This window comes from Eleutherodactylus coqui, chromosome 11 (genome assembly GCF_035609145.1).
Source record: "Eleutherodactylus coqui strain aEleCoq1 chromosome 11, aEleCoq1.hap1, whole genome shotgun sequence".
NCBI lineage: Eukaryota > Metazoa > Chordata > Amphibia > Anura > Eleutherodactylidae > Eleutherodactylus > Eleutherodactylus coqui.
The window spans coordinates 139,593,707-139,733,693 of NC_089847.1; the positions used below are offsets into that span (position 1 = coordinate 139,593,707).

The 139,987-nt window shown below is 44.9% G+C and overlaps 4 protein-coding genes across 5 annotated transcripts in view; all 4 read right to left on the minus strand.

Moving 5' to 3' along the window:
• The window catches only part of TUB (TUB bipartite transcription factor), a 176,629-nt gene extending 156,296 nt beyond the window's left edge, over positions 1-20,333 (minus strand). For both annotated transcript variants that reach the window (XM_066583677.1, XM_066583674.1), the window contains exon 1: positions 20,224-20,333. In XM_066583677.1, coding sequence (XP_066439774.1) covers positions 20,224-20,279 — 56 coding nt within the window. In that variant the 5' untranslated portion in view covers positions 20,280-20,333. The remainder of the gene's footprint in view (positions 1-20,223) is intronic.
• Positions 20,334-33,331: 12,998 nt separating this feature from the next.
• RRAS2 (RAS related 2) lies at positions 33,332-108,258 on the minus strand. The gene is made up of 6 exons (XM_066583678.1): positions 108,081-108,258; positions 37,372-37,459; positions 36,968-37,070; positions 35,926-36,034; positions 34,925-35,043; positions 33,332-34,216 (listed from the first exon to the last, which is right to left on the minus strand). The coding sequence occupies exons 1-6, from the start codon at positions 108,180-108,182 to the stop codon at positions 34,129-34,131; spliced, it is 609 nt and encodes a 202-aa protein (XP_066439775.1). The 5' UTR covers positions 108,183-108,258; the 3' UTR covers positions 33,332-34,128.
• Positions 108,259-117,755: 9,497 nt separating this feature from the next.
• Positions 117,756-118,747, minus strand: LOC136581811 (octapeptide-repeat protein T2-like). The gene is made up of 2 exons (XM_066582436.1): positions 118,671-118,747; positions 117,756-118,527 (listed from the first exon to the last, which is right to left on the minus strand). Exons 1-2 carry the CDS (start codon positions 118,745-118,747, stop codon positions 117,756-117,758), a joined length of 849 nt encoding a protein of 282 aa, XP_066438533.1.
• Positions 118,748-131,073: 12,326 nt separating this feature from the next.
• Positions 131,074-139,981, minus strand: COPB1 (COPI coat complex subunit beta 1). Its single transcript, XM_066583679.1, has 11 exons — positions 139,842-139,981; positions 139,607-139,767; positions 138,637-138,757; positions 137,586-137,813; positions 137,132-137,311; positions 136,669-136,813; positions 135,173-135,292; positions 134,612-134,757; positions 134,412-134,501; positions 131,409-131,564; positions 131,074-131,333 (listed from the first exon to the last, which is right to left on the minus strand). Exons 1-11 carry the CDS (start codon positions 139,869-139,871, stop codon positions 131,274-131,276), a joined length of 1,437 nt encoding a protein of 478 aa, XP_066439776.1. The 5' UTR covers positions 139,872-139,981; the 3' UTR covers positions 131,074-131,273.
• Positions 139,982-139,987: the final 6 nt, after the last annotated feature.

Sequence of the window (139,987 nt, forward strand, 5' to 3'; positions counted from 1 at the left end):
GCTTATCTCTATCCAGTAATAGCGCCCCCAACAATTATCCCAATCCAGTCCTGGTGCAGCTGAGTTGCCGATGTCAGCACTCCTAATTCCAGCTCATTAATCGGTGAGGCGGCAAAATAAACTGCCAAATGTTAATTAATGGAGCGGAATAAGTGGCAGATTATCTCAGTGTGAGGGAATATCCTTAGCGATCGGGTATCCGCAGAGTCATCCCGGTCATCCAGCTTTCCCAGATCCCTGAATGGCGCTGCCGCACATATCTGACACTCTGGGGCCGGAGAAAGCTGTGCGCCTAACATCCTGGCATCTGTAACTGTGATCCTATTGGTGTCACCCAACTTTCTCACACTCCAGAATGGCAAAACTAATTACATAGAGGTACTAGTGCAAGAGAAGGGGCATTCCATGGCAAGACATATTGCCACAGGGGAGCCTGAGGAAGCGGGATGTGCAAAGGTGGCCATATTATAACCAGCAAAATGGCCACCTCTTCCAATTATACCCGTCTACTGCAGTTATACCCAGCACTGCTGTCATAATATCTACCTCATCCCGTTATAGTTAACCCCTCCCAGAGGCGTAACTTGAAGCTCCTGGGCCCCAATGCAAAACTTGTAACAGGGCCCCCAACTATAATGCTTTATTCATAGTACTGGGCTCCCTATATGGAGAAGAGAGGCCTTATGGGCCCCTAAGGCTCCTGGGCCCGGGTGCAACCGCATCCCCTGCATCCTCTATAGTTACGCCACTGACCCCTACCATTATATCTGTCACCTCCCATTATATCTGCCCCCTCCCATTATATCTGCCCCCTCTCGTTATTTCTGCTTCCTCCCATTATATCTGCCCTTTCCCATTATATCTGTCCCCTCCCATTATATCTGCCCCCTCCCTATTATATCTGCCCCCTCCCTATTATATCTGCCCCCTCCCATTATATCTGCCCCCTCCCATTATATCTACCCCCTCTCGTTATTTCTGCTTCCTCCCATTATATCTGCCCTTTCTCATTATGCCTACCACCTCCCATTATATCTGCCCACTCTCATTATATCTACCCTCTTCCATTATATCTGCCTCCTCCCATTATATCTGCTTCCTCCCATTATATCTGCCTCCTCCCATTATATCTGCCTCCTCCCATTATATTTGCCCCTTCCCAGTAAATCTACGCCCTTCCATTAAATCTGCTCCCTCCCATTAAATCTGCTCCCTCCCATTATATCTGCTCCCTCCCATTAAATCTGCTCCCTCCCATTAAATCTGCTCCCTTCCATTAAATCTGCTCCCTCCCATTATATCTGCCCCCTCCCATTACATCTGCTCCCTCCCATTATATCTGCCCCCCTCCCATTATATCTGCTCCCTCCCATTACATCTGCTCCCTCCCATTATATCTGCCCCCCTCCCATTATATCTGCTCCCTGCCATTATATCTGCCCCCTCCCATTACATCTGCCCCCTCCCATTACATCTGCCCTCTCCCATTATATCTGCTCCCTCCCATTACATCTGCTCCCTCCCATTATATCTGCCCCCCTCCCATTATATCTGCTCCCTGCCATTATATCTGCCCCCTCCCATTACATCTGCCCCCTCCCATTACATCTGCCCTCTCCCATTATATCTGCTCCCTCCCATTACATCTGCTCCCTCCCATTATATCTGCCCCCCTCCCATTATATCTGCTCCCTCCCATTATATCTGCTCCCTGCCATTATATCTGCCCCCTCCCATTATATCTGCCCCCTCCCATTACATCTGCCCTCTCCCATTATATCTGCTCCCTCCCATTACATCTGCTCCCTCCCATTATATCTGCCCCCCTCCCATTATATCTGCTCCCTGCCATTATATCTGCCCCCTCCCATTACATCTGCCCTCTCCCATTACATCTGCTCCCTCCCATTACATCTGCTCCCTCCCATTATATCTGCCCCCCTCCCATTATATCTGCTCCCTCCCATTATATCTGCTCCCCCTCATTATATCCACCCCCCTCATTATATCTGCCCCCTCCCATTATATCTATTTCCACAGATACTGACCCCCACTGCAGTCTTTAAAATCAGAAGGCTGTTTCTTTTGCAGATTTTGTTGTCGGACCCAACCCCCCCGAGGCGGATTCTTCCGGAATTATAGCTTGTAATATATATGGATACGCAGGGTTCAGGGGAATCACCCAACCAAGGATACAATCTGCACTTCACCCCGGCAGTAACTCCTCCACCCTCCTGCCTCCCTGAAGCGGGCGCACAGCACTCCCATTGGCGTATCCAAATCCCAACCACCACCGCTTCATCTGACTTGATCTAAAGGCGTAAAATCCACAGTGAAATCCGCCTCAATATAACACATAATGAACACTGACAGCAAGCAGAGATCCTGAAAGTAATGTAATGTGGAACTAAAGTGTGCAGTTAGTTACTGTTCCTCATACAGTGATACGTATGCGATCACCGTCCTCCCGCTGCTCCTCTGATTTCCTCTCCTTCTTGCTTGCTCTGGGGTTGTCATGGTAACATTGGCAGATTAACCCTTCCTAAACTTCCTGTGAGGAGACCTTTAAAGTGGGGAGTCACATGACAGGAAGTCCATGCACAGAAGAGTCAATCTGTTTGTTACCATGACAACCCCAGAGCAAGCGTAATGCAGCATGAGCGGAAAACTTAGTAAGGTGAATGTTACAATGTGTCGCTGTTTTCCATGTGACATCATTCTAAAGTGCGCCGCGCTCTACTGGAGTGCGTCTCATGCGGACTCAACATGCGTGAGCGCTGATCTCAGGGGCCGCCACAGCAGGGGGGTCGTTACTTGGTGTCACATGGCCCTCCCTTGCAGCAGGAAGCCCTTATGTGTTAAAGTCGGCTAAAAAACGGAAAGTATTAATAAAACAAGACTTTATCCTCCGATATAAAGGAGCCGGCGAGCGGGCGAAAGTCTGTAGTTCACGTCACGCGGATCCCAAAACCTGCGCTTTAGGGGTATGTTCACTCAGAATCCCCCGAGGCATTTACCACGAGTTCCGCCCCTAAATACCGTGTCAGAATCTGCGGCCTTCTGAAGCCGGTTTTGGCGCGGGTCCGGCATGGATTTAACTCGGTCAATGGGTAAAATCTGCGTGCGGAATTCCAGCGAGTTTCGGCGTCAAGAAGCGGCCGGTCGGGGAGGATCGCAGAGCGGATCTTGTTGCAGAATTTACCACACAAATCCGTGGCGCTCTGCAGGTTTCCGCACGAAGATGAAACTCTGCTAATGCGCAAAATCCACGTGCAGAAATACGCGCAGATCGCTCCCAAGACGTAATGTGTCATTTCATGGAAGCAGCCCGCGCAGAAGCGCGTTGGGTTCCGCTCATGGATTTCTCGCTCTGACAGGGCCGTGGCAGGACGCTGGAGATCTTCTGTGGTTTTTAGAGGCAGAATTTGCGCAGCAATGAACACACCTTCTGGTTTTTTTCCGCAAGCAGATCTAAAATCTGTAAATGGTAAAAATGTGCAGCGTGTAAACTGCGGCGCGGATTTTCATTGCGCAGGACACTTCTGGACGGGGACTTTGTGGCGGATGGGATGCAGAATGATATGGACTCCGCAGAAAAACTGCAGCAGATCTGAAAGGAGAAAGAAATCCCCAACGGGCGCGTTCTCCTGAGCGTCTTCTTGAGCGTCTTCTTGAGCGCGTTCTCCTGAGCGTCTCCTTGACCGCGTTCTCCTGAGCGTCTTCTTGAGCGCGTTCTCCTGAGCGTCTTCTTGAGCGCGTTCTCCTGAGCGTCTTCTTGAGCGTCTTCTTGAGCGCGTTCTCCTGAGCGTCTTCTTGAGCGCGTTCTCCTGAGCGTCTTTTTGAGCGCGTTCTCCTGAGCGTCTCCTTGAGCGCGTTCTCCTGACCGTCTTCTTGAGCGCGTTCTCCTGAGCGTCTTCTTGAGCGCGTTCTCCTGAGCGTCTTCTTGAGCGCGTTCTCCTGAGCGTCTTCTTGAGCGCGTTCTCCTGAGCGTCTTCTTGAGCGCGTTCTCCTGAGCGTCTTCTTGAGCGCGTTCTCCTGAGCGTCTTCTTGAGCGCGTTCTCCTGAGCGTCTTCTTGAGCGCGTTCTCCTGAGCGTCTTCTTGAGCGCGTTCTCCTGAGCGTCTCCTTGAGCGCGTTCTCCTGAGCGTCTCCTTGAGCGCGTTCTCCTGAGCGTCTTCTTGAGCGCGTTGTGTTTCTTCATCCACTTCATTCCGCCTGGATGAGTCCGGAAGCCGCCGGAACGTCACGTATGATGGTCGCCAGTAGAGGGTCTCCTGTCTGCAGGGAACAGTCGGACCAAACTGCTTCATTATATCTCTTGTCACAAAGGGCTTATTGCTACTTGTGAACATTCCAGGGACCCCCGAGTGCCCTCTGTGCCCCCCTGCAGGTCATATTTCCACCCCTACGGGGCACCCTCTCACTGAGGAGGACGAATCGCCATCATCTGTGCGCTCACAGCGCTCCTCGCGATCACCGCGTTGGCTTCCTGGATAGCGCGGCGTGAAGCGTTTACGCATCGCAGTCTTCTTCACATTCGGCTGCAATTAGCTGCACTGATACAAGGCGTCTGATCAGAGTGACGCGGGGCCCCAGCCCACCACAGAGGGCCCATTAACCCTTGACTCTCAATCAGGTTCCCCTTCCCTTGGTTTCGGACCTCGGGGGTCCCTGTGTAGAGGGTCTTATAAAGGGCGTCAGGTCACCTCCCTACAGGCTCCGCGGTGCACATACCTACCGCTTCCGCCCCTATGTGCTTGGGATCCCCTGTAGGTGGCGCTGTGTATTTCTCCAGGATGGGGGGGGCTCAGCTGCTTCCTATATTTAGCACTTTGCAGCCCGCAGAGAGGACGTCGCGAGCCCCTTGTTAGTAATAGAAGCCGCCGTCTGATATAAGCGGATCGGGCGCCATTCGTGTGGAATCAACGATGATCTAGGAATTTGCTGAATAGTCCATGAAGCGAGTTTTCTCATTACTGAGGAGGGACGGACGAGGCGAAGAGGCGGAGAACAGCCCATACGTTCATAGGAAAGAGCGCAGATCTGATGAGCACATGGATACGATGTAGCAGAGTCTGCGTAACACGTCAGGGTGTACGGGCGCAATCCTAAAACATGACTCTCGGTTTCATCCAACTGCGACGTATTTGAACAGCCGCTGCGTAACTGGATTTTCCTGCTTGTGCGTTTTTTTGACTTGGGGGTTTCCATAACCGCCATCATTTCATGTGCAGCTTCCTCTCCAGCGCACCGCACCGACCCCCTATAATAGAGGAGGACCCCCCCATGGTAACATCAGTTCACCTACGCAGAACACGGATGCGTCGCACCCCGGACTCGTGATCCTTATTCATCTTCCAAATAATAACCAGTAATGGCTGCCGCGCGATGTGCGTGACACGCGGTCGGTTGCCACCAGAGAACCACAATATTCAGCTGCTGAATGATGGCGCTGTTCGCCAATATAACGGGGGCCTCTGCCTTTAAATTTAAAGGGGAATTCCATCAATTTAAAAAACTGGCGCAGAGAGATGGAAAGCTGACAATCTGTCAGACTGAAGGCGGTAAGCCGTCGCGCCCGCGTCCTGCTCACACAGTCGGACAGTAGCGCAGATAAAAGCTGTCAGTTTGCAGCCCATACAGATTGTGCCACCTTTAGCTCACAGAGCATTGTCGGCACCGATCCATCCAGGGCGATCGCTACAACTAAGGCCTCCTGCACACGGCGGGATTTCCCCCGTGCCCGCTGTCATAGGATTGCATTAGAAAACACAATCTTATGCAGACGGCCGCAATCTGTCAGCGTGAAATCACACGCGGAAAACAAATTGTGGCATGTCCTATTTCTGTGCCGGTGTCGAAGAGGCCCACATGGAAATGTCAGTGGTGCCGGGTCGGCTCCTCTCTGCGCATGCGCCGGCTGGGCAGCAGCTGGCACACACGGGCAGAGAGGAGACGCCGGGAGCGGGTGAGCCGCAGGCCTCTGCAGGGGCATGGGACTGCATCCCGCTGCAAGATTTCTCGCAGCGGGATCCGACCTGGCCGTCTGCAGGTTGCCTATGGCAGCCTAAAGGCAGACGGGGCGCTCCGCTGTACTAACAGTGCTGAATAGGAACAGCCACACCACCATAGTTGCCTGATAAATCCTTTCAACCCGCAGCCACCACTAGGGGAGCTAGAACTGAGCTTACTGATAGCTCTATCAACCTGTATACAATGAGCTCCCTCCAGTGGTGGCTGTATATATCTGTATGCAAGGAGCTCCCCTAGTGGTGGCTGTATATATCTATATGCAGTGAGATCCCTCCAGTGGTGGCTGTATATATCTGTATGCATTGAGCTCCCCCTAGTGGTGGCTGTATATATCTGTATACAATGAGCTCCCTCCAGTGGTGGCTGCATATGTCTGTATACAGTGAGCTCCCCCTAGTGGTGGCTGTATATATCTGTATACAATGAGCTCCCCTAGTGGTGGCTGTATATATCTGTATGCAATGAGCTCCCCTAGTGGTGGCTGTATAAATCTGTATACAATGAGCTCGCTCCAGTGGTGGCTGTATATATCTGTATGCAATGAGCTCCCCTAGTGGTGGCTGTATAAATCTATATGCAGTGAGCTCCCTCCAGTGGTGGCTGTATATATCTGTATACAATGAGCTCCCTCCAGTGGTGGCTGCATATATCTGTATACAATGAGCTCCCCTAGTGGTGGCTGTATATATCTATATGCAGTGAGCTCCCTCCAGTGGTGGCTGTATATATCTGTATGCAATGAGCTCCCCTAGTGGGGGCTGTATATATCTGTATGCAATGAGCTCCCCTAGTGGTGGCTGTATATATCTGTATGCAATGAGCTCCCCTAGTGGGGGCTGTATATATCTGTATGTACTGAGCTCCCCCCAGTGGTGGCTGTATATATCTGTATACAATGAGCTCCCTCCAGTGGTGGCTGCATATGTCTGTATACAGTGAGCTCCCCCTAGTGGTGGCTGTATATATCTGTATACAATGAGCTCCCTCTAGTGGTGGCTGTATATATCTGTATGCAATGAGCTCCCCTAGAGGTGGCTGTATAAATCTATATGCAGTGAGCTCCCTCCAGTGGTGGCTGTATATATCTGTATACAATGAGCTCCCTCCAGTGGTGGCTGCATATATCTGTATACAATGAGCTCCCTCCAGTGGTGGCTGTATATATCTGTATGCAATGAGCTCCCCTAGTGGTGGCTGTATAAATCTATATGCAGTGAGCTCCCTCCAGTGGTGGCTGTATATATCTGTATACAATGAGCTCCCTCCAGTGGTGGCTGCATATATCTGTATGCAATGAGCTTCCCTAGTGGTGGCTGTATATATCTATGTGCAGTGAGCTCCCTCCAGTGGTGGCTGTATATATCTGTATGCAATGAGCTCCCCTAGTGGTGGCTGTATAAATCTATATGCAGTGAGCTCCCCCTAGTGGTGGCTGTATATATCTGTATACAATGAGCTCCCTCCAGTGGTGGCTGTATATATCTGTATGCAATGAGCTCCCCTAGTGGGGGCTGTATATATCTGTATGCATTAAGCTCCCCTAGTGGTGGCTGTATATATCTGTATGTAGTGAGCTCCCTCCAGTGGTGGCTGTATATATCTGTATACAATGAGCTCCCTCCAGTGGTGGCTTTATATATCTGTATACAATGAGCTCCCTCCAGTGGTGGCTGCATATATCTGTATACAATGAGCTCCCACTACTGGTGACTGTATATATCTGTATGTAGTGAGCTCCCCCTAGTGGTGGCTGTATATATCTATTTACAATGAGTTCCCCTAGTGGTGGCTATATATAACTGTATGTAAGAAGCTCCCCCTAGTGGTGACTGTATATATCTGTATACAGTGAGCTCCTTCAAGTGGTGGCTACATGTATTTGTATATAGTGAGCTCCCCCTAGTGGCGGCTGTATATATCTGTAAACAGGGAGCTCCCCTAAGTGGTGGCTATATGTATTTGTATACAGTGAGCTCCTCCTAGTGGTGGTTGTATATATCTATATGTAGTGAGCTCCCCTTAGTGGTGGCTGTATATATCTGTATAAATTGAGCTCCCCTTAGTAGTAGCTATATGTATTTGTATACAGTGAGCTCCCCCTAGTAGTGGCTATATGTATTTGTATACAGTGAGCTCCTTCTAGTGGTGGCTATATATCACATGTAGTGAGCTTTGGTATTATTGTATTTTGTCACCACCGGAAGCAAGGGTTTGACAACCCTTACATGGAGGAACGCCCGAATCACGCCCCTAGCTCCCGATTGGCTGTATTATCATCTGGCCGACCGGGAAGATTCTTCTTCAGGCGGGGAATATACACCTCGCCACCGCTGCCAACACTGTCCTCCCCCACGCTGTAGCGCTGAAATGACCCTGGTGCCGCCAGCCACACTGTCCTCCCATGTGCTGTAGCAGTGAGATGTGGCCACTGAGGGCTACTTTGCTCTCTATCTGCCCCTGAGCAGTGGGGCATGCCAGCTGCTGAAGCAAGGGGAGGCAGTTTAGCGGAGTAGCCATCAGTGGCTAGCCATCCCGGCGCTGTAGGCTGGCAGCCCTGTCACTCTCCTACCCACTCCATTGCCGCGCTCACACCTCTGCTCACCGATGTCATCCTCAAGCCCTCCACGGTCTGTCCTTTCATGGTACAGCCGCCGACAGTGAAGCACGGAGTGTGGTGGCGGCCACAATAGCAGCGGCAGCACACAGACCGCTGAGGACAGGGGTAGCAGCCACACTGACACTGCAGTCGGGAGCAAGCAGAACAGCAGGGATCTCTTGCCTCGAAGTCTGTAGATGGGAGGCAATCACTCACTTCCACGCTGGGGAGATGGAGGACCGCAGCACATCGCTGATAGGATAGCAGGGCCGGCACAGACACCCAAACACCAGGACAGGATCAGAGACAGTAAGCAACTGCATCAGCCAATCAGCTACTGTCCTGCCTCCATCCCTACTTCCAGTGCTGACAAGATACAATAGTATCGACACCTCCCCCTACTGATGGCTGTATATATCTGTATGTAGTGAGCTCCCCCTAGTGGTGGCTGTATATATCTGTATGTAGTGAGCTCCCCCTAGTGGTGTCTGTATATATCTATATGTAGTGAGCTCCCCCTAGTGGTGGCTGTATATATCTGTATGTAGTGAGTTCCCCCTGTTGGTGGCTGTATATATTTGTATACAGTGAGCTCCTCCTAGTGATGGCTGTATATATCTGTATACAGGGAGCTCCCCCTAGTGCTGGCTGCATATATTTGTATAGAGTTAGTTCCCCCTAGACATGGGTGTATATATCTGTATATAGTGAGCTCCCCTAGTGGTGGTTGTATATATCTGTCTGTAGTGAGCTCCTCTAGTGCTAGCTGTATATATCTGTATATAGTGAGCTCCCCCTAGTGATGGCTGTATATATCTGTATGCAGTGAGCTCCTCCTAGTGGAGGCTGTATATATCTGTATGTAGTAAGCTCCCTTAGTGGTGGCTCTATATATCTGTCTGTAGTGAACTCCCCCCCCCCCCCCTAGTGGTGGCTGTATATATTTGTATATAGTGAGTTCCCCCTACTGGTGGCTGTATATATCTGTATATAGTAAGCTCCTCCTAGTGGTGGCTGTATCTATCTGTATACAGGGAGCTCCTCCTAGTGGTGGCTGTATCTATCTGTATACAGAGAGCTCCCCCTAGTGGTGGCTGTATATATCTGTATGTAGTGAGCTCCCCCTAGTGATGGTTGTATATATTTGTATATAGTGAGCTTCCCCTAGTGGTGGCTGGATATATCTGTATGTAGTGAGCTCCTCCTAGTGGTGGCTGTATATATATGCATGCAGTGAGCTTTCCCTAGTGGTGGCTGTATATATATGCATGCAGTGAGCTTTCCCTAGTGGTGGCTGTATATATCTGTATGTAGTGAGCTTTCCTTAGTGGTGGCTGTATATATCTGTATGTAGTGAGCTTCTCCTAGTGGTGGCTGTATATATCTGTATATAGAGAGCTCCCCCTAATGGTGGCTGTATATATCTGTATGTAGGGAGCTCCCCCTAGTGGTGGCTGTATATATCTGTATGTAGTGAGCTCCCCGTAGTGGGGGCTGTATATATCTGTATGTAGTGAGCTCCCCCTAGTGGTGATTGTATATATCTGTATGTAGTGATCTCCACCTAGTGGTGACTGTATATATCTGTATGTAGTGAGCTCCCCGTAGTGGTGGCTGTATATATCTGTATGTAGTGAGCTCTCCCTAGTGGTGACTGTATATATCTGTATGTAGTGAGCTCCCCGTAGTGGTGGCTGTATATATCTGTATGTAGTGATCTCCACCTAGTGGTGGCTGTATGTATCTGTATGTAGTGAGCTCCCCATAGTGCTGGCTGTATATATCTGTATGTAGTGAGCTCCCCGTAGTGGTGGCTGTATATATCTGTATGTAGTGAGCTCTCCCTAGTGGTGACTGTATATATCTGTATGTAGTGAGCTCCCCGTAGTGGTGGCTGTATATATCTGTATGTAGTGATCTCCACCTAGTGGTGGCTGTATGTATCTGTATGTAGTGAGCTCCCCATAGTGCTGGCTGTATATATCTGTATGTAGTGAGCTCCCCGTAGTGGGGGCTGTATATATCTGTATGTAGTGAGCTCCCTCTAGTAGTGGCTGTACATATCTGTATGTAGTGAGCTCCCCCTAGTGGTGGTTGTATATATCTGTATGTAGTGATCTCCACCTAGTGGTGGCTGTATATATCTGTATGTAGTGAGCTCCCCATAGTGCTGGCTGTATATATCTGTATGTAGTGAGCTCCCCGTAGTGGGGGCTGTATATATCTGTATGTAGTGAGCTCCCTCTAGTGGTGGCTGTACATATCTGTATGTAGTGAGCTCCCCCTAGTGGTGGTTGTATATATCTGTATGTAGTGATCTCCACCTAGTGGTGGCTGTATATATCTGTATGTAGTGAGCTCCCCATAGTGCTGGCCATATATATCTGTATGTAGTGAGCTCCCCCTGCTGGTGGTTGTATATATCTGTATAAAGTGAGCTCCCCCTGCTGGTGGCTGTATATATCTGTATGTAGTGAGCTCCCCCTGCTGGTGGTTGTATATATCTGTATAAAGTGAGCTCCCCCTGCTGGTGGCTGTATATATCTGTATACAGGGAGCTCCCCATAGTGGTGGCTGTATATATCTGTATGTAGTGAGCTCCCCCTGCTGGTGGTTGTATATATCTGTATAAAGTGAGCTCCCCCTGCTGGTGGCTGTATATATCTGTATACATAGGGGTCCCCCACTATATATATTTGTATAGAGTGAGCTCCCCCTGCTGGTGGCTGTATATATCTGTATACTGTGCATCACAAGTTGAGGGTATATTTTGCTGCCATGTTCTCAGGTTTCCTCATCCTCAATCAAGTTGGATTTCACTCAGTGGGGATCATCTTCTGGCGCTCGGAGCTGAATCTAAGAGGCGCCGCTACAGTGAATGAGGGGCAAGAAGTACAGCGATCACATCAGCGGAGTCGTGGATACAGAGTGACAGGTCATCCATAAGAGCACAGCCTCCATATAATGGCAGTACATACACTGCGGTGACGGAAGTATTCCCCCCCCCTCCCCCGCCAGTCCTGTGCTGTCCGGTGATGTGTGAGCAGGAGGCCGCGATCACACGGGCGGGTCGGACTCCGCATGTCATCACTACCGGAAAATAATTGTGAATGTTCATGGATGCAAGTTTTCCACCGGATGTCTGCTATGCACAGCTCCAACCAGCACTCCGGGTTTCTATTGAAGTTGTGAGCGTTTCCACCACTCATACCCAAAGTGTATGGGCGACGCAACTCTCGCATCTATTGTCTACAATGGGGGCTGTCCATGCGGAATCTACGCAAAAATAGAACAGGCTGCGATTTTTTTCCACTTGTGGGAAAAGCAACTCCTATCAGTGCATCTGAGTCAAGCTGCGAAAGTTCATGCCTTTCAATGGGCGTGTAATACCGCATATTGTCCACACGGGTGCCAATTGTGGATTCTGCAATGCAAATGCGCCCATGTGAGCCCGGCCTTTGGTATAAAAGAGAGAATCACACAGGAGACCCTAGTACAGAAACCATCAGATGCCGCTAGGTGTAGAGCTGACAACGGGGTCTGATGGTGGGATGTCACCAGGTGTAGAGCTGACAACGGGGTCTGGTGGGATATCACCAGGTGTAGAGCTGACAACAGGGTCTGATGGTGGGATGTCACCAGGTGTAGAGCCGACAAGGGGGTCTGGCAGGGGGATGTCACCAGGTGTAGAGCTGACAACAGGGTCTGATGGTGGGATGTCACCAGGTGTAGAGCTGACAACAGGGTCTGATGGTGGGATGTCACCAGGTGTAGAGCTGACAATGAGGTCTGGTGGTGGGATGTCACCAGGTGTAGAGCTGACAACGGGGTCTGGTGGTGGGATGTCACCAGGTGTAGAGCTGACAACAGGGTCTGGTGGGGGGATGCCACCAGGTGTAGAGCTGACAACGGGGTCTGGTGTTGGGATGTCACCAGGTGTAGAGCTGACAACGGGGTCTGGTGGTGGGATGTCACCAGGTGTAGAGCTGACAACAGGGTCTGGTGGGCGAATGTCTCCAGGTGTAGAGCTGACAACGGGGCCTGATGTTGGGATGTCACCAGGTGTAAAGCTGACAACGGAGTCTGATGGTGGGATGTCACCAGGTGTAGAGCTGACAATGGAGCCTGATGGTAGGATGTCACCAGGTGTGAAGCTGACAACGGGGTCTGGTGGGGGATGTCACCAGGTGTAGAGCTGACAACGTGGTCTAATGGTGGGATGTCACCAGGTGTAGAGCTAACAGCGGAGTATAGTGGTGGGATGTCTCCAGGTGTAGAGCTGACAACGGGGTCTGGTGGGGGGATGTCACCAGGTGTAAAGCTGACAACGTGGTATAGTGGTGGTATGTCTCCAGGTGTAGAGCTGACAACGGGGTCTGGTCGTGTGATGTCACCAGATGTAGAGCTAACAACGGGGTATAGTGGTGGGATGTCACCAGGTGTAGAGCTGACAACGGGGTCTGGTGGGGGGATGTCTCCAGGTGTAGAGCTGACAACGGGGTCTGATGGTGGGATGTCACCAGATGTGAAGCTGACAGCGCAGTCTGGTGGTGGGATGTTACCAGGTGTAGAGCTAACAACGGGGAATAGTGGTGAGATGGCTCCAGGTGCAGAGCTGACAACGGGGTCTGGTGGGGGGATGTCTCCAGGTGTAGAGCTGACAACGGGGTCTGGTGGGGGGATGTCACCAGGTGTAGAGCTGACAACACGGTCTGATGGTGGGATGTCACCAGGTGTGAAACTGACAACGGGGTCTGGTGGTGGGATGACACCAAGGTGTAGAGTTGAAAACAGGGGAGGAGGAGAGATGTCACCAGGTGTAGAGTTGACAACAGGGGCGGAGGAGGGATGTCACTAGGTGTAGAGCTGACAGTGGGGTCTGGAGGAGGGATGTCACCAGGTGTAGAGCTGACAATGGGGTCTGGTGGGGGGATGTCACCAGGTGTAGGGCTGACAATGGGGTCTGGAGGAGGGATGTCACCAGGTGTAGAGCTGACAATGGGGCCTGGAGTAGAGATGTCACCAGGTGTAGAGCTGACAACGGGGTCTGGAGCAGGGATGTCACCAGGTGTAGAGCTGACAGTGGGGTCTGGTGGGGTGATGTCAGCAGGCGTAGAGCTGACCACGGGGTCTGGCAGGGGGATGTCACCAGGTGTAGAGTTGACAACGGGGTCTGGCATGGGGATGTCACCAGGTGTAGAGCTGACCACGAGGGGGATGTTACCAGGTGTAGAGCTGACAACGGGGTCTGGCATGGGGATGTCACCAGGTGTAGAGCTGACAACGGGGTCTGGAGGAAGGATGTCACCAGGTGTAGAGCTGACAACGGGGTCTGGTGGGGGGATGTCACCAAATGTGGAGCTGACAACGGGGTCTGGTGGTGGGATGTCACCAGGTGTAGAGCTGACAGCGGGGTCTGGTGGGGGGATGTCACCAGGCGTAGAGCTGACAACTGGGTCTGGTGGTGGGATGTCACCAGGTGTAGAGCTGACAACGGGGTTTGGTGGTAGGATGTCACCAGGTGTAGAGGTGACAATGGGGCCTGGAGGAGAGATGTCACCAGGTGTAGAGCTGACAACGGGGTCTGGAGCAGGGATGTCACCAGGTGTAGAGCTGACAGTGGGGTCTGGTGGGGTGATGTCAGCAGGCGTAGAGCTGACCACGGGGTCTGGCAGGGGGATGTCACCAGGTGTAGAGTTGACAACGGGGTCTGGCATGGGGATGTCACCAGGTGTAGAGCTGACCACGAGGGGGATGTTACCAGGTGTAGAGCTGACAACGGGGTCTGGCATGGGGATGTCACCAGGTGTAGAGCTGACAACGGGGTCTGGAGGAAGGATGTCACCAGGTGTAGAGCTGACAACGGGGTCTGGTGGGGGGATGTCACCAAATGTGGAGCTGACAACGGGGTCTGGTGGTGGGATGTCACCAGGTGTAGAGCTGACAGCGGGGTCTGGTGGGGGGATGTCACCAGGCGTAGAGCTGACAACTGGGTCTGGTGGTGGGATGTCACCAGGTGTAGAGCTGACAACGGGGTGTGGTGGTAGGATGTCACCAGGTGTAGAGCTGACAATGGGGTCTGGAGGAGGGATGTCACCAGGTGTAGAGCGGACAACGGGTCTGGAGGAGGGATGTCACTAGGTGTAGAGCTGACGATAGGGTCTGGGGTCTGGTGGGGGGATGTCACCAGGTGTATAACTGACAACGGGGTCTGGTGGGGGGATGTCACCAGGTGTAGAACTGACAACGGGGTCTGGTGGGGGGATGTCACCAGGTGTACAGCTGACAATCGGGTCTGGTGGGGTGATGTCATCAGGCGTAGAGCTGTCAACGGGGTCTGGCAGGGGGAATGTCACCAGGCGCAGAGCTGACAGCGGGGTCTGGAGGAGGGATGTCACCAGGTGTAGAGCTGACAACGGGGTCTGGTGGGGGGATGTCACCAAGTGTGGAGCTGACAGCGGGGTCTGGTGGGGGGATGTCACCAGGCGTAGAGCTGATAACGGGCTCTGGTGGTGGGATGTCACCAGGTGTAGAGCTGACAACGGGGTCTGGTGGTAGGATGTCACCAGGTGTAGAGCTAACAACGGGGTCTGATGGTGGGATGTCACCAGGTGTAGAGCTGACAACGGGGTCTGATGGTGGGATGTCACCAGGTGTAGAGCTGACAACGGGGTCTGGTGGTGGGATGTCACCAGGTGTAGAGCTGACAATGGGGTCTGGAGGAGGGATATCAACAAGTGTAGAGCTGACAACGGGTCTGGAGGAGGGATGTCACCAGGTGTAGAGCTGACAATGGGGTCTGATGGTGGGATGTCACCAGGTGTAGAGCTGACAATGGGGTCTGGAGGAGGGATATCAACAGGTGTAGAGCTGACAACGGGTCTGGAGGAGGGATGTCACCAGGTGTAGAGCTGACGATAGGGTCTGGGGTCTGGTGGGGTGATGTCACCAGGTGTAGAGCTGACAATGGGGTCTGGTGGGGTGATGTCACCAGGTATAGAGCTGACAACGGGGTCTGGAAGAGGGATGTCACCAGGTGTACAGCTGACAACGGGGTCTGGTGGGGGGATGTCACCAAGTGTGGAGCTGACAGAGGGGTCTGGTAGGGGGATGTCACCAGGCATAGAGCTGACAACGGGGTCTGGTGGTGGGATGTCCCCAGGTGTAGAGCTGGCAACGGGGTCTGGTTGTGGGATGTCCCCAGGTGTAGAACTGTATAAGCTTGACAAAGACCCCGAGTGGGTCAAAACGTCGCAAAAATTGAGGAATAAAGAAGGATTTTTTATATGCACCTGATATGCTGTCACTTTCTCCAGATATTGTGGTTTTTTTGCGCATGAGTCTCAGGCTCAGACTCTCTTGTGACGTGCATCTAGGATCTGAATGATCTGGCCATTGAAGCTTACGCCAAAGGAGTGCTGCGGGCTAACTGTGTTTAAATAACTCACCAGGTGTAGAGCTGACAACGGGGTCTGGTGGTGGGATGTCACCAGGTGTAGATGTGACAACGGGGTCTGGTGGTGGGATGTCACTAGGTGTAGAGCTTACAACGGGGTCTGGTGGTGGGATGTCACCAGGTGTAGAGCTGACAATGGGGTCTGGTGGGGGGATGTCACCAGGTGTAGAGCTGACAATGGGGTCTGGTGGGGGGATGTCACCAGGTGTAGAGCTGACAACGGGGTCTGGTGGTGGGATGTCACCAGGTGTAGAGCTGACAACAGGGTCTGGTGGTGGGATGTCACCAGGTGTAGAGCTGACAACGGGGTCTGGTGGTGGGATATCACCAGGTGTAGAGCTGACAACAGGGTCTGGTGGTGGGATGTCACCGAGGTGTAGAGCTGACAACAGGGTCTGGTGGTGGGATGTCACCAGGTGTAGAGCTGACAACGGGGTCTGGTGGGGGGATATCACCAGGTGTAGAGTTGACAACGGGGTCTGGTGGGGGGATATCACCAGGTGTAGAGCTGACAATGGGGTCTGGTGGGGGAATGTCACCAGGTGTAGAGCTGACAACGGACTCTGGTGTTGGGATGTCACCAGGTGTAGAGCCGACAACGAGGTCTGGTGGTGGGATGTCACCAGGTGTAGAGTTGACAACGGGGTCTGGTGTTGGGATGTCACCAGGTGTGGAGCTGACAACGGGGTCTGGTGGGGGGATGTCACCAGGTTTGGAGCTGACAACGGGGTCTGGTGATGGGATGTCACCAGAGTCAGAGCTGACAACGGGGTCTGGTGGGGGGATGTCACCAAGTGTAGAGCTGACAGCAGGGTTTGGTGGTGGAATGTCACCCACCAATCAGTACGGACATTGCAGCTTCTGGACCTTCCACTGTGGGCCATGTGATTGGGAGATGGAAGCCATCCGGTGTGTGTGGTGCCGTCACGGTCACTGAGACCTCGTAAACTGACAGAACGTGGACAGCGAAGCCTTGTACGAGGTGTGAAGACATCACACACATCGTCTGCCCTCGCTCAGGGGGTCTCACAGGACATTGGAACATCCATTAGCACCAGAACTCTCCGTAGGGAACGGCATATGAAGGGTCACCATGGACGAGCGGCTGCACACAACATCACAGCAGTGACTGCACAGCGGCGCCTGCGATGGGGCTCAGAGCGACGGACTGTAAGTGAGTGGAAGCAAGTGTTGTGGATGAATCACAGGATACCATCTTCTGGTCAGATGGCGGCACTTGGGGGTGGCGGTTGTCTGTAGAGTGGTTTCTACATGACTGAATTGTCCCAACAGCGAGGTTTGGAGGAGGTTCTGTTATGGTGGGGGGGGGGGGGGGGTTCTGCTGGGAAGGACTGGGGCCATTGGTTATAGTGAAGTCCACCCTCACCACCAGTGGGTACAGAGACATCCTGGACAATGTGGCATCACCTCCAGTGGTAATACTCTGGCACAGCTCCGTGTCTCCACCAACATGACGAGCGCCATGTCATACGGCACGCAGGGTGGGGGGCAGAACGTCTGCAGACTTCATTGGCCGCCCAAAGTCCGGATCTCAATCCCATCGAGCGGGATGAATGGGAAACGCTGTATCTGTGCGCCCAACACACCCGTCATCCCCCCATCACTGTCTGAAGCCTCTCCACTCCACACATCTATGGGGATCTGGTGGGAAGCGGCCGCCGGGGGAACTGCAGTCATGGAGGCCCCTTCTATGCGCCCCAATAGTTTTATCGTTGGAGTGTATTTCACTGATTCTGACATCATGTCTTAAACTCCAATCCATTATATAGCGCGGCTCCGGCCTCAGAGGTCACATGTCAGTCATGGCAACATTATCGCGAGCCAGTGCTTGACTGCAGTGGTCACATCAACAATGAAGGCATGGGAGCACTGCAGGAGCTTCCAAAAATCCGGATGGCTACCCTGCACGGGGGTGGGGCGCTTCGAATCAGTTATAGTGCGGGGTCTGCTGAAAGCCAGAAGCGTGCCGATACTGAACACGCAGGGAGTTCTTGTGGATTTTAGTTCAATTAACAGCAAAATTGAAAATGCAGCTCTGGCTGTGACTGGAGTACGACATGATTAGTACAGGGTGATGTTATAATATATCGGTGCAGCCTGTACGATGCTGATAGGACATGATCATAACGTCTTACAAGTGAGGCCGATATCTGAGGTGTTCTCCGTACTTTCAGGAACTGATTCATAGACGCAATTTTGTACGGAGGAACCCTTAATATTCACCTCCCCGTGATTTCATGAGACAAAATCCTTAACAACAGGAGGGACACTGAAGTCTCCAGGAGGAAGAACGAAGTCCGGGCCCTACAGGGGGCGCACGGCCACCAGACCCACAAAAATAACTAATTTATGCCTCGGGGTCCCCGACGAGCAGCAGCGGTGGTACACACCATCTGGACTGGGTATAGCTGGGTGTATGGCGCCATCTGTGGGGGCACTCATTAAAGGGGTTCGTCGCAGGGTAGACTTGGTGGAGCTCGAGGGTCTCAGGGGGCCCAATGGTAGAGCCATCATTAAAGTGGATAAACCAAAGCAGGATTCCCCAGTATTCCCCACAAGCAGTGCCAGCAGCGCTCCTCCTCTGGGGACCCGTTCCATCCGTGTAATATGGAGAGAGAAGGAAAGGGGTGCAGCGAACACACCAGGGTCAGAGGCGCGAGTCCCAGGTGAACCGCCAGGATTCAGAAGCCTAGAGAGGGATGCGAAAAAATATATACGAATGAACGATGGCGGTGGGAAGCCGGATGTGTGAAGACCAGAAGGCCGGTGTCATCGCCGCGCGCCAAAAGAGGCCGTAAGACGATGGGACACAATATAAAACTTCTATTAAATGAATTAAAAACCAGCAGGAGATAAGCGGATCAGGGTGAAGATCCTCAGCAGTCAAGCCAAGTCGGACATCGTTCTTGGGGCTGGGGGACCGGGAACACCAGAAGAAGTGGGGGTCATGTAATATGGCACTGCATTGAAGCAGCTTCCATGACAGTCCCAACAGCAGGGCACTGAGCGATGTTCTGCAGATCTCTAGAGGGTCAGTGGTGTAATGATCTGCAGGACATATCACTATTAGAGATGAGCGAACGTACTCATTTAGGGCTATTTCGCAATCGAGCATCGCTTTTTTCGAGTAACTGCCTACTCGGGCGAAAAGATTCGGGGGGGCGCCGGGGGTTGCAGAGGGGAGTGGGGGGGGGGGGGAAGAGATCCCCCCCGCCGCCCCCCACCCCCCGAATCTTTTCACCCAAGTAGGCAGTCACTCGAAAAAAGCGATGCTCAATTGCGAAATAGCCCTAAATGAGTACGTTCGCTCATCTCTAATCAGGAGGTAGAGAGGACAGAGCGATGTTCTGCAGATCTGTAGAGGTCAGTGGTGTAATAGTCTGCAGGACATATCACTATGTATCAGGAGGTAGAGGGGCAGAGCGATGTTCTGCAGATCCCTACAACGGTAACTGGTGTAATAGTCTGCAGCATTAGATGGGATGTGCTGGATCGCTTTACACCAGAGCTGTGATGTGCCATCAGGTTGGCGCCGGCCGCAGACGGTCAGTTTTGCACACTGTTGTCAGTGCTCTGATGGGTTTTGCTAGGAGGCAGCAACATGTGTCCCTTCACATCAGCGCATCTTTAGTCGCCAGCAACCGCTAACCCTTGATGGGATGGTGAGGCCTGGAGCCTCCGGCGCAGAAGGGCCTGGAAGGGTTAAATGTGAGCCCCGCCTCCCCAGGTATAATGAGTGAACAGGTGTGCAGTGTGCTGCCCCCCGGGGGCCACCTGACAGCGCAGGAGAACCTGTAATAGGGGTATAGAGTGGCCTGGTGCCGGCGGCGGCGCACATTACTGCCTCCAGCCCAATTCTTTACACCCCTTCTAAGATGATGCAGCAGTGATTCATCCGCTGGGTCTGTACGGCGCCTCCATTCTGGCGAACGCTCTGCCGGTCTCCAGCCGGACCCACCGAACGGGATGCCGCTGCGTGTAGACGGTCTGCTTCTCTCTATGTACAGCGCCCATATAAACACAGGAAGCCAAGAGCAACATTGTAACATTTGCCTGCAGGCTTCGTCTGACACATTGTAACCGGCGGCATTAACCCCTGGCATGCTGGGGCACAGTACCTGTCATAGCTCCACCTGCTGTAGCACATGGTTCTGTTGCTGCTGACCCCCTCCATCCTCAGGTGTTGCCTGGTGCTGGGGACGGTGCCTGGCACTGGGTTGGTACCTCCACGCCGGTAAGTGGGATCACATAGAGATTCACTGAAGCTCATTGACTTAGGTCTCCTAATCGGAGGAATGTACCACTTGCAGTGTAGTGAGGGGGGTGCAGTGTGTTTGCGGCGAGCCCCTCAGTATTGTCAGTGTGATGGAGGATGCGGAGTGTGAGGAGCTGGGCGCGGATGCTGGGTGGCCCCCAGATCCCCCTGACACTGGCAGCTGCTGCTCCAGCCTGACATCACTGCCCCTCTGAGCCCAACACACTCCCTGCACACCGCATCCAGGGGCAGCGCAATGTGTGCGCAGGTAGAGCCGGCCGCAGGGATGGGGACGGAGGCTCATTACTAGGGGGGCTGCAGATTAGGCAGTATCTGGGGTCGGGTCTTCAATGTAATGTGTGTTCCTGCTGCGGACAATGCAAACCAGCTGAGGACTGGAGCAACCGTGCACTGAGGACTACAACTCCCATCATGCACTGCCAGTCCTCAGCTTATTAAAGAGCAACTCGGGGCACAAATCTCCTCAACAGCAAGGATGCAGGAATCATCCCAGAGCCAAAGGGTAAGGACCTCAGCCGAGAAATACTAATCCTGTCCACCAGCCACGGTGTGTAGAGATAGACCCGGCCGGGTAAAAACATGCCAAATTAATCACCATGGATCATGCAAAGTTTCACAAATTTGCTTAAATTTGTATCAGCAAACCGTTTACTAAAACTTTGCCAAACATACCTTTCTAACGAGCCACAACGCTTCTTCTTAGACTACAAAGTAAATTATAACTTTTGCATTTACTTCATTAATAAGTCTACAAATTAATTTCATACTGCCCCACCCTGTACAAGAACTGCTATAATACTGCCCCCTATGTACAAGAATATAACTACTATAATACTGCCCCCTATGTACAAGAATATAACTACTATAATACTGCCCCCTATGTACAAGAATATAACTACTATAATACTGCCCCCCATATGTACAAGAATATAACTACTATAATACTGCCCCCCATGTACAAGAATATAACTACTATAATACTGCCCCCGATGTACAAGAATATAACTACTATAATACTGCCCCCTATGTACAAGAATATAACTACTATAATACTGCCCCCTATGTACAAGAATATAACTACTATAATACTGCCCCCTATGTACAAGAATATAACTACTATAATACTGCTCCTATGTACAAGAATATAACTACTATAATACTGCCCCCTGTGTACAAGAATATAACTACTAGAATACTGCCTCCTATGTACAAGAATATAACTACTATAATACTGCCCCCTATGTACAAGAATATAACTACTATAATACTACCCCCTATGTACAAGAATATAACTACTGTAATACTGCCCCCTATGTACAAGAATATAACTACTATAATACTGCCCTCTATGTACAAGAATATAACTACTATAATACTGCCCCCTATGTACAAGAATATAACTACTATAATACTGCCCCCTATGTACAAGAATATAACTACTATAATACTGCCCCATGTACAAGAATATAACTACTATAATACTGCCCCCTATGTACAAGAATATAACTACTATAATACTGCTCCCTATGTACAAGAATATAACTACTATAATACTGCCCCCTATGTACAAGAATATAACTACTATAATACTGCCTCCTATGTACAAGAATATAACTACTATAATACTGCCCCCTATGTACAAGAATATAACTACTATAATACTGCCCTCTATGTACAAGAATATAACTACTATAATACTGTTCCTATGTACAAGAATATAACTACTATAATACTGCCTCCTATGTACAAGAATATAACTACTATAATACTGCCCCCTATGTACAAGAATATAACTACTATAATACTGCCCCCTATGTACAATAATATAACTACTATAATACTGCCTCCTATGTACAATAATATAACTACTATAATACTGCCCCCTATGTACAAGAATATAACTACTATAATACTGCCCCCTATGTACAAGAATATAACTACTATAATACTGCCCCCTATGTACAAGAATATAACTACTATAATACTGTCCCCTATGTACAAGAATATAACTACTATAATACTGTCCCCTATGTACAAGAATATAACTACTATAATACTGCCCCTATGTACAAGAATATAACTACTATAATACTGCCCCCTATGTACAAGAATATAACTACTATAATACTGCCCACTATGTACAAGAATATAACTACTATAATACTGCCCCTATGTACAAGAATATAACTACTATAATACTGCCTCCTATGTACAAGAATATAACTACTATAATACTGCCTCCTATGTACAAGAATATAACTACTATAATATTGCCCCCTATGTACAAGAATATAACTACTATAATACTGCCCCCTATGTACAAGAATATAACTACTATAATACTGCCTCCTATGTACAAGAATATAACTACTATAATATTGCCCCCTATGTACAAGAATATAACTACTATAATACTGCCCCCTATGTACAAGAATATAACTACTATAATACTGCCCCCTATGTACAAGAATATAACTACTATAATACTGCCCCCTATGTACAAGAATATAACTACTATAATACTGCCTCCTATGTACAAGAACATAACTACTATAATACTGTCCCCTATGTACAAGAATATAACTACTATAATACTGCCCCCTATGTACAAGAATATAACTACTATAATACTGCCCACTATGTACAAGAATATAACTACTATAATACTGCCCCCTATGTACAAGAATATAACTACTATAATACTGCCCACTATGTACAAGAATATAACTACTATAATACTGCCCCCTATGTACAAGAATTTAACTACTATAATACTGCCTCCTATGTACAAGAATATAACTACTATAATACTGCCCCTATGTACAAGAATATAACTACTATAATACTGCCTCCTATGTACAAGAACATAACTACTATAATACTGCCCCCTATGTACAAGAATATAACTACTATAATACTGCCCCCTATGTACAAGAATATAACTACTATAATACTGCCCCCTATGTACAAGAATATAACTACTATAATACTGCTCCTATGTACAAGAATATAACTACTATAATACTGCTCCTATGTACAAGAATATAACTACTATAATACTGCCCCCTATGTACAAGAATATAACTACTATAATACTGCCCCCTATGTACAAGAATATAACTACTATAATACTGCCCCCTATGTACAAGAATATAACTACTATAATACTGCCACTATGTAGAATATAACTACTATAATACTGCCCCCTATGTACAAGAATATAACTACTATAATACTGCCCCTATGTACAAGAATATAACTACTATAATACTGCCCCCTATGTACAAGAATATAACTACTATAATACTGCCCCCTATGTACAAGAATATAACTACTATAATACTGCCCCCTATGTACAAGAATATAACTACTATAATACTGCCCCCTATGTACAACTATTATAATACTGCTATAATGTACAACTTCCAGTCCTGGCCTCGTGATATTGCTAACTGGACCCTTGAGGACTGACAACCTGTGGCGCAGTCTGATGAGTTACGGTACCAGCTGTGAACCAGGCACAGTGCAGGCTGGTGGTGGCTCCATACTGGTGTGCGCTGAGGTCTCATGGCATTGGTTTGCTCTACTGTCCCATTTAATCCCCCATTGCCCGGTGTCTACATCGTTTCTCTGCTTGGTGACCATTTTCAGCCCTTCGTGGATTTCCTCTCCCTCAGTGATGGGATGCTCCAGCAGGATGATTCACCCCAGAGCTGCTGCACCACTGATACCCCGGAGCTGTGGGGGCATCCAGTCCGCTCAACATCCCTCCAGCTGTCTTCCACCCACTTTGCCGGGCTGGAGGGATCCTACCCGTTATCAGTTCCTGTCCCATGACTTCTGGCACACCTCTGTAGGTCGTTCCTTGCGGTTTCCTTACATGATGGGGGGGAGATGTCTTGAGAACGATACAGCTTGCATCTTACCTTTACCCATGGGCAATGTTATTACATGGCAGCGTAATTGGCGCAGGGCTTTTTAAATATGGCGTTCAGTAAATACATTGATAAATCGGGGTGTTTTACGTTATCTGCGGCGTGCGGGATTAGTGACCTGCCCGTGCAACGGGGTGTCATATGAAGCCGCACGCTGGATGTGACAATCAGCTTCTCCTGCGAGATGCTGCGCATCAAGGTCTGTTCCCATAGTAACAGCTGTACGCCTGATAGGAGCGGATGGCCACCACGGAGCGCTCCGAGGGGCCGCACCCCCCAGAACGCCTGCCCCTAATGAAGAGGCCTGACTGCAGGAATGACACAGCGTTCTATCCCAGAGCGGGCGATGATGGGAGTTATACACGCCCACCGCCAATGCCAAGGGCCTTTCACACGGGGCGGTACTAGTCTCATATACTGTACAGCTGCTGCAGCACATCTTCTGGGAAACTTCTCACCATTGCTGATTCAAGGAACTAGATCATCAGAGTTTTGGTGCAGTTCTGACCTCGTCCTGCTCTCAGGGTTCTTATCTCTGCTTGCTGTCAGGGAATGGAGTTACAAACGGTTTACATTCTACAGCATCCCGCCCTCTTCCAGCTCACACAGCGGATTGGTTTGTTACATTGTATCAGTGCTTGTGTTTAGCCCACAGAGTATTGTCCGCACTGATACATTGTTACAGACCTGCAGTTTTGAGAGGACAAGATGGGGGTTTCAGCTTCTGGCTGGACTATATATTCCTAGGAATGGCAGCATTAACCCCTTCACAACCACCTAATGTTAATTTACGATGGGCAGGGGGCGGGCCGGCTGCTATCACTACTAACTGTGGAGGGGGGTCTGATAGGCTATGGCAGACTGGAGCCTACTGGAGGCTGCCACACCTACCTGCTATCAAGCCCCGCCCTATGCAGCATCAAAAATCACTACATACTGCAATACTTAAGTATAGCAGTGTATAGTACAAGAGGTCAAATCATCACAAGTTCAGGCCTGCTGTGGGACAAGATAGAAAGGCGAGAAAGGACGATTCTTTGCTGTTAAAGCGTTCTCAGGTATTAAAAAAATACAAACAATATAAAATCCGCACAGAAAAGCCCAAACTATTAAAATATCACAATATTTGTGCCGCTCAGCAAAGGTGGAGAATAAAAGTGCCAGAATTGTGTTTTTTTCTTATACCTTGGCTCCCAAATAGGAGGTGGTCAGAAATGGTGTTCTAGTAGGCCGGGCCCAGACGGGGCAGAGGCGCACAGCGCCCTCCAGCTGCCGTGCAATGTACATGCAGGCGCTCATGCGCGGTACAGCTCCTTTGGTTTGTATTTCCCGCGGGTACCCTCGGCCTGCAGATACCATATTGGGCTGTAGGTACGTCTGCGATCGTAGAGCACAATGGGCTCCATGGTCACGGATTCCGTGATAATATAGAACACGCTGCCTACTGTCTTCTGCAAGCGGACTGCGCAGCTCTGACCCGCGTTATCTAATGCGTTTCATTGATCTGCGATTATATGTGGATCAACCATTCCGGAATTACTAACTGCTCATGTGACCCCCCCCCCCTCACTGTAATCGTACCGACCCACAGAACAAAGCTTACACGTCATTCTCAGATAACGGTGAATGCTGTAACAACGACAGATTGTCCGCGAGTTACCAACTTCACTACATACAAACAAAAATGTCCTGCAATACATCATACTGTACCGCAATCCGGCAGGCATTCTATCAAGCCACGCCATAGGCATGGTTTTCAGAAGGCCCCCGGCTGCCGTGGTAATCACATGGATACCCACGACCCCCAAACGTCGGGTGCCGGTAATTCTGACAGTGGCATTTGAAGGGTTAACAGCTCCGATAAGCGGCATGGCTCATCAGAGCTGATGTGGGCGGCTTACAGCCGCACCCGCATTGTACGCGTCGGGTTGACCCGCAGTCTCCCTCCATACAAGCATTGGTTCAGACATACGAACAGCGCCTGTCCGTAAAGAGGGACGATCGCACAAAACACAACTCGTCCCCCAGGTAAACACGCCCCCATGCGGCGCTGCTGGTGAAGGCGCTGCGACGGCGGGGACGAAAATGAGAAAGAATTACATCTCTGGTCCTGAAAAGGTTTAAGAGGTCCCCCATTAACCCCTTAGTGGCGCGCCCGGTTGTTGACCCCCGGACAGGAGTTTCATGTACATACGGCTTGTGTGAGGAGCTGCAGTTTTTATTGGTACCATTTTGGGGTACAAATGGCTTTTTAATCACTTTTATCGCTTTTTCTTTTTTTCAGAAGGCAAAATGCACAAATAAAAGCATTTTCGCTCCATTCTTAGTTTTTTTTACCGCGTTTGCTGTGCAGGATACAAGGGGTGCTCAGCCTATTGTCTGGATACAAGGGGTGCTCAGCCTATTGTCTGGATACAAGGGGTGCTCAGCCTATTGTCAGGATACAAGGGGTGCTCAGCCTGTTGTCTGGATACAAGGGGTGCTCAGCCTATTGTCTGGATACAAGGGGTGCTCAGCCTATAGTCAGGATACAAGGGGTGCTCAGCCTGTTGTCTGGATACAAGGGGTGCTCAGCCTGTTGTCTGGATACAAGGGGTGCTCAGCCTGTTGTCTGGATACAAGGGGTGCTCAGCCTGTTGTCTGGATACAAGGGGTGCTCAGCCTGTTGTCTGGATACAAGGGGTGCTCAGCCTGTTGTCTGGATACAAGGGGTGCTCAGCCTATTGTCTGGATACAAGGGGTGCTCAGCCTATTGTCCGGATACAAGGGGTGCTCAGCCTATTGTCAGGATACAAGGGGTGCTCAGCCTGTTGTCTGGATACAAGGGGTGCTCAGCCTGTTGTCTGGATACAAGGGGTGCTCAGCCTGTTGTCTGGATACAAGGGGTGCTCAGCCTATTGTCTGGATACAAGGGGTGCTCAGCCTATAGTCAGGATACAAGGGGTGCTCAGCCTGTTGTCTGGATACAAGGGGTGCTCAGCCTGTTGTCTGGATACAAGGGGTGCTCAGCCTGTTGTCTGGATACAAGGGGTGCTCAGCCTGTTGTCTGGATACAAGGGGTGCTCAGCCTATTGTCTGGATACAAGGGGTGCTCAGCCTATTGTCCGGATACAAGGGGTGCTCAGCCTATTGTCAGGATACAAGGGGTGCTCAGCCTATTGTCTGGATACAAGGGGTGCTCAGCCTGTTGTCTGGATACAAGGGGTGCTCAGCCTGTTGTCTGGATACAAGGGGTGCTCAGCCTATTGTCTGGATACAAGGGGTGCTCAGCCTATTGTCCGGATACAAGGGGTGCTCAGCCTATTGTCCGGATACAAGGGGTGCTCAGCCTATTGTCAGGATACAAGGGGTGCTCAGCCTATTGTCAGGATACAAGGGGTGCTCAGCCTATTGTCAGGATACAAGGGGTGCTCAGCCTATTGTCCGGACACAAGGGGTGCTCAGCCTGTTGTCTGGATACAAGGGGTGCTCAGCCTATTGTCAGGATACAAGGGGTGCTCAGCCTATTGTCCGGATACAAGGGGTGCTCAGCCTATTGTCCGGATACAAGGGGTGCTCAGCCTATTGTCCGGATACAAGGGGTGCTCAGCCTATTGTCCGGATACAAGGGGTGCTCAGCCTATTGTCAGGATACAAGGGGTGCTCAGCCTATTGTCCGGATACAAGGGGTGCTCAGCCTGTTGTCCGGATACAAGGGGTGCTCAGCCTGTTGTCCGGATACAAGGGGTGCTCAGCCTGTTGTCCGGATACAAGGGGTGCTCAGCCTGTTGTCAGGATACAAGGGGTGCTCAGCCTGTTGTCTGGATACAAGGGGTGCTCAGCCTATTGTCTGGATACAAGGGGTGCTCAGCCTGTTGTCTGGATACAAGGGGTGCTCAGCCTATAGTCAGGATACAAGGGGTGCTCAGCCTGTTGTCTGGATACAAGGGGTGCTCAGCCTGTTGTCTGGATACAAGGGGTGCTCAGCCTGTTGTCTGGATACAAGGGGTGCTCAGCCTATTGTCTGGATACAAGGGGTGCTCAGCCTGTTGTCTGGATACAAGGGGTGCTCAGCCTGTTGTCTGGATACAAGGGGTGCTCAGCCTATTGTCTGGATACAAGGGGTGCTCAGCCTATTGTCTGGATACAAGGGGTGCTCAGCCTGTTGTCTGGATACAAGGGGTGCTCAGCCTGTTGTCTGGATACAAGGGGTGCTCAGCCTGTTGTCTGGATACAAGGGGTGCTCAGCCTGTTGTCTGGATACAAGGGGTGCTCAGCCTGTTGTCTGGATACAAGGGGTGCTCAGCCTGTTGTCTGGATACAAGGGGTGCTCAGCCTGTTGTCTGGATACAAGGGGTGCTCAGCCTGTTGTCTGGATACAAGGGGTGCTCAGCCTGTTGTCTGGATACAAGGGGTGCTCAGCCTGTTGTCTGGATACAAGGGGTGCTCAGCCTGTTGTCTGGATACAAGGGGTGCTCAGCCTGTTGTCTGGATACAAGGGGTGCTCAGCCTGTTGTCTGGATACAAGGGGTGCTCAGCCTGTTGTCTGGATACAAGGGGTGCTCAGCCTATTGTCTGGATACAAGGGGTGCTCAGCCTATTGTCTGGATACAAGGGGTGCTCAGCCTATTGTCTGGATACAAGGGGTGCTCAGCCTATTGTCTGGATACAAGGGGTGCTCAGCCTATTGTCTGGATACAAGGGGTGCTCAGCCTATTGTCAGGATACAAGGGGTGCTCAGCCTATTGTCTGGATACAAGGGGTGCTCAGCCTGTTGTCTGGATACAAGGGGTGCTCAGCCTATTGTCTGGATACAAGGGGTGCTCAGCCTATTGTCTGGATACAAGGGGTGCTCAGCCTGTTGTCTGGATACAAGGGGTGCTCAGCCTGTTGTCTGGATACAAGGGGTGCTCAGCCTATAGTCAGGATACAAGGGGTGCTCAGCCTATAGTCAGGATACAAGGGGTGCTCAGCCTGTTGTCTGGATACAAGGGGTGCTCAGCCTATAGTCAGGATACAAGGGGTGCTCAGCCTATTGTCTGGATACAAGGGGTGCTCAGCCTGTTGTCTGGATACAAGGGGTGCTCAGCCTATAGTCAGGATACAAGGGGTGCTCAGCCTGTTGTCTGGATACAAGGGGTGCTCAGCCTATTGTCTGAATACAAGGGGTGCTCAGCCTATTGTCTGGATACAAGGGGTGCTCAGCCTATTGTCTGGATACAAGGGGTGCTCAGCCTATTGTCTGGATACAAGGGGTGCTCAGCCTGTTGTCTGGATACAAGGGGTGCTCAGCCTATTGTCTGAATACAAGGGGTGCTCAGCCTATTGTCTGGATACAAGGGGTGCTCAGCCTATTGTCTGGATACAAGGGGTGCTCAGCCTATAGTCAGGATACAAGGGGTGCTCAGCCTATTGTCTGGATACAAGGGGTGCTCAGCCTGTTGTCTGGATACAAGGGGTGCTCAGCCTGTTGTCTGGATACAAGGGGTGCTCAGCCTGTTGTCTGGATACAAGGGGTGCTCAGCCTGTTGTCTGGATACAAGGGGTGCTCAGCCTATAGTCAGGATACAAGGGGTGCTCAGCCTGTTGTCTGGATACAAGGGGTGCTCAGCCTATTGTCTGAATACAAGGGGTGCTCAGCCTATTGTCTGGATGTCGGGTTTATCATTTATTGTTCATTTATTATTTTAAAAGAGGGAAAAAAGTGTGCAAAAAAGTTTTCCTATGTTTGTCCCTGTAGGGTACTTGAACCTGTACTGCTATGATCACACTTATAATACACTGCAGTACAGAAGTACTGCAGTGTATTACCTCTTCTCATAGCGATCATAGGACATGGCAGATGTGGGCACTCTTGCAACCCATCTACCCTCTGTAATTACATGGCAGAGGGCTTATGATGTCAGAGGGAGCGCACTCCTTCTGTGAACTCTTTACATGCTGCAATCAACATTGATCGAGGCATGTAAGGGGTTTACAGCTGGGATCCGTGTTCTCACCGATCCCCGCTGTTGCAGCGGCTGACACTGACAGCCCGCTCCTTCTGTGGATAGGACGAGCTCAACTTCTGAGCCAGCGCCATCCTTAGGACATAAATGTATGTCCATTCGCGGGAACCCCTTCCCAACCAGCAGCACATTTACATCTTGGGGAGGGAAGGGGTTTTATACAGGCCAACTATTGGCAACCCCCCCCCCCCCCCCCCAAAAAAAAATAAAATCACTCAAAACAAGCGATTTTGAGCAATAGGAACCGCGGGATCCGACGGCTGCGGAGTGAGAGGTCGCTCGTTGGTCGCTTCATTCTATCTCACTGAAACAAACTGACTAACGAGCGACTACCTGTTCATGGCGAGTGGCGGTGGGCGGCCGGAAGAGATCCCCAGCTGCTCCGCCTCCATTCGCCGAACGACTAGCGTTCCCGTGTACGTCTTTGGTGGTGGTATTTCCCGCTCCCCATCACATCTATGGGGGCTCATGAAGCACCCGGCGGTCTGCAGGCCCCCCCACAGCAGTGAATAGAAACGGACAGAGTTTGGCTTCCAAGTGGGCAGAGCGTTATTGAATTCCATTGAGAGCGAGCACAGGGACGGCGCAACTCCAGCCCGAGTGTCCGTAACGCTAACGTGATATATTATAAGCGAAGCAAGCCTGCAGTGAAGGAATGTTCCGGGCGCGGACCGAGCCTTGGGGTCTATCACACATCGGTCCGTGCCGCGATATAGCGCTACGTGTAATTCTCGCTGCGCTGACAGATGGCTGGAAGTACAAACAGGTGACTTGTATTTCCTTGATTTGTTAATTACCTGTAAACACTGCAGCTGCTACAAATTGGCCCCCAGGGCCCCGGCGCGGGTGACAGGTCTCTAATAATAGAAGGGCTGCGTGCGGGGGGGGGGGGGGGGGGCAGCGGCGCCACGAAGAGACAGACAGAAAAACAGTACTAAGTGACAAAACGGAATCCGACTCCTGGGGCGCCCACTACGGCTCGGTCATGTCTGCCCTGGGTGACAGCCAGCCGCTGGTGCTACAGTTCACAAAGAGCCGCCACCCCACTTTCCCGGCTCCTGACTGACATCGGTGATTCTGGGGATAGAGAAGTTCTGCAACTTTTCACTGGTTCACAATCTCTGCTTCCAGTCAATGAATGGAAAACCAAAATTGTATTCTGGAACTGAAGAGTGCCATTACTTGATCCGGCTGACACAGCTGAGGGCTTGTTACTATGTATCAGTAGGAGGAGGGGGATGTGTGCCACTTCGGGGTTGAGGAGTTGTCTGCACTGCTGCATTGCATCAAACCCTCAGCTGTGGGAGGACAGCAGGACGGCTCCTCGTCAATATGCTGACAGGACGACGATGTGCAGGACTGTCTGCACCGATACACTGTAACGAGCCCTCATCTGCGGAGAGGCAACAAGTCTACAACCGCGGAATGTAAAGAACAGCAAGCAACTATAAGCTGCATTATACAACCATCACTAGGGTGGTCTGCCATTAGAAAGAAGGGTCTGCGTTCCTCCCCAGAACAGCGCCCCCCCCCCTTGCCTTGTCTGGTATTACAGCTTATGCCTATTATAATGAATGAGGCGGTAGTACCCGACTTGGCCTGAGGTCAGAAGGGGCGCTGTGCCAGGAAAACACAGACCTTTCCTTCTTATCCCGGACAACCCTTTAATGACATTTATCTGCTATCCACGGGGATCCCGGCGATCTCGAGGCCGGCATATACGAATGTCCAAGGGGACTGGAGCAGCGCTGCAATCCTCAACCATTCATGTCTATGGGACGGAGAGAGATTGCCCAGCGCATCAATCCCATAGAAGTGAATGGAGCATTTGGCTGCGCCGGCCTGACCCCAGCGATCAGACGTCTCCCCCCATCCTATGGATAATGGAAGAGCCCTTTAATCTTTATTTACTCAAGACTGTACCGGCCCTTTAAGGCACATTTAGAGTCCAAGCATAAGTGGGTGCTGCACATACAGGGAGAAGGGGAGGGGGGCAGAGGGGAGGGAGGGACCAGGGGAGCAGAGGGGAGGGAGGGACCAGGGGAGGGGAGGGAGGGACCAGGGGAGGAGGGGAGGGAGGGACCAGGGGAAGAGGGGAGGGAGAGACCAGAGGAAGAGGGGAGGAAGGGACCAGAGGAAGAGGGGAGGGAGGGACCAGGGGAAGAGGGGAGGGAGGGACCAGGGGAAGAGGGGAGGGAGGGACCAGGGGAAGAGGGGAGGGAGGGACCAGGGGAAGAGGGGAGGGAGGGACCAGGGGAAGAGGGGAGGGAGGGACCAGGGGAAGAGGGGAGGGAGGGACCAGGGGAAGAGGGGAGGGAGGGACCAGGGGAAGAGGGGAGGGAGGGACCAGGGGAAGAGGGGAGGGAGGGACCAGGGGAAGAGGGGAGGGAGGGACCAGAGGAAGAGGGGAGGGAGGGACCAGAGGAAGAGGGGAGGGAGGGACCAGAGGAAGAGGGGAGGGAGGGACCAGAGGAAGAGGGGAGGGACGGACCAGAGGAAGAGGGGAGGGAGGGACCAGAGGAAGAGGGGAGGGAGGGACCAGAGGAAGAGGGGAGGGACGGACCAGAGGAAGGGGGGAGGGATCAGAAGGGGGGAGGGACCAGGGGAGGAGGGAGGGACCAGAGGAGGAGGGGGGGGGGGCAGAGAAAGAGGGGGGGACTAGATGCATTGTTCCCCACCTCCAGTCCTCGGGGACCCCAACAAGTCATGTTTTCAGGATTTCCTCAGTGTTGCACAGGTGATGTAATTATTGTCGGTCCTCAGACATTGCCACGGGTGTTCGTACTATAGGATATCCTGAAAACATCACCCGTTGGGGGTCCTGAGGACTGGAGTTGGGGACCCCTAGACTAGAGGAACACAGGAAAAAAAAAATGGGGAGGGACTGGAGGGGGTTGGGGGGGGACAAGAAAAAGGAAGGAAGCGAGAGAAGGAGACAGAGGGGTTGGAGATAGGAAGACAGAAACGCAGTTGAAACGAAGGGGGGGAGGGGTTGCGGAGCTGGCGCGGGGGGCGGAGCACTCCAGCATTTAAACCAATAACCTTTATTGTGATCAGAATTTGGCAATGGTTACGACGCTCACCGCCCGCGTATAACGCCATGTTTACACTCATTCCTCCAGGGTCAGAGTTCATCTCAGGCACTTAGTTGCTTGACAACCAGCTTTTTCCGCTCTCTGCGCCCGGAGACGGGCCCGGAGCGAATGACACCGCGGTACGTCAGAGTCCTCAGTACTTGGCTTAGAGACGGGCTGCTACATTAGCGCTGGAAAAGGCAAAAATAAGGGGTGTTAGATTCGCCGTGGCCCCGGCGCCCCACGACGTCTCAACGTGGCATAGATCACATGGTCAGGGAAGCGCCCGCTGTGCCACTGTCCAATGGAGGTTTATGGCCTTACAGCTTAGAAAACAAGAAGCGCCATCTTAAAAGAAAAGGACACTTAAAACCAGATTCTTGGCGAGTAAAAAGCCGACCGTGAAACGTGACAGCATTCAATCACAGAGTCAACAATTAAAAAAAAGGTAAGAAGTCCCCAGCGCAAAACAGGGAAGTCGCGGACAAGCCTCGCACGCCGCGTCCTCGCCACCAGGCCGCCGCCGCCGCTCTCCGGAGGGGTAAACGCTCATCACTTGAAGAAATGGATTAAAGATGTAAAGATTTCTGAGGAGCTTCTGATTGGCTGGCGGTGGGTTTCAGGGAGACCTGCTCTCTCCTGCGTGGGGGCGGGGCTTCGAGGGGCTGTCCTGTGTCCGGGGGCTCATGGACTAAGGCCATCCTGGTGACATGTACTCCCGCAGGACGCCACGGATCAGCGACGGCCGGCTCTAGAACACCACGCAGTGGCAGCCTTTCTTGTCCTTCTCCTTCCGCGTTGGCTCCGGTGATGGCGGACACTCCTGCTCCTGGAACTTCCTGCAGACAGAGAACGGACGCCATGAATGATCGGATGCCCTGCACAGTTTGTGGCTTTATTCAAGACCTCTGCATGCAATCAGTGAATGGCGGCACTCGTTTACTCATCTTCACCTAATACTTCTCACAGCTGGGGGTTTGTTACAACGTATCCAGTCTAGATAATCTGCTGCCCCCAGATTGATACATTGTAACAAACCATTGGGATGCGTTTACCTCACTGATACAAATGAAACAAACTCTCAGCTGTGAGACGTTGGGTCAGGGGAGTTTTTAACGTCTGGATGAATTTAACCCCTTAGTGACGCGGCCTATTTTGGCCCTAAGAACAACGATTTTTGGAAGATTTTATCTCCACTTTACAAAAGCCATAACTTTCTTAGTTTTCCGCCGACACGGCCGGATGCGGGATGTTTTTTGCGCGACTTGAAGTTTTTAATCGTGCCATTTTTTGGGGTACATATAATGCATTGAAGAACTTTTACATTAACCCCTTCCAGACAGGATCGAAACTTACATCCTTGCTCAGAGAGGGTTATTAAAAAAAAAGTTTTCATTCACTGACAGCAAGCAAAAGTCTTGGAAACACTAAGCAATTGAAATACAAAGCCTATTAGGAAGTTGTAGAACGTTTCATTGCACAATGAGGAATATTTATAGAAGCCGGCGATGGGCTGGGGCGGTAATGGAGGCTGGCGCCGCTCGTACCTCACTACTCGCACCAGTTCGTGAAAGGCTTGATCTACGTTCATCCGGATCTTTGCTGATGCCTCCATGTACGTCACCTTCAGCTGCCGTGCCAACTGGTGGCCTTCTTCCTGCGTCACCTGTGAAGACCATAAAGCAAGTGACAGCGCCGGCCGTAACCCCAAGCAGCCAGCGGATGGCGCCGGATACAGCGAAGCTTCCCTCATCTCTGCAGCGTCAAACTCGGACCCGGTGACCCCAACATTATGGGCTTTCATGGGGGTGCAAACAGCAAGTCAGGGGCGTCAGTTATCCTAAAGGGAAGGTTTCCTTATACAGAGGTAACAGAGGGGGCGCTGAACCCCGGACACCCCCCTATCATCTACACAGATCTCACTGAGGACCACCCCTGGGGCTACACAGGGGGATTATGGGGCTGAACTCCCCTCTGCCTTCACTTCTTAGACATTACACCATCTGTATACAATGTGTGCCATCTGCTGGTGAAAGGTGCACATTACATGGAGGGTTCAGGTGCAGCGGCTTCACTGCTGAGATGTCCAGGAGTGACGTAACGGTATGTGTCACCGCCTCTATACACTCTGTGTGCGTTTCTGTGGCGTACGTATGCATGTACTGTCCTGCGTATGCCTGTATCGTATGGGGGGGGGGGGTGTCAGTGAACTGACCCTTTAGGACTTCACACAACAGGGAAACTCAGGTACTTGGATAATAGATTACTGTTTGACTGCAGGCAAAGCTATGGACAGCTTAAATGTCAGTCTTTACTGCATTCCAGCGTTCCGTTCCCAAATCGGACAAGATATCTGCAGGCTGATCTCAGAGAGGGCGTTCTGCAGAGGATGTGCGCAGGAGGCGGAGCCGCCTCCATTCTCCCCCTCGTGTTTCCATTGGAGGAGGTCATTTTCAGATGTGGTCAGAATGGCGCTAGGCAGCTGGGGTCACATGACATGGCTGCGGAGACGCCCAAACACAGCCGTGAGCGGAGGGGGCAGCGTTACCTGTCTCTGACGCTCCAGATCCGCCTTGTTCCCCACCAGGATCATCGGAAACTCATCCCGGTCCTTCACACGGAGGATCTGGCGCTGGAACTTATAGATTTCTTCAAAACTGAAAAAAAACACAAAACACAAGAAATCTTCATTATAAGTGGATCCAAAAATAAATCGTAAGCGGAGAAATGTCATGTGACCAACTACTCAACAACGCGCCAATAACTGGTATATGCAGCTGGAGAAAGGGAGACTCCGCCCAATATCCCTGAACGACGGATCCATGATGTCACCTGTGCAGTCGTCCGTGAGATACTACAGTGACATCATCTATTACTGCTGACAACCAGCCTGTATATCATGTCTGAGAGGTAGTCAGAGCCCCGCCTCCTGCTGATGACATCACTGATATGACGTCCTAACAGCCTCGCCCCCTGCTGATGGCCTCACTGATATAATGACATGTGATCTGACACCTTATACTACAGTATCATCATCTATTACTGCTGACAACTAGCCTGTATATCCATGTCTGAGAGGTAGTCAGAGCCCCGCCTCCTGCTGATGACATCACTGATATGATGTCCTAACAGCTCCGCCCCCTGCTGATGACCTCACTGATATAATGACATGTGATCTGACACCTTATACTACAGTGACATCATCTATTACTGCTGACAACCAGCCTGCACATCATGTCCGAGAGGTAGTCACAGCCCCGCCCCCTGCTGATGACATCATTGATATAATGACACGTGATCAGACACCTTATACTACAGTGACATCATCTATTACTGCTGACAACCTGCCTGTATATCATGCCTGAGAGGTAGTCACAGCCCCGCCCTCTGCTGATGACATCATTGATATAATGACACGTGATCAGACACCTTATACTACAGTGACATCATCTATTACTGCTGACAACCTGCCTGTATTCACAGCCCCACCCCCAGATGACATCACTGATATGAGGTAGTCACAGACCCGCCCTCGGTGATGACATCACTGATATAATGACATGTGATCACCGCGCCGCCCCGCTCGTTACCTTCCTCTGTCCGTTACTGAGAAGACCAGCAGGAACCCCTCTCCCGTCCTCATGTATTGTTCTCGCATCGCTCCGAACTCCTCTTGTCCGGCGGTGTCCAGGACTGGAAGACACGAACAGCAGAGTTAGTACAAGCGGCATCACTAGCAGTGACTTATCCTACAGCCACGTATATGCTGGGGGCCACACTGTTATGGAAGCTGCCTTAAGGGGAGGCCGTCCTTGTCGCCCCCGGCAACAAATCACAGCGCAGCTTTCATTTTACCTCAACAGTATAAGAAATAAGAGCTGCGCTGTGACTGGTTGCCGGGGGTGACAAGGACGGCCTCCCCTTTAGGCAGTGTCAATAAGAGTGTGGCCCCCAGTATATAGGTGGCTGTGCCGGACCCCACGGCAGTACTCACTGTCCAGCCGCGCTGCGCGCTCGTCGATAACGCACTGCTTGGTGTAGGAATCTTCAATCGTCGGGTCGTAGTCCGTCACGAAGTAAGACTGCAGGAGGAAGAAACAAGCAGAGCGTCACCGCGGCGAACTCACCGACACCTCGCCGACCGGCTACGGGTCAGAAATCTTGCCCAAGCTGCAGTTAACAGGGTCTAGAAAGATGCTTTACAGCAACTTTGGGGGCTATAAACAAAATGGGCAGAGAGGACCCACTGACTTCTATGTGACAGTGTGGTGGGCATAACCTGTGCAGGGAGGGGAGGAGGGGAGCTGCGACATCACCTATTGTGACTGGTGGGTCCTGTTATCTATATAGAGGGGTCTCCTCTCACTGTAATCCTGCCTGTGACGATAATGAAATGACAGAGTAGAAAGTGTCAGAGTATTATTAGGTCTAGTAGTCGGTGTGCAGGGAGGGGAGGAGGGGAGCTGTGACATCAGACAATTATCAATCCAGAAATGTCCAAGAAGTTTGGGAAATATTGTGAAATGAGATTCTCAAAGCACAATCGTTACCAATCCCTAAAAGAATTAAGAATGGGAAGCATTTAAAGAGACCCGGATGGATGAACACAGAACTTGTACACATGTTATAGAGGAAGAAACATATGTTTATCAAATGGAAAGAGGGGGAAATATCAAAAGAAGAATATAATGGGGTCTGCAGAAACTGTAGGGCAAGTGTCAGAAAAGCTAACGCTAATAATGAATTGAGGCTTGTAAGAGAGGCCAAAAACAATAAAAAAGGATTTGGGGGTCAAAAGCAAAAGAAAAGTCACAGATGCCATTGGATGCTTACAGGATGAAAATGGGGAATTGGTTATAAATTATGCTGAGATGGCCGAACTTTTACATCCAATTTTGTATCTGTTTTTTCTCAGAAAGTAGATGGAACATCAGCTGATCTTCCCTGTGCTATTGGTGGAATACAAGAATGCAGGCTATCTATAAGCAGAGAGATGGTGAGGGAACACTTAGCTAACTTACATGAATCCAAGTCCTAAGGTCCAGATGAATTACATCCTAGGATACTAAAAGAAGCAGAGGAGGTAATTGCTGAACCGCTCGCTATAATCTGTGACAATTCCTGGAGAACAGGAGAAGTCCCAGAAGATTGGAAAAGGGCAAATGTTGTCCCTATCTTCAAATATGGGAAGAAGGTGGAACCAGGAAACTACAGGCCTGTGAGCCTGACTTCTATACCGGGAAAGCTCTCTGAACAAATTATTAAACAGCATGTATGCAAGTACTTGGATGAGAATGGAGTAATTAACCAGAGCCAGCATGGGTTTGTAACAAACAAGTCATGCCAGACGAATCTAATTTCCATCTATGACAGAATCACCGACTGGGTTGATCAGGACAATGTGGTGGATATAGTATATCTTGACTTTAGTAAAGCATCTGACAAAGTATCTCATACCACACTTATTGAAAAAATGACCAAATCTGGGATTGACAAGACAACTGTTAGGTGGATTCACAACTGGCTGAGTGATCGTACTCAAAGAGTGGTCATAAATGGCTGCACATCCAAGTGGGAGAATGTATCAAGTGGGGACCACAAGGCTCTGCCCTGGGCCCAGTGTTGGTCAACATTGTTATAAATGATCTGGAGGAGGGAGTTGATGGGAAACTGATCAAATTTACTGACGACAGAAAGCTAGGAGGGATAGCTAACACTAGGGAAGAGAGAGGATTCAAAAAGATCTAGAAAAGCTTGCACAGTGGGCAGCGACTAACAGAATGATATTTAACAAGGAGAAATGCAAAGTCCTACATCTGGGCAAGAAAAATGAAGAAAGCGCATACAGAATGGGAGGAATTGGGCTAAGCAGCAGCAAATGTGAAAAAGACTTGGGTATACTAATAGATCATAGACTGAACATGAGTCAACAGTGTGATGCAGCGGCCAAAAAGGCAAACACAATTCTGGGATGTATTAAGAGAAGCATAGAGTCTAGATCACGTGAGGTCATTATCCCCCTCTACTTCCTTAGTCAGACCTCATCTGGAATACTGGGTCCAGTTCTGGGCACCCCACTTTAAATAAGACATAGACAAACTGGAGCAAGTTCAGAGAAGAGTTACCAAGATGGTGAGCGGTCTGCAAATCATGTCCTATGAGGAACAGGTAAAGATCTGGAAAGTTTTAGCAGAAAAGAAGGCTGAGAGGAGACTTAAAGGAGATGTCCCGAGGCAGCAAGTGGGTCTATACACTTCTGTATGGCCATAATAATGCACTTTGTAATGTACATTGTGCATTAATTATGAGCCATACAGAAGTTATAAAAAGTTTTATACTTACCTGCTCCGTTGCTAGCGTCCTCGTCTCCATGGAGCCGACTAATTTTTGGCCTCCGATGGCCAAATTAGCCGCGCTTGCGCAGTCCGGGTCTTCTGCAGTCTTCTATGGGGCTCCGTGTAGCTCCGTGTAGCTCCGCCCCGTCACGTGCCGATTCCAGCCAATCAGGAGGCTGGAATCGGCAGTGGACCGCACAGAAGAGCTGCGGTCCACGGAGGAAGAGGCCATCTTCAGCGGTGAGTAGAGAAGTCACCGGAGCGCGGGGATTAAGGTAAGCGCTCCGGTGAGCTTTCTTTACCTCCCTGCATCGGGGTTGTCTCGCGCCGAACGGGGGGGGGGTTGAAAAAAAAAAAAACCCGTTTCGGCGCGGGACAACCCCTTTAATAGCAGTCTACAAATATCTGAAGGGCTGTCACAGTGCAGAGGGATCAGCCCTATTCTCATCTGCACAAGGAAAGACTAGAAGCAATGGGATGAAACTGAAAGGGAGGAGACACAAATTAGATATTAGACAGTGAGGGGGATCAGTGAGTGGATCAGGTTGCCACGGGTGGTGGAGTGTTCACCTTCAATGGAGGTGTTCAGAGGCCGGACAGACATCTGTCTGGGATGATTTAGTGATTATGTACTGAGTAGGGGGTTGGACCCGATGACCCCCCAGAGGACCCAATGACCCCCCCAGAGGACCCGATGACCCCCCCAGAGGACCCGATGACCCCCCCCAGAGGACCCTTCCAACTCTACCATTATATAATTCTATGATTCTAGTAGTCAGTGTAAGAACTGTAGCATTTTATATAATACAGATTGTGATTGTTCTCAGTAAGAGAAACCAAGTAATCTTGTAGAAATGATACCTTTTAATGGCCAACAAAAATACATGATGTTATAGCGAGCTTTACAACCTACTTAGATGTCTTCCTCAGGCTTATGGAATAGATCTAAAGAGACATTATATACATATACACACACATATGACAAGGCACAGACATGGGGGAGGGGATTAATCTGCACTTAAAACACCAGAACAGGATGAGTAGAGGAGTAAATATTTAATTAGTCCACAGATAAGAGACGTGAAGGTTTTAAGGTTCCTAAATTGGTGTTCGGGGGTCACCAGGCCAGCGTGTTATCTCTTCTCCAGATTTCTCATATTCTCCACTGATGCAAGAAGCCTCCAAGGTTCATTCCGGTCCGGACATTGTCAGAGATGGTTATAAACTTGTACTCCCAAATACTTCTGTGACGCTGGGATTTGCAATTGACTTTAAACATATCGGCCCATATACCTCGGATGGGAGAGTTCCCATCCTAAACACATCAACAAGTTCATTGTCTACAGCCTGGCCATCAGATATAACCGGATCTGCTCCAACCCAACAGACAGAGAGGAACATCTATACCACCTTAAAAGGACATTTATAAATCAGGGCGACCATCCCACCTCAACTGATGACCAAATCACCAGAGCCACCCCGGATACCCAGCAATCACCAGAGCCACCAGGAGACCCAGGAATCGCCAGAGCCACCAGGAGACCCAGGAATCGCCAGAGCCACCAGGAGACCCAGAAATCGCCAGAGCCACCAGGAGACCCAGAAATCGCCAGAGCCACCAGGAGACCCAGAAATCGCCAGAGCCACCAGGAGACCCAGAAATCGCCAGGGCCACCAGGAGACCCAGGAATCGCCAGGGCCACCAGGAGACCCAGGAATCGCCAGAGCCACCAGGAGACCCAGGAATCACCAGGGCCACCAGGAGACCCAGAAATCGCCAGAGCCACCAGGAGACCCAGAAATCGCCAGGGCCACCAGGGGACCCAGGAATCACCAGGGCCACCAGGGGACCCAGGAATCACCAGGGCCACCAGGGGACCCAGGAATCACCAGGGCCACCAGGGGACCCAGGAATCACCAGGGCCACCAGGGGACCCAGGAATCACCAGGGCCACCAGGGGACCAAGGAATCACCAGGGGACCCAGGAATCACCAGGGCCACCAGGGGACCCAGGAATCACCAGGGCCACCAGGGGACCCAGGAATCACCAGGGCCACCAGGGGACCCAGGAATCACCAGGGCCACCAGGGGACCCAGGAATCACCAGGGCCACCAGGGGACCCAGGAATCACCAGGGCCACCAGGGGACCCAGGAATCACCAGGGTCACCAGGAGACCCAGGAATCACCAGGGCCACCAGGAGACCCAGGAATCACCAGGGCCACCAGGAGACCCAGGAATCACCAGGGCCACCAGGAGACCCAGGAATCACCAGGGCCACCAGGAGACCCAGGAATCACCAGGGCCACCAGGAGACCCAGGAATCACCAGGGCCACCAGGAGACCCAGGAATCACCAGGGCCACCAGGAGACCCAGGAATCACCAGGGCCACCAGGAGACCCAGGAATCACCAGGGCCACCAGGAGACCCAGGAATCACCAGGAGACCCAGGAATCACCAGGAGACCCAGGAATCACCAGGGCCACCAGGAGACCCAGGAATCACCAGGAGACCCAGGAATCACCAGGGCCACCAGGAGACCCAGGAATCAGCAGGAGACCCAGGAATCACCAGGGCCACCAGGAGACCCAGGAATCACCAGAGCCACCAGGAGACCCAAGAATCACCAGAGCCACCAGGAGACCCAAGAATCACCAGAGCCACCAGGAGACCCAGAAATCGACTGCCTCTAGTAGTGACCTACAATCCACAGCTGGAGGTACTAAGGAAAACCGCAAAGAAACTCCATCATACCAACACAAGGATGACCATCTGACCACCATAATCCCGGACTCTCCACTTTTGTGCAAAAGGCAACCTCAAATTCTGAGGAGCCTTATAATCAGGAGTGCATTGTCCTACGACACACAAAAAGGAACTTATCCCTGTAAGGTAAGGAGCTGTAAGACCTGCTGACATGTACGGACCGCGGACAGGATACATAACCCCAACATACAGCAGGACTATAAGATCCCTGTAATGTAAGGAGCTGTAAGACCTGCTGACATGTACGGACCGCAGACAGGATACAGATCCCCAACACACAGCAGGACTGTAAGATCCCTGTAATGTAAGGGGCTGTAAGACCTGCTGACATGTACGGACAGCAGACAGGATACATATATACACACAGCAGGACTATAAGATCCCTGTAATGTAAGGAGCTGTAAGACCTGCTGACATATACGGACCGCGGACAGGATACATAACCCCAACACACAGCAGGACTATAAGATCCCTGTAATGTAAGGAGCTGTAAGACCTGCTGACATGTACGGACCACCGACAGGATACATAACCCCAACACACAGCAGGACTATAAGATCCCTGTAATGTAAGGAGCTGTAAGACCTGCTGACATGTACGGACCGCAGACAGGATACATAACCCCAACACACAGCAGGACTATAAGATCCCTGTAATGTAAGAAGCTGTAAGACCTGCTGACATGTACGGACCGCAGACAGGATACGGATCCCCAACACACAGCAGGACTATAAGATCCCTGTAATGTAAGGAGCTGTAAGACCTGCTGACATGTACGAACCGCAGACAGGATACATAACCCCAACACACAGCAGGACTATAAGATCCCTGTAATGTAAGGAGCTGTAAGACCTGCTGCCATGTACGGACCGTGGGCAGGATACGGATCCCCAACACACAGCAGGACTATAAGATCCCTGTAATGTAAGGAGCTGTAAGACCTGCTGACATGTACGGACCGCAGACAGGATACATAACCCCAACACACAGCAGGACTATAAGATCCCGGGACAGTCACATGTTCCATGTCTGATGTTGTGTACCTGATCCGGGGCAGTAAATGTCCTGTTGGGGGACTTTATGTTGGAGAAACAGGACAAAAACTGAGAGCGAGGATGAGATCTCATCACCACATGATTACAGAGAGGAAGACAGAAGTACCTGCGGCCGAGCATTGCTCTGGGCACGGACACAACATGGAACACATGAAGGTTACTATATTAAAAGGCAACTTCCAATCCCAGCGTCACAGAAGTATTTGGGAGTACAAGTTTATAACCATCTTTGACAATGTCAGGACCGGAATGAACCTTGGAGGCTTCTTGCATCAGTGGAGAATATGAGAAATCTGTAGCAGAGATAACACGCTGGCCTGGTGACCCCCGAACACCAATATACAGACCAGAAAACTTTTACATCAGTGGACTAATTAAATATTTACTCCTCTACTCATCCTGTTCTGGTATTGTTTTTAAGTGCAAATTAATCCTACCATGTCTGTGCCTTGTCATATGTATCTGTGTATACATGTATGCGTGTATATATACGCGCCTCTTCGGATCTATTTAATTATGCCTGAGGAAGGACCCTGATTAGGTTGGAAGCTGCTGTAACATCATGTATATTTGCAGCCAGTAAGAGGTCTCATATCTACAAGATGCAAAAGAGCTATCAGCAAACAAAAATTTCTGCGCTCAATAAATAGGGTTACACACTATTTATTGAGCGCAGAAATTTTTGTTTGCTGATAGCTCTTTTGCATTTTATTTCTTTGGGACCACTCTCTTTTGAGAGACCCCAGTTATTTCTGCAGCTCTCCCCTGGGTATTGGAGGATCAAAATAGTGTTGATTTCCACTGAACGTCAACCCTGAGGCGCTATCTGGTTTTCCTCCTTGTGATATCTACAAGATGACTTGGCTTCCATTACGGAGAACAATCACACTTTGCTCTACTGGCGACTCCGGACCGAACCTTATTGATTGTACAATATAGATTGGGACAACTGGAAGAAAAAACGTAAAAATTCTTTAAAATAAAAAAAAAATAAAAACTTTAACATAAAAACCTGAATTATACAAAAGGTGGTTTTAAGATTTTTTTTATTACTTCTGAGATCAGAGCAGTAAAACTTGTAATTACTGCATCTCACCGCTAGATGTCACTAGCAGCGCTCATACTGTACATACAGGGGAGTGTAATGTATATAGCGCAGCCGCTGCTGTGACCACCATTATACAGTCCTGCAGTCCCATCCATCCTCTACAGCTCGGCTGTGCCGCCCCCTGACTGGCACTTCTGGAGTCCTTCGATAAGTCCTGTGCACGTATACATTTCAGGGACCCTTTAAGGCTTCTCCGCGCCGGGCTCCTGGGACATCTCATAATAAATTTCCCAATCAATCGGTGGAGTCTAGACGAGTTCTGTCTGCAGCCACTGACCGCCATAGAGGCGAGCGGCAGACAGCCAGTTGTCTCTTTAATTAAAATAGAGTTCTGAATAAGACACAGAAAAAAATGGAAATACAAGCCCAAAATAACCGCCAGCTGTGGAGCAACCGCACGATACAGAGGAGCAAATATATCACAGAGAGGAACATAAATAATGCATACCGGCTGACACGTGCAGAGTAATAATACATGAGTGTCTATAATAAGCAAACTAACTGGACTAATATATAGCAAATAGCTAGAGAAAATTATTAGAATAGCGCACCCATTCATCTCCTGTAACACTGCTGCCACCTGGTGCCCAGGGGCAGAAGGCAGAGGAGTCGAAAGAAAACCTCATTTTACTACAGGTTGACTTTAAACAGATATACCCCCACAGACAAAAATATAACTAGTATAATACTGCCCCTATATACAAGAATATAACTACTATAATACTGCTCCCTACATACAAGAATATAACTACTATAATACTGCCCCCTATGTACAAGAATATAACTACTATAATACTGCCCCCTATGTACAAGAATATAACTACTATAATACTGCTCCCATGTACAAGAATATAACTACTATAATACTGCCCCCTATGTACAAGAATATAACTACTATAATACTGCCCCTATGTACAAGAATATAACTACTATAATACTGCTCCCTACATACAAGAATATAACTACTATAATACTGCCCCCTATATACAGGAATATAACTACTATAATACTGCCCCCTATGTACAAGAATATGACTACTATAATACTGCTCCCCTATGTACAAGAATATAACTACTATAATACTGCCTCCTATGTACAAGAATATAACTACTATAATACTGCCCCCTATGTACAAGAATATAACTACTATAATACTGCTCCCCTATGTACAAGAATATAACTACTATAATACTGCCCCCTATGTACAAGAATATAACTACTATAATACTGCCCCCTATGTATAAGAATATAACTACTATAATACTGCTCCCATGTACAAGAATATAACTACTATAATACTGCCCCCTATGTACAAGAATATAACTACTATAATACTGCCCCTATGTACAAGAATATAACTACTATAATACTGCTCCCTACATACAAGAATATAACTACTATAATACTGCCCCCCATGTACAAGAATATAACTACTATAATACTGCCCCCTAAGTACAAGAATATAACTACTATAATACTGCTCCCCTATGTACAAGAATATAACTACTATAATACTGCCCCCTATGTACAAGAATATAACTACTATAATACTGCTCCCTATGTACAAGAATATAACTACTATAATACTGCCTCCTATGTACAAGAATATAACTACTATAATACTGCCCCCTATGTACAAGGATATGACTACTATAATACTGCTCCTATGTACAAGAATATAACTACTATAATACTACCCCCTATGTGCAAGAATATAACTACTATAATACTGCCTCCTATGTACAAGAATATAACTACTATAATACTGCCTCCTATGTACAAGAATATAACTACTATAATACTGCCCCCTATGTACAAGGATATGACTACTATAATACTGCTCCTATGTACAAGAATATAACTACTATAATACTGCTCCCTATGTACAAGAATATAACTACTATAATACTGCCTCCTATGTACCAGAATATAACTACTATAATACTGCCCCCCATGTACAAGAATATAACTACTATAATACTGCCCCCTATGTGCAAGAATATAACTACTATAATACTGCTCCCTATGTACAAGAATAGAACTACTATAATACTGCCTCCTATGTACAAGAATATAACTAGTATAATACTGCCCCCTATGTACAAGAATATAACTACTATAATACTGATCCCTATGTACAAGAATATAACTACTATAATACTGCCCCCTATGTACAAGACTATAACTACTATAATACTGCCTCCTATGTACAAGAATATAACTAGTATAATACTGCCCCCTATGTACAAGACTATAACTACTATAATACTGCCTCCTATGTACAAGAATATAACTACTATAATACTGCCCCCTATGTACAAGAATATAACTACTATAATACTGCCTCCTATGTACCAGAATATAACTACTATAATACTGCTCCCTACGTACAAGAATATAACTACTATAATACTGCTCCCTACGTACAAGAATATAACTACTATAATACTGCTCCCTACGTACAAGAATATAACTACTATAATACTGCCTCCTATGTACAAGAATATAACTACTATAATACTGCCCCCTATGTACAAGAATATAACTACTATAATACTGCTCCCTACATACAAGAATATAACTACTATAATACTGCCCCCTATGTACAAGAATATAACTACTATAATACTGCCTCCTGTGTACAAGAATATAACTACTATAATACTGCCCCCTATGTACAAGAATATAACTACTATGATACTGCCCCCCATGTACAAGAATATAACTACTATAATACTGCTCCCTACATACAAGAATATAACTACTATAATACTGCTCCCTACATACAAGAATATAACTACTATAATACTGCTCCCATGTACAAGAATATAACTACTATAATACTGCCCCCTATGTACAAGAATATAACTACTATAATACTGCTCCTATGTACAAGAATATAACTACTATAATACTGCTCCTATGTACAAGAATATAACTACTGTAATACTGCCTCCTATATACAAGAATATAACTACTATAATAATGCCCCCTATGTACAAGAATATAACTACTATAATACTGCCCCCTATGTACAAGAATATATCTACTATAATACTGCTCCCTATGTACAAGAATATAACTACTATAATACTGCCCCCTATGTACAAGAATATAACTACTATAATACTGCCCCCTATGTACAAGAATATAACTACTATAATACTGCCCCCTATGTACAAGAATATAACTACTATAATATTGCCCCCTATGTACAAGTATATAAGTACTATAATACTGCTCCCATGTACAAGAATATAACTACTATAATACTACCCCCTATGTACAAGAATATAACTACTATAATACTGCCCCCTATGTACAAGAATATAACTACTATAATACTGCCCCCTATGTATAAGAATATAACTACTATAATACTGCTCCTATGTACAAGAATATAACTACTGTAATACTGCTCCCTATGTACAAGAATATAACTACTATAATACTGCCCCCTATGTACAAGAATATAACTACTATAATACTGCCCCCTATGTACAAGAATATAACTACTATAATACTGCTCCTATGTACAAGAATATAACTACTATAATACTGCTCCTATGTACAAGAATATAACTACTGTAATACTGCCTCCTATATACAAGAATATAACTACTATAATACTGCCCCCTATGTACAAGAATATAACTACTATAATACTGCCCCCTATGTACAAGAATATAACTACTATAATACTGCCCCCTACGTACAAGAATATAACTACTATAATACTGCCCCCTATGTACAAGAATATAACTACTATAATACTGCCCCCTATGTACAAGAATATAACTACTATAATACTGCTCCCTATGAACAAGAATATAACTACTATAATACTGCCCCCTATGTACAAGGATATAACTACTATAATACTGCCCCCCTATGTACAAGAATATAACTACTATAATACTGCCCCCTATGTACAAGAATATAACTACTATAATACTGCCCCCTATGTACAAGAATATAACTACTATAATACTGCCCCCTATGTACAAGAATATAACTACTATAATACTGCCCCCTATGTACAAGAATATAACTACTATAATACTGCCCCCTATGTACAAGAATATAACTACTATAATACTGCCCCCTATGTATAATATAACTACTATAATACTGCTCCCTATGAACAAGAATATAACTACTATAATACTGCCCCCTATGTACAAGGATATAACTACTATAATACTGCCCCCCTATGTACAAGAATATAACTACTATAATACTGCCCACTATGTACAAGAATATAACTACTATAATACTGCCCCCTATGTACAAGAATATAACTACTATAATACTGCCCCCTATGTACAAGAATATAACTACTATAATACTGCCCCTATGTACAAGAATATAACTACTATAATACTGCCCCCTATGTACAAGAATATAACTACTATAATACTGCCCCCTATGTATAATATAACTACTATAATACTGCTCCTATGTACAAGAATATAACTATTATAATACTGCCCCCTATGAACAAGAATATAACTACTATAATACTGCCCCCTATGTCCAAGAATATAACTACTATAATACTGCCCCCTATGTCCAAGAATATAACTACTATAATACTGCCCCCTATGTCCAAGAATATAACTACTATAATACTGCCCCTATATACAAGAATATAACTACTATAATACTGCTTATATGTACAAGAATATAACTACTATAATACTGCCCCCTATGTACAAGAATATAACTACTATAACACTGCCCCCTATGTACAAGAATATAACTACTATAATACTGCTCCCTATGTACAAGAATATAACTACTATAATACTGCCCCCTATGTCCAAGAATATAACTACTATAATACTGCCCCCTATGTACAAGAATATAACTACTATAATACTGCCCCCTATGTCCAAGAATATAACTACTATAATACTGCCCTATATACAAGAATATAACTACTATAATACTGCCCCTATATACAAGAATATAACTACTATAATACTGCCCCTATATACAAGAATATAACTACTATAATACTGCCCCCTATGTACAAGAATATAACTACTATAATACTGCCTCCTATATATATATACTATAATACTGCCCCCTATGTACAAGAATATAACTACTATAATACTGCCCCCTATGTACAAGAATATAACTACTATAATACTGCTCCCTACGTACAAGAATATAACTACTATAATACTGCTCCCTATGTACAAGAATATAACTACTATAATACTGCCCCCTATGTACAAGAATATTACTACTATAATACTGCCCCCTATGTACAAGAATATAACTACTATAATACTGCCCTCTATGTACAAGAATATAAGTACTATAATACTGCCCCCTATGTACAAGAATATAACTACTATAATACTGCCCCCTATGTACAAGAATATAACTACTATAATACTGCTCCCTACGTACAAGAATATAAATACTATAATACTGCCCCCTATGTACAAGAATATAACTACTATAATACTGCCCCCTATGTACAAGAATATAACTACTATAATACTGCCCCCTATGTACAAGAATATAACTACTATAATACTGCCCCCTATGTACAAGAATATAACTACTATAATACTGCCCCTATGTACAAGAATATAACTACTATAATACTGCCCTCTATGTACAAGAATATAACTACTCTAATACTGCTCCTATGTACAAGCATATAACTACTATAATACTGCCCCCCTATGTACAAGCATATAACTACTATAATACTGCCCCCCTATGTACAAGAATATAACTACTATAATACTGTCCCCTATGTACAAGAATATAACTACTATAATACTGCCCCCTATGTACAAGAATATAACTACTATAATACTGCCCCCTATGTACAAGAATATAACTACTATAATACTGCTCCTATGTACAAGAATATAACTACTATAATACTGCTCCTATGTACAAGAATATAACTACTATAATACTGCTCCTATGTACAAGAATATAACTACTATAATACTACCCCCTATGTACAAGAATATAACTACTATAATACTGTCCCCTATGTACAAGAATATAACTACTATAATACTGCCCCCTATGTACAAGAATATAACTACTATAATACTGCCCCCTATGTACAAGAATATAACTACTATAATACTGCTCCTATGTACAAGAATATAACTACTATAATACTGCTCCTATGTACAAGAATATAACTACTATAATACTGCTCCTATGTACAAGAATATAACTACTATAATACTACCCCCTATGTACAAGAATATAACTACTATAATACTGCCTCCTATGTACAAGAATATAACTACAATAATACTGCCCCCTATGTACTAGAATATAACTACTATAATACTGCCTCCTATGTACAAGAATATAACTACTATAATACTGCCTCCTATGTACAAGAATATAACTACTATAATACTACCTCCTATGTACAAGAATATAACTACTATAATACTGCTCCTATGTACAGGAATATAACTACTATAATACTGCTCCCTACGTACAAGAATATAACTACTATTGATACTGCTCCAATGTACAGGAATATAACTACTATAATACTGCCTCCTAAGTACAATAATATAACTACTATAATACTGCCCGCTATGTACAAGAATGTAACTACTATAATACTGCCCCCTATGTACAAGAATATAACTACTATAATACTGCCCCCTGTGTACAAGAATATAACTACTATAATACTGCCCCCTATGTACAAGAATATAACTACTATAATACTGCTCCCTATGTACAAGAATATAACTACTATAATACTACCCCCTATGTACAAGAATATAACTACTATAATACTACCCCCTATGTACAAGAATATAACTACTATGATACTGCCCCCCATATACAAGAATATAACTACTATAATACTGCTCCCTACATACAAGACTATAACTACTATAATACTGCTCCCTACATACAAGAATATAACTACTATAATACTGCCCCCCAAGTACAAGAATATAACTACTATAATACTGCTCCCTACATACAAGAATATAACTACTATAATACTGCTCCCTACATACAAGAATATAACTACTATAATACTGCCCCCCATGTACAAGAATATAACTACTATAATACTGCCCCCCATGTACAAGAATATAACTACTATAATACTGCTCCTATGTACAATAATATAACTACTATAATACTGCCCCTATGTACAAGAATATAACTACTATAATACTGCCCCCTATGTATAATATAACTACTATAATACTGCCCCTATGTACAAGAATATAACTACTATAATACTGCCCCCTATGTACAAGAATATAACTACTATAATACAGCCCCCTATGTACAAGAATATAACTACTATAATACTGCCCCCTATGTACAAGAATATAACTACTATAATACTGCCCCCTATGTATAATATAACTACTATAATACTGCTCCTATGTACAAGAATATAACTATTATAATACTGCCCCCTATGAACAAGAATATAACTACTATAATACTGCCCCCTATGTCCAAGAATATAACTACTATAATACTGCCCCCTATGTCCAAGAATATAACTACTATAATACTGCCCCCTATGTCCAAGAATATAACTACTATAATACTGCCCCTATATACAAGAATATAACTACTATAATACTGCTTATATGTACAAGAATATAACTACTATAATACTGCCCCCTATGTACAAGAATATAACTACTATAATACTGCCCCCTATGTACAAGAATATAACTACTATAATACTGCTCCCTATGTACAAGAATATAACTACTATAATACTGCCCCCTATGTCCAAGAATATAACTACTATAATACTGCCCCCTATGTACAAGAATATAACTACTATAATACTGCCCCCTATGTCCAAGAATATAACTACTATAATACTGCCCTATATACAAGAATATAACTACTATAATACTGCCCCTATATACAAGAATATAACTACTATAATACTGCCCCTATATACAAGAATATAACTACTATAATACTGCCCCCTATGTACAAGAATATAACTACTATAATACTGCCTCCTATATATAAGTACTATAATACTGCCCCCTATGTACAAGAATATAACTACTATAATACTGCCCCCTATGTACAAGAATATAACTACTATAATACTGCTCCCTACGTACAAGAATATAACTACTATAATACTGCTCCCTATGTACAAGAATATAACTACTATAATACTGCCCCCTATGTACAAGAATATAACTACTATAATACTGCTCCCTACGTACAAGAATATAACTACTATAATACTGCCCCTCTGTACAAGAATATAACTACTATAATACTGCCCCCTATGTACAAGAATATAACTACTATAATACTGCCCCCTATGTACAAGAATATAACTACTATAATACTGCCCTCTATGTACAAGAATATAAGTACTATAATACTGCCCCCTATGTACAAGAATATAACTACTATAATACTGCTCCCTACGTACAAGAATATAAATACTATAATACTGCCCCCTATGTACAAGAATATAACTACTATAATACTGCCCCCTATGTACAAGAATATAACTACTATAATACTGCCCCCTATGTACAAGAATATAACTACTATAATACTGCCCCCTATGTACAAGAATATAACTACTATAATACTGCCCCCTATGTACAAGAATATAACTACTATAATACTGCCCTCTATGTACAAGAATATAACTACTCTAATACTGCTCCTATGTACAAGCATATAACTACTATAATACTGCTCCTATGTACAAGAATATAACTACTATAATACTGCTCCTATGTACAAGAATATAACTACTATAATACTGCTCCTATGTACAAGAATATAACTACTATAATACTACCCCCTATGTACAAGAATATAACTACTATAATACTGCCTCCTATGTACAAGAATATAACTACAATAATACTGCCCCCTATGTACTAGAATATAACTACTATAATACTGCCCTCTATGTACAAGAATATAACTACTATAATACTGCCCCTATGTACAAGAATATAACTACTATAATACTGCTCCCTACATACAAGAATATAACTACTATAATACTGCCCCCCATGTACAAGAATATAACTACTATAATACTGCCCCCTAAGTACAAGAATATAACTACTATAATACTGCTCCCCTATGTACAAGAATATAACTACTATAATACTGCCCCCTATGTACAAGAATATAACTACTATAATACTGCTCCCTATGTACAAGAATATAACTACTATAATACTGCCTCCTATGTACAAGAATATAACTACTATAATACTGCCCCCTATGTACAAGGATATGACTACTATAATACTGCTCCTATGTACAAGAATATAACTACTATAATACTACCCCCTATGTGCAAGAATATAACTACTATAATACTGCTCCCTATGTACAAGAATATAACTACTATAACACTGCCCCCTATGTACAAGAATATAACTACTATAATACTGCCTCCTATGTACCAGAATATAACTACTATAATACTGCCCCCCATGTACAAGAATATAACTACTATAATACTGCCCCCTATGTGCAAGAATATAACTACTATAATACTGCTCCCTATGTACAAGAATAGAACTACTATAATACTGCCTCCTATGTACAAGAATATAACTAGTATAATACTGCCCCCTATGTACAAGAATATAACTACTATAATACTGATCCCTATGTACAAGAATATAACTACTATAATACTGCCCCCTATGTACAAGACTATAACTACTATAATACTGCCTCCTATGTACAAGAATATAACTAGTATAATACTGCCCCCTATGTACAAGACTATAACTACTATAATACTGCCTCCTATGTACAAGAATATAACTACTATAATACTGCCCCCTATGTACAAGAATATAACTACTATAATACTGCCTCCTATGTACCAGAATATAACTACTATAATACTGCTCCCTACGTACAAGAATATAACTACTATAATACTGCTCCCTACGTACAAGAATATAACTACTATAATACTGCTCCCTACGTACAAGAATATAACTACTATAATACTGCCTCCTATGTACAAGAATATAACTACTATAATACTGCCCCCTATGTACAAGAATATAACTACTATAATACTGCTCCCTACATACAAGAATATAACTACTATAATACTGCCCCCTATGTACAAGAATATAACTACTATAATACTGCCTCCTGTGTACAAGAATATAACTACTATAATACTGCCCCCTATGTACAAGAATATAACTACTATGATACTGCCCCCCATGTACAAGAATATAACTACTATAATACTGCTCCCTACATACAAGAATATAACTACTATAATACTGCTCCCTACATACAAGAATATAACTACTATAATACTGCTTCCTATGTACAAGAATATAACTACTATAATACTGCCCCCTATGTACAAGAATATAACTACTATAATATTGCCCCCTATGTACAAGTATATAAGTACTATAATACTGCTCCCATGTACAAGAATATAACTACTATAATACTGCCCCCTATGTACAAGAATATAACTACTATAATACTGCTCCTATGTACAAGAATATAACTACTATAATACTGCTCCTATGTACAAGAATATAACTACTGTAATACTGCCTCCTATATACAAGAATATAACTACTATAATAATGCCCCCTATGTACAAGAATATAACTACTATAATACTGCCCCCTATGTACAAGAATATATCTACTATAATACTGCTCCCTATGTACAAGAATATAACTACTATAATACTGCCCCCTACATACAAGAATATAACTACTATAATACTGCCCCTATGTACAAGAATATAACTACTATAATACTGCCCCCTATGTACAAGAATATAACTACTATAATACTGCCCCCTATGTACAAGAATATAACTACTATAATATTGCCCCCTATGTACAAGTATATAAGTACTATAATACTGCTCCCATGTACAAGAATTTAACTACTATAATACTACCCCCTATGTACAAGAATATAACTACTATAATACTGCCCCCTATGTACAAGAATATAACTACTATAATACTGCCCCCTATGTATAAGAATATAACTACTATAATACTGCCCCCTATGTACAAGAATATAACTACTATAATACTGCTCCTATGTACAAGAATATAACTACTATAATACTGCTCCTATGTACAAGAATATAACTACTGTAATACTGCCTCCTATATACAAGAATATAACTACTATAATAATGCCCCCTATGTACAAGAATATAACTACTATAATACTGCCCCCTATGTACAAGAATATAACTACTATAATACTGCCCCCTACGTACAAGAATATAACTACTATAATACTGCCCCCTATGTACAAGAATATAACTACTATAATACTGCCCCCTATGTACAAGAATATAACTACTATAATACTGCTCCCTATGAACAAGAATATAACTACTATAATACTGCCCCCTATGTACAAGGATATAACTACTATAATACTGCCCCCCTATGTACAAGAATATAACTACTATAATACTGCCCCCTATGTACAAGAATATAACTACTATAATACTGCCCCCTATGTACAAGAATATAACTACTATAATACTGCCCCCTATGTACAAGAATATAACTACTATAATACTGCCCCCTATGTACAAGAATATAACTACTATAATACTGCCCCTATGTACAAGAATATAACTACTATAATACTGCCCCCTATGTACAAGAATATAACTACTATAATACTGCCCCCTATGTATAATATAACTACTATAATACTGCTCCTATGTACAAGAATATAACTATTATAATACTGCCCCCTATGAACAAGAATATAACTACTATAATACTGCCCCCTATGTCCAAGAATATAACTACTATAATACTGCCCCCTATGTCCAAGAATATAACTACTATAATACTGCCCCCTATGTCCAAGAATATAACTACTATAATACTGCCCCTATATACAAGAATATAACTACTATAATACTGCTTATATGTACAAGAATATAACTACTATAATACTGCCCCCTATGTACAAGAATATAACTACTATAACACTGCCCCCTATGTACAAGAATATAACTACTATAATACTGCTCCCTATGTACAAGAATATAACTACTATAATACTGCCCCCTATGTCCAAGAATATAACTACTATAATACTGCCCCCTATGTACAAGAATATAACTACTATAATACTGCCCCCTATGTCCAAGAATATAACTACTATAATACTGCCCTATATACAAGAATATAACTACTATAATACTGCCCCTATATACAAGAATATAACTACTATAATACTGCCCCTATATACAAGAATATAACTACTATAATACTGCCCCCTATGTACAAGAATATAACTACTATAATACTGCCTCCTATATATATATACTATAATACTGCCCCCTATGTACAAGAATATAACTACTATAATACTGCCCCCTATGTACAAGAATATAACTACTATAATACTGCTCCCTACGTACAAGAATATAACTACTATAATACTGCTCCCTATGTACAAGAATATAACTACTATAATACTGCCCCCTATGTACAAGAATATAACTACTATAATACTGCTCCCTACGTACAAGAAAATAACTACTATAATACTGCCCCTCTGTACAAGAATATAACTACTATAATACTGCCCCCTATGTACAAGAATATAACTACTATAATACTGCCCCCTATGTACAAGAATATAACTACTATAATACTGCCCTCTATGTACAAGAATATAAGTACTATAATACTGCCCCCTATGTACAAGAATATAACTACTATAATACTGCCCCCTATGTACAAGAATATAACTACTATAATACTGCTCCCTACGTACAAGAATATAAATACTATAATACTGCCCCCTATGTACAAGAATATAACTACTATAATACTGCCCCTATGTACAAGAATATAACTACTATAATACTGCCCCCTATGTACAAGAATATAACTACTATAATACTGCCCCCTATGTACAAGAATATAACTACTATAATACTGCCCCTATGTACAAGAATATAACTACTATAATACTGCCCTCTATGTACAAGAATATAACTACTCTAATACTGCTCCTATGTACAAGAATATAACTACTATAATACTGCTCCTATGTACAAGAATATAACTACTATAATACTGCTCCTATGTACAAGAATATAACTACTATAATACTGCTCCTATGTACAAGAATATAACTACTATAATACTACCCCCTATGTACAAGAATATAACTACTATAATACTGCCTCCTATGTACAAGAATATAACTACAATAATACTGCCCCCTATGTACTAGAATATAACTACTATAATACTGCCTCCTATGTACAAGAATATAACTACTATAATACTACCTCCTATGTACAAGAATATAACTACTATAATACTGCTCCTATGTACAGGAATATAACTACTATAATACTGCTCCCTACGTACAAGAATATAACAACTATTAATACTGCTCCAATGTACAGGAATATAACTACTATAATACTGCCTCCTAAGTACAATAATATAACTACTATAATACTGCCCGCTATGTACAAGAATGTAACTACTATAATACTGCCCCCTATGTACAAGAATATAACTACTATAATACTGCCCCCTGTGTACAAGAATATAACTACTATAATACTGCCCCCTATGTACAAGAATATAACTACTATAATACTGCTCCCTATGTACAAGAATATAACTACTATAATACTACCCCCTATGTACAAGAATATAACTACTATAATACTACCCCCTATGTACAAGAATATAACTACTATGATACTGCCCCCCATATACAAGAATATAACTACTATAATACTGCTCCCTACATACAAGACTATAACTACTATAATACTGCTCCCTACATACAAGAATATAACTACTATAATACTGCCCCCCATGTACAAGAATATAACTACTATAATACTGCTCCCTACATACAAGAATATAACTACTATAATACTGCTCCCTACATACAAGAATATAACTACTATAATACTGCCCCCCATGTACAAGAATATAACTACTATAATACTGCCCCCCATGTACAAGAATATAACTACTATAATACTGCTCCTATGTACAATAATATAACTACTATAATACTGCCCCTATGTACAAGAATATAACTACTATAATACTGCCCCCTATGTATAATATAACTACTATAATACTGCCCCTATGTACAAGAATATAACTACTATAATACTGCCCCCTATGTACAAGAATATAACTACTATAATACAGCCCCCTATGTACAAGAATATAACTACTATAATACTGCTCCTATGTACAAGAATATAACTATTATAATACTGCCCCCTATGAACAAGAATATAACTACTATAATACTGCCCCCTATGTCCAAGAATATAACTACTATAATACTGCCCCCTATGTCCAAGAATATAACTACTATAATACTGCCCCCTATGTCCAAGAATATAACTACTATAATACTGCCCCTATATACAAGAATATAACTACTATAATACTGCTTATATGTACAAGAATATAACTACTATAATACTGCCCCCTATGTACAAGAATATAACTACTATAATACTGCCCCCTATGTACAAGAATATAACTACTATAATACTGCTCCCTATGTACAAGAATATAACTACTATAATACTGCCCCCTATGTCCAAGAATATAACTACTATAATACTGCCCCCTATGTACAAGAATATAACTACTATAATACTGCCCCCTATGTCCAAGAATATAACTACTATAATACTGCCCTATATACAAGAATATAACTACTATAATACTGCCCCTATATACAAGAATATAACTACTATAATACTGCCCCTATATACAAGAATATAACTACTATAATACTGCCCCCTATGTACAAGAATATAACTACTATAATACTGCCTCCTATATATAAGTACTATAATACTGCCCCCTATGTACAAGAATATAACTACTATAATACTGCCCCCTATGTACAAGAATATAACTACTATAATACTGCTCCCTACGTACAAGAATATAACTACTATAATACTGCTCCCTATGTACAAGAATATAACTACTATAATACTGCCCCCTATGTACAAGAATATAACTACTATAATACTGCTCCCTACGTACAAGAATATAACTACTATAATACTGCCCCTCTGTACAAGAATATAACTACTATAATACTGCCCCCTATGTACAAGAATATAACTACTATAATACTGCCCCCTATGTACAAGAATATAACTACTATAATACTGCCCTCTATGTACAAGAATATAAGTACTATAATACTGCCCCCTATGTACAAGAATATAACTACTATAATACTGCTCCCTACGTACAAGAATATAAATACTATAATACTGCCCCCTATGTACAAGAATATAACTACTATAATACTGCCCCCTATGTACAAGAATATAACTACTATAATACTGCCCCCTATGTACAAGAATATAACTACTATAATACTGCCCCCTATGTACAAGAATATAACTACTATAATACTGCCCCCTATGTACAAGAATATAACTACTATAATACTGCCCTCTATGTACAAGAATATAACTACTCTAATACTGCTCCTATGTACAAGCATATAACTACTATAATACTGCTCCTATGTACAAGAATATAACTACTATAATACTGCTCCTATGTACAAGAATATAACTACTATAATACTGCTCCTATGTACAAGAATATAACTACTATAATACTACCCCCTATGTACAAGAATATAACTACTATAATACTGCCCCCTATGTACAAGAATATAACTACTATAATACTGCTCACTATGTACAAGAATATAACTACTATAATACTGCCTCCTATGTACAAGAATATAACTACAATAATACTGCCCCCTATGTACTAGAATATAACTACTATAATACTGCCTCCTATGTACAAGAATATAACTACTATAATACTGCCTCCTATGTACAAGAATATAACTACTATAATACTGCCTCCTATGTACAGGAATATAACTACTATAATACTGCTCCCTACGTACAAGAATATAACTACTATAATACTGCTCCAATGTACAAGAATATAACTACTATAATACTGCCCCCTATGTACAAGAATGTAACTACTATAATACTGCCCCCTATGTACAAGAATATAACTACTATAATACTGCCCCCTATGTACAAGAATATAACTACTATAATACTGCTCCCTATGTACAAGAATATAACTACTATAATACTACCCCCTATGTACAAGAATATAACTACTATGATACTGCCCCCCATATACAAGAATATAACTACTATAATACTGCTCCCTACATACAAGACTATAACTACTATAATACTGCTCCCTACATACAAGAATATAACTACTATAATACTGCCCCCCATGTACAAGAATATAACTACTATAATACTGCTCCCTACATACAAGAATATAACTACTATAATACTGCTCCCTACATACAAGAATATAACTACTATAATACTGCCCCCCATGTACAAGAATATAACTACTATAATACTGCCCCCCATGTACAAGAATATAACTACTATAATACTGCTCCCCATGTACAAGAATATAACTACTATAATACTGCCCCCTATGTACAAGAATATAACTACTATAATACTGCTCCCTACGTACAAGAATATAACTACTATAATACTGCTCCCTACATACAAGAATATAACTACTATAATACTGCTCCCTACATACAAGAATATAACTACTATAATACTGTTCCTATGTACAAGAATATAACTACTATAATACTGCCCCCCATGTACAAGAATATAACTACTATAATACTGCCCCCTATGTACAAGAATATAACTACTATAATACTGCCCCTACATACAAGAATATAACTACTATAATACTGCCCCTATATACAAGAATATAACTACTATAATACTGGCTCCTATGTACAAGAATATAACTACTATAATACTGCCCCCTATGTACAAGAATATAACTACTATAATACTGCCTCCTATATACAAGTACTATAATACTGCCCCCTATGTACAAGAATATAACTACTATAATACTGCCCCCTATGTACAAGAATATAACTACTATAATACTGCTCCCTACGTACAAGAATATAACTACTATAATACTGCCCCTATGTACAAGAATATAACTACTCTAATACTGCCCCCTATGTACAAGAATATAACTACTATAATACTGCCCCCTATGTACAAGAATATAACTACTATAATACTGCTCCTATGTACAAGAATATAACTACTATAATACTGCCTCCTATGTACAAGAATATAACTACTATAATACTGCCCCCTATGTACAAGAATATAACTACTATAATACTGCCCCCTATGTACAAGAATATAACTACTATAATACTGCTCCTATGTACAAAAATATAACTACTATAATACTACCCCCTATGTACAAGAATATAACTACTATAATACTGCCTCCTATGTACAAGAATATAACTACAATAATACTGCCCCCTATGTACTAGAATATAACTACTATAATACTGCCCCCTATGTACAAGAATATAACTACTATAATACTGCCCCCTATGTACAAGAATATAACTACTATAATACTGCCTCCTATGTACAAGAATATAACTACTATAATACTGCCTCCTATGTACAAGAATATAACTACTATAATACTGCCTCCTATGTACAAGAATATACCTACTATAATACTGGCCCCTATGTACAAGAATATAACTACTATAATACTGCCCCCTATGTACAAGAATATAACTACTATAATACTGCTCCCTATGTACAAGAATATAACTACTATAATACTACCCCCTATGTACAAGAATATAACTGCTATAATACTGCCCCCTATGTACAAGAATATAACTACTATAATACCGCCCCCTATGTGCAAGAATATAACTACTATAATACTGCCCCCTATGTACAAGAATATAACTACTATAATACTGCCCCCTATGTACAAGAATATAACTACTATAATACTGCCTCCTATGTACAAGAATATAACTACTATAATACTGCCCCCTATGTACAAGAATATAACTACTATAATACTGCCCCCTATATACAGGAATATAACTACTATAATACTGGCCTCTATGTACAAGAATATAACCACTATAATACTGCCCCATATGTACAAGAATATAACTACTATAATACTGCCCCCTATGTACAAGAATATAACTACTATAATACTGCTCCTATGTACAAAAATATAACTACTATAATACTACCCCCTATGTACAAGAATATAACTACTATAATACTGCCTCCTATGTACAAGAATATAACTACAATAATACTGCCCCCTATGTACTAGAATATAACTACTATAATACTGCCCCCTATGTACAAGAATATAACTACTATAATACTGCCCCCTATGTACAAGAATATAACTACTATAATACTGCCTCCTATGTACAAGAATATAACTACTATAATACTGCCTCCTATGTACAAGAATATAACTACTATAATACTGCCTCCTATGTACAAGAATATAACTACTCTAATACTGCCCCCTATGTACAAGAATATAACTACTATAATACTGCCCCCTATGTACAAGAATATAACTACTATAATACTGCTCCTATGTACAAGAATATAACTACTATAATACTGCCTCCTATGTACAAGAATATAACTACTATAATACTGCCCCCTATGTACAAGAATATAACTACTATAATACTGCCCCCTATGTACAAGAATATAACTACTATAATACTGCTCCTATGTACAAAAATATAACTACTATAATACTACCCCCTATGTACAAGAATATAACTACTATAATACTGCCTCCTATGTACAAGAATATAACTACAATAATACTGCCCCCTATGTACTAGAATATAACTACTATAATACTGCCCCCTATGTACAAGAATATAACTACTATAATACTGCCCCCTATGTACAAGAATATAACTACTATAATACTGCCTCCTATGTACAAGAATATAACTACTATAATACTGCCTCCTATGTACAAGAATATAACTACTATAATACTGCCTCCTATGTACAAGAATATACCTACTATAATACTGGCCCCTATGTACAAGAATATAACTACTATAATACTGCCCCCTATGTACAAGAATATAACTACTATAATACTGCTCCCTATGTACAAGAATATAACTACTATAATACTACCCCCTATGTACAAGAATATAACTGCTATAATACTGCCCCCTATGTACAAGAATATAACTACTATAATACCGCCCCCTATGTGCAAGAATATAACTACTATAATACTGCCCCCTATGTACAAGAATATAACTACTATAATACTGCCCCCTATGTACAAGAATATAACTACTATAATACTGCCTCCTATGTACAAGAATATAACTACTATAATACTGCCCCCTATGTACAAGAATATAACTACTATAATACTGCCCCCTATATACAGGAATATAACTACTATAATACTGGCCTCTATGTACAAGAATATAACCACTATAATACTGCCCCATATGTACAAGAATATAACTACTATAATACTGCCCCCTATGTACAAGAATATAACTACTATAATACTGCTCCTATGTACAAAAATATAACTACTATAATACTACCCCCTATGTACAATAATATAACTACTATAATACTGCCTCCTATGTACAAGAATAGAACTACAATAATACTGCCCCCTATGTACTAGAATATAACTACTATAATACTGCCCCCTATGTACAAGAATATAACTACTATAATACTGCCCCCTATGTACAAGAATATAACTACTATAATACTGCCTCCTATGTACAAGAATATAACTACTATAATACTGCCTCCTATGTACAAGAATATAACTACTATAATACTGCCTCCTATGTACAAGAATATAACTACTATAATACTGCCTCCTATGTACAATAATATACCTACTATAATACTGGCCCCTATGTACAAGAATATAACTACTATAATACTGCCCCCTATGTACAAGAATATAACTACTATAATACTGCTCCCTATGTACAAGAATATAACTACTATAATACTACCCCCTATGTACAAGAATATAACTGCTATAATACCGCCCCCTATGTACAAGAATATAACTGCTATAATACCGCCCCCTATGTACAAGAATATAACTACTATAATACTGCCCCCTATGTACAAGAATATAACTACTATAATACTGCCCCCTATGTACAAGAATATAACTACTATAATACTGCCTCCTATGTACAAGAATATAACTACTATAATACTGCCCCTTATGTACAAGAATATAACTACTATAATACTGCCCCCTATATACAGGAATATAACTACTATAATACTGGCCTCTATGTACAAGAATATAACTACTATAATACTACCCCCTATGTACAAGAATATAACTACTATAATACTGCCCCCTATGTACAAGAATATAACTACTATAATACAGTCCCCTATGTACAAGAATATAACTACTATAATACTGCCCCCTATGTACAAGAATATAACTACTATAATACTGCCCCCTATGTACAAGAATATAACTACTATAATACTGCCTCCTATGTAGAAGAATATAACTACTGTAATACTGCTCCTATGTACAAGAATATAACTACTATAATACTGCCCCCTATGTACAAGAATATACCTACTATAATACTGCCCCCTATGTACAAGAATATAACTACTATAATACTGCCCCTATATACAAGAATATAACTACTATAATACTGCCCCTATATACAAGAAAATAACTACTATAATACTGCCCCCTATATACAAGAATATAACTACTATAATACTGCCCCCTATATACAAGAATATAACTACTATAATACTGCCCCCTATGTACAAGAATATAACTACTATAATACTGCCCCTATATACAAGAATATAACTACTATAATACTGCCCCTATATACAAGAATATAACTACTATAATACTGCCCCCTATGTACAAGAATATAACTACTATAATACTGCTCCCTACGTACAAGAATATAACTACTATAATACTGCCCCTCTGTACAAGAATATAACTACTATAATACTGCCCCCTATGTACAAGAATATAACTACTATAATACTGCCCCCTATGTACAAGAATATAACTACTATAATACTGCCCTCTATGTACAAGAATATAAGTACTATAATACTGCCCCCTATGTACAAGAATATAACTACTATAATACTGCTCCCTACGTACAAGAATATAAATACTATAATACTGCCCCCTATGTACAAGAATATAACTACTATAATACTGCCCCCTATGTACAAGAATATAACTACTATAATACTGCCCCCTATGTACAAGAATATAACTACTATAATACTGCCCCCTATGTACAAGAATATAACTACTATAATACTGCCCCCTATGTACAAGAATATAACTACTATAATACTGCCCTCTATGTACAAGAATATAACTACTCTAATACTGCTCCTATGTACAAGCATATAACTACTATAATACTGCTCCTATGTACAAGAATATAACTACTATAATACTGCTCCTATGTACAAGAATATAACTACTATAATACTGCTCCTATGTACAAGAATATAACTACTATAATACTACCCCCTATGAACAAGAATATAACTACTATAATACTGCCCCCTATGTACAAGAATATAACTACTATAATACTGCTCACTATGTACAAGAATATAACTACTATAATCCTGCCTCCTAGCTGAGAGGTTGTGTGTTGGTGGTTCTCCTGATGTCTGGAGCTAGCCCAGGGAGGGGCCTCCCTGGGCGGGGAAGCTCCCCAAGCAAGGCCCAGGCTTCCAGGCCGGTGGTGCGAGACAATGCCACAGTACTTTCAAGCATGGATACAAGCCCAAGGAAGGTGTTTGAGCAAAGAGAAGGGGAGAAAGGATGTACTACAAGTACAAAGAAGGAATATGGAGAATTGGAAGTGAGTAATGTAAAAGAAACACCAGGAGCAGCTAAGAAGAGTGGAGCTATACAGTCTGCCGGCCGCGGCTCACAGCTTCCGGCACAAGTAAGTGACGCAGAAAAAGTTACCTTTATTGCAAATATGAAAGGTGTAAAGCAGAGCGAACAAGGTGTCCCAGCAGGAAGGCCGAGTGCAGCACATGCAGCTGGTGGCCCAGCAGGAAAACAAAGTGCAGCACATGCAGCAGGTTCCACAGTGGAAAGGCAGAGTGCAGCACATGCAGCAGGTGTGCAGCTGACCCCTCCAGCCCACAGACAGCGTAGAACATCCCTGGAGAGGCAAACATTGCAGGAAAACCTGCAGCAGGATGAAGTGGTCACCAGCATGTCGTGCCCAGGCCGCACAAGATCGCAGTATGGCAGTGGGAGCAGTAAAAGTGCTGGGAAGTCTGTGGATGTGATGCAAACAAAGTCTGCAGTAAAATCCCCCATTATTCCCAAAATGGTTGGAGGGTACAATGCAAGTGCAGCACCTGACGGTCAGACTGCAGCCGGTGGAGGATCCCTGAGAACAGGAATGGGAAAACAGAAGGGGTCTGCTGACAGCAAACAGCCTGAGAAGCCCCCTCAGCCAAGACAGCAAGCAAGAGAGACGGCACCTGAGCTGCTGCTGGCAGAGGAGATCCCAGATCTGGTGAAGAAGATGGAGAAGTTACTGAAACAAAAGCAATTACTGCAGCTGGAGATAGATTGTATCTACAAGATGAAGACTGTGAATCCAGACGATGAGGCCCGCTATGTGCAGAACCTTCATGCACTCGGCCTGGACCTCGCCACCGTGGTCACAGAGATGGACTGTATCCTGCAGAGAATGGGACCACTGGCGGAAACATACAGGAACCAAGAACGATTTATGGCGCAAAAGCGCATTTGTGAACCGCCATCCAAGTCCTCAGAATCTCTGTATCATTCACCTACCTCCACAATTGACCACCAGCAGGTGACAAGACCCATACTAAATCCAGCAAGCTTCTCATTCCAAGGAAAAGAGATATACAAGCCTGCTAAAATACAGGAACAGCCTCAAGAGTCTGCAGCTACCCCTGAGCAGGGGCATGGGCCTCAGGAGTCAGCAGAGGTACCACAAGTCCCAGAAAGCATGGCCGAGCAGCAGGGCAATATGTCTGCAGCTATCCCTGAGCAGGAGCATGGGCCTCAGGAGTCAGCGGAAGTACCACAAGTCCCAGAGAGCATGGCTGAGCAGCTGGACGATAAGGTAACACAGCAGAGCTCTACTGCAGGGGAACCAACTGGGGATAGTCATCCTGATGTACCTGCTGGGAGCTCCCAGTCTGTGTGGGACATAGAACAGTCAGGAGATGACATACAGGTGGACTGGTCTGAGGATAATGTGCAGAATAATGTCCAGAATTTTCCCCCTCTACCTACACAAGGTGTGACGGTTCCCCCATCAGCAGTCACTCACCCTGTAAACCCGGGCAGTGAAACCCGGCGGGACCCTCCCAGGAATGCCTGGAGCCGCGGTGCGCCATCTTTCACCTCTAGTGCTAATTATACTGGTCAGGCATTTAAGAGGAGGAATGTGGTGAGGTTCAAGCACAGAGGCGCTAAAGAAGACCTTCCAGATAGGAGGTTTGTGATCCGGGAACTCCTGTGCCACCAGATGGGGTTTGTGCCAGCAGACATCTTGGCAGTGATTAATCTACCAGACCGGCAGGGATATGATATAAGCTTTAAGCTCATGTCCAACCTGGATAGGTTCTGGGCCCACTTCCCCAAGTTCAGGGACACAGACGGGTGGAATAAATTCATATTCATTCCAATTTCCAAGCCAGATACAGTAACCGTTAATGTCATCTTCTGGAATGAGTCTGTTCCCCCCCAAGACATTGTGGTGTGGCTCCGGAGGCACTGTGACCTGGTGTCTGACCTGACCAAGAACAGGGACTCTGATGGCATCTGGACTGGTGGGTGGAAGGCTCTCGTCAAACTGCGCCAACATAACAACATTACACTGCATTTGCCCAACTCCTTCTTTATTGGCAGGGAGAGGGGTGTCTGCTTTTATCCTGGCCAGCCTCGTAAGTGTTTTAAATGTGGCAAGGTGGGTCATGTGGCGAGTATCTGCACGGTGGTAAAGTGTAATCTATGCGGTGAGGTCGGCCATGTAAGTGCAGACTGCCACAATATCCGATGCAATCTGTGTGGAAATGTCGGCCATTCTCATAGAGATTGCCCAGACGCCTGGCACAACATCTGCAAGGAGCTTCCTGAGGAGGAGCTTGTGGGGGGGGCAGATGCTGAAGAAGAGGAGGAGGCTCTGATGTCAGGGGCAATACTTACAAGGCAAGAGGTCCAGCAGGGGTCGGGTAATGCAGCAACAGAACCGCAGCCCTCAGTGAGTAATGCAGCAACAGAACCGCAGCCCTCAGTGAGGGTTCAGGAGGATGTAGAGGTTGTCCATCAGGGCCAGCAGCAGCCACAGGCGACTTCTATGCCACCATCTGTATCTGAAGAACGTCAAAATACACAGAGCAAGAGGAAAAAAAACAAGTCCTCCCGTAAGCCAGAGAGAGACTATAACAGTGACCAAAAGGCCAAGAAAACGGGCAGTAATGACACCGGTGTTATGGTGCTATGTAATAGATATGACGTTCTATCAGAATCAGATGGTGATTATGAGCAAGAGCTTAAAAGAATAGACAAAGAGTGTGACGGGGACACGGAGGACCATCCTCCACCAAAAAGGAAACTCTGTAATGTAGAGTCTGATATGGAGACTGGCGGTGCACAGGATGGCTCAGATACAGACATGTGATGATGGCGTCTATTTTTCTGCTCTTTTGGTGTTGCATTATGATGGCGGGCTTCACATTAAAAATTACATCAAGCAATGTGAATAGCATTAAAGTGAGGAGGACGAGACATGCTGTATATGACCATCTCAGATATCTAGATGCAGATGTCTACTTCTTACAGGAGACACATCTGACCACATTAGGGCTCTTACGTGAGGCTGAGAGAGAATGGCGGTCTGGTCCTTCTTTCTGGTCACTGGCTGTGGAGCCTTATGCCGGAGTAGCGATACTATTTAACACTAATAATGTGACTGTCCATAGGTTAACGGAGGTGTCTATGGGAAGATGCTTGGTTCTGGAAGTCACCATCCATGGTAGAAGGCTCCGGCTCATTAATATCTATGGCCCACAGACAGTGACAGACAGAATTCAGTTGTTTGAAGAAGTGAAGCAATATCTCTTTACCTCGGTACCCGTGATAATGGCTGGGGATTTTAATGTTGCCAGGACATCAGCTGACAGATCCTCAGGGCGAACAGTGACTAGAGACTCCAAGGTCTTAAACAAAATAGTTTTGCAGGCCGGCTTGAGTGATGTGTTCACACAGGGTGGTCGGAGGCCACAGTTCACATATTCCTGTGCTGACAGAAGAAGTAGGATAGATTTTGCCTTTGTGAATCCTACTGAAACAGTTAGCGGGATAGGTGAGAAAACCGTCCCTTACTCAGACCATAGAGCCTTGTGTTTCTGCTTAGGAGTCACTGAGCGTCCTGATGTTGGTCGAGGATTATGGGAAGTTAATTCTAGTCTATTGGATGATGTTCATGTTCAGAATATGGTTCACTCTCTTATTCAGAACCAACTAGAGAGAGTGGACTTTTATGACAACATGGCAGACTGGTGGGAGGACGTCAAGGAGGAGATCAGATCCCTATTACGGAGACTGTCAGTAAAGAAAGGGAAGAGTAAGTATAGCCAGTATCTCAAGCTGCGTAAAGAATTAGAGTCACTTTATTCGGCGGGTGAGGATGACCAACAAAAGATCAACCAACTGAAATCTGAGATAAGGCAGTATCAGTACAACCGGTATACATCCTTGGTTCTTGAACGGGATTATGGGTCCTTAGGGGCACCTGATCCCTTTGAGAACTGTCGGGAGCGAGTGGCAAACAAGGTGGTTGCAGGTCTCACTGACTCCCAGGGCATTCTGCAGAAATCTCGGGAGGGAATCCTGGGTGTGGTGAGATCTTACTATGCTGACTTGTTTCAGAGGAAGGTTTTGGATAAAGAGAAGATGACTCAATTCTTGGAGGCAACTCCAATCCCTGATACTGATGATCTGGACTTTTCTCCTTTGACAGCAGAATTAACGGTGGAGGAGGTTAAGGAGGCTATTAATAAGCTACATCTAAAGAAGGCACCAGGTCCTGATGGTATAACAGCAGAATTTTACAAGAAGTTTAGAGACCTCCTGGCTCCAATCCTTGTGGATGTATACAAAACTTGTCTAGAAAATCACCTGCTGCCTCCATCCATGAGAGTCTCCTCATTGATTCTGCTGTCCAAAGGTAAGGAGCCTAGCGACATCAAGAACTGGAGGCCGATTGCCCTCTTGAATGTTGACAGGAAGATTCTGGCAAAGATTATGTTTTGTAGATTAGTCTGTTTGTCCCCGTCACTGTTGGCAGGCTGTCAGTTCGGCACAGTAAAAGGGCGGAACATCTCTGGAGCAGTTATCTCCATAAGGGAAATGTTTGAGAGATGTAAAGCTCTTGGGTGTGGGAGATACATTGTGAGTCTTGACCAGGCTAAAGCCTTCGACAGAGTAGATCATGAGTACCTATGGGCCACTTTGTCAAAGTATGGTATTCCTGGACAATTTGTTGATTGGCTGAAAACTTTATATCGTGAGGCGGAGAGCTTTCCTCTGATCAACGGTTGGCAGGGTGACACTTTTGGAGTTAAGGCGGGGGTGAGGCAGGGTTGTCCCTTGAGTCCACTGCTGTATGTTTTTGCCATCGACCCGTTCCTGAGGTCACTGCAGAGGTGTGATTTTCGGGGGGTACCAGTCCCCCACTGCTTGCCTCTGAGAGTTGTCGCCTATGCGGATGATGTAACAGTGGTGATATCTGGGCCTCAAGAGGTACAGATGTTATCGGTTGCAATCAGAAGTTTCTCAGAGGCCTCAGGGTCTCTGGTCAACCTTGAAAAGAGTCAAGCTCTTTGGCTATTGAATAGTGATCCTGATTTTGATCTGCCACAGTTTGTGAAAGCCTCCACCTACATTAAAATCTTAGGGGTTAAGTTTGGGAGGGAGGATAGTGCCAAACTAAATTGGGAGGAGAAGTTGGAAACCGGAAATGCAAAGGTTCAGCGATGGAAAAACTGGAAGCTGACCTATAGAGAAAGGGTTAAAATGTTGAAGACTTACCTGGTGCCTGTCTTCTTGTACATTTCTGTTGTTTTTCCCTTGCCAGAATCCTTCTCGGCTAGACTCTTTAGCCTGTTTTTTCAGCTCCTTTGGGGGAACAGGTTGAATCCAATAAAAAGAGGGATAACCTACCTACGGCGGAGAGAGGGGGGGCTGGATATGTTAAATCCAAGGGTGTTCTTTGACTCCATGTTTTTAAAAGTAAATTTTGGAAATCTGGACTCAAACGATAGTTCCACGTGGGTAAACAGTATCAGGGATTGGATATTGCCTTTTGCAGAATCTTGGATGCGAGGCGGCAGTCTCAAGAGGGGGAGATGGACTCGTGACTACCTTCCCCAGTATCTAGGCTATGGACTTAGGTGTCTGAAAAAATGGGGTATAGCCAAGTCCTTTATAACGAGTAAGAGCAGGAAGGACTTATATTTCAGTGTATGCAGGTCTTTTTTTTGCTTATATCCAATTCTAAAAGACTGTACGACTGCAACCATGCAGAAGAGTTTGAGATTTCTCAATGGAGTGAGACTCCCTGCTAAGTTTTTTGATATTGCTTGGCTGTCATTTCACGGGAAGCTCTATGTCAGAGGGAACCTAAAATGCTTGAGCGTATCAGATAGGAAGTGTCCTTTGGGTTGTCTGCAGGAGGAGACAATGGCACACTTTATATCTGAGTGCTGGGGAGGGAAACAAATATGGGAGAAAATATCCAGCAAGCTAAGACTACCCAGGCTTCAGTCTCTAAAATACCCAGATATTATCTATGGAGTACCATCAAATGTAAATGGCATCAACCAAGAGACCATGTATATAATTATTACCATCATCAAATATTACCAGTGGCACACCAGAACAAGAGTGTCGATCCATAATGAGTCATTTGATCACATGTCAGCAGTGAACCTTATTCTGTCCGAATTGACTTGGGTGAAAAACTTAGAAGTTTACAAAAACGCTAAAAACTCTGAATTGTGGCGAAATATACATATTTATTAATGTGGGGATAGTTGTATGTAGGCAACCTTGTGTTATGTTTGGAAACTACATTTAATTTATTCTTTCTCTATCCCCTTAACAGCAATGGACTCTAACTAAGTTAAAGTTGTTTAAAGTGTTTTTTTTGTTCCGTTTCGTTTCCTTTTTTTATAGGCATGTATATTGTTACATAATTCTTTGTGTTAATATTTCTGGAAGAAATGTATTGTTTATTTCTTGTATGTTTTTTACCAATAAAAATTGCCTCCTATGTACAAGAATATAACTACAATAATACTGCCCCCTATGTACTAGAATATAACTACTATAATACTGCCTCCTATGTACAAGAATATAACTACTATAATACTGCCTCCTATGTACAAGAATATAACTACTATAATACTACCTCCTATGTACAAGAATATAACTACTATAATACTGCTCCTATGTACAGGAATATAACTACTATAATACTGCTCCCTACGTACAAGAATATAACTACTATAATACTGCTCCAATGTACAAGAATATAACTACTATAATACTGCCCCCTATGTACAAGAATGTAACTACTATAATACTGCCCCCTATGTACAAGAATATAACTACTATAATACTGCCCCCTATGTACAAGAATATAACTACTATAATACTGCTCCCTATGTACAAGAATATAACTACTATAATACTACCCCCTATGTACAAGAATATAACTACTATGATACTGCCCCCCATATACAAGAATATAACTACTATAATACTGCTCCCTACATACAAGACTATAACTACTATAATACTGCTCCCTACATACAAGAATATAACTACTATAATACTGCCCCCCATGTACAAGAATATAACTACTATAATACTGCTCCCTACATACAAGAATATAACTACTATAATACTGCTCCCTACATACAAGAATATAACTACTATAATACTGCCCCCCATGTACAAGAATATAACTACTATAATACTGCCCCCCATGTACAAGAATATAACTACTATAATACTGCTCCCCATGTACAAGAATATAACTACTATAATACTGCCCCCTATGTACAAGAATATAACTACTATAATACTGCTCCCTACGTACAAGAATATAACTACTATAATACTGCTCCCTACATACAAGAATATAACTACTATAATACTGCTCCCTACATACAAGAATATAACTACTATAATACTGTTCCTATGTACAAGAATATAACTACTATAATACTGCCCCCCATGTACAAGAATATAACTACTATAATACTGCCCCCTATGTCCAAGAATATAACTACTATAATACTGCCCCCTATGTACAAGAATATAACTACTATAATACTGCCCCTACATACAAGAATATAACTACTATAATACTGCCCCTATATACAAGAATATAACTACTATAATACTGGCTCCTATGTACAAGAATATAACTACTATAATACTGCCCCCTATGTACAAGAATATAACTACTATAATACTGCCTCCTATATACAAGTACTATAATACTGCCCCCTATGTACAAGAATATAACTACTATAATACTGCCCCCTATGTACAAGAATATAACTACTATAATACTGCTCCCTACGTACAAGAATATAACTACTATAATACTGCCCCTATGTACAAGAATATAACTACTCTAATACTGCCCCCTATGTACAAGAATATAACTACTATAATACTGCCCCCTATGTACAAGAATATAACTACTATAATACTGCTCCTATGTACAAGAATATAACTACTATAATACTGCCTCCTATGTACAAGAATATAACTACTATAATACTGCCCCCTATGTACAAGAATATAACTACTATAATACTGCCCCCTATGTACAAGAATATAACTACTATAATACTGCTCCTATGTACAAAAATATAACTACTATAATACTACCCCCTATGTACAAGAATATAACTACTATAATACTGCCTCCTATGTACAAGAATATAACTACAATAATACTGCCCCCTATGTACTAGAATATAACTACTATAATACTGCCCCCTATGTACAAGAATATAACTACTATAATACTGCCCCCTATGTACAAGAATATAACTACTATAATACTGCCTCCTATGTACAAGAATATAACTACTATAATACTGCCTCCTATGTACAAGAATATAACTACTATAATACTGCCTCCTATGTACAAGAATATACCTACTATAATACTGGCCCCTATGTACAAGAATATAACTACTATAATACTGCCCCCTATGTACAAGAATATAACTACTATAATACTGCTCCCTATGTACAAGAATATAACTACTATAATACTACCCCCTATGTACAAGAATATAACTGCTATAATACTGCCCCCTATGTACAAGAATATAACTACTATAATACCGCCCCCTATGTGCAAGAATATAACTACTATAATACTGCCCCATTATGTACAAGAATATAACTACTATAATACTGCCCCCTATGTACAAGAATATAACTACTATAATACTGCCTCCTATGTACAAGAATATAACTACTATAATACTGCCCCCTATGTACAAGAATATAACTACTATAATACTGCCCCCTATATACAGGAATATAACTACTATAATACTGGCCTCTATGTACAAGAATATAACCACTATAATACTGCCCCATATGTACAAGAATATAACTACTATAATACTGCCCCCTATGTACAAGAATATAACTACTATAATACTGCTCCTATGTACAAAAATATAACTACTATAATACTACCCCCTATGTACAAGAATATAACTACTATAATACTGCCTCCTATGTACAAGAATATAACTACAATAATACTGCCCCCTATGTACTAGAATATAACTACTATAATACTGCCCCCTATGTACAAGAATATAACTACTATAATACTGCCCCCTATGTACAAGAATATAACTACTATAATACTGCCTCCTATGTACAAGAATATAACTACTATAATACTGCCTCCTATGTACAAGAATATAACTACTATAATACTGCCTCCTATGTACAAGAATATAACTACTATAATACTGCCTCCTATGTACAATAATATACCTACTATAATACTGGCCCCTATGTACAAGAATATAACTACTATAATACTGCCCCCTATGTACAAGAATATAACTACTATAATACTGCTCCCTATGTACAAGAATATAACTACTATAATACTACCCCCTATGTACAAGAATATAACTGCTATAATACCGCCCCCTATGTACAAGAATATAACTGCTATAATACCGCCCCCTATGTACAAGAATATAACTACTATAATACTGCCCCCTATGTACAAGAATATAACTACTATAATACTGCCCCCTATGTACAAGAATATAACTACTATAATACTGCCTCCTATGTACAAGAATATAACTACTATAATACTGCCCCTTATGTACAAGAATATAACTACTATAATACTGCCCCCTATATACAGGAATATAACTACTATAATACTGGCCTCTATGTACAAGAATATAACTACTATAATACTACCCCCTATGTACAAGAATATAACTACTATAATACTGCCCCCTATGTACAAGAATATAACTACTATAATACAGTCCCCTATGTACAAGAATATAACTACTATAATACTGCCCCCTATGTACAAGAATATAACTACTATAATACTGCCCCCTATGTACAAGAATATAACTACTATAATACTGCCTCCTATGTAGAAGAATATAACTACTGTAATACTGCTCCTATGTACAAGAATATAACTACTATAATACTGCCCCCTATGTACAAGAATATACCTACTATAATACTGCCCCCTATGTACAAGATTATAACTACTATAATACTGCCCCTATATACAAGAAAATAACTACTATAATACTGCCCCCTATATACAAGAATATAACTACTATAATACTGCCCCCTATATACAAGAATATAACTACTATAATACTGCCCCCTATGTACAAGAATATAACTACTATAATACTGCCTCCTATGTCCAAGAATATAACTACTATAATACTGCCCCCTATGTCCAAGAATATAACTACTATAATACTGCCCCTATATACAAGAATATAACTACTATAATACTGCCCCTATATACAAGAATATAACTACTATAATACTGCTCCCTACATACAAGAATATAACTACTATAATACTGCTCCCTATGTACAAGAATATAACTACTATAATACTGCCCCCCATGTACAAGAATATAACTACTATAATACTGCCCCCTATGTACAAGAATATAACTACTATAATACTGCCCCCTATGTCCAAGAATATAACTACTATAATACTGCCCCCTATGTCCAAGAATATAACTACTATAATACTGCCCCCTATGTACAAGAATATAACTACTATAATACTGCCCCCTATGTCCAAGAATATAACTACTATAATACTGCCCCTATATACAAGAATATAATTACTATAATACTGCCCCTATATACAAGAATATAACTACTATAATACTGGCTCCTATGTACAAGAATATAACTACTATAATACTGCCCCCTATGTACAAGAATATAACTACTATAATACTGCCTCCTATATACAAGTACTATAATACTGCCCCCTATGTACAAGAATATAACTACTATAATACTGCCCCCTATGTACAAGAATATAACTACTATAATACTGCTCCCTACGTACAAGAATATAACTACTATAATACTGCCCCTCTGTACAAGAATATAACTACTATAATACTGCCCCCTATGTACAAGAATATAACTACTATAATACTGCCCCCTATGTACAAGAATATAACTACTATAATACTGCCCTCTATGTACAAGAATATAACTACTCTAATACTACTCCTATGTACAAGCATATAACTACTATAATACTGCCCCCTATGTACAAGAATATAACTACTATAATACTGCTCCTATGTACAAGAATATAACTACTATAATACTGCCTCCTATGTACAAGAATATAACTACTATAATACTGCCCCTTATGTACAAGAATATAACTACTATAATACTGCCCCCTATGTACAAGAATATAACTACTATAATACTGCTCCTATGTACAAAAATATAACTACTATAATACTACCCCCTATGTACAAGAATATAACTACTATAATACTGCCTCCTATGTACAAGAATATAACTACAATAATACTGCCCCCTATGTACTAGAATATAACTACTATAATACTGCCCCCTATGTACAAGAATATAACTACTATAATACTGCCCCCTATGTACAAGAATATAACTACTATAATACTGCCCCCTATGTACAAGAATATAACTACTATAATACTGCCCCCTATGTACAAGAATATAACTACTATAATACTGCCCCCTATGTACAAGTATATAACTACTATAATACTGCCCCCTATGTACAAGAATATAACTACTATAATACTGCCCCCTATGTACAAGAATATAACTACTATAATACTGCTCCCTATGTACAAGAATATAACTACTATAATACTGCCCCCTATGTACAAGAATATAACTACTATAATACTGCCCCCTATATACAGGAATATAACTACTATAATACTGGCCTCTATGTACAAGAATATAACTACTATAATACTACCCCCTATGTACAAGAATATAACCACTATAATACTGCCCCATATGTACAAGAATATAACTACTATAATACTGCCCCCTATGTACAAGAATATAACTACTATAATACTGCTCCTATGTACAAAAATATAACTACTATAATACTACCCCCTATGTACAAGAATATAACTACTATAATACTGCCTCCTATGTACAAGAATATAACTACAATAATACTGCCCCCTATGTACTAGAATATAACTACTATAATACTGCCCCCTATGTACAAGAATATAACAACTATAAAACTGCCTCCTATGTACAAGAATATAACTACTATAAAACTGCCTCCTATGTACAAGAATATAACTACTATAATACTGCCTCCTATGTACAAGAATATAACTACTATAATACTGCCTCCTATGTACAATAATATACCTACTATAATACTGGCCCCTATGTACAAGAATATAACTACTATAATACTGCCCCCTATGTACAAGAATATAACTACTATAATACTGCTCCCTATGTACAAGAATATAACTACTATAATACTACCCCCTATGTACAAGAATATAACTGCTATAATACTGCCCCCTATGTACAAGAATATAACTGCTATAATACCGCCCCCTATGTACAAGAATATAACTACTATAATACTGCCCCCTATGTACAAGAATATAACTACTATAATACTGCCCCCTATGTACAAGAATATAACTACTATAATACTGCCTCCTATGTACAAGAATATAACTACTATAATACTGCCTCCTATGTACAAGAATATAACTACTATAATACTGCCCCCTATGTACAAGAATATAACTACTATAATACTGCCCCCTATATACAGGAATATAACTACTATAATACTGGCCTCTATGTACAAGAATATAACTACTATAATACTACCCCCTATGTACAAGAATATAACTACTATAATACTGCCCCCTATGTACAAGAATATAACTACTATAATACAGTCCCCTATGTACAAGAATATAACTACTATAATACTGCCCCCTATGTACAAGAATATAACTACTATAATACTGCCCCCTATGTACAAGAATATAACTACTATAATACTGCCTCCTATGTAGAAGAATATAACTACTGTAATACTGCTCCTATGTACAAGAATATAACTACTATAACACTGCCCCCTATGTACAAGAATATACCTACTATAATACTGCCCCCTATGTACAAGAATATAACTACTATAATACTGCCCCTATATACAAGAATATAACTACTATAATACTGCCCCCTATATACAAGAATATAACTACTATAATACTGCCCCCTATATACAAGAATATAACTACTATAATACTGCCCCCTATATACAAGAATATAACTACTATAATACTGCCCCCTATGTACAAGAATATAACTACTATAATACTGCCCCCTATGTCCAAGAATATAACTACTATAATACTGCCCCCTATGTCCAAGAATATAACTACTATAATACTGCCCCTATATACAAGAATATAACTACTATAATACTGCCCCTATATACAAGAATATAACTACTATAATACTGCTCCCTACATACAAGAATATAACTACTATAATACTGCTCCCATGTACAAGAATATAACTACTATAATACTGCCCCTATGTACAAGAATATAACTACTATAATAATGCCCCCTATGTACAAGAATATAACTACTATAATACTGCCCCCCATGTACAAGAATATAACTACTATAATACTGCCCCCTATGTCCAAGAATATAACTACTATAATACTGCCCCCTATGTACAAGAATATAACTACTATAATACTGCCCCCTATGTCCAAGAATATAACTACTATAATACTGCCCCTATATACAAGAATATAACTACTATAATACTGCCCCTATATACAAGAATATAACTACTATAATACTGGCTCCTATGTACAAGAATATAACTACTATAATACTGCCCCCTATGTACAAGAATATAACTACTATAATACTGCCTCCTATATACAAGTACTATAATACTGCTCCCTACGTACAAGAATATAACTACTATAATACTGCCCCTCTGTACAAGAATATAACTACTATAATACTGCCCCCTATGTACAAGAATATAACTACTATAATACTGCCCCCTATGTACAAGAATATAACTACTATAATACTGCCCTCTATGTACAAGAATATAACTACTCTAATACTACTCCTATGTACAAGCATATAACTACTATAATACTGACCCCTATGTACAAGAATATAACTACTATAATACTGCTCCTATGTACAAGAATATAACTACTATAATACTGCCTCCTATGTACAAGAATATAACTACTATAATACTGCCCCCTATGTACAAGAATATAACTACTATAATACTGCCCCCTATGTACAAGAATATAACTACTATAATACTGCTCCTATGTACAAAAATATAACTACTATAATACTACTCCCTATGTACAAGAATATAACTACTATAATACTGCCTCCTATGTACAAGAATATAACTACAATAATACTGCCCCCTATGTACAAGAATATAACTACTATAATACTGCCCCCTATGTACAAGAATATAACTACTATAATACTGCCTCCTATGAACAAGACTATAACTACTATAATACTGCCCCCTATGTACAAGAATATAACTACTATATTACTGCCCCTATGTACTAGAATATAACTACTATAATACTGCCCCCTATGTACAAGAATATAACTACTATAATACTGCCCCCTATGTACAAGAATATAACTACTATAATACTGCCCCCTATGTACAAGAATATAACTACTATAATACTGCCCCCTATGTACAAGAATATAACTACTATAATACTGCCCCCTATGTACAAGTATATAACTACTATAATACTGCCCCCTATGTACAAGAATATAACTACTATAATACTGCCCCCTATGTACAAGAATATAACTACTATAATACTGCTCCCTATGTACAAGAATATAACTACTATAATACTGCCTCCTATGTACAAGAATATAACTACTATAATACTGCCCCCTATGTACAAGAATATAACTACTATAATACTGCCCCCTATGTACAAGAATATAACTACTATAATACTGCCCCCTATATACAGGAATATAACTACTATAATACTGGCCTCTATGTACAAGAATATAACTACTATAATACTACCCCCTATGTACAAGAATATAACCACTATAATACTGCCCCATATGTACAAGAATATAACTACTATAATACTGCCCCCTATGTACAAGAATATAACTACTATAATACTGCCTCCTATGTACAAGAATATAACTACAATAATACTGCCCCCTATGTACTAGAATATAACTACTATAATACTGCCCCCTATGTACAAGAATATAACTACTATAATACTGCCCCCTATGTACAAGAATATAACTACTATAATACTGCCTCCTATGTACAAGAATATAACTACTATAATACTGCCTCCTATGTACAAGAATATAACTACTATAATACTGCCTCCTATGTACAAGAATATAACTACTATAATACTGCCCCCTATGTACAAGAATATAACTACTACAATACTGCCCCCTATGTATAAGAATATAACTACTATAATACTGCCCCCTATGTACAAGAATATAACTACTATAATACTGCCTCCTATGTACAAGAATATAACTACTATAATACTGCCTCCTATGTACAATAATATACCTACTATAATACTGGCCCCTATGTACAAGAATATAACTACTATAATACTGCCCCCTATGTACAAGAATATAACTACTATAATACTGCTCCCTATGTACAAGAATATAACTACTATAATACTACCCCCTATGTACAAGAATATAACTGCTATAATACTGCCCCCTATGTACAAGAATATAACTGCTATAATACCGCCCCCTATGTACAAGAATATAACTACTATAATACTGCCCCCTATGTACAAGAATATAACTACTATAATACTGCCCCCTATGTACAAGAATATAACTACTATAATACTGCCTCCTATGTACAAGAATATAACTACTATAATACTGCCTCCTATGTACAAGAATATAACTACTATAATACTGCCCCCTATGTACAAGAATATAACTACTATAATACTGCCCCCTATATACAGGAATATAACTACTATAATACTGGCCTCTATGTACAAGAATATAACTACTATAATACTACCCCCTATGTACAAGAATATAACTACTATAATACTGCCCGCTATGTACAAGAATATAACTACTATAATACAGTCCCCTATGTACAAGAATATAACTACTATAATACTGCCCCCTATGTACAAGAATATAACTACTATAATACTGCCCCCTATGTACAAGAATATAACTACTATAATACTGCCTCCTATGTAGAAGAATATAACTACTGTAATACTGCTCCTATGTACAAGAATATAACTACTATAATACTGCCCCCTATGTACAAGAATATACCTACTATAATACTGCCCCCTATGTACAAGAATATAACTACTATAATACTGCCCCTATATACAAGAATATAACTACTATAATACTGCCCCTATATACAAGAATATAACTACTATAATACTGCCCCCTATATACAAGAATATAACTACTATAATACTGCCCCCTATATACAAGAATATAACTACTATAATACTGCCCCCTATGTCCAAGAATATAACTACTATAATACTGCCCCCTATGTCCAAGAATATAACTACTATAATACTGCCCCCTATGTCCAAGAATATAACTACTATAATACTGCCCCTATATACAAGAATATAACTACTATAATACTGCCCCTATATACAAGAATATAACTACTATAATACTGCTCCCTACATACAAGAATATAACTACTATAATACTGCTCCCTATGTACAAGAATATAACTACTATAATACTGCCCCCTATGTACAAGAATATAACTACTATAATACTGCCCCTATATACAAGAATAGAACTACTATAATACTGCCCCTATATACAAGAATATAACTACTATAATACTGCTCCCTACATACAAGAATATAACTACTATAATACTGCTCCCTATGTACAAGAATATAACTACTATAATACTGCCCCCTATGTACAAGAATATAACTACTATAATACTGCCCCTATATACAAGAATAGAACTACTATAATACTGCCCCTATATACAAGAATATAACTACTATAATACTGGCTCCTATGTACAAGAATATAACTACTATAATACTGCCTCCTATATACAAGTACTATAATACTGCCCCCTATGTACAAGAATATAACTACTATAATACTGCCCCCTATGTACAAGAATATAACTACTATAATACTGCTCCCTACGTACAAGAATATAACTACTATAATACTGCCCCTCTGTACAAGAATATAACTACTATAATACTGCCCCCTATGTACAAGAATATAACTACTATAATACTGCCCCCTATGTACAAGAATATAACTACTATAATACTGCCCTCTATGTACAAGAATATAACTACTCTAATACTACTCCTATGTACAAGCATATAACTACTATAATACTGCCCCCTATGTACAAGAATATAACTACTATAATACTGCTCCTATGTACAAGAATATAACTACTATAATACTGCCTCCTATGTACAAGAATATAACTACTATAATACTGCCCCCTATGTACAAGAATATAACTACTATAATACTGCCCCCTATATACAGGAATATAACTACTATAATACTGGCCTCTATGTACAAGAATATAACTACTATAATACTACCCCCTATGTACAAGAATATAACTACTATAATACTGCCCCCTATGTACAAGAATATAACTACTATAATACAGTCCCCTATGTACAAGAATATAACTACTATAATACTGCCCCCTATGTACAAGAATATAACTACTATAATACTGCCCCCTATGTACAAGAATATAACTACTATAATACTGCCTCCTATGTAGAAGAATATAACTACTGTAATACTGCTCCTATGTACAAGAATATAACTACTATAATACTGCCCCCTATGTACAAGAATATAACTACTATAATACTGCCTCCTATATACAAGTACTATAATACTGCCCCCTATGTACAAGAATATAACTACTATAATACTGCCCCCTATGTACAAGAATATAACTACTATAATACTGCTCCCTACGTACAAGAATATAACTACTATAATACTGCCCCTCTGTACAAGAATATAACTACTATAATACTGCCCCCTATGTACAAGAATATAACTACTATAATACTGCCCCCTATGTACAAGAATATAACTACTATAATACTGCCCTCTATGTACAAGAATATAACTACTCTAATACTACTCCTATGTACAAGCATATAACTACTATAATACTGCCCCCTATGTACAAGAATATAACTACTATAATACTGCTCCTATGTACAAGAATATAACTACTATAATACTGCCTCCTATGTACAAGAATATAACTACTATAATACTGCCCCCTATGTACAAGAATATAACTACTATAATACTGCCCCCTATGTACAAGAATATAACTACTATAATACTGCTCCTATGTACAAAAATATAACTACTATAATACTACTCCCTATGTACAAGAATATAACTACTATAATACTGCCTCCTATGTACAAGAATATAACTACAATAATACTGCCCCCTATGTACTAGAATATAACTACTATAATACTGCCCCCTATGTACAAGAATATAACTACTATAATACTGCCCCCTATGTACAAGAATATAACTACTATAATACTGCCCCCTATGTACAAGAATATAACTACTATAATACTGCTCCCTACGTACAAGAATATAACTACTATAATACTGCCCCTCTGTACAAGAATATAACTACTATAATACTGCCCCCTATGTACAAGAATATAACTACTATAATACTGCCCCCTATGTACAAGAATATAACTACTATAATACTGCCCCCTATGTACAAGAATATAACTACTATAATACTGCCCTCTATGTACAAGAATATAACTACTCTAATACTACTCCTATGTACAAGCATATAACTACTATAATACTGCCCCCTATGTACAAGAATATAACTACTATAATACTGCTCCTATGTACAAGAATATAACTACTATAATACTGCCTCCTATGTACAAGAATATAACTACTATAATACTGCCCCCTATGTACAAGAATATAACTACTATAATACTGCCCCCTATATACAGGAATATAACTACTATAATACTGGCCTCTATGTACAAGAATATAACTACTATAATACTACCCCCTATGTACAAGAATATAACTACTATAATACTGCCCCCTATGTACAAGAATATAACTACTATAATACAGTCCCCTATGTACAAGAATATAACTACTATAATACTGCTCCCTATGTACAAGAATATAACTACTATAATACTGCCCCCTATGTACAAGAATATAACTACTATAATACTGCCTCCTATGTAGAAGAATATAACTACTGTAATACTGCTCCTATGCACAAGAATATAACTACTATAATACTGCCCCCTATGTACAAGAATATACCTACTATAATACTGCCCCCTATGTACAAGAATATAACTACTATAATACTGCCCCTATATACAAGAATATAACTACTATAATACTGCCCCTATATACAAGAATATAACTACTATAATACTGCCCCCTATATACAAGAATATAACTACTATAATACTGCCCCCTATATACAAGAATATAACTACTATAATACTGCCCCCTATATACAAGAATATAACTACTATAATACTGCCCCCTATGTCCAAGAATATAACTACTATAATACTGCCCCCTATGTCCAAGAATATAACTACTATAATACTGCCCCCTATGTCCAAGAATATAACTACTATAATACTGCCCCTATATACAAGAATATAACTACTATAATACTGCCCCTATATACAAGAATATAACTACTATAATACTGCTCCCTATGTACAAGAATATAACTACTATAATACTGCCCCCCATGTACAAGAATATAACTACTATAATACTGCCCCCTATGTCCAAGAATATAACTACTATAATACTGCCCCCTATGTACAAGAATATAACTACTATAATACTGCCCCCTATGTCCAAGAATATAACTACTATAATACTGCCCCCTATATACAAGAATATAACTACTATAATACTGCCCCTATATACAAGAATATAACTACTATAATACTGGCTCCTATGTACAAGAATATAACTACTATAATACTGCCCCCTATGTACAAGAATATAACTACTATAATACTGCCTCCTATATACAAGTACTATAATACTGCCCCCTATGTACAAGAATATAACTACTATAATACTGCCCCCTATGTACAAGAATATAACTACTATAATACTGCTCCCTACGTACAAGAATATAACTACTATAATACTGCCCCTCTGTACAAGAATATAACTACTATAATACTGCCCCCTATGTACAAGAATATAACTACTATAATACTGCCCCCTATGTACAAGAATATAACTACTATAATACTGCCCTCTATGTAAAAGAATATAACTACTCTAATACTGCCCCCTATGTACAAGAATATAACTACTATAATACTGCCCCCTATGTACAAGAATATAACTACTATAATACTGCCTCCTATGTACAAGAATATAACTACTATAATACTGCCCCCTATGTACAAGAATATAACTACTATAATACTGCCCCCTATGTACAAGAATATAACTACTATAATACTGCCCCCTATATACAGGAATATAACTACTATAATACTGGCCTCTATGTACAAGAATATAACTACTATAATACTACCCCCTATGTACAAGAATATAACCACTATAATACTGCCCCATATGTACAAGAATATAACTACTATAATACTGCCCCCTATGTACAAGAATATAACTACTATAATACTGCTCCTATGTACAAAAATATAACTACTATAATACTACCCCCTATGTACAAGAATATAACTACTATAATACTGCCTCCTATGTACAAGAATATAACTACAATAATACTGCCCCCTATGTACTAGAATATAACTACTATAATACTGCCCCCTATGTACAAGAATATAACTACTATAATACTGCCCCCTATGTACAAGAATATAACTACTATAATACTGCCTCCTATGTACAAGAATATAACTACTATAATACTGCCTCCTATGTACAAGAATATAACTACTATAATACTGCCTCCTATGTACAAGAATATAACTACTATAATACTGCCCCCTATGTACAAGAATATAACTACTACAATACTGCCCCCTATGTATAAGAATATAACTACTATAATACTGCCCCCTATGTACAAGAATATAACTACTATAATACTGCCTCCTATGTACAAGAATATAACTACTATAATACTGCCTCCTATGTACAATAATATACCTACTATAATACTGGCCCCTATGTACAAGAATATAACTACTATAATACTGCCCCCTATGTACAAGAATATAACTACTATAATACTGCCCCCTATGTACAAGAATATAACTACTATAATACTGCTCCCTATGTACAAGAATATAACAACTATAATACTACCCCCTATGTACAAGAATATAACTGCTATAATACTGCCCCCTATGTACAAGAATATAACTGCTATAATACCGCCCCCTATGTACAAGAATATAACTACTATAATACTGCCCCCTATGTACAAGAATATAACTACTATAATACTGCCCCCTATGTACAAGAATATAACTACTATAATACTGCCTCCTATGTACAAGAATATAACTACTATAATACTGCCTCCTATGTACAAGAATATAACTACTATAATACTGTTCCTATGTACAAGAATATAACTACTATAATACTGCTCCTATGTACAGGAATATAACTACTATAATACTGCTCCCTACGTACAAGAATATAACTACTATAATACTGCTCCAATGTACAAGAATATAACTACTATAATACTGCCCCCTATGTACAAGAATATAATTACTATAATACTGCCCCCTATGTACAGGAATATAACTACTATAATACTGCCCCTATGTACAAGAATATAACTACTATAATACATACCCTATGTACAAGATTATAACTACTATAATACTGCCCCCTATGTACAAGAATATAACTACTATAATGATCTTTTTATTTAAAACTTGCAACAAAATTATTACAATATACTAACTATAAACACATAAGAGTCAACAACGAAAACAGAACAACAGAACAGAAAAACAGAACAAAATAAACTTCAGACCAACCGCACAGAAGTTGGTACCCGGATTCTCCTCCAGTTTATACTATGTACATTGTTTCTGTTCTTAGTCTTTATACTGTTCACATTTATAGAGCAGACTCTCAAAACTCATTTAAGTCACTGGTCTTTCTTGCTTTTCCTCCTCCGTCCGCTGCTGTCACCTGCAGAGCCCCATCTTTTGGTGGACACTGATGGTTGAGGTTCCTCTTCCTGAAGGTCATCATCCGAGTTATGTAAAGAGACACATTCTTTCTCTGACTTCTCCTCTGATTCTTCTCCCAGCACTCCATACTGTCCGGAGGTTATGGCCAGCATCGGCTGATCCGGGGTTTTCTTTGCTGCGGTGACTTTTCTAGCAGGATCTGCAGTTTTATTCTTTCTTTTAACCGCCTGGAACCCCTCTTCATCCACAGAGGGGCGTCTGGGCCTTGTGGCTCGGTCGGAGGGTTCTGTAGCCTTACATGACTTCTGTTCAGGTGATTTAGCAACTGATTTATTGCATACTTTCTTCTTTTCATGAGGTTTCTCTTCAATAGCTGGTGCTTGTAGTACAACAGGGGATTTTTCACTTCTTACAGCAAGGATTTTTCTTTTTCCATCAGATGCATTCTCGGTGGCTGGTACTTGTACTGTAGTGGGAGGACCATCCATCTCTCCCTCTGCTGGTACTTGTAGTGCAGCAGGTGAGTTATCAGCCTCTAAAGCAGGGTCACTGGTACTTTGCACTACATTAGTATTAGGAGTGTTGGATTCTGGGGCTGTATCTGCTCTTGCGGCGACGTCCTCTTTACCTTCCTCCATGGGCTCTATGCCGATATCATCAGCTCCTTTATTATGCTCTGCATGTGGACACTCCCGGAATGTATGACCTGCTCCTAAGCACAGGTTACAGATGACGGGACCTCTACAATCGCTTTTTGAATGTCCAAACTCTCCACATAATGAACACTTGACTCGAGAGCAGTTGAAAGCGAGGTGTCTGCCCCCACACCTATGACACAGACGAGGCTGACCAGGGTAGTAGCATATTCCTCTCTCTGAGCCTAGATAGAAGGAGTGCGGTAGATGTCTGGTCACACCATTGGCTCGCTCTAATTGGATCTTTACAGTGTATCCACCATTCCAGATTCCCTCCTCATCATAGATTTTTTCTGGATAGTTCATGATCATACATTGCCTACTCAGCCAGTGCTCCAGATCTGCCAGCGCCACCACCTCAGACTGGAACAATATGGTGGCCCTCACCACCTGAGGCTTGGACAGCTGGATCACCTGGAGATACTCCCAGATTGACTGTCCCCTTGTGTCATTATATATACTCCAGAATGCATCCAAGTCATATTGCAGCTTAAAGCTGATGTCGTAGATCCTGCTGGAGGGGATATGGATCAGAGCGTACACCTCAGAGGCTTTAAACTTCATAAAGTCCTTTAGGAGACTCTTCCCAATGTACAGTCTGGAGGGAATGTTCTCTTCTGGCCCTGTGTACTTAATCCTGACAGCGTTTCTCCTCTGTGGTGGAGGGGGAGCTGGCTTTGTGACATTGGAGAATAGTCTGTTGAATTGTGGACGGTCTGCAGAGGGATGAGTGCCTGACCTTTCCTCATCAGCAGGCTTACTGACTCCTGATTGATCTGCAGACACACCTGCGGTGGTAGGAGACTGTCCTGCAGACACACCTGCGGTGGTATGAGACTGTCCTGCAGATTGCTGTATACGCTCCTCTGCGGATGGCTGAGAACCTTCACAAATCTCCACCATATCTACTCCGGACAATGCAGCTGTCTCTTCACTCATGACACTGCACGGTGTTTCATTTACAATGTCAGTCCCTGAAGCATACACCAGTTTACTACTTGCATTCATTTCATCAGCACTGCAAACAGAGTCCTTTGCAATTAACCCCTTATTGGCTGTCACATTTTGCTCCTCAGTATTAGCAGCATTTTCAGAGTCTGATAGCTCAGCTCCCATACTCAGTGACCCTCCAGGCGCTGCACCCGCACATCTCAGAGGGGTTCCCTGCTCCACCATACTATACACAACATTATAATCAGTACCTTTTTTCTCAATGACTTCTTTAATCTTCATGTTTTGCACTCTGGCCTCCCTCTTCATGTTTTGCACTCTGGCCTCCCTCTTCATGTTTTGCACTCTGGCCTCCCTCTTTTTCTCCATTGCCCAGTTTTCTGCTTTAGGTATTGCATTTGCTTCTTTGTCTAGTCGCTCCTTTAGTATGGCGAGCTCACGTGTACAATTATCCAGGCACTCACACTTCATCAGCTTTGTCTTTGCATCCGTCTCTATCTTAATCTCTTCTCTTAACTTCAAAATTTGTCTTTCCAGTTTAAATAAACTTTTCTTAGTCACTTTCATACTCAATCCAAATGCTTTACATGATTCAGTAATCTCACCAGCCACCATTTCCTGGTTACCACTTTCTTGATCTCCATGCTGCAAGCCACACTCCAGGCTCTGGGCTCTCCCAGGATCGTCAGCCCAGCTGCACTCACTTCCTCCTGGGTCAGAGGCCATGCCTCCTCCCTACTGGGAGCTCACAAGCACACGTCTATCCTCTCCTATGGACAAGAATAGAACTACTATAATACTGCCCCCTATGTACAAGAATATAACTACTATAATACTGCCCCCTATATACAAGAATATAACTACTATAATACTGCCTCCTATATACAAGAATATAACTACTATAATACTGCCCCCTATGTCCAAGAATATAACTACTATAATACTGCCCCCTATGTCCAAGAATATAACTACTATAATACTGCCCCCTATGTCCAAGAATATAACTACTATAATACTGCCCCTATATACAAGAATATAACTACTATAATACTGCCCCTATATACAAGAATATAACTACTATAATACTGCTCCCTACATACAAGAATATAACTACTATAATACTGCTCCCTATGTACAAGAATATAACTACTATAATACTGCCCCCCATGTACAAGAATATAACTACTATAATACTGCCCCCTATGTCCAAGAATATAACTACTATAATACTGCCCCCTATGTACAAGAATATAACTACTATAATACTGCCCCCTATGTACAAGAATATAACTACTATAATACTGCCCCTATATACAAGAATATAACTACTATAATACTGCCCCTATATACAAGAATATAACTACTATAATACTGGCTCCTATGTACAAGAATATAACTACTATAATACTGCCCCCTATGTACAAGAATATAACTACTATAATACTGCCTACTATATACAAGTACTATAATACTGCCCCCTATGTACAAGAATATAACTACTATAATACTGCCCCCTATGTACAAGAATATAACTACTATAATACTGCTCCCTACGTACAAGAATATAACTACTATAATACTGCCCCTCTGTACAAGAATATAACTACTATAATACTGCCCCCTATGTACAAGAATATAACTACTATAATACTGCCCCCTATGTACAAGAATATAACTACTATAATACTGCCCTCTATGTACAAGAATATAACTACTCTAATACTACTCCTATGTACAAGCATATAACTACTATAATACTGCCCCCTATGTACAAGAATATAACTACTATAATACTGCTCCTATGTACAAGAATATAACTACTATAATACTGCCTCCTATGTACAAGAATATAACTACTATAATACTGCCCCCTATGTACAAGAATATAACTACTATAATACTGCCCCCTATGTACAAGAATATAACTACTATAATACTGCTCCTATGTACAAAAATATAACTACTATAATACTACCCCCTATGTACAAGAATATAACTACTATAATACTGCCTCCTATGTACAAGAATATAACTACAATAATACTGCCCCCTATGTACTAGAATATAACTACTATAATACTGCCCCCTATGTACAAGAATATAACTACTATAATACTGCCCCCTATGTACAAGAATATAACTACTATAATACTGCCCCCTATGTACAAGAATATAACTACTATAATACTGCCCCCTATGTACAAGAATATAACTACTATAATACTGCCCCCTATGTACAAGTATATAACTACTATAATACTGCCCCCTATGTACAAGAATATAACTACTATAATACTGCCCCCTATGTACAAGAATATAACTACTATAATACTGCTCCCTATGTACAAGAATATAACTACTATAATACTGCCTCCTATGTACAAGAATATAACTACTATAATACTGCCCCCTATGTACAAGAATATAACTACTATAATACTGCCCCCTATATACAGGAATATAACTACTATAATACTGGCCTCTATGTACAAGAATATAACTACTATAATACTACCCCCTATGTACAAGAATATAACTCCTATAATACTGCCCCCTATGTACAAGAATATAACTACTATAATACTGCCCCCTATGTACAGGAATATAACTACTATAATACTGCCCCCTATGTACAAGAATATAACTACTATAATACTGCCTCCTATGTAGAATAATATAACTACTGTAATACTGCTCCTATGTACAAGAATATAACTACTATAATACTGCCCCCTATGTACAAGAATATACCTACTATAATACTGCCCCCTATGTACAAGAATATAACTACTATAATACTGCCCCCTATGTACAAGAATATAACTACTATAATACTGGCCCCTATGTACAAGAATATACCTACTATAATACTGCTCTCTATGTACAAGAATATAACTACTATAATACTGCCCCCTATGTACAAGAATATAACTACTATAATACTGCCCCCTATGTACAAGAATATAACTACTATAATACTGCCCCCTATATACAGGAATATAACTACTATAATACTGGCCTCTATGTACAAGAATATAACTACTATAATACTACCCCCTATGTACAAGAATATAACCACTATAATACTGCCCCATATGTACAAGAATATAACTACTATAATACTGCCCCCTATGTACAAGAATATAACTACTATAATACTGCTCCTATGTACAAAAATATAACTACTATAATACTACCCCCTATGTACAAGAATATAACTACTATAATACTGCTTCCTATGTACAAGAATATAACTACAATAATACTGCCCCCTATGTACTAGAATATAACTACTATAATACTGCCCCCTATGTACAAGAATATAACTACTATAATACTGCCCCCTATGTACAAGAATATAACTACTATAATACTGCCTCCTATGTACAAGAATATAACTACTATAATACTGCCTCCTATGTACAAGAATATAACTACTATAATACTGCCTCCTATGTACAAGAATATAACTACTATAATACTGCCCCCTATGTACAAGAATATAACTACTACAATACTGCCCCCTATGTATAAGCATATAACTACTATAATACTGCCCCCTATGTACAAGAATATAACTACTATAATACTGCCTCCTATGTACAAGAATATAACTACTATAATACTGCCTCCTATGTACAATAATATACCTACTATAATACTGGCCCCTATGTACAAGAATATAACTACTATAATACTGCTCCCTATGTACAAGAATATAACTACTATAATACTGCTCCCTATGTACAAGAATATAACTACTATAATACTACCCCCTATGTACAAGAATATAACTACTATAATACTGCCCCCTATGTCCAAGAATATAACTACTATAATACTGCTCCCTATGTACAAGAATATAACTACTATAATACTACCCCCTATGTACAAGAATATAACTACTATAATACTGCCCCCTATGTCCAAGAATATAACTACTATAATACTGCCCCCTATGTCCAAGAATATAACTACTATAATACTGCCCCTATATACAAGAATATAACTACTATAATACTGCCCCTATATACAAGAATATAACTACTATAATACTGCTCCCTACATACAAGAATATAACTACTATAATACTGCTCCCTATGTACAAGAATATAACTACTATAATACTGCCCCCCATGTACAAGAATATAACTACTATAATACTGCCCCCTATGTCCAAGAATATAACTACTATAATACTGCCCCCTATGTACAAGAATATAACTACTATAATACTGCCCCCTATGTACAAGAATATAACTACTATAATACTGCCCCTATATACAAGAATATAACTACTATAATACTGCCCCTATATACAAGAATATAACTACTATAATACTGCCCCCTATGTACAAGAATATAACTACTATAATACTGCCTCCTATATACAAGTACTATAATACTGCCCCCTATGTACAAGAATATAACTACTATAATACTGCCCCCTATGTACAAGAATATAACTACTATAATACTGCTCCCTACGTACAAGAATATAACTACTATAATACTGCCCCTCTGTACAAGAATATAACTACTATAATACTGCCCCCTATGTACAAGAAAATAACTACTATAATACTGCCCCCTATGTACAAGAATATAACTACTATAATACTGCCCTCTATGTACAAGAATATAACTACTCTAATACTACTCCTATGTACAAGCATATAACTACTATAATACTGCCCCCTATGTACAAGACTATAACTACTATAATACTGCTCCTATGTACAAGAATATAACTACTATAATACTGCCTCCTATGTACAAGAATATAACTACTATAATACTGCCCCCTATGTACAAGAATATAACTACTATAATACTGCCCCCTATGTACAAGAATATAACTACTATAATACTGCTCCTATGTACAAAAATATAACTACTATAATACTACCCCCTATGTACAAGAATATAACTACTATAATACTGCCTCCTATGTACAAGAATATAACTACAATAATACTGCCCCCTATGTACTAGAATATAACTACTATAATACTGCCCCCTATGTACAAGAATATAACTACTATAATACTGCCCCCTATGTACAAGAATATAACTACTATAATACTGCCCCCTATGTACAAGAATATAACTACTATAATACTGCCCCCTATGTACAAGAATATAACTACTATAATACTGCCCCCTATGTACAAGTATATAACTACTATAATACTGCCCCCTATGTACAAGAATATAACTACTATAATACTGCCCCCTATGTACAAGAATATAACTACTATAATACTGCTCCCTATGTACAAGAATATAACTACTATAATACTGCTCCCTATGTACAAGAACATAACTACTATAATACTGCCTCCTATGTACAAGAATATAACTACTATAATACTGCCCCCTATGTACAAGAATATAACTACTATAATACTGCCCCCTATATACAGGAATATAACTACTATAATACTGGCCTCTATGTACAAGAATATAACTACTATAATACTACCCCCTATGTACAAGAATATAACTACTATAATACTGCCCCCTATGTACAAGAATATAACTACTATAATACTGCCCCCTATGTACAGGAATATAACTACTATAATACTGCCCCCTATGTACAAGAATATAACTACTATAATACTGCCTCCTATGTAGAAGAATATAACTACTGTAATACTGCTCCTATGTACAAGAATATAACTACTATAATACTGCCCCCTATGTACAAGAATATACCTACTATAATACTGCCCCCTATGTACAAGAATATAACTACTATAATACTGCCCCCTATGTACAAGAATATAACTACTATAATACTGGCCCCTATGTACAAGAATATACCTACTATAATACTGCTCTCTATGTACAAGAATATAACTACTATAATACTGCCCTCTATGTACAAGAATATAACTACTATAATACTGCCCCCTATGTACAAGAATATAACTACTATAATACTGCCCCCTATATACAAGAATATAACCACTATAATACTGCCCCCTATGTACAAGAATATAACTACTATAATACTGCCCCCTACGTACAAGAATATAACTACTATAATACTGCCCCCTATGTACAAGAATATACCTACTATAATACTGCCCCCTATGTACAAGAATATAACTACTATAATACTGCCCCCTATGTACAAGAATATAACTACTATAATACTGCCTCCTATGTACAAGAATATAACTACTATAATACTGCTCCTATGTACAAGAATATAACTACTATAATACTGCTCCTATGTACAAGAATATAACTACTATAATACTGCTCCTATGTACAAGAATATAACTACTATAATACTGCTCCTATGTACAAGAATATAACTACTATAATACTGCCCCCTATGTACAAGAATATAACTTCTATAATACTGCCTCCTATGTACAAGAATATAACTACTATAATACTGCCCCTATGTACAAGAATATAACTACTATAATACTGCTCCTATGTACAAGAATATAACTACTATAATACTGCCCCCTATGTACAAGAATATAACTACTATAATACTGCCCCCTATGTATAAGAATATAACTACTATAATACTGCCCCCTATGTACAAGAATATAACTACTATAATACTGCTCCCTATGTACAAGAATATAACTACTATAATACTGCCCCCTATGTACAAGAATATAACTACTATAATACTGCCTCCTATGTACAAGAATATAACTACTATAATACTGCCCCCTATGTACAAGAATATAACTACTATAATACTGCCCTCTATGTACAAGATTATAACTACTATAATACTGCCTCCTATGTACAAGAATATAACTACTATAATACTGCCCCCTATGTACAAGAATATAACTACTATAATAATGCCCCCTATGTACAAGAATATAACTACTATAATACTGCCCCCTATGTACAAGAATATAACTACTATAATACTGCCCCCTATGTACAAGAATATAACTACTATAATACTGCTCCTATGTTCAAGAATATAACCAGTATAATACTGCCCCCTATATACAAGAATATAACTACTATAATACTGCTCCTATGTACAAGAATATAACTACTATAATACTGCCCCCTATGTACCAGAATATAACTACTATAATACTGCCTCCTATGTACAAGAATATAACTACTATAATAATGCCCCCTATGTACAGGAATATAACTACTATAATACTACCTCCTATGTACAAGAATAGAACTACTATAATACTGCCCCCTATGTACAAGAATATAACTATTATAATACTGCTCCTATGTTCAAGAATATAACCAGTATAATACTGCCCCTATGTACAAGAATATAACTACTATAATACTGTTCCTATGTACAAGAATATAACTACTATAATACTGCCCCCTATGTACCAGAATATAACTACTATAATACTGCCCCCTATGTACAGGAATATAACTACTATAATACTGCCCCCTATGTACAAGAATATAACTACTATAATACTGCCTCCTATGTACAAGAATATAACTACTATAATACTGCCCCTATGTACAAGAATATAACTACTATAATACTGCCCCCTATGTACAAGAATATAACTACTATAATAATGCCCCCTATGTACAAGAATATAACTACTATAATACTGCTCCCTATGTACAAGGATATAACTACTATAATACTGCCCCCTATGTACAAGAATATAACTACTATAATACTGCTCCTATGTACAAGAATATAACTACTATAATACTGCCCCCTATGTACAAGAATATAACTACTATAATACTGCCCCCTATGTACAAGAATATAACTACTATAATACTGCCCCCTATGTACAAGAATATAACTACTATAATACTGCCACCTATGTACAAGAATATAACTACTATAATACTGCCTCCTATGTACAAGAATATAGCTACTATAATACTGCCTCCTATGTACAAGAATATAACTACTATAATACTGCCCCCTATGTACAAGAATATAACTACTATAATACTGCCCCCTATGTACAGGAATATAACTACTATAATACTGCTCCCTATGTACAAGAATATAACTACTATAATACTGCTCCCTATGTACAAGGATATAACTACTATAATACTGCCTCCTATGTACAAGTACTATAATACTGCCCCCTATGTACAAGAATATAACTACTATAATACTGCCCCCTATGTACAAGAATATAACTACTATAATACTGCCCCTATGTACAAGAATATAACTACTATAATACCGCCCCCTATGTACAAGAATATAACTACTATAATACCGCCCCCTATGTACAAGAATATAACTACTATAATACTGCCCCCTCTGTACAAGAATATAACTACTATAATACTGCCCCCTATATACAAGAATATAACTACTATAATACTGCCCCCTATGTACAGGAAGGTGATACTACTCACCACAGAGGGTTACCTATGGGCTATTACTGGTGTTATGAGCTTTTGCTGGCGAAATAACCCCCTCCCCGTTACACTGGTGGTCCGGCCCGGTATACAGCTGTATACATGTTTGGTATTTGGCGTTTTTTGTTCTTAACCACATTTAGATTATTTTTGGAAGAAGATTAAGATTCCAGCATCCTATTATATCCCCTCCCCCGATGATATATTTGGGGGGGGTATCCCAGTGTACAAGGACCTGGACATATAGTAGTCATGTTGAGGCTCTGACAGCTGCGGCCCCTCCATAGACCCTCACTGGCATGCTAGGTATGTGAGGGGGGGGGGGGGGGGTCCGAGTTCAGCTCTGCAGGATGAGCGCCGAAGACCCCAGAATTCTTTCTGCAGAAACTAAGCCAGAAGGAAAAATGCAAGAAACTGTTAAATGCAGCCGCCAAAATACAAGACATGAATAGTGACTGCAGCTGTGGATGTGACTGGAGTAGAAGCCTCAGGATGAGTCCGAGGACGTACTCAGCACTCCTGCACAGTCATGAGGCAGAGCCGCACACCTCGTCACGCCCTGCAGGGGGTTTCCAGGCCAGTTTTCCCCTCTCTGAGGATTTTTCGCTCCCCAGATTTACATAGTAGAAGCTATTTTTGTGAGCTGCTGGTGGGAGCGCTGCTCTGGGGGATGAGCGCTGCTCTGGGGGATGTCCGCACTCCCACAGGTCTCCCATACTACCAAGTTCGATAGCGAGTTGCGCCTGTGACTCTCGGGACACTGCGTACAATCTGTCCGTGCGCCGCATGATGCTGTAGGAAACGCTTGCGATGCCGCGGGGACGACCGCTACTTCTCTGGACTGATGGGAGGAGTTTTTAAAACACAACAACGGCTGGCATCCGCGGGGGCGTCACACGTTGGCGAGCGCGGTATTGCGTCAAGCTTCACGGCCAGGTATCGCACTCACTCAAGTGAAATGAGCCTGAGCACAGCCTTATCCGCTGGGGCACAGATGCCAGGTGACCCAGGGCTCCGGGGAAGCTGAAATGGCGCAACAGTCACCCCGCTCCGTAGATGGGGAGGACTCTGTGCCCGCAGCGCCGCTTATCTCACTGCAGTCAGCGGAGCCGCACGTTACCGGCCACGAGAAGCACGAATTGGAACCCTGTAGGCCGCGCCCGACCAATACATGACCGTCCAAGGAGGACAGAATGGCGCGGCGTCAACGCACGACTAATTCATGGGAAATACGACTGCACAGAATCATCAGAGCCGGCGAGCGGAGTAGAAGGAGCGGCCGCCGCGCCGCCACAGCCCGCTTCCTGCCTTATAAACCTTTCTACAATGAGAAGCAGCAAGCATCAATACGACACAGAAAACGATACAATATAGAGGGGGTGATATACAGGAAGGGGGGGGGGGCAATATACAGTCATATGTAAGAGGGGGGTGGTGAGGTGTGATACACAGAGGAGGAGTGAGATACAGGAGGTAATATACAAGAAAATGAGGGGGGGTGCTATTTACAGGACAAGAGTAGGGTGATATAAGGGGGGGAGGTAATATATACAGGGAGAGTGGGGCTGATATACAGGGGGGGGTAATATACAGGGGGGGGGAGGGGGGAACATACAGAGAGAGGGGGGGGACATACGGAGAGAGGGGGGGGGCATACGGAGAGAGGGGGGGGACATACGGAGAGAGGGGGGGGGACATACGGAGAGAGGGGGGGGGACATACGGAGAGAGGGGGGGGACATACGGAGAGGGGGGTGATTGACGGGGGGCGGGGAGGAGGGTGATTGACGGGGGGGGGGGGAGGGTGATTGACGGGGGGGGGGGGGAGGGTGATTGACGGGGGGGGGGGGGGGAGGGTGATTGACGGGGGGGGGGGGGAGGGTGATTGACGGGGGGGGGTGGGGGAGGGTGATTGACGGGGGTGGGGGAGGGTGATTGACGGGGGTGGGGGAGGGTGATTGACGGGGGTGGGGGAGGGTGATTGACGGGGGTGGGGGAGGGTGATTGACGGGGGTGGGGGAGGGTGATTGACGGGGGTGGGGGAGGGTGATTGACGGGGGTGGAGGGGGAGGGTGATTGACGGGGGTGGGGGAGGGTGATTGACGGGGGTGGGGGAGGGTGATTGACGGGGGTGGGGGAGGGTGATTGACGGGGGTGGGGGGGGAGGGTGATTGACGGGGGTGGGGGGGGAGGGTGATTGACGGGGGGGAGGAGGGTGATTGATGGGGGGGGAGGAGGGTGATTGATCGGGGGGGGAGGAGGGTGATTGACCGGGGGGGGGGGGGGGGGGGGGGAGGGTAATTGACGGAGGGGGGGTGATTGACAGGGGGGGGGGAGAAGGGTGATTGGCCGGGGGGGGGGGGAGAAGGGTGATTGGCCGGGGGGGGGGGGGGGAGAAGGGTGATTGACCGGGGGGGGGGGGGAAGGAGGGTGATTGACCGGGGGGGGGGGGGGGGAGAAGGGTGATTGACCGGGGGGGGGGGGGGGGAGAAGGGTGATTGACCGGGGGGGGGGGGGGGGGGAAGGGTGATTGACCGGGGGGGGGGGGAGAAGGGTGATTGACAGGGGGGGGAGAGAAGGGTGATTGACAGGGGGGGAGAGAAGGGTGATTGACAGGGGGGGGAGAGAAGGGTGATTGACAGGGGGGGGAGAGAAGGGTGATTGACAGGGGGGGGAGAGAAGGGTGATTGACAGGGGGGGGAGAGAAGGGTGATTGACAGGGGGGGGAGAGAAGGGTGATTGACAGGGGGAGGAGAGAAGGGTGATTGACAGGGGGGGGAGAGAAGGGTGATTGACAGGGGGGGGAGAGAAGGGTGATTGACAGGGGGGGGAGAGAAGGGTGATTGACGGGGGGGGGGGGGAGGAGGGTGATTGACAGGGGGGAGACTTTCTGATTATAGACTGATACACTAACAATCTGGAGGCCGGGGTCTTCTCACAGACGATTGTGTAGACCGGAAACAGTTGTAACAAACCTGCAGCTGTGAGCAAGCAGTTTTGACAGCCGACCCAGAGAGGGTTAATTAGGCTCTGCTAGCATAGAACAAAATGATTAAGTGTGAAGCCATTCACTGACAGCAAGCAGGACCATTACAATGCAGTCAGATAGAGCATTCTGGCGCCGCCGCCTCTAAGTTGCACTTTTAGTACAAATCAATTGAGACATTTACTAGCGATCTGCGCCGAATATTAGAGAAGCTCCGCCTCTCACGCAGGGTTCACAGACATTTATGACATGTAACGGCGCATCGCCAGACGTAGGCAAAGATGCAACAAATTCATCATCGGCGCGACGCTTCTTCCATCTGTCGCATCGTTATACCGAAGACGTGGCGCCAAACATCCTGCAATGAGAAATTCACCAGAAGTTTTCCCGGCGCGGCGATCCTCACACCGGACCCCTCCCCCCTTGTGATGTCAGAGCAGCGGTCTCTGGTTGTCGGCAGCACAGAGGGGGTTAAACCCTCTGATGACATCACAGCGTGCAGAGAGCCGAATACTATGCAGCATGACCTCACCGCCTGCACAGCGAGAGCTGCACTCAGTCCACGCCGCGGCGCCAGCAGTGCCAACAGGAAAACGACTCGTGAATTACCTCCTTAACCTCAGCGGTCGGTTCCGCCTGTCGGTTCCGCCCGGATCGTCTTGCGCATGTAAGACGTTGCTGTAACACGGAGAGGCCGCGGCACGCAGCGATATTCTTGCGAGATGTACGAAGACAGAAGCCAATATTTGCAGTCCGTTACACGGGCGAGGTTCCTTTCGCAGTCTGCGCCATTTTTGTTTTCCGACCATTATTTCGCCCTCGTAGACGCGGCTCACGAGTTTCATGTAATTTTTTGTTTTTCCTACTAAACGTGTGAACATTCGGCGCAGCGATACGTTTTTCTTGCAGGTTTACGAGAGCGCCAGGCGACACCCAAAAACCACAGTGAAAAACAGCCTGCAGCGCTCGTGGCTACGGGACCACGGAGGGCGGGCTGCACACACTGCTCACGGCTGAGCACTCGTTACAGTGTGGCAGTATTAGGCTGCTGGCTCTGAGGATTGTCTGCACTGATACACTGTAACAAACCCTCAGCCTACTCAGGAGGATCTGGGCGACAACCAATATGGTAACCGAGCAGCTCCTATGAGGTGAATGGCGCAGAGAACGTGTCGCTGTAGCTGCCGCCACCCCGGTTGGCACACAGGGGTCTCGGCGCTGAGGGGGGCGGTCTCTGGTTAATGAAGGTGAGCAAGAAGAATTGCGCCATTGTGGCGGTCGGCTCAGCTCTCCGATATTACCTTCTTATGAAATCGGCGCTGACCACAGGATCCTTCCCAGAGGCAGCAACATCCTTTGGGCGGCGACAGACGCTGATCTCCCCTCCTCCCGCGATCAGCGGCGCCCCTGGAAAAGCGCCGGGAACCCCATAAAGTGGCTGCCCACATAAAAATGACGGACGCCCTCCTGTAAGTCGCAGTAACGAGCGCTGCGCTATGTATGCGTCGGGGAAAGCTGGGTGAACGACTGCCGCTGTCCGGAAGAGCTCGCACTCTAATTAGGGCAAGGTGGCTTCTATTCGGCCATCTCTCAGCTCTTTGGGTTAAAATTGCGAATGGCCACCATGACTGACCGTCGCGGTTACAACACGGACCCCGATGTGATAGAAGAGCCTCTATTGTGGCTGTGTGTCAGTATTTACTGCAGTTCTGGTATTCTATTCATGATAGTCAGAGTGAGGGCCCAGTCAGGCGGATTTACGTACCATAATAGAGAGCGCCGAACCGCCGTGATAAAAGCCACAAGTCCTATTTTGGTCGGAATGATCCGTGTAACACGAGCGGATTCCCGCGTTTACGCATTAGAGCGACGGGGCCCTCCTGCATACACCCTTGTGTACGGGCCCCTAGAGGTTCTGCGCCGCCTCGCATTCTATTCATGCACTCTAGTCGTGAGTGTTTACGCTGGGTCAGTGAGAGCGCACACGTGGGGCTTCCTGGATGTGCACAAGTCTTTGGCGCGGCGCCCGGATCCATCCGGCGGGCTCGTCCCCTGGTTAATATTTCCTCATCTTCTCTGCGAAGGATCAATGCTCCAGAGGGAGCGGAGAGGAGCGAGACGGCGCCGCCGCAAGGTCACCGCTCAGCGCCGCTGATAAACAACACGGCTGCCATAACCGCTTCTGCCAGGGTCGGCACACAACTTTCCCAGGTTCCTGACTGACAAACCTACCTCAACCGCACAGAGCCAGCCACCTACCCCGCCGGCGTTGGGCCACAGAGCCGGCCACCTACCCCGCCGGCGTTGGGCCACAGAGCCGGCCACCTACCCCGCCGGCGTTGGGCCACAGAGCCGGCCACCTACCCCGCCGGCGTTGGGCCACAGAGCCGGCCACCTACCCCGCCGGCGTTGGGCCACAGAGCCGGCCACCTACCCCGCCGGCGTTGGGCCACAGAGCCGGCCACCTACCCCGCCGGCGTTGGGGCACAGAGCCGGCCACCTACCCCGCCGGCGTTGGGGCACAGAGCCGGCCACCTACCTCGCCGGCGTTGGGGCACAGAGCCGGCCACCTACCTCGCCGGCGTTGGGGCACAGAGCCGGCCACCTACCTCGCCGGCGTTGGGGCACAGAGCCGGCCACCTACCTCGCCGGCGTTGGGGCACAGAGCCGGCCACCTACCTCGCCGGCGTTGGGGCACAGAGCCGGCCACCTACCTCGCCCGCATGGAGACGCTGCAGTGTCTCCTCCGACGGGATTTACGGTTCGTATTCTGCTGCGTGGCGGGGGCCGCACACGGACAGCCGCTTCACCTACACGTACTGAGCTAAAAATGGCAGCACAAGATGGCGACGGGGGAGGGAGACGGTCAGCAAGTGACAGCTGGCAGCAAGAAGCCTGAACAGCTGCATCCAAACCGACCGCCGGAGGAGCCGCAGAAAGGAGGCGGATTTAAAGTACCCGTCACCCACCAGAGACGCAGGGGGAGGAACCAGGCGCTGACCACCACAGGACGGGAGGGGGGAGCCCGGGCGCTGACCACCGCAGGACGGGAGGGGGGGAACCCGGGCGCTGACCACCGCAGGACGGGAGGGGGGGAACCCGGGCGCTGACCACCGCAGGACGGGAGGGGGGGAACCCGGGCGCTGACCGGAGGGGGGGAACCCGGGCGCTGACCACCGCAGGACGGGAGGGGGGGAACCCGGGCGCTGACCACCGCAGGACGGGAGGGGGGGAACCCGGGCGCTGACCACCGCAGGACGGGAGGGGGGGAACCCGGGCGCTGACCACCGCAGGACGGGAGGGGGGGGGAACCCGAGCGCTGACCACCGCAGGACGGGAGGGGGGAAGTGAGGGGAAACCGGGCGCTGACCACCGCAGGACGGGGGAGGGGGGTGAGCGGGCGCTGACCACCACAGGACAGGGAGGGGGGGGAGCGGGCGCTGACCACCACAGGACAGGGAGGGGGGGAGCGGGCGCTGACCACCGCAGGACAGGGAGGGGGGAGCTGGCGCTGACCACCGCAGGACGGGGGGGGAGGGGGGAGCTGGCGCTGACCACCGCAGGACGGGGGGGGGGGGGGGGGGAGCGGGCGCTGACCACCGCAGGACGGGGGGGGGGGGGGGGGTGGAGCGGGCGCTGACCACCGCAGGACAGGGGGGGGGGCGCGGGCGCTGACCACCGCAGGACAGGGGGGCGCGGGCGCTGACCACCGCAGGACAGGGGGGCGCGGGCGCTGACCACCGCAGGACGGAAGGGGGGGAGCGGGCGCTGACCACCGCAGGACGGAAGGGGGGAAGGGAGGGAAAACCGGGCGCTGACCACCGCAGAACGGGAGGGGGGAAGCAAGGGGAAACCGGGCGCTGACCATAGCAGGATGGGAGGGGGGGGGGGGCGGCGCTGACCACCGCAGGATAGGGGGGGGGGGCGGAAGCGGGCGCTGACCACCGCAGGACGGGAGGGGGCGGAGCTGACCACCGCAATCCACAAGATGAGGGAGCGCCGCGGGATGAATCCTCGGGCCACACAGGATGCGCTTTGCCCCATATCGGCCCTCACACCCCCTCAGCGCAGCGGCAGGATATAAACGTTCCTGCAGCGGGCGCAACATCAAGAATTAGCGCCATGATCACCGGGCACATTTATGAAACAGTATGTTGCCCCTAGCAACCAATCACAGCACAGCTTTACTGCAATAGCAGAATCCAGAATAAAAGCTGCGCTGTGATTGGTTGTTGTGATTGGTTGCTAGGGGCAACAGATTGTTTCATAAATGTGCCCTTCTGGTCTTATGGGGTCTTCCCACCAGCAGGTCAGGTGATCTGATGCTGGGACCCCACAGAGCGGCCGACACGTGTGCCATTCATGCACTGGGGGCCACGCAGGACCCCCGATCCCGTCATCAGTCAGGGCCTCTTCCTCCTACATGTTTCCAGCACCTCTGCTTGCTGTCAGTGAAGGGTGACACTCTGGCTTTCAGCCCCTCTAGTTACAGTTGTATCCAGTGCAGCTCCTCCCATCTCTCCTGCGCTGATGCTTTGCTACAATGTATCAGCCTGGAGCTGATGGAGGATTGTCGGCAGTGGATACATTGTAACAAACACTCAGCTGCGAGGCACATGAGGCCAGGGCAGGTTTTCTGCTACCATTCACTGACAGCAAGCAGAGATCTTGGAAATGGTGGAACTGAAGTGCAGCGTCCATCTACAGAGGAGTGCAGCTCTGCTGGGACTTGTAGTGGTGGAAGGGTTAATACCAGGGCTGAGTGGAGGCGTCCCTGTGGTACTACAACTCCCAGCAGGTACAGGCCCCGAGGTTATATCAGCCCGCCGCTCCATGAAGTTTGGCGCTGGTCCCTTCATCGTGGCGGCTGGGCGTCCCGCTCTCCCCCAGCAGATGCGTAAGAGGCGTGGCTCCAGACACCTGACCACACCCCCTAATTTCCATAATAAAATGTTGCATAAAATTCATTGTAAATTTGGCGAATACGGTCCGAGTGCGGCGGCAGAGCGGTTGGTCGGGTCGCAGCGCGGCGGCGGAGCGGTTGGTTGGGTCGCAGCGCGGCAGAGTGGTTGGACGGGTCGCAGTGCGGCGGCGGAGCGGTTGGACGGGTCGCAGAGCAGCGGCGGAGCGGTTGGTTCGCAGCGCGGCGGCGGAGCGGTTGGTTGGGTCGCAGCGCGGCGGCGGAGCGGTTGGTTGGGTCCCAGCGCGGCGGCGGAGCGGTTGGACGGGGCGCAGCGCGGCGGCGGAGCGGTTGGTCGGGTCGCAGCGCGGCGGCGGAGCGGTTGGTTGGGTCGCAGCGCGGCAGAGTGGTTGGACGGGTCGCAGCGCGGCGGCGGAGCGGTTGGACGGGTCGCAGAGCAGCGGCGGAGCGGTTGGTTGGGTCGCAGCGCGGCGGCGGAGCGGTTGGTTGGGTCGCAGCGCGGCGGCGGAGCGGTTGGTTGGGTCGCAGCGCGGCGGCGGAGCGGTTGGTTGGGTCCCAGCGCGGCGGCGGAGCGGTTGGTTGGGTCCCAGCGCGGCGGCGGAGCGGTTGGACGGGGCGCAGCGCGGCGGCGGAGCGGTTGGGTCGCAGCGCGGCGGCGGAGCGGTTGGTTGGGTCGCAGCGCGGCAGAGTGGTTGGACGGGTCGCAGCGCGGCGGCGGAGCGGTTGGACGGGTCGCAGAGCAGCGGCGGAGCGGTTGGTTGGGTCGCAGCGCGTCGGCGGAGCGGTTGGTTGGGTCGCAGCGCGGCGGCGGAGCGGTTGGTTGGGTCGCAGCGCGGCGGCGGAGCGGTTGGTTGGGTCCCAGCGCGGCGGCGGAGCGGTTGGACGGGGCGCAGCGCGGCGGCGGAGCGGTTGGTCGGGTCGCAGCGCGGCGGCGGAGCGGTTGGTTGGGTCGCAGCGCGGCAGAGTGGTTGGACGGGTCGCAGCGCGGCGGCGGAGCGGTTGGTTGGGTCGCAGCGCGGCGGCGGAGCGGTTGGTTGGGTCGCAGCGCGGCGGCGGAGCGGTTGGTTGGGTCGCAGCGCGGCGGCGGAGCGGTTGGTTGGGTCCCAGCGCGGCGGCGGAGCGGTTGGACGGGGCGCAGCGCGGCGGCGGAGCGGTTGGGTCGCAGCGCGGCGGCGGAGCGGTTGGTTGGGTCCCAGCGCGGCGGCGGAGCGGTTGGTTGGGTCCCAGCGCGGCGGCGGAGCGGTTGGACGGGGCGCAGCGCGGCGGCGGAGCGGTTGGTTGGGTCGCAGCGCGGCGGCGGAGCGGTTGGTTGGGTCGCAGCGCCGCGGCGGAGCGGTTGGTTGGGTCGCAGCGCCGCGGTTGGACGGGTCCCAGCGCTCCGCGGGGGCGACGTTACAGGCCTGCACTCTACGTACGTCAGTGCATGCTGGGAGATGTAGTTCCACAAGAGCTCCAGGCAGCCTGCAGGACTACAACTCCCAGCAGGCTCGCCGGGCCCCACATTCCAGCACAGGCCCCACAGGTACCTACCTGGATGAACTGGATGGTGAGCGCCGACTTGCCCACGCCGCCGCCTCCCACCACCACCAGCCGGTACTTGTCCTGCACCGCGCCGTCCTTCCAGCCGGCCATCCCGGGGCGGGGGTCCCTGCTGCGCTACAAATGGCCGATGAGGGGCCGCAGCCAGCACTGCCGCTCCGGGGGCGGGACTAGGCTAACGAGCTGTATGCATATTTAGCGACAGGGCGGGGCTATGGAAACTGCCGATCTGCATATTACACGAGCTGGGCGGGGCCTCTTTGAATATTCAACAGCGGGGCGGGAGCCGCACTGCCTTCCCTGCTGCGTCACAGACGGAGGAGGCGGACGCTGGTTATGCTAATGAGGAGGAGGGGTGTGGCTCAGCTCTGTTATTGAGTTCCCGGCAGCGGTCCCACCCTCTCACCAACACCTCAACTCCGAGCAGTCACGTGACCTGCCTCACCTCCCGGCAACCGCGGCAGAGCACCACGGGAAAACCAGACGCGTCCTACAGGTGACCTCAGAGGTGCAGACCTGTCACCTAGGTGACCGGCCCCGCCCCTCTGACAGGTGACCCCACCCCAATGTCACACTGGTAGGACCTATTACAGAGTAATCCCACCTGGAGGCGGCAGGTAACATCTGGCTGTTGGACTGAAGGCCGAACTGCAACTGAAACTGCAGCAGAGCGAACTATACCGCCTGCCGACGTGGTGTGTGAGCATCGGGCTGTCCACAGGCGGCCCCTGGGAACGGGCATGGTGCTGGCTGCGATATCCTGTAGGCGCAGGGCACCTGTCTATACGGACGCATCTGCCGGTGACAGGTGGGCGCAGATACACTTGGGGTGTGTCCCCCCCCTGGGGACCCCAACATCGTGGTGAACTACAACCCCCAGCATAACCTGTGGCGTCTCATCTCTGGCTTCCCGCAGGCGGCGCTCCCACAAAGCCGTGCGCGGAAGCGTCTGCTGAACTGCCTGTTCACGGACAGCGGCGCAAAGATAACCCGTCAGCCGGACCACCAGTAGAGAGGAGCGTCCGACCAGACTGTTAGGAGGTGTTGGGACCAGTGGATGGGGGCACACAAGGTGACCGGGCTCAGGATGCCCCTACAGACCACCAGTAGAGAGGAGCGTCTGACCAGACTGTTAGGGGGTGTTGGGACCAGTGGATGGGGCACACAAGGTGACCGGGCTCAGGACGCCCCCTACAGACCACCAGTAGAGAGGAGCGTCTGACCAAACTGTTAGGAGGTGTTGGGACCAGTGGATGGGGGCACACAAGGTGACCGGGCTCAGGATGCCCCCTACAGACCACCAGTGGAGGAGCATCTGACCAGACTGTTAGGGGGTGATGGGACCAGTGGATCGGGGCACACAAGGTGACCGGGCTCAGGATGCCCCCTACAGACCACCAGTAGAGAGGAGCGTCTGACCAGACTGTTAGGAGGTGTTGGGACCAGTGGATGGGAGCACACAAGGTGACCGGGCTCAGGATGCCCCTACAGACCACCAGTAGAGAGGAGCATCTGACCAGACTGTTAGGGGGTGTTGGGACCAGTGGATGGGGGCACACAAGGTGACCGGGCTCAGGATGCCCCCTACAGACCACCAGTAGGGAGGAGCGTCTGACCAGACTGTTAGGGGGTGTTGGGACTAGTGGATGGGGGCACACAAGGTGACCGGGCTCAGGACGCCCCCTACAGACCACCAGTAGAGAGGAGCGTCTGACCAGTCTGTTAGGGGGTGTTGGGACCAGTGGATGGGGGCACACAAGGTGACCGGGCTCAGGACGCCCCCTACAGACCACCAGTAGAGAGGAGCGTCTGACCAGACTGTTAGGGGGTGTTGGGACCAGTGGATGAGGGGCACACAAGGTGACCGGGCTCAGGACGCCCCCTACAGACCACCAGTAGAAAGGGAACGTCTGACCAGACTGTTAGGGGGTGTTGGGACCAGTGGATGGGGGCACACAAGGTGACCGGGCTCAGGACGCCCCCTACAGACCACCAGTAGAGAGGAGCGTCTGACCAGACTGTTAGGAGGTGTTGGGACCAGTGGATGTGTGAGGGCACACAAGGTGACCGGGCTCAGGACGCCCCCTACAGATCACTAGTAGAGAGGAGCGTCTGATCGTCTGACAAGCACCAGCAGCTCCAACTGTTTCGTTGTCCGCCATCCAGAGTCAGGGGGCGCCATCGTTACACCCCTGTGTCTGTCGGAACCATTTCCAGATACTTCATAGAATCCTAGAGTTTGAAGGGACCTCCAGGGTCATCGGGTCCAACCCCCTGCTCAGTGCAGGATTCACTAAATCGTCCCAGATGTCTGTCCGGCCTTTGAAGACTTACATTGAAGGAGAACTCCCCACCTCCTGTGGTAACCTGTTCCACTCATTGATCCCCCGCACTGTCTAATATCTAATCTGTGTCTCCTCCACTACAGTTTCATCCCAATGCTTCTGGCTGAAGCACATTTGATCTCACAGCCCCCGTTACACGGACGGCCTCTGACCCCCACCATCGCTTCCGTTTGCAGTGATGTCGTGAACAATGAAACTGGACACTACGGAGGGGAACCGGGTCTCTTCAGCGATGAATCCAGGCTTAGTGTGGGTGCTGACTACAGCCGTGTTCGTTTCTGGAGACCTCGGGGTGAGCGCCTCAATCCTGCCCCCTGCTGGTGTGGTGGTTTGGGGGGGCATCACATACAACAGTCAGTCCCCCCTAGTGGTGGTACGAGGGACAATGACAGCTCAGCGATATGTTCAGGACATCCTGCAGCCACATGTGTTCCTCTCATGGCGGCTTCCAAAAGGCGGTACAACAGGGTACTAGAGCCTCCATGCCTGCCTGTATCACATCTTGTATCCAAGCTAGAGGCGGTACAACAGGGCACTAGATCCTCCATGCCACCCGTAACACATCTTGTATCTAAGCTAGAGGTGGTACAACAGGGTACTAGAGCCTCCATGCCTGCCTGTATCACATCTTGTATCCAAGCTAGAGGCGGTACAACAGGGCACTAGATCCTCCATGCCACCCGTAACACATCTTGTATCTAAGCTAGAGGTGGTACAACAGGGTACTAGAGCCTCCATGCCTTCCTGTATCACATCTTGTATCCAAGCTAGAGGCGGTACAACAGGGTACTAGAGCCTCCGCTCCAACCTGTATCACAGCTCTGATGTGAAGCCATGCTGATGCAGTATGTGGTTTAGCATTGTCTTCCCTGAACGATACGTTGTCTGGATGGAGCGTATGTTGTTCTACAGCCTCTATATACTGTCAGCACTGATGGCGCCTGTCAGGATGTGTGCGCCGTCCGTGCCATAGGCCTAATGCCACCCCCATGCCATCAGAGCTAACAAGCTGGATGGCTCCGCTCCTCTGGAGTCCGCAGGGGGTTTCCAAAAAGAATCCCGTTTTGCTTCTGTCCATGTAAAAGAGTTTTGGCCCAGAGAAGACGCCGGCGTCTCTGGATTGTGTGGGTATACAGTGTATCTGTGATCGTACGGTGACCTGCTAGTATTCCTGCGCCCTGCAGTGATCGCTCTTACAGAGTCATGCCTGTTATTACTGCAGCGCCCCCTGAGGGCCGCAGATCTCCAGCAGCCAGTATTGGCCGGCGCTCTTCTCTCTTGCAGTTTCTCCCGGAGCCACGGACCGCTGCCCATCTCTGCTTCCGAGAGACCCGGCCTCTCTAACAGGCCCTTAATATACAGTCATGTGACCCTCCACTTACTGTGTCCGCCTTTTGTGAGATGTGTTGCTGCCATCAATTTCTAAATTAGTTAATTTTTTCAATGAAATGGAAGAGTCAGGGAGCGGCAGGGAAGACAGAGCCGCTTCCCCATCCCTTCACTGGGCAGCGCCCGGCGACACACTGGGAGTAGGGGAGCTGCGGCCCTGACTGTCACTGAGGGGGGGAGGGAGAAAGGAAGGGGGGGGGAGGGAGTGGGACATGGAGTCTGGAGGGCAGCGGCGGACACTGAGGGAGCGGTGCAGGGGTGCCAGAGCCGCTTCTCCGTCGTGCTCCCTGCACTGTGCTGCAGCGGTCGGGGAAGCACACAGGGAGTGGGGGACCTGCGGGGCTGACAGGAGGCTACAGGATGAAACTGAAAATAAAGGACCTTCCAGCCTTGAGCCAATCGGGAGCTGGGAGTGTGAGAGGGGCGTTCCTCCTATCAAACCCCTAGCTTCCGGTGGCGTCAAGAAACACTAATACCTGTACCCAGTGACTCTATCAGCAGAATAGTGAGTGCAGCTCTGGGGTATAATACAGAATGTGATCCAGGTTTAGTACACACAGTTATGACTGGTTGTATCTGCAGCTCTACCTGGTCACACCGTTCCAGTCCTATTTGTGACTCCGTCCTCCAATTATTCTGTGACTCATTTCTCAGGACGGAGACCATTCTTGGGAAGCTGCATGCTACGGCCCCACATGCTACGGCCCCCACATGCTACGGCCCCCACATGCTACGGCCCCCACATGCTACGGCCCCCACATGCTACGGCCCCACATACTGCAGCCCAGCGACTGCACTCAGCACATCTGTATGGCAGATGCTGCAGCACAAGATCCCACCCCATTCAGACATGACTAAAATATAAGACTATTCTAGATCTATAAGCATTGGATGAAATCTATTACTTATATAATATAACTAGTGTATAACCCCAGCCGCAGATCAGCAGGCGTTATAACCAGTGTTGTCGGCCTACAGCCAGCACCCTACAAACATGTAGCAGATGAGCCCGGCCTGCGTGTTATTTCAGTAGGAAGAGGGGAAAGTGTGTCAAGACCCCGCTGACCCTCTCCAGACCCCCCTGATGCTCTCCAGCCCCCCCCCCCCCCAACCCCCTACTTTGCAAGCAGCTAAGTTCATCTTAAAGACACAGTATGTCATTAAGTAACGGGCCTTATGTGTCAACCTCATGGGCCTGAGTGTTGATATGCTCCTGCCATCTAGTGGTGGAACATAAACTGCTTGATACCATAGTTCTATTCAGCTGCTCGAGGACCAGGAGTGCATGCTCTATGACTTGACCTCATATATGTGTCCATGTAATATCTTGCTGGTCGGAAGGTTATTCCTGCAGGAGATATGCTTCCCACCCCTGAATATCCGCACATATTACGTTGCACCCCATACAGTTTGTTGTATTTATCGCAGTACTTGAAGAAGTCGGAAAGCCTTCACCCCATTATAAAGCATTGGCTGCAGACTCTAAGGCCTCCTTCCCACGAGCGTGACGAGCTCCGCCGCGTAATATTACGCAGTGAAGCCCGTCACGGCGCCCCCCAGAGCCCCTATACTTACCTGCGGGAGATAGCGTGAAATCGCTTCCCCGCCCACCGCCGCCGCGTCACCGGCCGTGTCACGTGACGCGGCCGGCCGCGTCATATGGCGTCATATGACGCGCGGCGGTGGGCGGGAAAGCGTTTTTTCACGCTATCTCCCGCTGGTTACAGCGGGAGATAGCGTGAACGGACGGCTTCCATTGACTGCAATGGAAGCCGTCAGCGCGTACAGCCCGTCCTCACCCGCAGAAAATAGAGCATGCCGCGGGTGAGGACGGGAGAAATCGCGGTGCGTAATTCCGCGGTGGAATTACGCATCGTGAGCATTGTGCTATTAGGTTCAATAGAACCTAATAGCTGCGGGCAACGCAGCGGATTTTTGCCGCGGATTTACGCGGCGTAAATCCGTTCGTGGGAAGGAGGCCTAAAGGTGATCATCAGCAGAGGAGCACCAGGACCTCGAGAAGAAGAGGAAACGTCATCTCGCTCTTTAATCTTGAGGGGCATTTTTTACATTATTGGCAAAATCATTTATGTTCTGTTTCCATAGAAACCTTTTTTTTTTTTTTTTGCAGCTTCCTCTCCAGGCCCCTCTATCGCTATCCTCCTGGCCTCTCCATTCGGCACTCTTCAGACCCCTCCTCTGTCTCTCTCCTCCTGGCCTCTACGTTCTACACTCTCAATGCCCCTCTGTCTCTCTCCTCCAGGCCCCTCCTTTCGGCACTCTCCAGGCCTCTCTGTTCTGCACTCTCCGGGGCCCCTGTCTCTCTTCTCCAGGCCTCTCTGTTCTGCACTCTCCGGGGCCCCTGTCTCTCTCCTCCTGGCCTCTCTGTTCTGCACTCTCTAGGCCCCTCTATCTCTCTCCTCCTGGCCTCTCCGTTCTGCACTCTTCAGACCCCTCTGTCTCAATCCTCCTGGCCTCTCGGTTCTGCACTCTCTAGGCCCCTCTGTCTGGCTCCTCCTGGCCTCTTCGTTCTGCACTCTCTAGGCCCCTCTGTCTGGCTCCTCCTGGCCTCTTCGTTCTGTACTCTCTAGGCCCCTCTATCTCTCTCCTCCTGGCCTCTCCGTTCTGCACTCTTCAGACCCCTCTGTCTCTCTCCTCCTGAACTCTGCGTTCTACACTCTCAATGCCTCTCTGTCTCTCTCCTCCAGGCCCCTCCGTTCGTCTCTCTCTTCCCCTGGCCTCTCTGTTCTGCACTCTCTAGGGCTTTCTGTTTGGCTCCTGCTGGCCTCTCTGTTCGGCACTCTCCAGCCCGCTCTGTCTCGCTCTTTTTGGCCCCTCCATTCTGCACGCTCCAGGCCCCTCTGTCTCGCTCCTCGTGGTCTCTCTGTTTTGCACTCTCTAGACCCCTCTGTCTCTCTGCTCCTGGCCTCTCTGTTCTGAACTCTCTAGACCCCTCTGTCTCTCTGCTCCTGGCCTCTCAGTTCTGCACTCTCCAGGCCCTCTGTCTCTCTCCTCCTAATCTCTCCGTTCTGCACTCTCCAGGCCCTCTGTCTCTGGCCTCTCCAGGCCCCTCTGTCTCTCTCCTCCTGGCCGCTCCATTCTGGACTCTCCAGCCCCCTCTATCTCCCTCCTCCTAGCCTCTCAGTTCTTCACGCTCCAGACAGCTCTGTTTCTCTCCTCCTGGCCTCTCAGTTCTTTACTCTCTGGACCCCGCTGCGTCTCTGCTCCTGGCCTCTCCGTTCTGCACTCTCTGGACCCCTCTGCCTCTGTGCTCCTGGCCGCTCCATTCTGCACTCTCCAGCCCCCTCTATCTCACTCCTCCTGGCCTCTCCGTTCTGCACGCTCCAGATCTGTCTCTCTGCTCCTGGCCTCTCTGTTCTGTACTCTCTAGCCTCCTCTGTTTCTCTGCTCCAGCCCACTCTATCTCTCTGCTTCTGACCTTTACATTCTGCACTCTCTTGGCCCCTCTGTCTCACTCCTCCTGGGCTCCGTTCTGCACGCTCCAGACAGCTCTGTTTCTCTCCTCCTGGCCTCTCAATTCTTCACTCTCTGGACCCCCCTGCCTCTCTGCTCCTGGCCTCTCAGTTCTTTACTCTCTGGACCACTCTGCTCCTGGCCTCTCAGTTCTTCACTCTCTGGACCCCTCTGCCTCTCTGCTCCTGGCCTCTTAGTTCTTCACTCTCTTGACCCCTCTGCTCCTGGCCCCACCGTTCTGCACTCTGTGGACGCCTCTGCCTCTCTGCTCCTGGCCTCTCCGTTCTGCACTCTCTGGACCTCTCTGCTCCTGGCCTCTCTGGACCCCTCTGCCTCTCTGCTCCTGGCCTCTCCGTTCTGCACTCTCTGGCTGCCTCTGCCTCTCCTGGCCTCTCCGTTCTTCACTCTCTGGCCGCCTGTGCCTTTCTGCTCCTGGCCTCTCCGTTCTGCACTCTTTGGATGCCTCTGCCTCTCTGCTCCTGGCCTCACCGTTCTGCAGTCTTTGGATGCCTCTGCCTCTCTGCTCCTGGCCTCACCGTTCTGCACTCTCCAGGCCCCCCTGCCTCTCTGCTCCTGGCCTCTCCGTTTCGCACTCTCAGTCCGCCTCTGCCTCTCTGCTCCTGGCCTCACCGTTCTGCACTCTCCAGGCCCCTCTGTTCTGCACTCTCTGCACCCCTCTGCTCCTGGCCTCTCCGTTCTTCACTCTCTGGACCCCTCTGCCTCTCTGCTCCTGGCCTCTCCGTTCTTCACTCTCAGGACCCCTCTGCCTCTCTGCTCCTGGCCTCTCCGTTCTTCACTCTCTGGACCCCTCTGCCTCTCTGCTCCTGGCCTCTCCGTTCTTCACTCTCTGGACCCCTCTGCCTCTCTGCTCCTGGCCTCTCCGTTCTTCACTCTGTGGACCCCTCTGCCTCTCTGCTCCTGGCCTCTCCGTTCTTCACTCTGTGGACCCCTCTGCCTCTCTGCTCCTGGCCTCTCCGTTCTTCACTCTCTGGACCCCTCTGCCTCTCTGCTCCTGGCCTCTCCGTTCTTCACTCTCTGGACCCCTCTGCCTCTCTGCTCCTGGCCTCTCCGTTCTTCACTCTCTGGACCCCTCTGCCTCTCTGCTCCTGGCCTCACCGTTCTTCACTCTCTGGACCCCTCTGCCTCTCTGCTCCTGGCCTCACCGTTCTGCACTCTTTGGATGCCTCTGCCTCTCTGCTCCTGGCCTCACCGTTCTGCACTCTCTCCGAACCCTCTGCCTCTCTGCTCTTGGCCTCTCTGTTCTGTACTCTCTAGCCTCCTCTGTTTCTCTGCTCCAGCCCACTCTATCTCTCTGCTTCTGACCTTTACATTCTGCACTCTCTTGGCCCTTCTGTCTCACTCCTCCTGGGCTCCGTTCTGCACGCTCCAGACAGCTCTGTTTTTCTCCTCCTGGCCTCTCAATTCTTCACTCTCTGGACCCCCCTGCCTCTCTGCTCCTGGCCTCTCAGTTCTTCACTCTCTGGACCACTCTGCTCCTGGCCTCTCAGTTCTTCACTCTCTGGACCCCTCTGCCTCTCTGCTCCTGGACTCACCGTTCTGCACTCTCCAGGACTCTCTGCTCCTGGCCTCTCCGTTCTGCACTCTCTGAACCCTCTGCCTCTCTGCTCCTGGCCTCTCCGTTCTGCACTCTCTGAACCCTCTGCCTCTCTGCTCCTGGCCTCTCCGTTCTGCACTCTCCGGACCCCTCTGCCTCTCTGCTCCTGGCCTCTCCGTTCTGCACTCTCTGGACCCCTCTGCTCGTGGCCTCTCTGCTCCTGGCCTCTCCGTTCTGCACTCTCTGGACCCCTCTGCTCGTGGCCTCTCTGCTCCTGGCCTCTCCGTTCTTCACTCTCTGGACCCCTCTGCTCGTGGCCTCTCTGCTCCTGGTCTCTCCGTTCTTCACGCTCTGCACCTGGCCTCTCTGCTCCTGGCCTCTCCGTTCTTCACTCTCTGGACCCCTCTGCTCCTGGCCTCTCCGCTCTTCACTCTCTGGACCCCTCTGCTCCTGGCCTCTCCGCTCTTCACTCTCTGGACCCCTCTGCTCCTGGCCTCTCCGCTCTTCACTCTCTGGACCCCTCTGCTCCTGGCCTCTCCGCTCTTCACTCTCTGGACCACTCTGCTCCTGGCCTCTCCGCTCTTCACTCTCTGGACCCCTCTGCTCCTGGCCTCTCCGCTCTTCACTCTCTGGACCCCTCTGCTCCTGGCCTCTCTGCTCTTCACTCTCTGGGCCCCTCTGCTCCTGGCCTCTCTGCTCTTCACTCTCTGCTCCTGGCCTCTCTGCTCTTCACTCTCTGCTCCTGGCCTCTCTGCTCTTCACTCTCTGCTCCTGGCCTCTCTGCTCTTCACTCTCTGCTCCTGGCCTCTCTGCTCTTCACTCTCTGCTCCTGGCCTCTCTGCTCTTCACTCTCTGCTCGTGGCCTCTCTGCTCTTCACTCTCTGCTCGTGGCCTCTCTGCTCTTCACTCTCTGCTCGTGGCCTCTCTGCACCCCTCTGCTCGTGGCCTCTCTGCACCCCTCTGCTCGTGGCCTCTGCGTTCTTCACTCTCTGGACCCCTCTGCTCGTGGCCTCTGCGTTCTTCACTCTCTGGACCCCTCTGCTCGTGGCCTCTGCGTTCTTCACTCTCTGGACCCCTCTGCTCGTGGCCTCTGCGTTCTTCACTCTCTAGACCCCTCTGCCTCTCTGCTCCTGGCCTCTCGGTTCTGCACGCTCTGCTCCTGGCCTCTCGGTTCTGCACGCTCTGCTCCTGGCCTCTCGGTTCTGCACGCTCTGCTCCTGGCCTCTCGGTTCTGCACTCTCTGCTCCTGGCCTCTCGGTTCTGCACTCTCTGCTCCTGGCCTCTCGGTTCTGCACTCTCTGCTCCTGGCCTCTCGGTTCTGCACTCTCTGCTCCTGGCCTCTCGGTTCTGCACTCTCTGCTCCTGGCCTCTCGGTTCTGCACTCTCTGCTCCTGGCCTCTCGGTTCTGCACTCTCTGCTCCTGGCCTCTCGGTTCTGCACTCTCTGCTCCTGGCCTCTCGGTTCTGCACTCTCTGCTCCTGGCCTCTCGGTTCTGCACTCTCTGCTCCTGGCCTCTCGGTTCTGCACTCTCTGCTCCTGGCCTCTCGGTTCTGCACGCTCTGCTCCTGGCCTCTCGGTTCTGCACTCTCTGCTCCTGGCCTCTCGGTTCTGCACTCTCTGCTCCTGGCCTCTCGGTTCTGCACTCTCTGCTCCTGGCCTTGTTGCAGTGACTTTTCTCCCAGAGAATGTAAGGAACAGCTCAGAAATCCAACCTGTCAGATCTCTACCTCCTCCAATGCGTCAGCAGGGTAGTCATATGCACACTAGATGACCAGCCAATCTTACTAAAGTTCTCAGGTTGAACTGACATTAATATACAGGGCCAGCTTGAGAGAGCTTAAGCAGTAAGTAGCATAAGAGGGAGTGATGATGTCATCAGTGACATCAAGCTTCATACTTCGTGTGTAGGGAGAGCACAAGCCTGATGTGATCCGTGGGCCCCCTTATCGGAAGGCTTATAGATATTAATATCCATGCACTAAGATGAGGCTCATACATATATCACCCCGGGCGATGGGGACACAGTGCATCAGTGGGACCGGCACCGTTCTTTGCACTGAATGCCCCTATTATTACGGCTCCCTGCAGACGGCACTGGATGCCACGTGACTAAGACAAACTGTTTGGAAATCTGAACAATGGGAAGAAAGTGATCTCTGAGCTGCCAGAAGAATATGGGCATTGAGTACGAGGACACGATGTGCCTGCCGAGATCTCATAATGTGCCCATTACCACCACAATACAGAGCTCGGCACACACAGCCGCACGCTGCATCCTTACAACTCATCACACATGTACTGCACATCACTGCAAGTCAACGGAGTGGGGGCAGTATGATAGCAGTTAGATACTTGTACCTAGGACGACAATATTTTACTAGTTCTACGTCCATAACCAGGGCGGAGAGGGTAAGAGTATGAGGGCAATTATATACTTACACAGTAGGAGACAATACTGCCCCCTGTGTACAAGAAAATAACTACTATAATACTAGCCCCTGTGTACAAGAAAATAACTAGTATAATACTGCCCCCTGTGTACAAGAAAATAACTACTATAATACTGCCCCTATGTACAAGAATATAACTACTATAATACTGCCCCCTATGTACAAGAATATATCTACTATAATACTGCCCCCTATGTACAAGAATATAACTACTATAATACTGCCCCCTATGTACAAGAATATAACTACTATAATACTGCCCCCTATGTACAAGAATAGAACTACTATAATACTGCCCCCTATGTACAAGAATATATCTACTATAATACTACCCCCTATGTACAAGAATATAACTACTATAATACTGGCCCCTATGTACAAGAATATAACTACTATAATACTGCTCCTATGTACAAGAATATAACTACTATAATACTGCCCCCTATGTACAAGAATATAACTACCATAATACTGCCCCCTATGTACAAGAATATAACTACCATAATACTGCCCCCTATATACAAGAATATAACTACTATAATACTGGCCCTATGTACAAGAATATAACTACTATAATACTGCCTCCTATGTACAAGAATATAACTACTATAATACTGCCTCCTATGTACAAGAATATAACTACTATAATACTGCCCCCTATATACAAGAATATAACTACTATAATACTGCCCCCTATGTACAAGAATATAACTATAATACTGCCCCCTATGTACAAGAATATAACTACTATAATACTGCCCCTATGTACAAGAATATAACTACTATAATACTGCCTCCTATGTACAAGAATATAACTACTATAATACTGCCCTATATACAAGAATATAACTACTATAATACTGCCCCCTATGTACAAGAATATAACTACTATAATACTGCCCCCTATGTACAAGAATATAACTACTATAATACTGGCCCCTATGTACAAGAATATAACTACTATAATACTGCTCCTATGTACAAGAATATAACTACTATAATACTGCCCCCTATGTACAAGAATATAACTACTATAATACTGCCCCCTATGTACAAGAATATAACTACTATAATACTGCCCCCTATGTACAAGAATATAACTACTATAATACTACCCCCTATGTACAAGAATATAACTACTATAATACTGCCCCCTATGTACAAGAATATAACTACTATAATACTGCCCCCTATATACAAGAATATAACTACTATAATACTGCCCCCTATGTACAAGAACATAACTACTATAATACTGCCCCCTATGTACAAGAACATAACTACTATAATACTGCCCCTATGTACAAGAATATAACTACTATAATACTGCCTCCTATGTACAAGAATATAACTACTATAATACTGCCCCCTATATACAAGAATATAACTACTATAATACTGCCCCCTATGTACAAGAATATAACTACTATAATACTGCCCCCTATGTACAAGAATATAACTACTATAATACTGCCCCCTATGTACAAGAATATAACTACTATAATACTGCCCCCTATGTACAAGAATATAACTACTATAATACTGCCCCCTATGTACAAGAATATAACTACTATAATACCGCCCCCCTATGTACAAGAATATAACTACTATAATACCACCCCCTATGTACAAGAATATAACTACTATAATACCGCCCCCTATGTACAAGAATATAACTACTATAATACTGGCCCCTATGTACAAGAATATAACTACTATAATACTGCTCCTATGTACAAGAATATAACTACTATAATACTGCCCCCTATGTACAAGAATATAACTACTATAATACTGCCTCCTATGTACAAGAATATAACTACTATAATACTGCCTCCTATGTACAAGAATATAACTACTATAATACTGCCCCCTATGTACAGGAATATAACTACTATAATACTGCTCCTATGTACATGAATATAACTACTATAATACTGCCTCCTATGTACAAGAATATAACTACTATAATACTGCCCCCTATGTACAAGAATATAACTACTATAATACTGCCTCCTATGTACAAGAATATAACTACTATAATACTGCCACCTATGTACATGAATATAACTACTATAATACTGCCTCCTATGTACAAGAATATAACTACTATAATACTGCCCCCTATGTACAAGAATATAACTACTATAATACTGCCCCCTATGTACAAGAATATAACTACTATAATACTGCCCCCTATGTACAAGAATATAACTACTATAATACTGCCCCCTATGTACAAGAATATAACTACTATAATACTGCCCCCTATGTACAAGAATATAACTACTGTAATACTGCCCCCTATGTACAAGAATATAACTACTATAATACTGCCCCCTATGTACAAGAATATAACTACTATAATACTGCCCCCTATATACAAGAACATAACTACTCTAATACAAGTTATATTCTTGTACATAGGGGGCAGTATTATAGTAGTTATATTCTAGTACAGTGGTGGCGAACCTATGGCACGCGTGCCAGAGGCGGCACGCAGAGCCCTCCCTACTGGCACGCGCCCCATCGGCCGCTCACCACTTGTGAATACCAGCAGGGGCAGCGGCTCCCCTGCCGGCATTCACAAACGGCACTGCTAGCTGCGCTGATCCTGGCATACACTGACTTCAATGTGCAGCTGGAATCCCTCTCCCCCTGCCCCGACGTCTCCTACTACTTGGTTCCACCGGGAGGGGGGAGGCGTCCAGCAGCGTGTGTGTCAGTGTGTGTGGCAGGAGCATATTAACACTTTCTTCCCCACTTCTGCAGCAATCAGCAATTCCCAGCAACCTGATTGGTTGTTTGGGTTGGCTGATTCACCAAACAACCAATCAGGTTGCTGGGAATTACCTATTGAGGCAGAAGTGGGTAAGAAAAAGTTAATATGCATGCCGGGACCATGGCTGACCAGAAGAGGAGCTGAGCTTACAGGAGGAGGGGGAGGAGGAGGTAAGTATGTGGGTCTCGGGAGGGGCACTGTGGGGTGTCACTACTGCACTGGGGGGCCGTCACTGCTGCACTGGGGGGTGTCCCTAATGCACTGGGGGGCCGCTGGGAGGTGTCCCTAATGCACTGGGGGCCGCTGGGGGGGGGGTCACTATTATCGCTATGGGATGGGGGACACTATTACCGCTGGAGCCGCTGTGGGGTGGGGGCCACTATCACCGCTGGGGTATGTTTACATGTGGCGGAAATGGGCAGGGCTGTTTCACAATAGAAAGCGTGCAGATTCTGACTACTTTTTGGATGCAGAAATGCTGCAGAATTTTCCACAGTAATTTCCGCTGGGGACAGTCTGCAGCATTTGCGCATCTAAAAAGCAGTCAAAATCTTCACCCTGTCTATTTTGAAGCGGCCCTGTAGTTTTTAGAACAACGGGGGTAAAATCATACATCGTGATAAGCCCCGCCCCGTGATGTGTTGGTACTTTGCGATAAATAAGTGGGTTTTAGGTTGCAGTTTGGGCACTCGGGCTCTAAAAGGTTCGCCATCACTGTTCTAGTACATAGGGGGCAGTATTCTAGTAGTTATATACTTGTACATAGGGGGCAGTATTATAGTAGTTATATTCCTGTACATAGGGGGCAGTATTATAGTAGTTATATTCTTGTACATAGGGGCAGTATTATAGTAGTTATATTCTTGTACATAGGAGGCAGTATTATAGTAGTTATATTCTTGTACATAGGGGGCAGTATTATAGTAGTTATATTCTTGTACATAGGGGCAGTATTATAGTAGTTATATTCTTGTACATAGGGGGCAGTATTATAGTAGTTATATTCTTGTACATAGGGGGCAGTATTATAGTAGTTATATTCTTGTACATAGAGGGCGGTATTATAGTCGTTATATTCTTGTACATAGGGGGAGTATTATATTAGTTATATTCTTGTACATAGGGGGCAGTATTATAGTAGTTATATTCTTGTACATAGGGGCAGTATTATAGTAGTTATATTCTTGTACATAGGGAGCAGTATTATAGTAGTTATATTCTTGTACATAGGAGCAGTATTATAGTAGTTATATTCTTGTACATAGGGGTAGTATTATAGTAGTTATATTCTTGTACATAGGGGTAGTATTATAGTAGTTATATTCTTGTACATAGGGGGCAGTATTATAGTAGTTATATTCTTGTGCATAGGGGGCTGTATTATAGTAGTTATATTCTTGTACATAGGGGGCAGTATTATAGTAGTTATATTCTTGTACATAGGGAGCAGTATTATAGTAGTTATATTCTTGTACATAGGGGGCAGTATTATAGTAGTTATATTCTTGTACATAGGGGGCAGTATTATAGTAGTTATATTCTTGTACATAGGGGCAGTATTATAGTAGTTATATTCTTGTACATAGGGAGCAGTATTATAGTAGTTATATTCTTGTACATAGGGAGCAGTATTATAGTAGTTATATTCTTGTACATAGGGAGCAGTATTATAGTAGTTATATTCTTGTACATAGGGAGCAGTATTATAGTAGTTATATTCTTGTACATAGGGAGCAGTATTATAGTAGTTATATTCTTGTACATAGGGAGCAGTATTATAGTAGTTATATTCTTGTACATAGGGAGCAGTATTATAGTAGTTATATTCTTGTACATAGGGAGCAGTATTATAGTAGTTATATTCTTGTACATAGGGGGGCAGTATTATAGTAGTCATATTCTTGTACATAGGGGGGCAGTATTATAGTAGTTATATTCTTGTACATAGGAGCAGTATTATAGTAGTTATATTCTTGTACATAGGGAGCAGTATTATAGTAGTTATATTCTTGTACATAGGGAGCAGTATTATAGTAGTTATATTCTTGTACATAGGGAGCAGTAGTATAGTAGTTATATTCTTGTACATAGGGAGCAGTATTATAGTAGTTATATTCTTGTACATAGGGGGCAGTATTATAGTAGTTATATTCTTGTACATAGGGGCAGTATTATAGTAGTTATATTCTTGTACATAGGGAGCAGTATTATAGTAGTTATATTCTTGTACATAGGGAGCAGTATTATAGTAGTTATATTCTTGTACATAGGGAGCAGAATTATAGTAGTTATATTCTTGTACATAGGGAGCAGTATTATAGTAGTTATATTCTTGTACATAGGGAGCAGTATTATAGTAGTTATATTCTTGTACATAGGAGCAGTATTATAGTAGTTATATTCTTGTACATAGGGGCAGTATTATAGTAGTTATATTCTTGTACATAGGGGCAGTATTATAGTAGTTATATTCTTGTACATAGGGGGCAGTATTATAGTAGTTATATTCTTGTACATAGGGGGCAGTATTATAGTAGTTATATTCTTGTACATAGGGGCAGTATTATAGTAGTTATATTCTTGTACATAGGGAGCAGTATTATAGTAGTTATATTCTTGTACATAGGGAGCAGTATTATAGTAGTTATATTCTTGTACATAGGGAGCAGTATTATAGTAGTTATATTCTTGTACATAGGGAGCAGTATTATAGTAGTTATATTCTTGTACATAGGGAGCAGTATTATAGTAGTTATATTCTTGTACATAGGGAGCAGTATTATAGTAGTTATATTCTTGTACATAGGGAGCAGTATTATAGTAGTTATATTCTTGTACATAGGGGGGCAGTATTATAGTAGTTATATTCTTGTACATAGGAGCAGTATTATAGTAGTTATATTCTTGTACATAGGGGCAGTATTAGTTATATTCTTGTACATAGGGGGCAGTATTATTATAGTAGGTATATTCTTGTACATAGGGGCAATATTATAGTAGTTGTATTCTTGTACATAGGGGGCAGTATTATAGTAGTTGTATTCTTGTACATAGGGGGCAGTATTATAGTAGTTGTATTCTTGTACATAGGGGGCAGTATTATAGTAGTTGTATTCTTGTACATAGGGGGCAGTATTATAGTAGTTGTATTCTTGTACATAGGGGGCAGTATTATAGTAGTTGTATTCTTGTACATAGGGGGCAGTATTATAGTAGTTGTATTCTTGTACATAGGGGGCAGTATTATAGTAGTTGTATTCTTGTACATAGGGGGCAGTATTATAGTAGTTGTATTCTTGTACATAGGGGGCAGTATTATAGTAGTTGTATTCTTGTACATAGGGGGCAGTATTATAGTAGTTGTATTCTTGTACATAGGGGGCAGTATTATAGTAGTTGTATTCTTGTACATAGGGGTCAGTATTATAGTAGTTGTATTCTTGTACATAGGGGTCAGTATTATAGTAGTTATATTCTTGTACATAGGGGGCAGTATTATAGTAGTTATATTCATGTACATAGGGGGCAGTATTATAGTAGTTGTATTCTTGTACATAGGGGGCAGTATTATAGTAGTTGTATTCTTGTACATAGGGGGCAGTATTATAGTAGTTGTATTCTTGTACATAGGGGGCAGTATTATAGTAGTTGTATTCTTGTACATAGGGGGCAGTATTATAGTAGTTGTATTCTTGTACATAGGGGGCAGTATTATAGTAGTTGTATTCTTGTACATAGGGGGCAGTATTATAGTAGTTGTATTCTTGTACATAGGAGGCAGTATTATAGTAGTTATGTTCTTGTACATAGGGGGCAGTATTATAGTAGTTATATTCTTGTACATAGGGGGCAGTATTATAGTAGTTATATTCTTGTACATGGGGGGCAGTATTATAGTAGTTATATTCTTGTACATAGGAGCAGTATTATAGTAGTTATATTCAAGTACATAGGAGCAGTATTATAGTAGTTATATTCTTGTACATAGGGGGCAGTATTATAGTAGTTATATTCTTGTACATAGGGAGCAGTATTATAGTAGTTATATTCTTGTACATAGGAGCAGTATTATAGTAGTTATATTCTTGTACATAGGAGCAGTATTATAGTAGTTATATTCTTGTACATAGTGGGCAGTATTATAGTAGTTATATTCTTGTACATAGGGGTCAGTATTATAGTAGTTATATTCTTGTACATAGGGGGCAGTATTATAGTAGTTATATTATTGTACATAGGGAGCAGTATTATAGTAGTTATATTCCTTTACATAGTGAGCAGTATTATAGTAGTTATATTCTTGTACATAGTGGGCAGTATTATAGTAGTTATATTCTTGTACATAGGGAGCAGTATTATAGTAGTTATATTCTTGTACATAGGAGCAGTATTATAGTAGCTATATTCTTGTACATAGGGGGCAGTATTATAGTAGTTATATTCTTGTACATAGGGGGCAGTATTATAGTAGTTATATTCTAGTACATAGGGGGCAGTATTATAGTAGTTATATTCTAGTACATAGGGGGCAGTATTATAGTAGTTATATTCTTGTATATAGGGGGCAGTATTATAGTAGTTATATTCTTGTACATAGGAGGCAGTATTATAGTAGTTATATTCTAGTACATAGGGGGCAGTATTATAGTAGTTATATTCTTGTATATAGGGGGCAGTATTATAGTAGTTATATTCTTGTACATAGTGGGCAGTATTATAGCAGTTATATTCTTGTACATAGTGGGCAGTATTATAGTAGTTATATTCTAGTACATAGGGGGCAGTATTATAGTAGTTATATTCTTGTACATAGGGGGCAGTATTATAGTAGTTGTATACTTGTTCATAGGGGGCAGTATTATAGTAGTTATATTCTTGTACATAGGGGCAGTATTATAGTAGTTATATTCTTGTACATAGGGGGCAGTATTATAGTAGTTATATTCTTGTATATAGGGGGCAGTATTATAGCAGTTATATTCTTGTGCATAGGGGGCAGTATTATAGCAGTTATATTCTTGTGCATAGGGGGCAGTATTATAGTAGTTATATTCTTGTACATAGGGGGGCAGTATTATAGTAGTTATATTCTAGTACATAGGGGGCAGTATTATAGTAGTTATATTCTAGTACATAAGGGGCAGTATTATAGTAGTTATATTCTGGTACATAAGGGGCAGTATTACAGTAGTTATATTCTTGTACATAGGAGGCAGTATTATAGTAGTTATATTCTTGTACATAGGGGGCAGTATTGTAGTAGTTATATTCTTGTACATAGGGGGCAGTATTATAGTAGTTATATTCTTGTACATAGGGGGCAGTATTATAGTGGTTATATTCTTGTACATAGGGGGCAGTATTATAGTAGTTGTATACTTGTTCATAGGGGGCAGTATTATAGTAGTTGTATACTTGTACATAGGGGCAGTATTATAGTAGTTATATTCTTGTACATAGGGGCAGTATTATAGTAGTTGTATACTTGTTCATAGGGGGCAGTATTATAGTAGTTATATTCTTGTACATAGGGGTCAGTATTATAGTAGTTATATTCTTGTACATAGGGGGCAGTATTATAGTAGTTATATTCTTGTACATAGGGGCAGTATTATAGTAGTTATATCCTTGTACATAGGAGGCAGTATTATAGTAGTTGTATACTTGTTCATAGGGGGCAGTATTATAGTGGTTATATTCTTGTACATAGGGGCAGTATTATAGTAGTTATATTCTTGTACATAGGGGGCAGTATTATAGTAGTTATATTCTTGTACATAGGGGGCAGTATTATAGTAGTTATATTCTAGTACATAGGGGGCAGTATTATAGTAGTTATATTCTTGTACATAGGGGGCAGTATTATAGTAGTTATATTCTTGTACATAGGAGCAGTATTATGGCAGTTATATTCATGTACATAGGAGCAGTATTATAGTAGTTATATCCTTGTACATAGGAGGCAGTATTATAGTAGTTGTATACTTGTTCATAGGGAGCAGTATTATAGTGGTTATATTCTTGTACATAGGGGCAGTATTATAGTAGTTATATTCTTGTATATAGGGGGCAGTATTATAGTAGTTATATTCTTGTATATAGGGGGCAGTATTATAGTAGTTATATTCTTGTACATAGTGGGCAGTATTATAGTAGTTATATTCTTGTACATAGGGGTCAGTATTATAGTAGTTATATTCTTGTACATAGGGGCAGTATTATAGTAGTTATATTCTTGTACATAGGAGCAGTATCATAGTAGTTATATTGTTGTACATAGGAGGCAGTATTATAGTAGTTATATTCTTGTACATAGGGACAGTATTATAGTAGTTATATTCTTGTACATAGGGGGCAGTATTATAGTAGTTATATTCTTGTACATAGGGGGCAGTATTATAGTAGTTATATTCTTGTACATAGGGGGCAGTATTACAGTAGTTATATTCTTGTACATAGGGGGCAGTATTACAGTAGTTATATTCTTGTACATTGGGGGCAGTATTACAGTAGTTATATTCTTGTACATAGGAGGCAGTATTATAGTAGTTATATTCTTGTACATAGGGACAGTATTATAGTAGTTATATTCTTGTACATAGAGAGCAGTATTATAGTAGTTATATTACTGTACAGAAGTTGGGGGTGGTGGAGCAGAAATATCAGTCCTCATACAGGCCTACCATTTAAATCGATGTCCTTTACCCAATTGGAATATTCTCAAGGAAGCGTTCTATAAGTATTATGTTATAAGAGTTACATAGGATGTACAGAGGATTCCAATATACCTGCTGCAGGCACTCCGGTTATGATGCTTTTACTAGACTTAAACCAAAATACAACAATCCACCGGCCTTCTGCAGCACAGAACTATTTATTCATTTGGTCATAAAAGAAATTTGTAAGAAAAATGTGATACATTCTAATTTATAGCAAGAGAAACCCTGGAGGTACAGCAGCCCAACCATGAAATAGTGATAAGGCAATCCGACAAAGGGAGGGACAGAGAAGTCATGGATCAACTTGACTACATGGTAGACTCCTGGGGTCACAGCTTAGCTGGAACCAACATTCAGAGGTTCTGTTGCAGATCCGGCACAAAATCCACCGATTTGTCATATTCTGTAGCGGTGGTTAGACCCTGACCATCTGTGCAAGAGGTTTCTGGGTCCCTAGACTGCGGGTCCCATAAGGACCACCTTGGGGTTCAAAGGCTGTGAAAGAAGAACAAGCCTCATCTTCTAGCATGAAGACGTTGAGCGGTCAGCCTGGCCCTGTCCCTCCTCCAGGCATATGGCCACCATCATCATGTTCTGCTTCAGTTAGACAACTCGGGGCCCTTTTACATGGGACAACCTGTTGGGTGCCGGTGCCTGACCGCTCGCCCCAGTGGTTATACACAGGAGCGAGGATCGAGCAGTGAACGGAGGTCGAGCGTCCGGGAGCGTTGTGGCCCATCCACAGTAAACAACGGTCCTTAGTAACTTGGACTGTTCACCCAGAACGATCCGTCGTTCACTTTTCATGCCTGCAGACAGCGAACAATAAGTGAGAAGCAAACAAATTCTAGTTGGTCCTTCAGTCTGAATGCAGGAAGCTCAATGCCAGCGGTTCACGTAAAAGGCCTTTACTCCCGTGGCCAGTGAATGCGGGACACCAATGCTGAAAGATATGGACTGGGACTGTCAGCCATTCTGGACAGGAGAGTCCAAAATATATCGGACTGTCAACCACAAGAACGGTGCCATAATTTACAAGTGTTTACACGGATGATGTGAAGGAAGGTGCCGGATGCTGCGGTGAGAACTGAGCGCCAAAGTCAAACTTCTGCTCTTGGTCCCAGTAAGCGCAGGAACAGGCGATCTGTTAACTGGAGAGGACAACTGGTCTACAAGTACCCACCTGTCACACCCAAAGTATGGCAGAATGAGCCGCAGCGACTAGCGTTCTCCCATCCCGACCCCAGCAGAAGGAGGCGCTCCAACAATCTCATGGGCAGACCTGTAAGAGCAGCTGCCGGGGACCGCACTGAGCCGATGGACAGCCAGCCACCAGCAAACCATTTACTGACCCGTTATCTTTCCAGATCCGTAGGGCAGAGAAAGAAAAGCGGCGCCCTCCAGGCCACAAGTCTATCTGCAGGACTACGGCACCAATAAAGGCCCGCAAGGCGGAGGCAAAGGCTAATGCCCCCAACTGTTTAGATGCCACCGTCAAGCTGAACGTACATCTATAGAGTTTGATCATGGCAGCTATCGGAGACGGCTGACGGCTGCTGGGTGTGGAACAGACATGGCTTACGAGCGCGCTCCATCCACCCTTCACGACTGCCTGATGTAAATTTCCCAATGATGGGCCTGAAGGGGTTAAGACAGGCAGAGCCCAAAGCAATGACCGGCTTAGATGTCTTCCGAGACCCTCCTGCAGGCACACCGGTGATATTTCATGGTTGGTCAGCGCTGGCAGCGCCTTCTAGGTCAGGTGGTCTTATTATCGCATGGCCTCCTTTAGTAAAGTCTTCAAGACGGCACCAGGTAGCGAGGGGCCGATCACCGTACGGTTTAGGCGAAGAGAGAAGGCGAAGCAACATCTCCGTCCGCCTACCAGGACCGAGTGGCAAACACAACTGCGGAACCCGAACAGAGGTAAGCGCCCCCAAACACTACACTGACGAAACATGCCCCCTGGCGCGAGGCACCGCCCGTCCGCAGCGACAACTTCTGTTCAGCCCTTGCTGATTTACAGCAGGAAGCCAAGTGACAGCCACTATGGCGCCATGTGAGCGTTCCGTGGCCGCCGCACCGCAGATCCGCTTGGCTGCTTCTCCGTTTCTTCAGGCTGACGTTTGGTACTCAGAAGGGGGCCGAGACGCCCCTCGCCGGTCATCCCACCACCAGACTAGACGCCAACTCCAGGATTAGTACCATCAGACCCCGAACCAGCAGCGCGCCGGCTCCTCGCTGGCAGCAAGAAACTCAGACCAGCAGAATAATCAAAAGACATTTATTGTCAGCGGCAGGAGGAGCGGACGCCCAATAATATTACAGCTTTGTGTCGGGGCAGAAGAAGTAGGAAAGGACCTAAAAATGTCATCAGCGGGCGAGCCGGGGTCAGGTCAGCGATCCGCTGCAGATCCTAGTCTATGAAGCACGTGGAGAGGGAGGGGCCAGGAAAGTGGGAGGGGCTTATCTATACAATGGATTTCTTCTGAGACAGGTTGATCTTGTCACCAAGACTCAGGGCCATACCCTGCAGGAGAAAGGCCAGACATTACTAGACGACCACAACATTCTGCAAGTCTGATCCATCAGGCGGATCTCTCACCTGGCTCTTGGCTCTGATCCGTATGTGTCCAGTCACCGGAGCATCGGGGCCCAAGTGGATCGGCTTCTCAATGCTGACATTAGCGAGTGCGTCCTCACCGAATATGGAGCGAGCGTAAAGGTTGGCCGCCATAAAACCACAGTAGCCGGACAGAGCCTGAAGGAAATCAGATCAGTAGCACTGAGCGCAGCTCTGGAGTGCAATACATTACTGATCCTGAGTAACACAGTGATCCTGTATGTACATAGTGACTCCACCAGCAGAATAGTGAGTGCAGCTCCGGAGTATAATACAGGATGTAACTCAGGATCAGTACAGGATAAGTAATGTATGTACACAGTGACTCCACCAGCAGAATAGTGAGTGCAGCTCTGGAGTATAATACATGATGTACTCAGGAGCAGTACAGGATAAGTAATGTATGTACACAGTGACTCCACCAGCAGAATAGTGAGTGCAGCTCTGGAGTATAATACAGGATGTAACTCAGGATCAGTACAGAATAAGTAATGTATGTACATAGTGACTCCACCAGCAGAATAGTGAGTGCAGCTCTGGGGTATTATACAGGATGTAACTCAGGATCAGTACAGGATAAGTAATGTATGTACACAGTGACTCCACCAGCAGAATAGTGAGTGCAGCTCTGGAGTATAATATAGGATGTAACTCAGGAGCAGTACATGATAAGTAATGTATGTACACAGTGACTCCACCAGCAGAATAGTGAGTGCAGCTGTGGGGATAATACAGGATGTAACTCAGGATCAGTACAGGATAAGTAATGTATGTACACAGTGACTCCACCAGCAGAATAGTGAGTGCAGCTCTGGAGTATAATACAGGATGTAACTCAGGAGTAGTACAGGATAAGTAATGTATGTACACAGTGACTCCACCAGCAGAATAGTGAGTGCAGCTCTGGAGTATAATACAGGATGTAACTCAGGAGTAGTACAGGATAAGTAATGTATGTACACAGTGACTCCACCAGCAGAATAGTGAGTGCAGCTCTGGAGTATAATACAGGATGTAACTCAGGATCAGTACAGGATAAGTAATGTATGTACACAGTGACTCCACCAGCAGAATAGTGAGTGCAGCTCTGGAGTATAATACAGGATGTAACTCAGGAGCAGTACAGGATAAGTAATGTATGTACACAGTGACTCCACCAGCAGAATAGTGAGTGCAGCTCTGGGGTATAATACAGGATGTAATTCAGGAGCAGTACAGGATACGTAATGTATGTACACAGGGACTCCACCAGCAGAATAGTGAGTGCAGCTCTGGAGTATAATACAGGATGTAACTCAGGATCAGTACAGGATAAGTAATGTATGTACACAGTGACTCCACCAGCAGAATAGTGAGTGCAGCTCTGGAGTATAATACAGGATGTAACTCAGGAGCAGTACAGGATAAGTAATGTATGTACACAGTGACTCCACCAGCAGAATAGTGAGTGCAGCTCTGGAGTATAATACAGGATGTAACTCAGGGTCAGTACAGGATAAGTAATGTATGTACATAGTGACTCCACCAGCAGAATAGTGAGTGCAGCTCCGGAGTAGAATACAGGATGTAACTCAGGATCAGTACAGAATAAGTAATGTATGTACATAGTGACTCCACCAGCAGCAGAATAGTGAGTGCAGCTGTGGGGATAATACAGGATGTAACTCAGGATCAGTACAGGATAAGTAATGTATGTATACAGTGACTCCACCAGCAGAATAGTGAGTGCAGCTCTGGGGATAATACAGGATGTAACTCAGGATCAGTACAGGATAAGTAATGTATGTACACAGTGACTCCACCAGCAGAATAGTGAGTGCAGCTCTGGAGTATAATACAGGATGTAACTCAGGAGCAGTACAGGATAAGTAATGTATGTACACAGTGACTCCACCAGCAGAATAGTGAGTGCAGCTCTGGAGTATAATACAGGATGTAACTCAGGAGCAGTACAGGATAAGTAATGTATGTACACAGTGACTCCACCAGCAGAATAGTGAGTGCAGCTCTGGGGTATAATACAGGATGTAATTCAGGAGCAGTACAGGATACGTAATGTATGTACACAGGGACTCCACCAGCAGAATAGTGAGTGCAGCTCTGGAGTATAATACAGGATGTAACTCAGGATCAGTACAGGATAAGTAATGTATGTACACAGTGACTCCACCAGCAGAATAGTGAGTGCAGCTCTGGAGTATAATACAGGATGTAACTCAGGAGCAGTACAGGATAAGTAATGTATGTACACAGTGACTCCACCAGCAGAATAGTGAGTGCAGCTCTGGAGTATAATACAGGGTGTAACTCAGGATCAGTACAGGATAAGTAATGTATGTACACAGTGACTCCACCAGCAGAATAGTGAGTGCAGCTCTGGAGTATAATACAGGATGTAACTCAGGATCAGTACAGGATAAGTAATGTATGTACACAGTGACTCCACCACCAGAATAGTGAGTGCAGCTCTGGAGTATAATACAGGATGTAACTCAGGGTCAGTACAGGATAAGTAATGTATGTACACAGGGACTCCACCAGCAGAATAGTGAGTGCAGCTCTGTAGTATAATACAGGATGTAACTCAGGAGCAGTACAGGATAAGTAATGTATGTACACAGTGACACCACCAGCAGAATAGTGAGTGCAGCTCTGGGGTATAATACAGGATGTAACTCAGGGTCAGTACAGGATAAGTAATGTATGTACACAGTGACTCCACCAGCAGAATAGTGAGTGCAGCTCTGGAGTATAATACAGGATGTAACTCAGGAGCAGTACAGGATAAGTAATGTATGTACACAGTGACTCCACCAGCAGAATAGTGAGTGCAGCTCTGGAGTATAATACCGTATATGTAATATATGTGCACAGCTACTCCTGTGATGGTGGAGAGTAATGGGGGATCAGACCCGTTAGTGATCAGATATTGGAAGGGTTTGTTAATTACAGGGACACTTTGTGCTCCACCTGCACAGATCTCACCTTCTCCGGCGTCAGACACTTCATGTTTGTGGACTTCAGGATGTGCTGCAGATATTCATTCAGATCTATGATGTTGGTGTTTACGGTGACCTGGATAGAGATAGAGCGCATCAGGAAGTCATCAGTCTCCCCTCTATGATTGGCCGCCGTCACCTTCACTTCAGGGTGAAGACTGAATGACCCAGCCCCCCGGCGCTCACCTTGTTCTCCCACTCAAACTCCGCCCACATCTGCCTGAACTCCGTGTCTGTACAGCTAGCGGGCTGGATGTAGTCCATGATGTCGATGTGAATGTCACTGAGGACCACGCAGTTCCTGTCACTCGCAGCGCCGGACACATCGTACACTGCGGAGATAAAGCCCATGTTACTGCTGGTTCCCAGTGCGCCAACATACAGAGGGCACAATGCCATCAGCTGTGGGCATAAGAGACTGCAGCACATCATTGTCCCGCCCACACACAGCAGCCCCGCCCACAGTCACTGGACTTGAAGGCTGAAACAACTCCGGTCTCATCAACTCTCATGGTGCTGCTCCTTACCTCCCGCATGCTTTACACTGCAGCATGAAGTCAGTACATGGGCAGAAGATTGTAAGTAACTAATTTTCTAATGAGAAAGAAGATTTCTGGAAACTTCTGCCCATAGACTGAGGGGAGGAGCCTCAACAAGGAGGATGGGCCTGGAGATCTGATTTACATCTCCGATGACTCAGTGCAGCCCCCTTGTGGTTGCTTCAGTTCATCGGGCTAACGGACTCACCGATGTTTCCAAATATGATTCCGTTTTCTGTTGATGCAACTTTCACATTTGCTTTGATGTTTGCGAAGTCGTGAGGGGCGAGCGTGAGCGGCGAAGGCTTTTCTACAAGCTTCAGATCACCTGAAATGAAAATTAGAGAAAAAGCCAAACATTAATAATCGTGGCGAGCGCGCTGCAGAATACATTAGAGCCCGCTGCTCCCTCATACAAGACAAATCCACAAACCGGATTCATCACGGATCCTCCTGAGACATCATTAACCGCCAAGACAGGACACTGCTGCCACCTGCTGCCCGCACCCCAGAACTACAGCATTACATATCTGTACACTATTAGGGTAGGTTTACACAGGGCAGAAGAGCTGCAGGAAGTCAGCGGGGGATTCTGCATCCAGAACAGAGTCACAATCTGCAGCAGATCCAGCGCTCCCCTCCCCCACAGTCTCCGGCTGTCAGTCCATAGTGAGCGCTGCGCCGCTGATCAGGTGATGGCACTTGTGCAGCATCACTGCGCTTAGTACAGGCAGACAGGCGAAGGAGTGCGCCGACAGCCAGAGACTCTGGAGGGGAGCGCCGGATCTGTGGAAGTCCAAATTGGTGCAGATTTAGATGGTTTTGAATGCGGAAACGCTGTGGAAATTTGCGGCAGAAGCTCCGCTGCGGACGTCTTGCAGCATTTCCGCACTGCATAATCAAACCCTTCTATTAGCGGTCCCGTCCGTCTCCTGCAGTCTGTTCGCTCCGGCGCAGTGTTATGGCAGCAGTATGCAGTCCTAAGCTCTCGCTCACAACCTGAAGGTTGCAGGTTCAATCCCTGCATGGTTCAGGTACCCAGCTCAAGGGTGGCTCAGTCTTCCATCCCTACGAGGTTGGTACGTTTGGGCACCCAGCTTGCTAATAAAAAAGTGCTGCGGAATAAGTTGGTGCTATACAAACAACCCCCCTCCCCCCCACTGTCAGTAAATAACAGGGACATTATCACTTACATTACAAGTCTAGAACCTGTCTTGCACAGCTGAGGTTTGTTACAGTGTATCACTTCCCTGTGCAAACATTTCTTCAGTCCTGCACTGCAAGCTTATACCTGCGCTGATACACTGTAACAAACCCTCTGCTGTGTGGGCAAGAGCTGTGTCTGGGAAAGAATGAATGTTCCAACTCATTAGCAGCAAGCAGAGATCTTTCCAGGGATTATGAGGGGACACACATGAAGGCGTTCCGTGACACCCGGAGTCTTCAGCAGCGACGGGATGGAATAAAATGTCCCAAATACCATAAGTGCATGCTTGTTTTTGGAATAGAATATAGTAAGATTGTCGGCCCGGGAGTCTCCGCCCCTTTTACAAAGCCCCACCCAATTCTCCCAAATGTAAATTCTGGTGCAAAACGCATATAAATCCCAGCCGCTGCCCGTTAGAGAGTGGCAGAGGGTCTATCAGAGTCGGGGAAGACACCGAGAACCATCTGTATCCACCGCCTGGCGCAGGTTCGTCTCACCTAATGTGGCGAGCTCCAGCGTACAGTTCTGCAGGGTGTCGCTGGTCTGATTGACGACCAACACATCCAGGACGATGTCGTATTGGTTCACGTGCACATAAGCCTCCGCGTACACCGGATCCGAGAACCCCGTCAGCTGCGTCACCTGGAAAGAAGCGGTCATGAGATCCGCACATCACATACCACAGTATCATTACCCATCACCCACCCGCCCCCATCTATCACTGCTGACAACCAGCCTGCATGTCATGTCCGAGAGGTAGTCACAGCCCCGCCCCTGCTGACATCACTGAGGAGAGGTAGTCAGAGCCACGCCCCCTGCTGACAACATCACTGATGAGAGGTAGTCAGAGCCCCACCCCCTGCTGATGACATCACTGAGGAGAGGTAGTCAGCCACGCCCCCTGCTGATGACATCACAGCCCCACCCTCATTCCCAACATCAAGCACACGCGGTTTTTACCTTGTTCAGCTTGGACGCCAGCGGATCTGCGGCCTCCTTCCTCTGTGTGGTCCCCATGGCTGCCAGGAGGCTTAGCTGGAACTGATCCTCCTTCGACGCCATCTCGCTCTTGGCAGTCAGTTGCATGAAGGAGATGTGGTCATCGGCCTGAACAGTCACGTTGCGTTTCTCTGATTCTTTCTATGTATGGCAAGAAAGAAAGATGAGTGTACGGATGACAGATCCCCGCCCCCCCGCAGCCGTCCCACACCCGGCGGCACCAGATCCCCGCCCCCCCCCCCCCCCCCCCCGCAGCCGTCCCACACCCGGCGGCAGCACCAGATCCTCGACCCCCCCGCAGCCGTCCCACACCCGGTGACAGCACCAGATCCCCGCTCCCCCGCAGCCGTCACACGCCCGGCGGCAGCACCAGATCCCCGCTCCCCCGCAGCCGTCACACGCCCGGCGGCAGCACCTTCTGGGACAGCTTCTCTTCCTCCAGCTTGGCGGACAGCATGTGGGACAGCGACAGCCGGCACTCCTTGTTGAAGATGTCGTTCATCAGCGGGGAGCACTCAGACAGAACCTTCAGACACAGTGAGATGCGGTCCACGTCATCGTCTGTGATCGGCTTCTTAGGGAGAGAGGACTTGCCCAAGTGCAGGATGGTGGCCATGAGGAGCATGCACTCCGCCACAAAGGACTAAAGAGCGAAAGAAGAGACATCATCACCGTGAGCAGGACGGTCTGCGATGGAGGATGCCGCAGCTCACAGGTTCGGATCACATCTAACTACACTGCCTGCTCCAATCCCTCACCATTGTTCAACTATTTTGCTTCCTGTCAGTGAATGGAAACCTTCTACTTCACATTATGAGATCTTGAAAATGATGAATTGCAAAACAAGAACTGTAAGACTTGACATTAGGATGATTTTAATTCCTTCCCTTCCCCAGGGTGTAACCTTATGGATGGCGCTGGCCACTCAACAACACCCATTCCTGCTGTTAACCCCTAACATGCCACATGTAAAGGCTTCACAGGGAGAGAGCGCTCCCCTCTGACGTCACTGGCCATCCACTATGTAATTGCATGGCAAAGAGTTGCCATGGCAGCCGGACACCAGACAATGAGTTATTAGCGATCATACATCACCAGTCCTGCTCCACGCACGGGGAAAAAAAAAATCATGCAATTTTTTTTTTTAAATGAAACACATTTGGTGTCGTCACTAAGGGGTTAACCCCGGGGAAGAGCTGCGCAGCCCGCGATGACCGTGCAGAGCAAGCGATGGCGCTAAGGGCGGTTACACCCCACAGATAATCCGGCCATCAACGCTGACTGACAAGGAGCACAAACCACCGTAGTAGCGACCACCGATGCCGCACGGCTGCAGGCGCCCCGTTTACATGGGGGAATGTGCTGCACAACGGTCCACATCCAGAGGGGTCACCGGCCCGACGCCCTACAGGACCAGCCCAGGACAGGAGGACGGCCAGAGACACCGGAGGGGGAGGCACACTTACATTCTGTTTCTTCTTATCTTGAACCAAAGCCACGTAGCGCAGAGCGACCTTCGTCAGGGTGGTGGCCAGAGAAGCCGCGACAAAGAAGTCTCCGTCCAGCATAAATCCCCGGAGAGGCGGCCTGAGAACGACAGCAAGTAGGAGCATTACCACTCACATCAATACAATGCTGGGAGGTCTGAACACAAGCTTGCTGACAGTTTCTAATAACACACAGCAGAATAGTGAGTGCAGCTCTGGAGTATAATACACGATGTAAGTCAGGGTCAGTACAGGATAAGTAATGTATGTACACAGTGACTCCACCAGCAGAATAGTGAGTGCAGCTCTGGAGTATAATACAGGATGTAACTCAGGATCAGTACAGGATAAGTAATGTATGTACACAGTGACTCCACCAGCAGAATAGTGAGTGCAGCTCTGGGGTATAATACAGGATGTAACTCAGGATCAGTACAGGATAAGTAATGTATGTATACAGTGACTCCACCAGCAGAATAGTGAGCGCAGCTCTGGAGTATAATACAGGATGTAACTCAGGGTCAGTACAGGATAAGTAATGTATGTACACAGTGACTCCACCAGCAGAATAGTGAGTGCAGCTCTGGGGTATAATACAGGATGTAACTCAGGAGCAGTACAGGATAAGTAATGTATGTACACAGTGACTCCACCAGCAGAATAGTGAGTGCAGCTCTGGAGTATAATACAGGATGTAACTCAGGATCAGTACAGGATAAGTAATGTATGTACACAGTGACTCCACCAGCAGAATAGTGAGTGCAGCTCTGGAGTATAATACAAGGAGTAAAAACAAACATTCTATATCCCATCAATGCGGCAGAGTGCAGTCTAATGCTACAACATTCCATACTACAATGAGCAGCTATGTGATTACAGCTCTGAATGTGACTGACAACATGATATGAAGTAGGGATATTCAACAGCATTCACTAGTGTCTGCACCGACCTCTCCTCCTCCTTCTTTGTGGGTCGGGAGCTGCTGAGTGCGCTCTGGGTGGCGTATGTGCCCATCTCGGTCACCAGCTTCTGAGTGGGGCCGACTGTCACCTCCTCCTCCATCTTCAGTTCCCCAGATTCCTTCTTAATTTCGGTCTCCACAATTGGGACCTGCGGGAGGGAGGAAGGAGTGAAGAGTCTTCCTTCATCTTTACCCCTAGAAGGAGCTTTCATCAGCGGCTCACCTCTCCCAGAGACCGGCGCACTTCCGTCATCACGCTCTGGATGTCGTCTTTTGTGCTGCAATATTCTCCCAGAATCCACAGCGCTCCCCGGTAAATTCTGCAAGAGGAGACGCATCATAATTACGGCGCCAATTTCTATACGTCAG

Excerpts from the sequence above, each read along its gene's own strand:
- RRAS2 (XM_066583678.1), bottom strand. The coding sequence starts at position 108,182 with ATGGCCGGCTGGAAGGACGGCGCGGTGCAGGACAAGTACCGGCTGGTG. Across the intron at positions 37,460-108,080 it reads TCACCATCCAGTTCATCCAG|TCTTACTTCGTGACGGACTA; the intron begins GTAGGTACCTGT and ends TTCCTCCTGCAG. Across the intron at positions 35,044-35,925 it reads ATCTGGAGCGTCAGAGACAG|GTGACGCAGGAAGAAGGCCA; the intron begins GTAACGCTGCCC and ends TGGTCTTCACAG.
- LOC136581811 (XM_066582436.1), bottom strand. The coding sequence starts at position 118,747 with ATGAAGCTTGATGTCACTGATGACATCATCACTCCCTCTTATGCTACT. Across the intron at positions 118,528-118,670 it reads AGCTCTCTCAAGCTGGCCCT|AAAAGTCACTGCAACAAGGC; the intron begins GTATATTAATGT and ends ATTCTCTGGGAG.
- COPB1 (XM_066583679.1), bottom strand. The coding sequence starts at position 139,871 with ATGACGGAAGTGCGCCGGTCTCTGGGAGAG. Across the intron at positions 136,814-137,131 it reads TGGCGTCCAAGCTGAACAAG|GTGACGCAGCTGACGGGGTT; the intron begins GTAAAAACCGCG and ends GCTTCTTTCCAG. Across the intron at positions 131,565-134,411 it reads AGTGTCTGACGCCGGAGAAG|GCTCTGTCCGGCTACTGTGG; the intron begins GTGAGATCTGTG and ends GATTTCCTTCAG.